We start from the raw sequence: 121059 nt of genomic DNA, 5'->3' as shown, positions 1-121059 counted from the left end.
AATTATAATCTAGATTGGAGAGAATCAATTTTAGTGCCTATCCAGCTAAACAATTACCATGAGATAAGTTACATGGAAATATCTTCCTCCTTTATTTATTTATCACACTTGGCACATGATGATTGGTTAGTGGGACCCACAGGTGATAACACGTGTCCTCCTCCTCTGTTATTATGATATCTCAATCCCCTTTTTTTTTTTCAAATACAGATGCGTAAATTCGTATTTTTTTATTTTAACTTTCTCCTATTTTAATATTTACGTTTTATATATTTTAAAAATAGTAAAAGCGTCTTTCCAAAAGCAATTTCAAATATCGAATATTTTTTGGATTTCCATAAAGATTTATGCAAATTTTTTTTTCTCTTTCCATGGCATGCAAATTTCATCATTTGGACGGACGAGATCCCACGGCCGGTGGAGGCTAACATGATCGCGAATAGCGATGGGGACTAGTCAACGATGGGGTCAACATTGATTTTGCACTGATTGGAAGGAACACGAACTGTTGCCATCACCGCCCGACACAAACGAAGATTGGTTATTTTCTTTAAATTTAGGGTTCATATCGAGGAAAACTCCAAACTGGTATGACAAATTTACTCCAAGCTATTTTTTTTATCACGAAAAATTCCAAACTGTACATTTATGATAAATTTACCTCAAACTATTTTTTCAACCAGCAAAAATCCTAAAATGATACTTTTGTGACAAATTTATCCTAAACTAATTTTTTTGATCAAGAAAAATCCTAAGCTAGTACACCTATAATAAATTTATCCTGAAAAATCCTAAATTAATAAGCCCATGACGAGCGAAGGGTAAAAATCCCAAACCGGTACACTCGTGAACATCCACTTAGTAAGTTGGTAATTAATCAACGAGTAATTCACTCCAACCAAGGTTCTAATTTCTAAAAAGAGTGGGAAAATATAGTCACACTTAATAAAAAAAAAAATTGACATGTCGATAAGTAACTCAAATAAGAGTTGGTAATCTAAAGTCAGTCGTTTGGTAAGAATTAATAAATTAATAACACGTTCCGTAAAAAGAGAAATAAAAAGTTGATAGATGATAACAAAACTTAACTTAATCCCAAAAAAAAAAAAAAAAAAATACAAGCTCAAAGTCGATAAGCCTGACGTTCTAATAGAATCGGTAATCTACCCGATCCATGCAAGACTTATTACTGACTGGTAAGGTAACAACGACATTAACACATAATTATAGAAGTTTACAGCGCAAGGAAACACGAAACAGCACCGCAGGAGAATAAAGGGAACCAAATAATCAAAAGTTCCAAATTAACCAACAAAAATTAAATCCGACACTACTACTAACCCTAACTTGTTCATTCCTGGGGTTTTATTCAATCTAGCATTCTATTACAACCAACCAAGGGAAAGAGAGGAACAAACAACTGAACCGAGCTACGGGCGAGACCCGACGGCCGAGGACATCGTGCTTTCGAGGCGTCGGCATAGGCATTGTGATCCCTAGATGTGGCCTCACGCGAGGGACAAGTTCAGGCTCATCGGATTTGGTTTTCGGCTCGGTGATGAGCTCGGTTTCGGTGATGGCTCCGCCCAACCTCGCCAAGTTGAAGCCGGTCCTATCCTCTTCTCCGATTCTCCGGTGTTGCTACCTAACCGTTGATTTGGCCCGATCTTCCGCGCCCTCACAGCTCGGGATCTCCAACGGTTGGCACAATGGCAATGTCGGTGTGTGGTTCATACTTCCCAATTACAGGAAGGCACGTGGGTCCCAACGTCGGAGGGATTTTACGATTTAAGTCCATATTTTTTCATTAGTAGTTTGGCTCATAAATAGCTACTGTTATATATACTCTTTTTCGATTTAAGCCCATATTTTTTTGTGTCTCGATTTCTTTTTTTATTTTTTGCTTCTACGCTCTAGTTCGTGTTATTGCGCACCAATCCTAACATGCAGTAGAGCGAGGGTCTCGAGGGTGAAGATGAGGGCGAACTTGGCGAGCGCCATGAGGACTGCGAGAGTTTGCGAGTTGCGAAGACAGTTATATTTTAAGTACGATCTGGAGAAGGAGAAGACTAGAAAGTTTTCATGATGAATGATTCGTATTTAAAGGCGAAGGCTTTGAAGGAGAGTCTGTTGGGATTTTTCCGAATGCAAAGTTTGAGAAGCGCATGAACTCTACTTTCAACGACCGACGAGGCTCTCGCCGGCCTTGCCATGCCGGGCAAGGCGAGGCCAAGCCTCACCTAGCAGCAGCGAGGCCGCAAGGCGAAGCTCGAGGGTCCTTGCTCGGCGAGTACGAGGTCGAGCCTCACCGTGGTTAGGTGAGGCTTAACTTTGTTGGGTCTAGGTTGGTGATTAGCCTCATCCGGTCATGGAGAGGCCGGGCGGGAGTCTCGCTGGTCATCCTTTGACCGGTCACCGAGGTTTGACAATTGGCCAGAGGTAGAAGGAAGGGGAAGAAAAAGTAAAATAAAAAATAACCAAATTCAAGAGAATTTTAAAATATTTTGGTCGCCGGCAGGTAAAAATTCGCTAGCTGGACTGAATTGACACGATTGCAAAAGGTTTAGGACTGAATTGACACAACCGCAATAGGATTATGACTTTTTTTTTTGGTAATTTTTCTCAAAAATAAATTTGGAATAAATGTGTCACTTGAATTCAAGTTTGGACAAATATGCTATGTCAATGTAACACACCGGACATAATTTTAAATTCCAATTAATTAAAAAAAATATTCGATGGCAATTAAAAATAGAATAGTAACATAAAGATGAATTCACTCAAAAAAAAAAAAAAATCATGTGCATCAGAATTTTGATTTGAGATTTGGCAATCAAAAAGCCTTCCATTCTTAGCATTATTCCAAGCATACAAGACAGTGGCCAAACAATGCTTGCCCTCTAGGGACAAATTAAACACGACATTAACGACGGATTTTGGAAAATTCAATATCGGAGAAATTGAACAATTTTCTGGTTTACCTCGGATATTATACATCATCGTGTTTTTCGGGAAGGTAAGAAGGTAATGAGCAGTATATTAGGAAGATGGTAGACGGAAAAAAAAAAAAAAAGAAGTCATAAATTTGTTGTACATATGTCAATTCAATTCTAAACTTTTTAATTTGACTAATGTAATCCTAAACTGTTTGGCTGTTCGATAATGTAGTGCTCTCAGGCCGGCATACTAATGTAACTATTTCGAAATATCGCAGTAACATAACACCAGAGCACGAAAAAAGTCGCCAAGAGAAGAACAAAAAGAACGGTGGGGGCGATCCACCAATAGGGATCTCTGGTGTCCGAGGAGCTTGAGGACCCATGTCCAGCTACCGGGTACACGCCACCGGTTCGAACTCCGCCACCCATGCCGCCACCGCCGCCGCCACCGCCACGGCCGCCGCCGCCTCCGCCGCCTCTCTTCACGTGGACGCGGATCTTTCTTGTGTCCGGGCTAACGGTCCTATCAGCGGGCACGGCGCTTCCGCCAGCGCTGGCCGAGCTCTCGGGACATCGAGAAAGCAGCAGCAGGAGGATGACAAAGGAAAGGGCGAGCGCAAACCTGATCAACGCCATCGACAGATCACAACGAGTCGCCTCAGCGGATAGGATTGTGCGGAAGGGCAGGTTCTTTACGCGAGGAAATGGTTTTGGAGATGGTCGTTCTTCGGTGATCACGTTGCCCCGTATATGAAGAAGAAGAAGTTCGGCGATTGTCCGAAACGACTGACTTCAGTTGAACCCCCCCTTCACTAATTTTGGACTCGACGAGAAACCTTTTTAAGTTACGATGAACAGAAAGTGCATCGAAAACAGACCTCTTAACAACTTTTTCTGGATGACATTTACGGTAGCATAGGACGTCGCTAACATTACATGCTAGCGATAAATACTAGATTAACATCGTACCAAATCAAAAAGAGGCGGAGCAAAAGTCTAAGAAGGAAAGCAAGGAGTTACAGTAAGATGGAGACGCCGAAGCCGAAGACTACCTAACTCGTCATTTTCGGGCTGCTACGTTCAAACTAGGGAAGCAAACAGAAGACCAAGGGGTAGGGTGCAAATGACTGCGGAGCCGAGCGTTTGCCGGCGAGACCTGATGGCTGAGGAACCATGAGTCCCGGTATCAGGCCTCGCGAAGCCCCCTGTCCCCGGGATTACACGATCACCGCCACCGCCACCTGAATGCCCACCCCAACCACCACGCCCACCTCCACTGCCACCCCCACCCAGCTTTTTTGCAAGGATGCTGATCTTTCTCGTTTCAGAAGGAGGAGGAGACGTTCATCGCTCGAAGGCTGCTGTTGCTGCTGCTGTTGGCCGAGTGTTTTATCCATGGACTTGGCAGTCTTGCGAGCCGAGCTCTCCGGAGATCAAGGCAGCAACGTGAGGACTGTGAGGGAAATGCAGAGCGCGAATTTGGTCGTGGCCATCGAAGTCGCCTGAGCTTTTGTGTTCGATCGGATCCTTGTGAAGTGTTGCTCGTAGTGAAAGGTTGTGTGGTTCTTTTATTTTTTTTTTCGGTCGTGTGTGAATGACACAGTACGTGCGAAGGCCAAGGGGTAATAACGAAGGAGGAAGAAGAGTGTTGGTGACACTCGGATACAATCAAATGCAGTTGGACTTTGGATGGGCGCCGGAGCGGGTCCCCGACCCGAAAGGCCCGATTTTTCAAGAAACGGTTGGCGGGGAAAATTGCTTATATGTTTAGTTTAATTACATCGACGGCACTTTGAAAGTAAATATATATTAAACATCACAACATCAAAACCATGCTTTCAAAATTACAAGTTCTTTATTTTCATAATTAAGCTATACGTAATTCAACTTCCCAAATAGGCTTTTATGGAATGGGATAATTTTTTATCCGGCGGTGGCGGATCGACTTCGCCCTCGCCGAGATGGGGTTTGGGATCCCTATCGAGCTCCAGCTCCTGTTCTCGCTCCATGCCCATCTCCGATTCGGAACGCGTGACACGACCAATCAATTAAGTTTTTCGATTATAGCAATTGTTTAACATGTATTCAAAATGGAGAAAAAAAATGTTTGGATGTGTAATACTATGCCCCCTATCACTCAAAGTCTTATATCCTATTGTTTTGATTCTCACTCACACTATTCGATATAACATGATAGAAGAAGATAGGGAAAATATCACCAAAAACACTAAACCGCCTACCGTGACACATTTACCTAGAACTTTTTTTTTCCTTTTTTGTGATGCTAAAAACTTCAAACTATGTCCATTATGACATATTTATCCTAAACTTTCTTTTGTGACACTAAAAACCCTAAATTTGTACCCTTACGATACATTTACCCTCCGTTAACGTTCGGTTAAAAATGGTAGTTCAAAATCTAACGTAAATCTAAGTTGGCAATGATACGGTGCTATGTAAGCGCCACATAAAAAAAACATTAAAAAGAAGGAAAAGATAAATCCAAAGTCACTATTCATCATCTTCAACCAACACTCATCCTGCAGCACTCATCCGTCACTACCCACTTCCATCCGGACCTCCGGGGCCATTCATCATCCCTTGCTTGACCACATCCGTGACGCCTTGGAATTTTGACGTTTATAAAAAAAATTATGAATTTCAATGTGGAAAATAAAATTTGGATTTTGAGGATTTAAGAGATAATGATTGGTTGTTCTAAGACGTCGATCGAAAAAAAAAAAAAGTTAAGTTTGAATAGTCAAATGTCGACTCATAATGTTGTGACCTTTCGCGCTTGAACCTAGCTCTGACGGAACCCTAGTTGCGAGATTTCTAAATTTGCAGTTCACCAAATAGTAGATAAGAAAAGATAAAATCTCAGAATTTCTTAACCTATTCTAGCCAATCATATCCTAACTAGAAATTCGGACGATCAAATGTAACATTAAAGATATAGAGTACATGAGTACTTTAAAATGTTCTCAAGGATATTATGGGTAATTCAGAAGTGGCTATTTTGTGGCGCTTGCAGATTTCAACTTTACACCCGTACTTTAGAGGATTGTTGTAATTAATAAGTGGGGTTGTGTTGTTGCTTTCATTCATTGAAAGAGTAAAGAAACCGATGGCGCGAATTATTATAATTTCCGGTCATTTTCCGGGTCGATTTGCCACATGAGTACGGACATTAAGTGACAAAATTGCCCCATAAGCACGACAGACCGACCGTGACTAATTCACTTGCCTTTCTACACATAATAAACTATGTTTTGCCCATGCTCGTGGATATTATTTACGGCATGACCATAAAAGACCAAGTTTCGGAAGTGAGGAAAGTCATCGTAACGTGCGCACGCCTGTCGGGTGACAACTCCCTCTTCTTATTTTAATCCGAGTTTATTAATTGTTATTATAACGTGTGCACGCCAATTTGTGACGTCGTTTTGTTTTGGACTGTTTTGTGAAGACAAATTTTAAACAATGTAATCCAATTAACCTACCCCGTAAGTTTGTTATTTACCCATGTACCCCTGCTATTGCCATTATTACACAAACGTTTCTTGAACAATTTGTTCCTTGAACTGCGGCTAACATGCGATGCCGTTTCTGAACGTTTGAATTTAATATGGTCCTCAGATTTTTTAGCTTAATGTGTAATGTTATCTTTGAATATTTAGTTCGTTCAATGTAATTTCTGATTTTTTTTGTAAATGTCACAATCTAGGCTCTATACTAAAATTAAAATATCTAATATTATTTTTTTCATTGATCGAAAATTTACGGATAATATTGAATATCTTCATACGATTCGGGGGTTGAATTGAACATGTTTCAAGAAATCAAATATCTCATTGAACAATAATTTGGGTTGTCTTCTCAAAAATTAGAATGAAAAGAAGCCGGATTCTCCGTCGTCCAAATATGATCCAAGTCTACGGGCACTTTGTCTTGGAGCTACTCTAGAAGCACCCGGCAAGTTGGTTTGGCTACAACGTTGTGCCGGTACGAGTCATCGGCAACAACCGGTCGCATGCCTCGGCACAAAATATAAAAGGCTCGCTCTTACGTCATTAGAAATATCACGAGTTGAGAGAGAGAGAGAGAGAGAGAGAGGTGAGCCATGCCATGATTCCACTCGCACTCATTCATGGAGGAATCCGCTGTCGCTAAGGCTCGGAGAGCCACCACCAACACCATAACCCCAAGAAATCCTAAAATATATTGTTTAGCGGTCGGTTTAATCATAGACTTTTAAATTTTACCAATTTAGTCCCAAATCTTTAGACGATTTGCCGGTATAATCCTTTTGGATGTAATAAATTAGATACAGCTGGTTCTGTTTATATTAGCGATATCGATTTATACTCCACCACAACGTGTCGAAAAAAATTATTTCATGTCGACGGTTACATTACGTGACAATCCAAGCAGGCGATTTCGAAATTTGGCCGTTGTTGCATAAAATGAAATGATAGCACGGGGGTATATGTGATTGATTGGGTTAGAAGCGTGAACACACAATCAAACGTCAAGAGTAGGGAGGAACCAAAGGATCAAGTACAAATGAAATCTGGAATGCCGTGGATTTTTTTTTTTTTTTTCTAGAGAAGGCTATGTTACGATCCCACCAATTTTGACGGTGGGACGGTCAAATTCACCATTTTGAATGCTCAATTTTTTTTTTTTAATTGTAAGCTAAAATTAGAAGATAGAATTATAAAAAGGCTCACACAATCAAAGACAAAAGTGACGGAATCACGCGCACCACATATCCGCATGATATGTTTGTCACCCAAAAGTCCATGTCTCATATGTATGCACCGCATATCTGCGTGATACGCTTGTCGCCCAAAAGTCCACGACCGACATGTACGCACCACTATATATCCTCATGATATATTTGTCGGGAAAAAATTCACGTTTAACATATACGTGTCATATGTTTGTCGTCTAAAAATTCACGTCTAATATGTATGTCCAGCATATTTACATGATATGCTTGTCAACAAAAAAATTCACGTTTTATAAATTTATTTTTTAATTTTAGCTTGCAATTAAAATAAAAAAATTTGAGCAATCAAAATGATGAATGATCTGATTTTTACCGAAATAAAATTATAATCTGACCGTCCCACCGTCAGGATTGGTGGGAGGGTCGGCATAGCCTACTCCTTGGTTTATCTAGACGTTGACATTTTGATAGGTACAGGTTCAGTCAAGCGGACTCGTTCAACCACAGGGACGGAGCCAAGACGCCGCCTGGTGACGATCCTACTCCACCATCTCCTCCTTCTCCTCCTCTCACTCTCCGGCGGTAGTTGGCAAACTTAACAGAAGTTATGCAACTCAAGGTCTTGAGATATCGACATAGCAGCGGCGGCGGCGGCGGCGGCTCTAGATCCTCTAAACCATCGATTACTCAGAAGCACGGCCACAATTAACGAGACATCTATTGATGAAAATTAGCACAGCGTCCCACCGCCGTGGTCTGTTCACTTAATATCTGCGTGATTCAAGTACAAGTGGCATCCGCAACCATCGATTTTTCCTATATAATATTGGACTAACATCATATGCGTACCGACAAATATTGGACTGACACCGTATCAAATCAAGGAGAGAGTAAGATGACAACACCAAAGCCAAAGACTGCCGAACTCACCATTTTCAGGCGGCTACGTTCAAGCTAGGGAAGCAAACAGAAGGCCGAGGGATAGAAAGCAACTGACTGAGGAGCCGAGTATCGACCGGCGAGACCTGACGGCTGAGGAACCACCCTGAGTCGGTGCCCCTGTTCCACCGCCATCGCCACCTGAACCTCTACCCCCACCACCACCGCCACCTGAACGGCCACCCCCCCCCCCACCCCCACCACCTTCACCTCCCCCACCACCTTCGCCACCCCCACCACCTTCACCTCCCCCAACCAGCTTTCTGACGAGGGTGCCCATCTTTCTCACGTCGTCGCGCGACGGCTGCTGCTGCTGCTGTTGAACCAGGGTTTTATCCATGGACTTGGCGCGAGCCGAGCTCTCAGGAGATCGAGACAGCAAAATGAGGATCGCAAAGGAAACGGCGAGAGCGAGCTTGATGGCAGCCATCAAAGTCGCCTGAGCTTTGTGTTTGATCGGATCGTTCTGAAAGTTTCGCCCAGGGAAAGGTTGTGCTTCTTTTTGCTTCTTTCTGTCGCGCAGGAACGGCACGCACATGTGAAGGCCAAGGGTAATAAATACTAACGGAGGAGGAAGAAGAGGTTGGTGATGTCATTGCAGTTGGACTTGGGTTGGGCCCTGGAACGGGTCCCCGACCCGGACGGGCCGAGGGTTTATCCATGGACCCGGCCCGGGCCGGGCTCTCGGGAGATCGAGACAGGAACATGAGGATTGCGAAGGAAAAGACGAGAGCGAGTTTGATCGCGGCCATCGAAGTCGCCGGAGCTTTGTGTCTGGTCGGATTGTTGTTGTGAAGTTTCGCGCAGGAAAAGGTGGTGCTGCTTCTTTCGGACCGGATTGATCTACATCACTTTTTTTAAAATTTTGAAATTTCCTACTAAAAAAATTCCCTTCATTTTAAAAAGTGATGTGGATGAATCTGGATCATCCATTTTGAAATGAACGGCCTGAATCTCCTAATGTCATCCCTACCTTTATGGTAGGGGATCCAGATCAGAGAGAGTTGGTGATATTCGGATACAATCATAATAAAATAATGCTTCAAATTCGATGATAAGTTTTTTTTTTCTTTTCCTTTTTTTACACGTAATGTATTGAATCTGGACCGTTGATAACAACATTTTCACATGGGGTTAGCTCGGGACCGCGAGCAGCGGTCCAAGTACAATTTATCAAATTATAGTAACTTGTGAAGAAGTGGTGAACGGTTCTTTCGTATTTACTAATAAGACTCTTTTAACAGGCAAGGTTAATCTATGAAGAATCAACCCAGGGTTAAAATTAAAAAGGAAAAACATAGTCTAATCATAGCACCACGGCCATTGAAACAGAAATTACAAGCAATTGTTACGTGGGCACGACAGGAAATATCGATACGGCAGTAACACCACCGACTCATCGAGTTTCCCGATTATTGCTATCGTTAAATTTAAAGTGTAAGATCATATTTTGTTGCGCTAAGGCTTTTGGATGCTGAAGATCTAACATCATGAAGTATCTCCCTAGACAAAAGAAACCACAAAAAGTCGTCTAACAACTGCCTAAATCCTAACAACTAGAGTTGAAGCAAACAGTAGAACGAGGACAAGAGAGGAACAACCAGCGGAGGCGAGCGACGGCGGGCGAGATCCGATGGCTGAGGACTTATGGGGTTTAGCTCCACCCCCTGGCAAGACATGACCACCATAGCCGCCGCCGCCGCTGCCTCCCACGCAACCTGCACCACCTGCTTGACCCCCACTGCCCGCTTGGCCTCCGCCACCTCCAAACTTCACATGGACGCCATTCTTTCTTGTTTGGAAGGCGGACGAGACATCCTCGCTCGACGGTTGCTGCGCTCGTGGGCCGATGGGCTCGGCACTTCGTTGAGCACTGGTTGAGCTCTCGGAAGATCGGGACAGCAACAGAAGGATCACCAAGTAAAGGGCGAGCACCGACTTGATCCCCGCCATAGAAACAGTGAAAGATGGCGACCGTCGGTCGGATCGGGCGAACGGTGATCGGGTACGAATGATGGTGATGTCGCGCATCTATATAAGCTGGACAGCGGGACTACTTTAAGTAACAAGAAGGAAATTATCTGTGTGATCTTTCATATTGATCTAATGAAAACGAAACATTCGATAATTGAGATTACATTATCTTCAATTGCTAAAGATTATACACAACATATTTTTATATTTATCTATCTTGAGGAATAAAATACAAAAGGATATTTATAAAAAAAGTTTATAAAATGCATTTAGTAAAGTCACATTCGAGTTTCCATATGAGTCAATCTCAAATTAGCCTTCTATATATATTGACGGATAAATAGATATGAGTCTATTCATTGAAATAATTGGTGAAGTTTTCATCCTCATTGGAAAGTAAATATTCTAGTTTCGTATCAACCCAAGTATAAATCTTCCCTTGTTCATAAAGATTTGTTACAGTGATTTCGATAATATATCAAGATCATGACTATCGGACAACATCCTCCGGCACATCGGGGTTGTACAGTGACCGCGGTAAAACGAGGTTTTCGTAAAGTTTTTACACGAACACAATACACATAATAAACTGAACTCGCATAGTCGAGTTTTTAATGGAGCCCAACCCCGTAAGACGAAAGCGAGACCTCTTATTCATAGGGGTCCGAATTCGATTTTCGCACGTTATAGAGAAACCTCCCGTCTCCACTAGACCCAAATGGAAGAAAGTAGACGAGCCCGGGAATGAGGACATCGCAAGTGTTATAACTTCTGTATATGTGACGCGTAAATAAAAATAGTTATTCCCTTCGAATAGTCAAATAAAAAAATAATTACGAGTGTTCAGTCTCCCAAAGAAAATTATTTGTAGGTTACCGCCGAGTGTTCGGCTTGAGGTTCGTGGCATTCCATGCGGTATATTAACGTAATATATATCTTATTGGTCGAATTTCTTGATTTCTTAACTATGCATACAAATGCAAAAAAAATAGTTTAGCAAAAGATGTTCTCATCAATTTGAAACCGGACAAATTGATGTAAACATGAGGATTGGGAGGGGAAGGGCGAGAGCCGATTTGGTCGTGGCCATCGGAGTCGCCCGTGTTAAAATATGTCTCGAATTTGAGTTCCGCAAACAAAGTTGGATATGAAATTATCTATTATTTGGCGACGTCAGGATATTTTCAAGTTGGAGAAAGTTATCTTGATTTGTTTTGACATCAAATCGGCCAAGGAAAGGTTAAGAAAAAAATAACAGAAAAGTCAAATAGGGAAGTCCAATCTTGGACTGGTTGACCGATTCTCTTCTCCACGTTGAAGCCTGCAACCTTATCTTTTCTTGACATGTATATATTTTATCGTGAGATAGCGTGGGTGAGTTTTTGGCAGAGTAATACTCAAGCCTTGAAGCGCCGGTTTTGCGCGAGTGCTTGTGCCCAGAATTGCAGAGGAGTTCTTTTCGCGAGATAATTGATTTCTTTGGAAGTTCCATTACGTTTGTGTTCTAGTCAATAAATGCTTATAGTAAGAATTTATGTTTAATTCCTTTGCGAGATTATTATGTTAGGGATTTGGGGTTAAATACCGTGTACGTTATTGGATGTAATTTGGGGTTTGGGAAATACTAAGAGTATTTGAGTGACTCGAGTATGGTCTGTGATCTCTGTGTATCGCTCGTTCTATAGTGGAATTCATTGTTACTCTTCCGTGGACGTAGGTCTCTACGACCGAATCATGTACGTCTGGTGTTCGATTTTTTTTTCTTGTTCTGTCTATTTATCGTTCGATCGCTTGGTTCCGCGCAATAGCCTGAGCTTTTTTTATTTTTATTTTTTGTTCTTGTTTCGGTAGTTTGTGAATGACACGTACATGTGAGAAGGCTGAGGGGTAATAAACAACGGAGGAGGAAGAAGAGGTTGGCGAGAGTCGAGAGTGAAGCGAAAGACTGAATTTCTATTTGCGTTATTAGTGGATTATCTAAGGAAATTAAATCAGATATATATAATTAAAACTACAATTTTTTTCATAATTAAGCTATACATAATTCAACTTCGTGAGTGAATTTTCATATAATGGGGTTGTTTTTCGCGTGAGGCGATGGATGTGGAATGGGATCCCCATCTCTCGCTCTGCGACCATCTCTAAGTTGGATCACTTGACTTGCTTTTGGAAATCCAAACCCCTTCTCCCTTTTTCCTCCTTAAATGAATATACTACGCGTACTGAATTGAATCTGAATCGTTGAAAGCGACAATTTCACATGGGGTTCGCTCGAGACCCCCGATGGCGGTCCAAATTCAATATGTCAATTCATAGTAGTTCGTGGAGAATTAAGTGAATGATGATCTTTGTGTTTATTGACAAGGCTCTTAAACGGGCAAGGTTAATCCGTGGAGAATCAACCTAGAGGTTAAATTTAAAAAGGAGAGAACATAGGCCCAGCATAGCACCACAGTCATAGAAACCAAAAAATACAACGGTTATAGCGGCACGACAGGATATATTGACATGACGGTGATGCCATCGATCAATTAAATTTTTTGATTATAGCAATTGTTTAACATGCATTCAAAATGACAAAAAAAAAATTGTTTAGTTGTGTAAAACTGTCTCAAGAGCGTTCCATATAACTTGACATAGGAACATATGATTAAAAAAAAAAATGGAAAGCATACCAAGTAATTGTAAACGAGCTTATTTGTTGGGTCATCCGTGCTGAAGATAAACTTCATGAAGTATCTCACTGGACAAAAGAAACCACCGGAAGAAATCTAACAAACGGCCTAAATCCTAATTTTTCCATGACATTCAAACAAGGGTTGAAGCAAGTAGAACGAGGAGAAGAGAGGAACAACGGCCGGAGGCGAGCGGGAGCGGGCGAGATCCGATGGCCGAGGACTTATGAGTCCCACTGTTGGGCTTAGCTCCACCCCCTGGCAAGACATGACCACCGTAGCTGCCGCCCACACGACCCCCGCCACTTGCGCGACCCCCGCCGCTCGTACGACCCCCGCCGACAGAGCGACCGCCGCCGACGCTCCTAAACTTCACGTGGACGCCAATCTTTCTGGTTTGGAAGGCAGACGAGACATCCTCGGTCGATGGTCGCTGTGTTCGTGGGCCGACGGGCTCGGCGCTCCCACGAGCGCTGGCCGAGCTCTCGGGAGATCGGGACAGCAGCAACAGAAGGATCACCAAGGAAAGGGCGAGCGCCGACTTGATCCCCGCCATGGAAATAGGAATGATGGGGATGTCGCACGCATCGAGTAAGGAGGAGGAGGAAAGTGGGGATGTATAAGCTGGACGGCGAGACTAATTTAGGAAACAAAAAGGAAATTTCTCTGTGATATTTCTTATTGATCTAACCAGAACGAATATGCCTACTATATATATCGACAGATAAATAGATACGAGTCTATGAATTGAAATAATTGGTGACTTTTCATCCTCATTGGGAAGTCTTCCTCGTGTGCTTGTTCACACCGATGAAACTTCAACATATATAAAAGGAAACAACGCAGGAATATCTGCTTCACTGTTTATATATACAGATACAGATATATTTACCACGATAAATGCGTTATATCAAGAACATATCTATCGGACAACATCCTCTTGCACATCGGCATTGTTGAATAACCACGGTAAAACGCGGTTTTCAACAATTTCGCGTGGCCTTACGGGGACGGACGAGATTAATTAGAGCTCGATACACACGTAAAAAAAAACACAGAAACGTACTCGCTCCCTCTCAAGAACGAACCTAATACACATACTAAACTGAACTCGGATAGTCAAGTTTAATGGAACCCATATAAGACAAAAGCGCGACCTCTCATTCATATTGGTCCGGATTCAATTTAACATGTTAAAGAAAAATCTCCCCTCTTCACTAGACCAAAATGGAAGAAAGTAGATAAGTTCGAGAGAGAAAAGGACATCACAAGTGTTATAACTTTCCTATTTCCTTTGACCAGTTAATTAACAAATTAATTAAGGGTGTTCAGTCCCTCCATAGAAAATTATTTGTAGGGTACAACCGAGTGTTCGGCTTGAGGTCTGTGGAATTCCATGTGATATATTGACATAATATATCTTATCGGTCGAATTTCTTGATTTTCTAAATTTGCATACAAGATGTTCTCATCAGTTGGAAACCGAACAACATTAAAGCATAGCATGCGTACTTATAATTGACGTGATTTCGAATAAAAATCTTCTACCTTCCACGTGTTTTTTGAACTTACTAGAAAGCGCTCGTTCAAAACGACCCATGCACATATAAAACACATGATCTTTTTCTACTTTGTACTTCGGTTCATGACTAATGTTTTTTTTTATAGTTATGTACATGCCTATGATCATTTACATACAATAAGTTAAATCGGGTTTAAACTCGCTTCAGATGTGTTTCTTTTTGCCACCATTTATTATCCTTCGGTTGGGGGATGGAAAATGCAAGCACAATTCTCACGATTTTAAATTTCCCCTCCTCTTTGCACTTACAGAAATTTCAGACATTTCAAAATCAAGTTATTTTTTTTTCATACCCATTAATATTCGATAGACTAATAACGCGATCACAAATCATGATTGGCTAAGTTGATGCATATGAACTGTGCTTGTTCACAATAGATGAGTGACTGACTGCTTGATGCTTACCCTGGTCGATGGAAGCGCCATAGAACAAAGTAGAGGTATCTGAGCAAAGCACACGCGTTGACAGTGACAACAGTATGATGCAAGATGCAGTCAGAGGAATAGATTGGTGAGAACATCTGGATTCAGCTTGTGGTCAGATGAAATCTGACCCAATTGTCTAGCCAATTCTCCGACCACCCGATCCATGTAGAGCATGTAGAGACCATTGCTGCTTTCCAAAACTCCCAGGGCTTTCCGGGCGTGGATAATTGAAGTCAACCACTCTTCAAACAACACTGCATGAAGAACGCTCAACGGTTACTATATCAAAGAGCTGGATATGCTTATAGTCTTGGAGCTGAACCTTGTTGTGCATAATCATCATAGATTGTGGCTCTAGTATCTCAGAGCTGAAGTGAAGTTAAAGAGCAGCATAAGATGCAAGCAACGCATAAAGCACACTCACACTGGTCAAAATTTTCATCCCTTGACCATGTTAGCAAGTAATCGGATACCAAGAATTCAAGAAGTTGAATTCTGCATGCACAAGAGTCAGAAATTGAATTACAAACATGCTGAACCAACAATATCTAAGACTCCTCAGTTCATACATTCTTTTAATGGGGCCACCGAAAAAAACATGCTCTTAGTTCTGGACAGCATCATGCCCTGAAGCGATTATTCGCTACATTATGCCAAGTAGGATGCAAGTAATAAATCCCATTTGACTGATCGTCCGATGTGAACTTGTGTTATGTAAGTCCGCATATTTAAAGGAAAAGATGTTCGGGAGTCTAGGTATCTGCTACAGGAGAAGCCATGGTTGATTTACTCACAAGATGAACATATACTGATGCAGGTCTGGAAATTTGTCATCAAAAGGATCTGAAAAGAGTACACTTTCTGCTATGACAGGAATCTTTTGAGAAACTGCAACTAGTGCTCTTTGTCCAAGGTAGACAGCCTTTCCTAGTTTCCTAATCAAATGCTGGACATAGAACTGCACATCATTGCCAATGTCATCCCGCCCTAAAACAAAATGATGCAGCAGATGAATAAATATTAGAGTCATCGACAACAAAATGGAAACCCCAATAACGGACTGTAACTGAGGAAAGCAAACATTTGCAGTATATATAACTGTGCACTCATCCATCCTAAAATAGTGTCAAACAGTTTAGGGTATCCTAAAATTAAATAAGAGATGGATTGGAATCAGAAAGACTCACCACCATCTCCTCCTGAAAGAGACGTCATTCTTCTAACCAAACGCAATATCAAACTGTTCACAACACCTTCGATGCTTTCCATGTTCTCTTTCACTGATAATAGATTCTTCAATGAAGCTTTAGGAGAGAAAATTGTTAGAAAATAAGCAAGAGGGCCAAAAAAGGCATCTGCCAGGAATGCCAAATTTCATGGTCAATCATCTTAAAAAATTTCCATCAGCAAGAAACCTGGACAAACTTACATCAATCAAATCATTGAATTTGACCTCAAACCTCCTGAAAGTACTTCCCACAATTTTAGGGCCAAATAGATAGAACCACACATATAACCACCTCGCATAGAACCATGATTAACTCCCGAACTTTTTATAGCACAAAATCCTTTACACCTTCAAATTCAGGCCGCTGGAAACTTACTTGCGCACATCTCTCAACTTGTAATAATGACACGGGCAGTAAATAACATTCACTATTGCAGCATGCAGCAGACTGCCAATTCATAGACCACCATGTGCAGACTCTAATAGATATACGTACAGGGAAGATAATAAATCTCTCTTTTACTTTTGATACATTATTTGACCTCACGACTCAGTGTTTACGTGTTCCTCTAGACTTCCTCAACTTACCAATGAACCAGCAACACAACTTAAGGGGAAAAGAGAAGGAAAGGTACAGTTACACATGCTATGAAAGGAGTAAGCAGAAGCATTGCTGATATAGAACGCGGAGAAAATCAGTTAATGGGGCCACAAGACCCAAAATTGAACGTGGCATTTTTGTATAATGTAATTGAGAAGCAAAGGTGAATGCAACTTAAAGAAAATTCAGGAATAATTTTGCAAGCGCTCAATACCTAGTATGAAGTCTACAGCTTGATGTGACCAGTTAGCAAAATTATCTTCCTCAACCTATAAGAAAATGAGTATGACACTATTCGTTTGAGATAATTAGTATAAAGTCACAGAGCAGAGAGAGAAATCTCACAGATGAAACAGCGTCACATAGCTCCACAAGAAAATCAGCAGCAGCACAAAGATGGTCCAGTTCATCTATGGTTGTCACATCTGAAATTGAAGTGTAAGAGGCTATATTCATAAAATAGCATATTCATACTGCTGAATTCGCAGGCTAATAAGAATTATATGTCTATAAAGGGAAAGGCCAACTACAGACGAATACTCAAAAGTCCTATGAGGGGAAGGAAGAGCAGAATATATTGAGCTTTTCAAAGTCAATCATTGCACCAGTCTCTCAAGTCCGAATCTAGTGGTTCTTCTCAATCATTAGGTTCCTTAATTAAGCAAGACTGAGACGTAGTCGATAAGTACATAAAAGCAACAAGTGCATAAAATCCTCCATCATTACTCTTGCCCATTCACTACCAGTACCAGAAACCATTAGTATATAAGTTACCATATAAGCTTTCGACCAAAAAAACAAAAGTTACCATATAAGCTGTATAGTGCAATCATTCGATCTTAGTTGAAACTGATTGCTGAGGATGTAATACCTCAGGAAGTCTACTTTGGTTATAAATGCTACAGAAACAATTGAGGCTGGCAACACCAGAAATTTGACGAGTATTACTACTGGGAAGGACATTATAGTCCAAATCACAGTACAATATGAACTGTCTGATTCGAAGTGCACTATTTCCTCCTTAACATTGACAAAATGGAGATATTCGTGAAAATGCACATGGATAGACATAGATAAAGGAAATGCGACACCAACAGACTAGACTAATTCAGTTCATTTCAACTCTGAGCATGCTGGAGTTATAATGATCAACCAAAAGAAGCACCTGATAGATGCCGGCGCTGATGCGAATCATCTCTTCTCCTCTTACTTTCCCGGTATCGCACTACAGAGTAAGTAAGAGAAGCAAAGAAGTCCTTACGTTCATCGAAACTCAAAGTGGAGCCACATCATGACGATTAGGATAGTAGTGAAGGCAAACCTTGCCTGAGAAATCTCCGGCGAAGGACATCAGTGAATCGATGATCGGAGCCGTCTCCAAGCCGGTCGGGGCTCAGCTTCCCCAAATCGTTGAAGAAATAGCACTTGCAGGAAGCGACTTGGGGAAATGCAGCGGAGTGCGATGCTTCTGGCGCGAAACAACCGATCAAACGGAGTTTCAGATCATGAAATTCAACCGATAAAAAAAGCAAAGACAAAATGGGGAGTGGAGACAGAGAGATTCGAAGGACACGAACCTTCTGCTTCCTTGAGATCTTCTCTAAGCCTCAGGAGCTCCTGCTTTCGCTCCTTAGCCTGAAAACGATAGGAAACAACAGCGACACCAGCAACATTACTTCCAATCAGAGAGGAAGATGCGACGAAGGCGATTTGAGCGAAGTAGGAGAGAGAGACCTTTCGCTTCCATCGCAGAATGTCGGATTCAGTAGGAGGAGGAGGAGGAGATATGCGGTCCTTCAGGAACTTGGAACGCAGAAGAGAAATAGCGACGGCGAGCTTCAGCCGGTCGTCGGAGTTCTGCATCGGCGGTGGCGATTGGTGTTGCCGTTCGCTCGAGCCAGACATATTCGCGCTCGTCGTCGTCGCTCGACGAATGGGACGCGAGAGCGGGAGACGATCTTGAGAACACCTTTCTACACCTTTTTTTAAAGCTTTTGGTCGTTTCTGGACCGGCCGGTTCCCCGTTCCCCGGTCCAACCGTCAGGCCTTTTCCGCCCTTATTTTAACTGGGCGGGCCTGTCCAAGCCCATAAAGAAACGGGTCGGACCTTTTCGGTCCAGTCGGGGCTCCGACTTTCAAAGCCTCACTCCCTCACCATCGATTGAGAGAAGAGTCGTTGTGGATAAGTAAGACGATGACTGCAACTGCGAGTGCGAACGCAATGAAGACGATCTGAACAAATAATTTTTGCTCGCAGTCGCATAGCTCTCTCGCGACGACGCCATGGCTGCTGTCACCGGCAGCTTCACCTTCAAACCCGTCCTGACGAACTCCAAGGCGACGACGACGTCTCCGCCTTTCTCCCTCTCCTCGCTCGAGTCGTCGAAGCTCTTCCGAGCCCGCCACTCCGAGGCAACGAGCCTCCCCAAGTGGTCTCTCGTCCTCGCCCCCCGTAGTCTCTCCGTCGCCTGCCGTTACGGCGGCGGCGGAGGCGGATCGCGCTACTCGGGTTCGGGAGATTGGAGGCGGTCCCGGCAGAGCGATTCCGATGACGATCAAGCGCTTGATATATCCACTATCAGGTGAAGTGCTCCGAGTTTCTTCTCTTTGGATGATTTGTTTCAGCATGTCGCGAAATTTGAAGTGAAATCGGATTGAAGTTCGAAATGATGGTGTTCAACGTACGTGTGGTGGATTGATGCAGGTCGGCTACTGTACGGTTGATTGACCAGCAGCAAAATATGGTGAGTTTCTTTCCTTCTTCCTGTTTTTCCCTTTGGGTCTGCATTTTGGATTGAGTTAGAGGTAAGAATCATTGTCTTCATCAGTGTCCTTCCTCCTTTTTCAGGACTGTTTTAGTTCCTATTGAATCCATGTTCTTGTTAAGGCTGTGGCTTATTGAGTTATATCTTGGTGTAGGTTGGGGTTGTGTCTAAAAGTGAGGCAATTCAGATGGCTGAGGATGCTGAGCTCGATCTGGTATGAATTGTAGTTGTCAAATTTTTCAACTTTTTCTTTTCTTAATCTGAAATCTGATGGGAAGAAATATGCTAGAAATTCGATACAAATGTAGCTCCTGCTTGTGGCTCTTCTCTATGTTATTGGGCTGATAGCATTTACCATGAAGTACTGTATTTTTTATTTATTCTTGCATCAGAATTGGTGGAGCACTCCAAATTTGAAATTTGTTCTTGGAGAGTAGTTGTCTGCTTGTACTGTTTTGAGTTGGGTTGGCCAAAGATGTAAAATTTTGGAATCACATATAAGAAATATGCCTAACTACAAGCAGTATGTTGTGTAATGCTCACGAGTTTGCGTGTTCAGTGTTTGGATATTAGCTTTCAAAGAATCCAACATTTTATTTTTAATGGTCGTGAATGATGCATGAGAAGTTTGTCAACTTTTAATGTGTATTCAACAGTAGTATTTGACACATGATGAAAGAAAATTTCACTAGGAAACTTGGAAGTTGTGAGTCCACACTCGGATTAGGTGGTCAGAATTTTTTCCGCTGATGAAACACTCATATCTTGGGGAATCTAGATACCAAAAGTACTAATTTGGTTTTGGTCAGCACCTGAGGTTTGGCACTGAGGATTGGACATAAGATCAACTTTTGTCTATCACAAGATGCATTAATCAGAATAGATGCGATTACCTTACTAATCCACTCTTTACCTTTGTAATATCATGGTTGTATGTCGTGACTAATTAATTGGGGATTGGAGTTTTGCAATTGCATGTATTGATGAGCAAATTGACGTGTTCTGCACAGATGCATTTAGGATATCATTGTTTTGACCTCCAAACTTTTTTCTCATGGAAAAGATTAGCAATTTATTTCTCTTGGCTGCTTAAATGCAGGTAATTTTGTCCCCTGATGCAGATCCCCCAGTGGTCAGAATCATGGATTACAAGTATAGACCTCAGATGTCCCTCTTCATATTCTTGAAATGCATTAGACATGGAATGTGAAATATAGTCAATACACTTGTTTATCGAAACAAAGTTGAAAGTCGATTTTACCACATTATATTTGATGTTTACATTTCCTCTTTTTGTTTTCTGAACTTCGGTTAATTTTTGCAGTTATCCCGATTCTGCTATGTGCTTATTCCAGATAAAAAGTTCTAGCCGTCATTTTTTTATCCCAGTAGTTGTAGGTTAAAATGCTAGCTGTTATATTCCCATAAAATGAAGATTGAGGACATTTGTTTGTGTTTTTCCCTTCATACTGTTGGTGTTGTTTGGTGTTCTGACTGAACTTCCTTTTTGTATTCACTCTTAGGTGATAATTGAGATTATGCAGATCTTTTTCTTACGGTTTGATCATCCTATTTAATCAACACTAATTTTCCTACTCCTCTTTCGTCCTTTTTGTCTTTATTTTTATTTGTTAGTGAGTTTGGAATACTTTCTCGTCTTGTCATGATAATGAAGTTTTCAGAACCTACTCTCGCTAAGTTTCTGGTTTAATTTAATGTTATAGTGATGTTTTTTAGCCAATTTAACATTATATGGGAAAATTGGTCATTTGAAGATTGATTTAAGCTGTCACATGTGGCAAATTATGTTATCAAAATTCCAGGAAAAGCCATGTTTTTATGAGTACTACTGTGAATAATTGTACTGACCTTACCACTGCGAATAATTGTAGTGACGTTATTTGTCTTCTTGGGAAATCTAAGGCTACTTTTTTTTCTTGTTGGCTTTGTTTTTATTCTCCCCAGGAAATTCAAGTACGAACAACAAAAGAAGAAACGGGAGCAGCAGAAGAAAAGTGCTGGTGAATGTCCTCTCTGCCTAACTTTTGGAGTTCTATAGTGATCCATGTGCAGATTCTCATGATTGATAATGCATACTGATCAAATTACCCTTGCGTTTTTAGCTAGTCGTATGGATCTGAAGGAGCTGAAAATGGGGTAGGCATTTACACTGACATTTTAAGATATTTAACCCAACTGTATTCTCTTTTCCTGTTCTGCATCATCTCTGCCTTTGATCTCCAGTTATTATCAGTCGCCAGACTTGCTCTTCCTGTATTCGTTACAGGTTATTTGGTACAGTTTAAAACGGTCGTTAAGAGGAAGTCTACTCATGATTTTAAATGTTACTTTCGAGTGTCCAGTCTATGCAAATCAAATGAGGTATTAACTGATTTGGTTAATCCTCTCCACATAGATAAGGATTTTGTTTTACTCTTTTCGGCTGAATTTTTTTTTGGAGAATTATAAACAGAGTGCAGGTGGTAGCAACACTTACATATACTGAGTCAGTTTGTGTTTTTTGAGATTCTGCCCGTGTCTGTCTCCCCAATGTACTGGTCTGTCATCTAATTGTGTGGCAATTTCGTGGACAGTTACAACATTGATCAACATGATTATTCTGTTCGTTTAAAAGCAGCACGGAAGTTTCTGAAAGATGGTGATAAGGTTGGTTGGATCATTCTTTATGATGTTGGCACATGTTGCTTATACATATAATAATATAATGGGACCTTTATGTGTGACACTTTTTATAATTTTTGCAGGTTAAAGTTATAGTGAACTTAAAAGGTCGTGAAAATGACTTCAGAAATATTGCCATTGAGCTAATCAGACGTTTCCAAAATGACGTTGGAGAGGTATTCCTATTTCATGCACTTCATGGGATTATGTTCAATAATTTTGGCTGTCAACAAAAAAACTCGTTACGCTTTCCCGTGAAGAAAAGTTCCTGCCTGATGCCCCGAAACCTGGGGCAAAGCCATGTGCGAATCATAAAGGGGCAATAATGTGGAAATGAAAACGTATGCACATAAAATTTTATTGGTGTTATTATTGTTTTTGGGACAGAGTATGCCCTTATATTTTGTCAATATATCAATTAACTTATAATATCAGCAATGTCGAACTAGAGCAAACTCGAGTTTAACTTGGTATTCAAAACACTTGTCATGACGATGTCATTTTCCAGAAGGTAATTATAGGCTGATCATTTTACCATGTGCAATTTTTTACTATTTACACAACTAGGTACATTGACATGAATCTGGGTGTTTTGGTGGGTCCAAATAGTTCTAATTTGATGTTGACTATACCACACTTAATCTCCGGTTGCAATTTCGTCGGTTTGCAAAAAAGCTGGAGTGCAGCTTTTGTGGACAGTTTATATCTGGCAAAAGGGTTTGAATATCATGTTTCAACGTTTCGGCATGTGTCCTCTGAAAACCTTGAGGCTTTTGAGTGGTGATAATATATGCAAGAAACCTCTGAAGAAGTGATTTGTCCGTTTCTACAGATTAGTACTTATCTTGGTCACAAGCTTAACAATTATTCTGCATATTCTACCTTCCTATGAGTTTCCACTTTGGCTAATCATGGACATGAACCTACAGCTTGCAACCGAGGAGAGCAAGAACTTTAGGGAGAGGAACATATCCATTGTTTTGGTCCCAAATAAAGCTCTTCTGCAGAAAGGTCAAGACCCACCAAAGAAACAAGAAAAATCATCCGCCAATGAAGTCTCAGCCAGCATATGAGAGCCAAGCGCCGAGGTAGAAGACTCGCAAGCCATTTTTGTCTGTCTTAATGTATCCATCTTTCTCTAGATTGGGAAATTTTTGTAACTTGTGTACAGTAGCGAGTACAACGGCCTATTTGGAGAACGGGCTAACTAGGTTTGAAACAAGTTAGCAGAATAGCAGCACTTGGCCTGCCGGACTAGTGCTAAGTTCAAATACTAAATGTACTTTCAAGAAAAATTTGTCAATGAAGTGTAGTACCTTAAAAGCACAGTTATGAAGTAATCTCTTGCCAATGGAGAGAATATAGTCCATACACTTTGATTTATTTCTCTTCCCCAGGAAGTTCTACTTCGTATATATCGTATTCCCATTGTAGTATTCCTATATACCAAACAAACGGGGCCTAGAAGAAGGTTGGACCAGCAGATTTACGTGCTGGTCCTGAAATTAATCGTTCATGTCGCTTATGAAAATGAAGGATGTTTACAAAAATACTTCGATTGTGTTGTTGTCGATCATTTTCATCGTTCTCTGTGAAACAAATGAAACTTAAACCTCAACTTATAAGTTGGAGGGTAATTCCCAAGCATAAAAGTCAAATACTGATGTGTGCAAGGGTTTGCAAAGAAAATCCATAACCGATTAATCAAAATGAACCAAACAGGCATGTTCCACGAGGGGATAAGTAGATCCTTCCCGTTTAGGAATTTTGTATACCGTAGGATTTATATTTCTCGTCACGTTGGCGATCTCTACTCCTCAGGTTGGCTACTTCCCATAATCGAGCCGGCTATTGCTGATGGACTTCCATATGTGGAAAAAAATAAATAAATAAACTGTCATATTGTAATGTGTTTCTACGTCTAATCAAACTGCGATTGTTTCCTCTTTCTTGAATCCTTATTACAAATATTGTTCCCTCTTTTATCCATTGTGCATCCGCTTGATGTTGAAGGGTTAAATTCAACCGAACTAATGACAAACTAGAAGTAAGGCTACGTTTAGTCATGAGGATATAAGTCAAGATAGGATATATTTTAGCATATCCTGTGTTTGACAGCTGTTCATGATAGAATAAGGAGGGGATATAAGGGATATAGCCAAGAGAAAATAATTATAGGGAAGGAGTGGGATAGATCAGAGTAGGATTTTTCAAAAGAGCAGACATGAGGAGAGTGTAATTTTTCCCACAACCGCCGCCTCTCCTTTAGGTCGAGTCACTTCTTCGCCGCGTTGGGTCGCCTCTTTGGCGGTAGTGACCGTCAAGTGGGCCGCCGATTCGACAAGGCTAGGCTCGAGTCTCTAGCCTCAAAACTGGGTATCTCTACGACCTTGTTCTTTAATCGATTGTTAGGCGTTATATGAGATCACGTTCCTCATTTTTTAATTGCTTGAACATTTCCAATATTCGAAGGGGTTTTGACATGTTATGAAAAACTCGAGATTGATAATCAACTTTCAAAAGGGATCTCGACATTCAAAAGGGCTCTCTTTGATGACTCGCATAAGTGCCTCTTCAACTTGCAAAAAGAGGCCGAATAATTAGATTATTTAGCATTTGTTTACTCACTCGATAAAACAACGAGCAAGGTCAACGGGTCCTTATCAAAGAATTCGACTCCAAATTAAGATCCCCGATTCTACGGGGTCCGCTCCGTCGATGTTGTGCTTGAATTCAAATAGCATAAACCTCTACTCAAGAGTAACTCACTCAGTAGAACTCATTATTGAATAATTTCTAAAGCATCTTGATATTTCAACAAAATATAGTCGATCTCAGCCATACCTTACCTCTGCTTATCCGACTTTAAATCAGTAGTTCACCAAACAATAGATATGATATGATATAATTATTGGATTTCTTATCCGGTCCTATCCTGGCCAGAAATTCGGACGACCAAATGCAGCCTAACTGATTTGGCTTGGATTGTAAAACTCCTTTAGTGGTCTGATTTGGTTGCGGACTGAGATTTTCCCAAATCCACTAGGTTCAACTTGGTCCAACATACCTCTAAATCAAGGTAAATCGAACCCTGAATCAACCCATAGGGCACGGTCACTTACTGGAGGAAACTCCCTAAATGGCTACTCTTTCATGTCATGACTTCGCACCATCCATCCGCTCGTGGAGATCTAAAGCCATTGTATTCGGCCCGGGACATAGCTTTTGCTAGAGCTCTTGCAATTTGGGACTTGCGATTACAATCGGGCGTCTAGCGACTAAAGAAAAACATCATAAATTCTGATGGTCATCGAATCGCTGACTTTTCAGTGCCTTGTCGAACCACGAGCAAGAGAAATCTACACAAAATCATCGCTTTCTCATTACTAAATTTTTTGCTTTGAGCACCATCAATTTCCAATCCCTTTGCTCTCTCTGCATTGCTTTTCCTAATTATGCTCAAATCGTTTGGACCAAAATTACATTGTGAAGGTGGGGCCTGGTGCCGCCACCGCAGAAGATGAAAGCCTAAAAAACTAATGAAGCCGGAAAAAAAAAGAAGAAGATCGAACTAAAGGAAGAAAGAGAAAAAGGTGGGATATGAATATACAAGCATAGACTCACAGAACGGACCTCAGTCGATCTGAGGAACGTGTTATGTTAAGGACAGTGAAGAGGGCAGTCTCAACGGCCGGAATTGGGTGATCCTTTCCTCCAGCGTCTGCTTCAATTGCAAGAGATGTGTCCTGATGCTGCATTCCTCTACCTTTGTGAATTGACAAAAGATAAAAACCAAACATCTGAATAAGAGAGCTCACACTATGAATCGATGTTACAAAGGCGATACAAGCTCTTTTAAAGCTAGCTAGCTAGCTAGCTATCTGCTACACAGAGATCTTTCACAAACCAAATGGGTTGCATCTTATATTGAGCTAAGACTTGCCCAAGGCAGAGATATGGGGTAAACTTCATTAACTTCACTGAACTTTAGTATATTTTGGATCAACTCAGTATACTATGATTTCAAAAAACCCAAGGTGCCAAATTTTCAAATTTCTCTTTTTTTCCAATTGATGCACTTTGGCCAAAATCTAGTCGGCTTTCCAACAAATCAGCAAGGTGGCAACCTCATGGCAATGACGTGGCACATTCCACAAAAATAAGTCGTGTATCTGCCATGTCAGTATCTCACTAGAAAATTGACCAGCCGAAGAAATTAAAGTTGAGCGGCTGGAGTAATTGATACTAAAGTTGGTGAATTGACTGCAGAGACGTCCATACAATGCCTACACCAAAATATAATCGTCCTATCGTAGCTATGAAATGAGGCTGCATAAAAGATGGTATGCTAGTCCTCAACCTGACAATGACACATTAAAAACAGTAAAATATGTATGAGATTATACTTTCAGTGTAAAAGCAATAAGCAGCAGACTGTATCCGACTTGATGCAAACATAGAGGTAGATTCAGCATAATATTTATGTCCCGCACCTGCATAGCAGCAGTTGAAGCCAATAAATTTTCGCATTGGTCAAGCATTGCCCTTTCACGTGCTGCTGCAACAGCTAGTTCAGATACCAATTCATTCATTTCTTCAACCTGTAAATTCAGGGACAAGAAGAGGGAAATGATGTTAGGCCTTGCAGAACTATTTAATCCTGTTTGCAAGTACTTAAGAAGAAGCTAAGAGCCTCAGACAACAATCTGAGTAACAATTATGTTAAGAAGTGGTTATGATGACCATAAACATCATATAAATTCCGTAAATCCAAAGGTATATGGTTATGGAAGACAGGACAACGGGCAAGCATCCACAAAATGCAATTTCCTTCCCTAGAGATATGGTTGTTCTACAGAACATGAACTACTAAACTTTGCATAATGACCAGTGGTTTGCGATGAACTAATAGCCATTTCCCTCCCTGAGGACATGGTTCCTCTGTTGTACAATCAGATTGTGCTATAAGGTAAACCAATTACATTGAAGCAAGCACGTAAAAACCTTCTTTGCTTCCTTTCAACTATCACAGAATGGGATTTGTTGGAAAGGTCTCTTTCCTCAAGGCCCTGGGACTCTACAAATGAGAAAAGAAAATAATAATAATTAATAACAAGGTCTTACTTTTGAGAGAAGAGGATACATAGAGGATCCTGTAGCGTGCATCACATCAACAGCAGAGCAAAGAGCACCTTTCAAGGATTCCATATCTACCTGAGAATATAAATTTTCCATGATCAGATATTGTAGAGATCAGTAATTATTCTTTCGAACCAACAAAATAATCTTCTGCAAATTAACATACTCTTGCTCCTCCAGTAACAGGAAGACGAAGAGTGCTAGCCTCCAAATCTTCTACAGCTCCAGCTAATGAGCTAATGTGATCTTCCTCAAGCAAAGCCCATTCATCGAGGAAGGTCATCTGAATTGGTCATTAAGGATATAGGAGAGCCATTAAAAGCAAAAATTTAAGAGTATCATCCTGGACATTGATCTATTGGAGTTCGTTATAAGAATTTCCTCTATAAGTGCAGAAGTTTACAAGCTAGAACCAATATATGTCTGAAGAGGGGTGCAAATAGAGCCATATTTACCCTTCTTTTGCCAAGCAGCAAATTTAAAGTAAAAGTTTGTCAGACAAAAAGTACAGCAAGATTTATCAGAAAAACAAAAGTATATGCATCAGAAGTCGTCCTTACAATTTGATGCTAGGTATCTAAAATCAAACAGAATTTTGTCAGTCGATCAAGTAGCATGGCCTTTAGTCAGTGTTTCCATATTTCTCAATATAGTGAAGAAATCGGACATAAACATCGTCAAAATCAAGATACAATCAAACCATGTACTTCTTTTGTGGTATCCTTTTTAAAATAATTAAGTCTGAACTACTTTTAGTATAAACTTAAAGGTAAAAAAAATTCCCTAGCAGCTTCTCTTTAAAAAGGTCCACGCGCATCTTTTCGCGAAAACATCAGAAGTGCTCTTACCATATTTCAGCCATAAACAAGTAAAAATATAGAAGCGAGAAGTAGATGAGGAAATGAAATCTAAAAACTAGTTATGGGTGAAGCAACGGACTCAGTCAATGATGTCCATAGCATGAAAGCTTCTTTAACAGAAGGTTCTTACTTGATTATTCAGAATAGAGTTCAGCTTGAGCTCTATTTGCATCTGCTGAAGAATAGTAGTCTTCATGATAACCGAATCCCAAAGCTCAATCATGGCGACCCAAACGTTGAATAAAGTCTTCTGCAGAATTGAGTCAGGTTTTATGAAATCAGATAAAGTAATCCAGAGACAGTACGGAGTAAGCACTTATGTGACCATAAAGTATACCACTCACAGATGTTATAGTACAGGTACAAGTCGCCACTTAACACACATGCACGCAAGCATGCGCACGCAAATTACATATGCATATCCGATTCAAATGTTTCCATGTTTATCTGATTTTAACACTCGGTTCCATGCATCTCAGAACAGAAAGCTTGCATAGATTTCTTTTCTAATCTCATGAATAAATCTTCAGTAAATATAGAAAAGGATGTACGCTAGATAGCTATATGAAAAGAAACAGAGTTGCTTTAAAGTTGCAAAGGAAAATCGGGCAGAAAAATAATCATCTAACCCTCTTCCTCTAAAAGCCAACTCTGGAATTCAGCATTGGCAGTTTAGTCTACCCTGTCACATCACTGTCAGGTTTTCTTATGATAAAAATAAATACTAGCTTTCTATGGAAAGAGAAGTTCCCCCAAAATCTCACTTCCATTGCTTGCATGAGCCAAAAATCACAAACATGAACACAAACTAATGCTCAGAAGCGTCTTCAATGCAATAGCAGATCCTACTAATACAGATATCTTGTTGAATAAAAGTAATTTTTCATTCCCTGAAAGCATCATCACTGCTGATACAAACGCTGCTTTAGTTTCCAGAGTCAATTCTAGGCAGTTCACAGAATGGTGGAACTTTGAGCTTTCAGAGTGAATAAACACTCATAAAGCTTTTTTATTAATATTTTTTCATACTCTTTGAATCAATAGACATTGAGACAGTATGAATCCAGTAAGGAACATATGTATCAAAGTTCAATCCCAGCCAATCATTAATTAAAAAAAACTATGTGACCATCTCACTTGGGCTGTCATAACGACTATTGGAGAGTAAACAGATCTAAGCTGTCTTGAGTAATAACTCTGCACGGCAGTAATTTCTACAGCAAATGCTCTCTTGCCAGGGATGAAAGCTAATGCATGCTTGACAGGGATATAAACAGGCTTCCACTTAACATGAAGCCAAAAATACGTATAGAGCTGATAAAGAGGCTAAATTCTTTGAAGGTAGCTATTTGAAAAAATAAGTGTTCTACCTCTGCTAATGCTTTCTGATCATGAAGTACTGCCTCTGCCCGCGCATTAGCAAATCGCCACTGCAGATATCTATTATGCATCAGCCTGAGATGATGAGCATCTTCTATAAAACCAGCACTCTTCTTCCCTTTACGAAAATCGACGATAAAACTAAGAACAGATGTTGAGCTGCTGGGTTGAGTACAAACATTCGATGGTCTTATCCGAGAGGGACTTATCCCTCTAGAAGGGGGCGTTGACGGCCTTGTCTTTGATGGACTGGCACCTCTAGAAACAGAGGACGATGTGATAGATGTCCTACTCGGTGATGGTTGACGAGATACAGGAATAGGCAAAGAGTGAGATTTAACTGCAGGAGTTGATGAAGTCACTCTGTCAGCTAAACTTGTTAAAAGAAGCCTCTTCGGGCCAACGAGTAAATCATCCTCAAATGAATTTCCATCAGCCTCTCCTCTATCAGATTCATCAGTTGACAGTCGCCTTTCAGCATCACTGGTAGATCTTTGCAGAGGTTTCATCGACCCATCAGAAGAAGGCATCCTCCTAATTGTTGATAACCCATTTCCTGATATTGATGCAGAACCTCTAGTAACCTTGACAGGAAGATCAGAGCTACTATTTAAGGCATTCAAAGACACTTTCCCACCTGTTCTACTCGGCCATCTATGTTGATCAATCAGACGAGCATTTGTACCATCAATTGGCTTAGAATTCTCGGACTGATTGGATAAATTTTTCCCTTTGAGCGGGCTTCTTTTTCTCTCTGGCATAGGCTTTCGGACCATAGTTGGCATTTCAGATTGCTTGTGTACTCCATTTGAAGTGGGTCTCAAGGTGCGGTCCGACGGCGTGCTACTTACAGATTTCTCCTTCTTGGCAACAGGAATGGAAATAGAATCAGACTGGAATGAAACACTCAAACTTCGCATTGTGGAAGGCCACAGACTCTCTCCTAATCTACCAGTGCTAACTTTTCTAGGTGCCAATTGCATATCTACAGATAAATCATGTACAGGTGTGGACGGACGTGAAGGAGTGGATGGACGCGAGGGCGTGGATGGACGTGAGCGTGAGGCTGGTGTTGATGGGCGGTTCCTCTCTGCTGACTGGGCTCTCTTCGGCACCAATTGAGACGGCGTACTTGCTGCCCTCGTGAGGTTTGGAGATGGGCAACGCCTAACCGAAGGGGTCGACAGAGTGGGTGACTTGAACCTTGAGCTAACTTCCCTTGTTCGAGGGCGGCGGGCGGTGGCGGCAGCGGCAGCTGCATTGTTCCTTTCTGCAGGAACCAGGGGTGGTCTTGGGGTCTCCACGGTTGCGTGCTTCTGTATTGATGGAGGGGATTCACATAGATCCATTCGCTCTGTCTAAACAAACCCACATTGATGAATTCACCCATAAACTAATCCATATTTGACAGACCAAGCAGCCTTGCATCCCACATGCAACAGAATCATATCACCAATCGCTCAAAAAAGAAGATCCTTTCCTCTGCAACCAGTCTGGCAGAAAAGCACAAGGGAAAAAGTAAGATACCCACAGGGGGGAAATGGCTAAGAAAAGAATAAAACCAGGAACAAAATCTGAAAACACAGAGACCCTGTTCTGATTCACTATCAATTGGGTGAGATTAGCGGAATTGGATAGTGGATCCTTTATCACCAGTACCCCCCAAATTAAGCAGATCACGCATGGGAAGAGACCTCAGCAAATGGCGAAAAAGTCATCAAATTCGCAATTGCGGAGGGCAATTCTTGAAAGCGCATCAACAACCTGCGGGCGAGAGCAATTCCCAAGATGCTGAGGCGGGGAAGAGAGGAAGCAGAAAATGCGGGATGAGGTGGGTCCGTAGGATAACAAAACGGGGGGGTTGCGCAGGCTGAGGGGATGCCATATTACAAAAGCCTGGCTTCTTCTCATCTCCTTTCTCTTAAAGCTCGCTTTCAATTGAACAACTGAGTGATTTCAGCCATGTCTCCAACCCACGCCCACCGTCTTTGGAAAAAAAAAAAGGAAAGGAGAGAGATTAGAAGTCTTTTAGTAAATTCTTCTCCTCCTTAACTACGATTTTTTTTTTTTTTTTTGAAAGGGTTGAGCAAATTAAACTATTTCTAAATGATGAGTTGAGTTTTGTCCGCATCCGCGAATTACACTAATCCTTCATTAAATGGAGATTGAAGTTGCAGGTGCTACTGTTCTCGGGGGTTATCGGAAGAGACATGGCCGCCCACGTGCGAGAGAGATCATTGTCCATCCCCATGAAATTCAGAGTCTATATCATGCAAGAAAAGAGAGAAAAAAAAAATCAAACCTTTAAGTTAAAACAACTAATTTGAAAAATACCAAGGGAGCAACGCAATGTGCAGAGTCTAATATAGAAACGGTTTCTGCTTTAACACCATTAAAATGGGGAGAAATTCCAAAATTAAGGAACGGGAACCGACGAACCTGCGCGGAGATTATGGTTGTCGGTTAGAAAGACCAAACTGACCGAGAGTTATTTTAGCCAATTAATTGGCACGGTGAAGAATCCAAAGGGAAAGACAAAATCTTCCGCGTTCGACAGATTCCTGCTTCCGACGTCCAGGACATATCAAACTGGGATCAAACAGTTCGATCGCCTCCGCACGTCTCAACGGGAAACTCTCAGGCACCGCGGAGGGAGAGAGATCATCGGAAGTCCGAGTTCCTAAAATAGGAACAGAGTGAATCCGATATATTCCTATATCGATAACATCAATCGGTTAATCTACGTCGAATCCCTAGATGGTTATTATCGGAAACAAATCCGAAAGCTAACCTCGAAGATTAATTTAAGAAATCGTAATCAGACAAGCACCACGAGACCTTCAAAACGATCGAACAAATCAACCGACAACACTCGAGAGCGAGTGCCGATCGATTTGCCGTTCCCAAAAAGAGCGGCCGTACAGAGAAACCGAAATCCACGCGGAAACACTGACCTCGATCGACCAAGGCACGGAATCCGATCTCCGATGCGATTTCTGGAAACGAGAAAAGCCTCGGAACTCCAGGGAATCCCACGGAACAGTCGGCGGAATGGGCGTGAACTCTCGGCGACGACCGGTGGCTCCAGGTTGCGACAGATCCGATCGCTCCAACCCGTCAGCAAGGACGAAACCGAAAGCTTCGAGCGGGAGAAGAGAAGGGCGCCGGCGGACGACCGGACGGCGAGAACCCGGCGAAAGAGCAGGACCCGTTCTTCTTCGCGGGGAGAAAGACGGAGGGAGACGGAGAGGGTAGAGAGAGGACGGTTCCAACTGAGAAGACGAGGAGGGCGTTGTTTTCGCGCCACTTAACTTTAATATTGACGTGGCTTTATTTACTTAATATAATATAAATTCTTTTTTGTCGAAATATAATATTAATTTTTTTTTGGTCGAAGAAATATAATATTAATTCGTTTGTTGGTTTTTTTAGCCACTTACTTTAATATAGACGTGTCATAAAATATTTATTTATTTTTATTTTATTTTTTTTACGGAAGGGCGAATGATGAATATTCTCCCCCCACCGAAAAAGAAAAAGGAGAAATAATTAAAAACGGTGATTTATTTTTTTTCTGGTTAGCGTTTCTATTTGGATGTCATTGATATAGACTGGGCCCCACAAAGGGGGAAAAGAACTTCTGGGTCCCACTTTTTTAGAAGTGCCAACTAGATAAGGACCTCACACTTTCTTACAACCATGAAAAGTTAAAAGCTTAAGGCGGCTAAGGACCGGCGACAATTCTGATTCCGATTTTGTTTTTCGGAACGAAAAAGGATGAGAGACTCATTTAGTAACATAAATTATGTTGATTCTAAAATTTTCTGATTTTGCTCCCGAAAATAGATTTGGAGTAGAAATAAAAATAAAAAATAAAGTATATTCTTCGTTTCAGAATCATTTTTAAGAATCGCCAATAAAAAAATGAGATGGAAGCCTCGGTTCTATCACTCCACCTGCGTCGGCTCTTGTTCCCTCTACCTAGAAAAGACGAAAGTCTCAATTCTATCGCTCAGCCAAGTAATTCGTTCGCTCGTCCGCCGCTCTCATCGCTCGATCACTGCAGCCTGCCGCCCTCATCGCCCGACTCCTGTGCTTTTGATTGTGATTCTAATCCAAAAATTCAATTCTGTTTAGAATTGATTTTTTCCGATTCCGATCCATTGACGAGTTTTAGAGAATCAGAATGGGTTTGGTATTATACAAAATTTCTATTCTCAGAATAGAAATGCATTTGGTAACTGAATAAATTTTTTGTTCCGAAGAATAATTTCTCTTTCCATTTTTTTTTTCATTTAAGTCAAATAATTACGTCTTGTCACTATAAAGTCAACCTATATAGCACCACTAATAAAATGAATACATGACACGCATAATCCACAATCATTCTATTTATTTCGTTTTGCTGTAATCGTCTATCTATTTCATGGAATATTTATTTCTTATAATTTTTCTAAGAAAAATGATATTGCTAAAAACACTTTAATGCAATACAAATCTAGTGAAATTTTTTAAAATTTTATAATTTTTTTTATTTTGTAAAAATTAATTTTTTTTATTTTTTTAAAGATATATTTTATTTTTAAAAAAAGCATTTTTTATTTTAACTTTTTATATTTTCTCATGCGGCTGGAGATGGCGACCAACGGCGGATGGTGACATGCGGCGATAGTGGAGCTAGTTGGTCGAGCGACGAGAGCGACGGACAAGCAAGGGGAACTGGTTGGTCAAGATTCGGGTAAGGGTAAAGTTTGTAGCTAAAACTGTCTTGACTCCGGCATTGTTCCCTAAGGCTTCGTTCTTTTTTTTTGGGTCAACAGAACAAAGTGAGAGCCTTCCCTGAGTATTTGTACTTTATTGGTCTTGTTTCTCAAAAGTGATTCCGGAACAATAAATCAACTTTGTTTTTATTCTTGTTTCTATTTCAAATCCATTCATGGTGACAATATCAAAGAATTTGAGAATCAAATTATTTATGTTTCCAAATAGGTTTTTCATCTTTTTCTGTTTTGGAGAAAGTAACTGGTTATGAGCTTGACTCATATATTTTTTTTTTTTGGGGTTTCCTCTTCTTTCATGTTTTTTTTGTTATGTAACCTCCTCTTTAGACTTTATAGTCACAAGTATATTTTATAACAGGAAAAATTGTCAAAAAAGTTCTAAACCTTTTACATTTTTGTTAATTCAGTCCTAAATCTTTTAAGTTTGATGATTTAATCCTAAACCTTTTTACTTTGTCTTGATTCAGTCCTATTTACAGGACACCGATGATAATTCTAATAATTTTAAAAAAAATTTATTTAAAAATCTTGATTTTTTTTTGTTTTGTTTTTGGGTTTGCTGACTTTAAGGTAGGTGACCCCAGCCGGATTAGGGCCAGCAAGGGTTGCCGGCCCCTAGACAAGGACTAGCGGGCGTCGTCGGCACCCGGGTGAGAGCCGATGAGGGTCATCAACCCCCGCGGGTCTCTAAGCGAGGGCCGCAAACCCCTTGCGGCCGAAGGCAAGGGGTTGCGATCCTCGCCGTCGCAAGCCATGGCGAGGGCTTCGCGGCCCTTGCCTCGCCCACGTCGTGGCCGATCCGGGCTAGCAAGGGTCACCATGGCTAGATCCGGCCACGGCAAGGTGGCCAAGGGCCGCGATGCCCTCGCGACCCGGGGTCGCGACCCCTCACCTTCGGCCGTGAGGGGTTCGCAGCCCTCATCTAGGGAGTCGCGAGAGTCGCCAGCCCTAGCCAACTCTCGCCCATGGGTTGGTGGCCTTGAAGCCAGCAAGGTAAAAATAGAAAAAAAAAAGCAAAAAAAAAAAAGATTTTTTCAAATAAAAATTATTAAATATTATCCACGTCGGCCACGGCGGTGTTACGTAGGACGGTTGGCATCCACGTCGGCCATTTCCAGCGAATAGAACTAAATCGGCACAAAGTGAAAAAGTTTAGGACTGAATCAGCAAGCTTAAAAGGTTTTGGACCGAATTGAAAAAAGTATGAAAGATTTATGACTTTTTTGACAATTTTTCCTTTTATAACAACAAACACTAAACATATTTTGACCAAGAAAATCACTAATATTTTCTCACAAGTAATTATGCACGTGCATGAAAATTAGTGTTACTTAATAGAAGTCCGAGGAAATGTCAAAAGTATGACTCAACCTTCACCCGACACCTGATGATCACTTACATACTCCTATTTTACATCAAATCACACCTCATTGCAAGCTCGTTTTTAGCATCTTACTTACCGTTTGGTTCGTTTGGTTTTTCAATTTTTTGTTAGTGCTTAAGGTGAGTGCGATGAAATTAGGATCTGGGGATGAACATTTTTTTAAAAGAAAATAACATTTTTGCAAATAGGGATATGGGGATAATTAATGAGGAGGTACAAAGCCGTCTCCAAAAAGTAAAGGTATGTAAGTGGTCATTGGGTAAAATGTGAGGTATGTTTTCTATGTTTTCCGAGAACATTCTGCATGAATATGTGTCTCATTTCATATTCTACGTAATTAACTTTTCAAAATAAGTTGTATAGGTATCGAATTTCTTTAAGAGAAATTTGGTGGGTCGACTTCTTTCCGAGAAAAGTCATCTTATTCCACGCGCTCAAGCGCGATTACTTTTGATGTTTCTAATTTGCATTCGTTGTAAGTTTGGTCTTGACAAAATGGGTTGTCCTCGAATTCCTATTGGCGGTCATCTTTCAAAAGTGAAAGATTGAGTTGCTTTAATAAAGTATTTCTTATAATTAGACCCTTACTTTTTGACTTCCTATTATTTTAGCGTCAGCCGTACAATGCAGGACCGCCAACATCCAAGTCAGCGATTTTCTGCTTAAATCGGCCGGATGGACTCATTTGGCACAATTAGAAAAATTTTAGGACTAAATTCGCATAATTTAAAGGTTTAGGACTAAAATGACACAAATGTGATAGGTTTATGACTTTTTTTTTTACTTTTCCCCGTGCTATTGCTATTGAGGTTTTTTCACAAAGTGTTATTTTTTAGAATGATAATTAGTATTCTAAACCAAACAATAATTGTGCATATAGATATATGAATAATTTTTTATTATATAGAAGAATAAATATCCCAATACTGTGGGAATCACTATCTTTTTATATGATAATTGACAAATAGGTAGATATACATAGGTAATTTAAAAAATCAGGAGCTAGTTTTCTTTTTTCTAAATTCGGCCATGAAATTATTTTCATATGCCATTATTTACCTAAATATCCCATAATAGATTCAAAAAGCACTCTAATTAAATGCTATTATGATTGTTAAATATCAATAATTATCCCAATTATTCTCATTTACTCACCCCTAAAAATCTCACTACTTTTGCGATCCCTTCTCTCTCCCCTTCACCTCAATCCAAAATCATTTTCTTCGGATTTCGCTTGCGTACGCGTATGGCTTTAGTCCTCATTTACATCTATCTATCTATCTAACTTTAGAAATTCTAGTGCAAAAAACAATTATTCTCCACATATTGTGGCCGCAATTTCGTCCACGTGATACTTTAGGTATTAGTTGCATGAACAAATTAATATGAATTATATGATCGCGCCGGACTCGAAAAATATTGTAGTCAACCCAATGTCTAATTGAGAACTCCAAGCTCAGAGGGTCCGATTAAACCTCGTTACCTCGACTCAATTTTTCCTAGTTGATAAGAACGATTAAAGTTTGGAAAATATTTTTCGAATCGCCGATTAATTTTCACGGGACAAACGGGACCTTGATAGCGTCGTCACATCGCGTTAAACCGGCAGGAAAAGCAAGGAGATATTATTGGAAGTGCAGCATTAAATTTCACCACATGCAGCATTCAAAACAGCATAGAAGAAACCCCTCCCATTTGATCTGATCTCCGTCTCGTCTCCTCGCCGGTGGTCCAGTACAACGGGGGCACGAATTGAAGAAACCTCGAGCAGTTTCGTGTGATGAAACTGAGCATGGCCATGCATGCATTTGCATGCTTTCTTAAACTCCGAGCGATACTTCTCCGGTAGGTGTCGGACCTCACGGTTCTTTACACGCGCTGGCCGGCCGAATAAATGCAGACAAAAAGCTCACAGTTTTTACCGCAGATGCGTGAGTTTTATCGCTTTCTTCTGGTTTTTCATCGATGTGAATGATGGATATTCCCGTTGGCTCAAGATGCTGACTGTGACGGGGAACGCGATTGCGAGACGCGGTAGTAAAACAAGGAGACAAAGCAACGAACATCTGGGCAATCTATCTCTCTGGAAAGGACAAGATTCGGGTGCTGTCGGAGCAGCAGCATTAACGTTGTGGTCGAGCTCGTACCGGCGGGTCACGTAACAGCACGTAGTAGTCATCATATTCAAGAATACCCACCATGGCAAACCCTAACCTAACCCTAGCTTGGATCTCTCCCCCCCTCAGCCTCCCAAAGTTAATTTGCTGCCCACCCCCCACAGAGTCGGAGTCGTCGTCGTTGTCGTGGATTCTGCCGCCTCCGGTGCCATCGGCCGGTGTTGAGCCTCCAAATGACATCTTTGCTAAAGAATCGTATTTATGTGGATGTTATTTTCCCCTGATAAGAAGAGAATCGAACAGACATATTCAAGAGAGGCCGAGTCTTTCTCGACTTTAACTCCTTTTAAATCCGAAACTTTCATAACACTCCGAATGTCGACATGTAGTTCAACATCTAGCGCTTTTCATAATTTTTTAAAATTCAGATGACGGTTTAAATTTCAATGGAAAAATGAAAAATCAGCTTTTAATTTTATTTGCTAATTTCTGGTTTTTTTTTTTCATCTATTGTTTCGCTCCAATCTTTTATGATTTTTCAATTTAGACCAGTGACGTCGACTAATGATATTCTTCGCCTAGGAGAACGCAACTGTCTTCACGGGGATAAGCACTTCGAACAGAGTGACCACTTGATCACGTGAGCGTCACGTGCCATTTATTGATGCATCTCACTCGTGAAATCGACGTATCCGCAAGCTGGTGAGGGCTAGACAAAAGAAAGAAACCAACATGTTGCCGGGAGCTGTTGCGAAGCGTATTGAATATAAAGGGAGTGAATTATCATCGTTGGTCCAAAATTACGAATTGTTGCCTTGTTGGGTATCGGGGCTTGGGAATTTAAACGAGTTCCGATACCATGAAAAATTTTATGGGATCGGTATTAACCGTTTTAAAAGCTTAAAACGCTAGATGTTTGAACTCATGATCATGCTTCTGAAGGCGCTCAGATTAATCCGAATTTGATTGCAATTTCATCGCATCACTTGCACAGTGATATGCTTCTCGGCCAATTTGAGGACTCTACCAATCAACATTTAAAGATGAGAAGATAAAACGTTTGGAATTCACTATAATACCATGCCATTCATTTCGAAAAAAATAGAATCTTATTAGTCATAATTGGAAGATGTATCATTTGGAATTTGCATTAGGGTTTTAAAAAAAGTTATAGAACCCTAATGCCTAATTTTTTTTTTAAACTTAAATACGGCAACAATTAAGCTCCGCTTATTTCACCAAAATTGAATGATTTAAAAGATATTTTTTTATAAATGACCGACCGTATCACTTATAAAAGTAAATGATCGAAATAGATGGAAATATTTGAATATAAATTGATGTCGACAATGAAATTAATTATAACAATATGAGTAATCATTTTTAGAGAAATACTTTACAAATTATTTATTATACGGAAAAATATAGACATCTTTAAGTAAGGGACACGTGTTGGCAAACAAAGAGTTGGTTTCGGTGTGACTTTGAAAATTCAATCCTTTCCTCTTCTTCTTCTCCGCACGCAATCTTTTTGGGTCACCGAAATGTTGACTCGGCCGCCCCGGATTGGCCCACGTTTCCTCGGAATCGTAGGATTCCCACCAGTCTCCGTCAAACTTCCACGATCGCCCGAAAAAAAAAAAAAAAATTGGTAAAATTTTAAGGTTGTCGCTGGAGATCCGAGGCTACGTGAAATCACGTGTAAAGGAGACCAAAACGATGGGTGACAGTTACGCAGTTTTCCAGACGACTCGGTTTTTGTGGGTCAGAAAGACGCCTCGGTTCACGGCCTGTTTTGTGGGAGCATTTGAAGATCTAATAATAATAATAATAATTCGAGAGTTACATCTTTCAAATTTAACAAATTTCAATCTACTACCAAAGCAAAAAAATTAGAAGGTGTTGCGCGTTGAAATCCTTCGACAGTGCTTTGTTGGTTATGGGTTCTAGGCCCAAATTGACTATGGCCCAAAGAGGGTTACTTACGCGGGAATCTTTTATCGAACTTAATCCGTTCGTTTTTCGAAAAGGAGTTCCGGGTTAGTTTTTGGGCAGAGAGTGTCAAATGCAGTAGATTTACACAAAAGGGCGCGTTACAAACAGGCTTTCGACAACTTCGACGGCCCAATATGTAATAGTAACAGTATGTGACAAATTTCGACGCAACCCTGGAATTGAATCGACAGGATCGGGAGATGATATAGGACACAATGTTGGAATTTAATCAACAAGACCTGGACGGGGATTGTAGGACACAATACCGGAATTGAATCGACGGCACTGGACAAGATGGGTGAAGGGTGCAACACCGGAATTTAATCAACGGCACCGAACCTAATGAGTAGACGCCGGAATCTAATCGACGACACCTAACTCTGGATATGATACTCGCCGGAATTGAATCGACGACGGGGATCTAAAACTATAGCTAGGCTAGGCTAAAGGCTAAAGACTAAGAGTTAGTTTGAAAATGCAAGTGTTTTGGATTTGTTGTGTGTGTGTATCTTGCTATTGCGAGGTATTTATAGGCAAGCTCTTTAATAACCGCCGAGCGGTTTCTTCCTTTGGCCCCACGCTTTGCTCTTTTCCATAAGCCACGTGGATGACGGTTTCCCGGTCTTCGCGCCTTTTCTTTTTACCTCGTGGGGATTACCGCCAACCGCTTCGATCGTGACCTCCTTCCGCGCGCTTTTCTTGCTCTAGAAGGAAGTGGCGCCGATTTTTACCCCGACACGTGGCACCTTATTGATACGTTCCTTGCTTCAGTGTCCCTTCCCGTAGCTAATTATCGCTTCCTCACGTGCTCGTCACGAGTCCTTCTTGGATTATGTTGAGTGTCAACAGAAGGCAAATAGCAATAATGAGTATACGCCGAGATCTCTCACTCCATTTGTAACGGTTTGCGATGATCGTCCAAATTCAATATTTTTATCACCATTGCTGTGCATAGACACCAGTATTAATATGTTCACGCATCTAATACCTATAGGGAACTCCTAGATCTATATTTAGATCCGGCTTGAGAGAGTAACATCTCCAAAACTTGACCTAAATCTAAATCGAAAGAGAAGAGCGGCCTAATCTCAAAGAGATTTTGGAGCCACGCTACGAACATCCTTCTCGGTGATTGTCGACCGGACGGATGACCGAACTAATCCCCACGTTCAACCAAGAAGAATTGCAGAGATTTATTCACGCACGTGAAATAAAAACTTCAAAAAGGGAAGATGAACACAAGAAAGGAAAAGGTTTCCAAGGGAAGGGGAAGGGGGGGAGGAAACCCCATAAATTTATAAATAAATAAACCTAGAAATTGAAAGTTCAAATTGACTGCATTCGAATCTATGAGGTAACTTCAATTCGATATGTTCCATCTGAATGGATCGGCTTGAATTGAAACACGACGACACAAGTGCGCGTGTCAACTAATCGATTCTTTGTTGCTTGAAGGATTGCTCTTGAGGGAGGTGTATGATGTTTTTAGCGAGTCTTTCATTTCTGTTTTTTTTTTTCTCTTTTGTTTAGACACTCATCTCTGCCTATCTTACGTGACTTCTACTTTTGATTTTTGGGGTTTTGTGGGATAAATTGTATTCGATATCGACATGTGGAACAATAGTTACGTAATAATAGAACCTAACTTTCTTCATTTTTTTTTTCGTCGAAGCTTAATGAAGAATTTTATTTCGTCGACATTAAAAAGAAAGTCGAGGGTAACAAATAAGTGCGAGCAAATAGGCCCGACATTTAATTATACGTAGGCTTATTGTTAATGGAATACACAATACACACAAACTAATCTCGAGTTGTGATGTTGGTTGATATCCATGGGAAGGAATTCAGTTCTTACGAGTTAATGTGCCCTAGAAAAGGTCCCCTTTTTCTCATGTGATGACACATCGAAGTATGAAACTTTTCGCATTGCACATTGGACCCGAGGGCAAACAACAAATGTCCTTCGAAAAGCACCACCGAAGATACTTTCCACAAAGCATGAAGGGTCCACGAAAACCAGACCAACAAAAGCGGTGCCAGCTTAGAAAGCTCCGCGAAGAAATCTTAATAGTGTGCCCAGACCTAAATTATGTTCTAAGTTTGTTTGCAAAACAATTAGGAAGTTGCAATTTTTTCCTTACCCCACATAGAAAATGTGGGAAAATGCGGAATACTTTATCAGTCAGAGACTATCGTAGTCTTTCAAATGAAGAAATAGGCAAGTGAGCTACGCCCCACTATACCTACTTACGGTTGCGCGATTACCAGCTGCACTTGGCACGCTTGTGCGGTCGTGGGTAAGAATCGGCATAAATCAATAATTATTTCTTTTTATCAATGTTGATTTCGAAGTTTATGTTAGTTTCTTCCGACCTTCAAAAGGTTGCGATTTTTCAGACATAACAGTTCTTGAACACCGAATAGTAGTGCCCGAATAAACTGTTTTTCAAAACAATGAAAAGTAGTGTCCGAATAAATTATTTTCGAACACGAAGAGTTGTATGAGAATTAACTGCACAGCCTATGTTTCTAATTGTTTTCCTAAAGAGATCCTGAAAAATTATCAGATTTTTTATCCGATGTTCTCATCGAGACTTTGCTGTATCCTGGGAGGATATTTGTCGAAACCATTAGCAATATTGTGGTGCAAATAAGTTTTTAAATAGAGTGTTATCACGCTTCAAAATTTGATTCCATTTCATCCCATCCCGACCAAATTTTCCAACAAATTCACCCTCCGTTAAAGTACACACATGTCAACGTACATGGATTTCTACACGTCAGATCTGTCATTCTTCATCTGCAATGTGTGTCTACATGTACACATCTTAACAGAACGACAAAAAGCTAAACATAAGTACATTGAGATCAGGGATAACCAGTTTGAGTTTTGTTGTAAAGCAGAATTTAGTTTGAGGTACCATTTCAAAATTTTTTGCGAGACGAAAATCGTTTTGAGGTAAATATGTTATGAGGTTCTGATACGAGGCTTTTACCGGGCTTAATCTCTAATTTGACCTCACTTTTCACCGAGTTCTTCATAGAAACTTCTAGAGCAAAGCGTGGTTAATAATATTATCATAATATGGTGTTCTATAGTATAATGGATATCTATGGCATTAACCAGCCACAAAGCAAGTTAAAACGCGACGTTTTCCATCGATGTGCATGGTGTCCCTTTCCTTTCATGCTGGCTTTCGCACGCATCCGATCCACTTCGCCCTTTCCAGCACCAGCGATTTGGTCGCTGCTTTTGAGCTCAAGAAAGCGGATGCTTAGTAAGGCAGCTAATTTCAATGTGACATTCTTTCTTTTTATGGTGAATTCGTACTAGAATTAGGTCGTTGCCGAATCGTCGATGATGGAAATCGTCTTCATTTGGACGAATTCGAAGAGATGGGCTGTCCTTAATTTATAATTTATTGGAAGCTCAGCAACAAGTAGATTATATGTCTATGAAAATTGAGCTTCTCGAATCTTACTTTTCCAACATAACATGCGTATTGACATGATGCAAATTTCAATCTAACAATTTTCGAATCGTGGGTTCGCTTGAAACTATTACTAGGCTACTAGAATTGGAGACAGAAAAATAATTTTTTGTCTCTCCCAATTAATTTACTTTTTAACTTTCCATGTGAATTTCTTATTTTACTAATGGATAAAAAAAAATGTCAAATGGTAGAAGTTTACACTGGTTGCCTTTATATTTAATCATCCACCATCAACTAAACTCAAGTGTGGAATGCCATGAGCACGTGCCTAGCAGAACGCTATCGTGTTTTTGCTTTCAACATGCTATGACTGGCATGTAAAAATGTGTGGAATATTGATACTCGTTCTTCTTATTACTTTTCTTTTTTTTTTTTTTTGAAGATTTTCTAATTTATCAAATAATTATTTTTTCAAGGTTCGAGATTATTACAGATTAATAATTTGTCCACTCTTCAAAATATAGTTTCATCGATAGGAGTATTCGCTTTATACTTGCTATTAAATACTTTCGAAAGTAAACCAATTAGTCCTAAACCTATTATATGAATGCTAATTCTTCAGTCCTGAATTTTTCGATTTTTGCCAATTTAATCTTAGACTTTTGCACGAAATTTCAATGTTGCTATTCTGGCCAATTCTCGCCAGCTGTCCTAAATGACACACGCCACGTCGGCGATTTCTGGCGAAAAATTGATCGAAATGACAGTATTGGAATCCCGCACCAAGGTTTAGGACTAGATAGGCAAAAAATGAAAAGTTTGTGACTTGATTGTCGTCCGTACAATAAATTTAAGTCTGATTAGACGCTTTTTTCGGAAAAGTTTCTTTTCTGGATTCAATTTGAAGCGCTTTTGCTAAAACAAATTAGTAGCCCATAATTATCATTCTAATTAAGGTCCAACACAAGTGCAAAGAGAATGTCAATTATTCTTGTGGGAACATGTCGCCACGTGATGGATTTGGACAGCTGCATGATACGTGACTCTCTCGCTAGGGGGACAACATTAGCTTTTTTGTCTCATCGTTACTTTGGTCCCCGCCACAACACTTGCTTTCCTTATTTATTCATTCATTTATTTGTTTTTTCGTTGCAAATGCAAAATGCCCAATAAAATCAAAATTCCCATTTTCACGACAAAAGACATGAAAATCGAAATTTTCTTTATCTAGCTTTATTTTGCGGAGCTTTCTTTCAATCGTCGCAATGTAGCTATCGTGCCAGGAGAAGTAACATGACGGAGAATAGAATACCAAAGAGAAAAATTCGAATCGTCATTTTCACATTTAATCGAGATATAAACAAATTTTGTGATTTGTTGTCTCAGGAGGCGATGAGTTTGAATTGAAGTTTAAGCTGATTCCGGCAAAGGGAGATGGCCCCTCCCACCTCTCGGTAGCTCGATTGAAAATGACAATTGTTTGCAAATTCAGGTCCTTGTCGCAATTGTCATTTATCAGCCACTTTTGTGTAAGAGATAATTATGAAGAGATCCTTTGCAATTCTCTCGTGAGAAAAAAAGAAAAGAAAAGAAATCTCAAATAAGACTTGTAAACTTTAATTTTGAGGGTTAATATCGCCAAAAATTCTAAATTTGTATAGTTGTGACAAATTTACCCCAAATTATTTTTTTACCACAAAAAAATTCAAACCGGTATACTTGTGACAAATTTACCTTAAACTATTTTTTTTTTACCATAATAAATTTCAAACTGGTTTAAACGTGACAAATTTACCTCAAACTATTTTTTTGATCAGCAAAAATCCTAAACCGATATACTGATGACAAATTTACCCCAAGCCAGTACACATATGACAAGTTTATCTTTCGTTAGTTTTTGCTAAATCGAGTTAATATCACGAAAAATCCCAAACCGATACATATATGACAAAGAGAAGGTAAAAATCCTTAATTGGTATACCCGTCAATTGCAACTTGTCATCCAACTCAACAATTTAATGGTAAAATATAATGAAAAACTCACGAATGCTAAATTTATTACAGATGTACCAGTTTAGGATAAATATATCACAGATATACCAGTTTAGAATTTTTGATAATCACAAAAATAGTTTGGGATAAATTTATCATAGATGTACCAGTTTTGGATCTTTCGTGATATTAACTCTATTTTTGTGTGTTTTCTAAGTTTATTTAAATAGAAAATTTGTTCGTTCACATGTGATGAGGTGACCAATAGCCATTGGCTTGTTGTACTTTGGAATATTAACCACTAGAAACATGAACCCCTCAATTTATTATTTTCCAGTATAAAGATATTGCCATGCGTGCGTTTGGAAATGCTTTATGAAGGGGAAATCATTGAAAAATTCCTAAGCCTATCGCATTTGTACCAATTCAATCATAAATATTTTAATTTAGCCAATTGAGTCTTAAACTTTTTGACGATTTGACAATTGAGTCCTTTTGATCAATTTTGGTCAAAAATCGATGACGTGGATACAAGTCATTCTAAGTGGCACGGCAGGCATTGACATGGACGGTTTCTAAAAATTTTTTAAACAAAGTTTTATTTTTTTATATTTCTTTGTATAAATTTTTACTATTTTTTTTCCCTTTCATTTTCCTCTTTGCTTTTCTTTTCCATTGGACCACCAAGGGTCGGATCTGCAAGGGTCGCCGCCGCCGGCAAGGATCATAGGAGACCCTTGTCGGCCACCGAAAAAGGAAAGAAAAGAAAATCAAAAACTAAAATAACAAATAATAATTCAAAAAATATTAAAATACAAATAACGATATCCACGTCAGCGCAGCCCGTTCTACATAGGACGATAGGCATCCACGTCATCAATTCCGGCCAATAAGACTCAATTGGCAAATAGTCAGAAGATTGAGGACTAAATCGATTAAATTAAAAGGTTTATGACTGAATTTGTATAAGTACAATATATTTAGGATTTCTTTGATAATTTTTCTCCATTCAAAGCAGCTCTAAGTACCTAAGGTTTTTCCCGGTAAGCAACTTTACTCTTTAACGAGCATTTTCATTTTCCAATTTTTTCCCTATCAACTAAACAGGTTTCCTCTTCTGCCCTTGTATATAAGTTTGGAAGAGAATCAAACAAATTCAAAACATTTCTTAAGAATTATTAGCCAAAAGATTGGAAACCCCCTCTCTTTCCTACCATAATATGTTTGAAAATATATAGGAACATGTCTATATCCACCTTTCTTCAAAATAAAGAATACAATCTTCAAGTTTGAATGGTCATACTCAATGAAAGGTGTTCAAAGAGCATTGAATCTGCAGAACTCCACCCATGATATAATCAAGATCAACCAAACACTTCATTAATTCCTGGTTCTTGTGGGCCCATTTACATGCAAATCCTATGATTAAAGCAAAGCAATCATTTTGTCATATTGTCTGGCCAGTTTGGCTCCTATGGAATAGCATGAGCAGTGACTTCGGATAATATGCCCCAATATTCAAATGGAGGTTTCTCACAACCATCCTTTTGTTTTCCTTTTTTTTTCCTCAATTTTTTTTTAATTTTTTTCTCCTTTTTTTTAGCAATAAAAAATGGAACCAAGGATGGGCAATCATGTGCAAGAAAATGCAACTCCAATCATGGTGAATCAAAGGCATTGCATCTGCCTGTGCTCTTCATCCCCCAAACAATCCAATTTTTCACCTATTGCTATTGTTAGTACTCAAGTCTCTGTCTGGGTGTGGGTTTTCTACAAAGGCATTGATTGTAGGGGGACAAGGAACTTGGAACAGACAAGGTTTTGTTCTGCACTGTTCCCTCCCGCCGATTCATGTTTTTGTTCGGGTACTGAGGTCTGGACATACATTGGATACCTTCAAATAAGTGGTACATAGAGAAAGACCAAAAGGAGACAGGGAGGAGATCTGCAAGAACTGAGAATTTCTGAGTGGTTTTTGTCTCCTCTCTCTCTCTCAGCAGATACGTTTGATCTTTGGCTGGCATGGCATGGTCTGTTCTGTGTCGTGAGCTCATTCACCAAATGTCCACAAGCGTTCCCTTTTTTCAAGAAATCCTTTGCTTGAGCCGAGGTCCGGATGGATCGGATTACTTACCGTCATTTTCACGGGCAATGTCGCACTAGTGACAAGCATTTGTTTACGGATTTTAGGATGGTTTGTCGGCATGCACGTTATCGATCTAACGTCATCGCCTGTTGGCAGTGTTCCTTTCACCCCGATATGCATAATCCCTGGCTCAACTAGGACTTTCCTAGAAACGAGTAGGATGACTAGGGTAAGCAAAAATATGCCGGACCTCAGCCCCGGCACGGCCCACCCGTTAGGCTCAGGGTCAAGCCTAAATTAACTTTAGTATATGGTGAGTGCTTATATTTTTCAGTCTTCTTTCTGGTAACCCATGGAGTTCCGGCATGCAGTTGCACATGAGTTGAGCTGTGCTCTTGGGTTTGAATTGAAAGGCCCCCCAGTCAAAGAGCTTATACAGACCAAATTGGAGGGTTAAAGAAAAGGCACCTAAGAACATCCAATCTAAATTTTCAGTAGGTCACGGTTTATATGGATTTTGAACTTTAAGTTGGCTCAATTACCCTCAAACTTTTTACGTTATTCTCGTCCTTTTTTTTCTTCCTCTCAAAAATTTCAATCGATAAATTTTAATTCACCAAATTGGATTGGCACAGGATGAGCAGAAGATGCGTTCGAACATTGTAAAATAGTTGGAAGAAGTAATTCAACTGACTGGAAGTTCAAACTTCAAAGACGACATTACACTTTGCAAAAAAAAAACTCGAGAACTGATAGTATCATTATTCCATCGTCAAGCCAGACATTCAACGACACAATGACTTCAAATTACTGAACTAAGGTGATCAAGGACATTGGTTGATCACAGCGAGCTTCGAATTGGATATGAGAGTCGAGTAACATCGAACTTCATATTCTAATGGCTGTCACCAAGAACTTGAATTTGTATGTGACAAATAGTCTCACGAACAAAACCAATTTCGAAACTTTGTAAGAATAGGGCTTAACTATATCTGCTGAAGCTGCCACCGTGATTACCACTCTAAGCATCCTTCATCACGATCAGAAGAAGAGTTCGACACGATACAGGCCAATTACAGAATTATTATCTGGTCGACATAGACATTTCCATAGGCAAGACTCAAATCAGTGTACAGGGCATTTCTAGTTGAGAAGGATCTATACAACCACCAAATAAAAATGGGTAAAGTTCGGTCCAATCATTGTGAAAAGCCAATTAATCCTAATACGGAGATGCTAACTACTGTCAGCGATGGGACGGATACGAGGCATGACAAATTGAATCCAACCTCAGCACCATGTATGAGTTTTTATGTCAAGATTCACATCCACTGTAGACAAATAACGATCTTCCCCGCAGATACTTAAATGAACTACTAATGTTTATGCTCTGACATAATCAGATTGACATTATTCATCACGCTGTATAAATAAACTGACTACAAAGCAAGAGAGCTAAGATGATTCTTATCCTCATAAACTTAAAAAAGTTTTGCAGAATACCTTGAAAGAACAGAAAGCAGGACCTCAGTCGATCTTGGTTGTACTTTAGCTTCCACCAGTCAATCTGTACTGTAAAAGATCACCAGTACCGGCCGTGTCCTTGGCTCTCACTAGATAGTGCCATACATCCCAACACAGCTGTCCAATCCTCTGATGGAGAAGACGGCCTTCTCTCAAGGTGAATATAAACTTGCAAACTTTTCTGGCATCTGATTCTTCAAGTTTTCTGGCATCTGATTCTTGCATCCTGTGCTCCAAAGACCACCACGTACTAATGATGCTTGGTCTAAATTAAGCAAGTTAGATCCAACTGTCACAAAATATCGACAGCCCAAAACGTCTCATGGACTTCTCTTGCAATTGCATTCTCTGAATCTTGTCAACAACCCACGACCAAGTAAATTGCGTTGAGAAGTTCCATAAATCTGCAGTAAGTGCATCATACAGATTATAAGGACGTAAAGCACATGAAACAATTGATCATTAGCTGTGGCTTTAAGCAAGAAAATTACAAAGCAAATGGTTGGAGAAAGGCGGAGAAAAGCGCTGAAGCCAAATACCAACTCATACCTTCCTCGGCTATGATGAGCAAGAAGATTGGCCAAAGTATATTACATCCTGCACTTTCTAGTTCATACACCAAAAGGGATCTTAGTAATTAACAAATCCAGTGCCATAAGCCCTGCCCAGAATTGCTTCTATGCCGTCGGGGAGTAAATCAAAATTTTTAGCGACAGCTAAACCAGCATACATGCCATCAACTGCAGCACTAACAATTCCACCAGCATAACCTGCTCCTTCACCTATTGGATAAAGTCCTCTGAGCGACACACTCTCGTAAGTATCAGAGCTACGCGGAATCTGAACAGGAGAGCTTGTTCTAGTCTGGAAAAGTTATAGAAAAAGAAAACTATTTACAAGAAGTTCAGAATAGACATTGCTAGCACAAAAACATGCCCCGCAAGAATAAATTTTGTGAGGTGATGACAAAAGAGATGAGAGTGAAACTTGAATACTATTAAGCTGGAACTTGAAAAGGTCAACAGAGTAGTAGAGATGTGAATTACCTCTACCCCGTGAAGTAGTGCATCCTTGGAGATGAAGCCTGGTAACTGGAAATGAAGAATTTGGCCAAAAATGTTACTTTGTGACACCACATTTATTTATCTTAGTGTACAAGGAAAACTGTTAACAGATGACTAGGAAAGTACTCGACCTCCTGATCAAATGCAGCAATTGAACGCTTCAAAGCCTCTGTTATATGAATGGGGAAGAGATTGTGAAGATTTGCTGCTTTTACTCCTAAACGATAGCTCGAGGGTGGCACAGATGTTCCTAAAGAAATTAAATATTCCCAAGTTACATGAGAAATTGACTGTTTTCTTTCCGTAATTTAGCTTAAATGTAATTTAGAAAGTGGGATAGTGATATGAGAAATACTACCTGATAACTTATTTTCAAGAAAATCTGTCACTGTTTGCACAGGAACAACAAAATTTCCACCTCCCATGATAGCTGCTTTCTTCTCAAGATCCCTCTGAAAATTAAGATATTAGAATCAGAATGTAGCAACATTTCCTAATGACTGATAGGGATTAGAAATTAAGAACTCTCAATTGAGGTTTAATTTTTGAACTAAACAACTCCTCTTGACCTATTTCATTCATCTATGAACATAAGGTTGAAAGACCAGAAAGCGGAGAGTATAAACACCTGGAATGGACTTGGACTCAAATGAGCACAGAAAGGTAAATAACATAACAATGGAAGGAGAAAATAATGCAAAAACACCTGAAAATAGACCCCTGCCATGGGTCCAGAGCAATTCAATGAATTAAACTCTGATCCAGATACAGTGACAACTAAAGCAGCATTTGCCCATTTGGATGAACGCCGAGAGAAAGACATTCCATTGATACAAAGTTCTGATGGATCAGTACTTGTGAGAACCACCTGAAAGTGTACTTCAGTTACACCAACACATAAAACCAACAAACTTTGTTCTATGCTTTCAATATGCTCTTCTGCACATAGATTGTTCTAAAAATCCAGTCTATTCATCAAAATTCATAATCAGTCCAAAATTTTTTGCATTCATTCATGGATATACCACACTATCTAGCTAGTAAGTACTCTTCAATTCGTGTTGCAAATCCGTTGGAAAGATTTATTGACCTGTCTGGATAACTCCTCACTAAGTTAGCCATACGATCACATTGAATAATCTTACAAAAGAACCTGCTGTGTACTGTACTATGATAAAGAAACAGGAAGAAAGTCCAATAGACCACCATAAAGCATTGCAAACCATCCTTTCAACAAAATAAGATGTCTATCAGGCATACCTGTCCACCAGGACACATGCAGAACGAGTAGCAAGCACGGTTTGTCCCTAAACTTGGGGAAGAATCGATATCCTCACCCCTGACATGCTTGGCAACCTTGTAATCTGCCACTGGAACTTTTCCACGTCCACCACGGACACCCGATGCAAGCTTTGAGTACTGTAAAATACAGAATCAACTCCATAAGAACGTTGTCTAGAAAAAGAATTATTTCACTAGACATTCTAAATTGCAAGGAATGCAATTGAACCCTTAATTTTTTCCATTGCTCTGTTCAGTACTACAACTATTGTGAAAAACAGAAATGAAATCTGCTGCCCCCAGCATTAGGTTATATGTGATGGAAAAATCATACATAGATTGTTGGGTGCGACAAAAGTACCAACGTGGGACATTAATAACTCAACGCGGTTAACCACACCAAATAATGATGCCTTCTTCATTTTTTTAACTTGTTGCACCACATATAAATCTCATTGACAGCACCATCCTCCCCGATTCGTTCCACTCATCCCACATCTGAGCTACTTTAGAGAACCCAGATCAACAAGAAGTATCTTCAAGAAGCACACACCATCACCCTCATTTCTTCTCTCTTTGCATTATTTTCCTCTCGTTGGTTTCCTCATCTGAGTAATCTCTGAGACTTGAATACAAAGATGAAACGATTCTTGAACATATATCTACTCTCCCATCTCTCCACTGTCACTTTCTGTAGACCCGTCTATATGTGGTATGATCATCTTGCTTCATCTCTCTATCACTCACTACTGTCGAAATCTCCTTCCACAAACAACTCTTCCTTAAAGTAGAAAAAACCTCCAATCTCACGATCTTCTAATGATTCAAACACATTCCTCATTCTTACCAATAACTCCAGCCCCAAGCCTAATCAGCACCGGCCAAAGTCAAAGGTTTTTTAACCCATATCCTGCTTAGCGTGTCAAGTAGATGAAGCAGCACCGCAGTATGGGCTGGGGAAAGACAGTGCCAAATGGACCAATTTCAGGAAAGCAGGTTTGGGAAGTGGAGAGATGGCTGGGCCAAATTCTGAGGGGTGAATGATTCCACAACAGTGCCTAACAAATTCTGAGAGGTGAATGATTCCACAACAGGGCTTGAAGAACAAAGAAAGGAAAGAAAGAATGAGAGAAGAGGTTTTATGGGTACCATTCTGTTCTAGGCATGGCAGCAAATTTCTTCCTTGGTCAAAAAAACTCATAACAATTTTGTAAGGTCTCTCACAGATTTACCTATAGAACATCAATTGGAAACTTTTAACTTCGTTGAGAACCTATTTCACTATCAAAACTAGAGAGCTGACTCAATACTGTAGAAAAAAGATCGTGTTTCTGATGCAGTTCTAACAAATACAGAGGGATACGGGAGATTTTAGGGATATCGTAGCCTGGGAAAACCAAGAGAGCTTCCATAAATTTAGAGGAAAAAAGAAAGAAAATTAATAGACATCAACAGCCATGGGTGGTTATTCATTTATCTGACTAATCAATTGATACACTAGCAAAGGGTAAACGAAGTGCATCACCAACCTGTATGCTGTTTATTAGTTCTTGAGGATGTTCAACCCTCAAACCAACCTGCGAAACACAATAGAAGGAAAAATGGCACTTAGTAGTTTCATTTATGTTGCCAGTGACCACATATTCATCTTAGTAACCAGACTATTTACTTGAGAGGACTAAGGGTTGCAAATTTAAAACAAGGTTGAAGTAGAGATCAAGATCGTAATGCAACATCATAAGTTCATAACATTCCATAACTATGACCATAAAGAAAATGAGAGGATACTATTAGCATAACAGCAGAGAAATTCATTACAAATTGCTTCTTCTTGCACTTTGACACAATCAATCCATGTGAATATAAAAAATAACGATGTTGGAGGACCAGTTTAACACAATTAATTGAATTCTCCAACCTTTTACATTCCAGCGTATAGCATTTGCATATTGAAAATCTCAATTTTGAAGGATCAGATTGAAAATTTTTATTTGATCTAGCGTTAGTTCTGATCATTGGAATTGCAGATGCTATCGTTTCAGTAAGTGTTTGCTTGCTTCTTAAGGTACATAACTGGACGTCAGCCATCTCCTGGTTTATTCAACTTAAGTGCCAACATGGTACAGTACAGCTTTAATTCAGACTGACACAGTTTCAACTCAGTATCATAAAAAGGATACGAACAGACCTCCTTTCTGCGCACGTGCCAGAGAGAGAGAGAGAGACTTCTCAACTTAAATAGAGGCTACATGTTTATTAAACAAAATCTCTAATGGTCTTATGTCTTATCAGGGATGAATTCATGCACAATATTCACCTAGAAGGTGATCCCTCAAACACCCCCCCACAAAACCCATCCCCCACAATAGCAAATTGAAAAGGTCATCCATCTCATCAGTACATCAAAGGCAGAAAATATCCAAATAAGCAATCTAAAAAGACATGATACTACATTCAGGAAAGAAAGCAATTCAAAAGTGATGTATTTGCTCAGGTTAATTTACTCACAGCAATATCTTTAGGAACCAACTCCACATTATGAGAAAGAAGCATCTGGTAGACATCTCGAGCAGAATGGCCGACAGCAAGGATAACTGCATCACTTGTAAGCTTTTCACTGTCAAATAATGATTTGTCACTTGACTGAGAGACTTTGACCCCCACAACCTGCCCATTCTCTACTAGCAAATCATCCATTCTCGACCCAAACATGATGTTAACCTGCACAAATCATGTTAAAAAATCAACACCGACGAAACCAGTGATGAGCTAATAAGCAATGACCTAGTGCAACTGACTCCATTAATGCATGCGCAAAGGATAGCAACAAAAAAAAAAAAAAAAAAATTTGACTCACGCCTAGCTGCTGGAGATGCCGGCGAAAGTTCCGAAGCAAAGGAACCAACCTATCAGTTCCCAAATGAGGCTTTCCATTCACCAAAATGCTTTTGGGAGCTCCAAAATGCACCAATGTTTTCATAACCTGAGATGAAACAGTTAACAAAGTGCCGTAAAGCAAGTGAAGTATCATACAACAGGATGGCCAAATAGATGTTGAGGGAGGCGAAAAATAATTGAAAAATACTAGCCAAAGTTGACATCTCTAAACCTTTTTCTCCCCACTTCCCACATTAATGATGCAATACTCAGCATAATGGAGTACATTAGAGCAATTAGCTCCTAAGAATTGATATGAAAATTGAAGCTTTAAGTCCCACCCAAGTAAAGTTAGCAAATAAAAAGAAAGAAACCCAAGTGTGGTGATATAAACACATCTTACTCTAATTTTGAGACAAAATAGATTTTAATGTTTTATCATGCATTTTTATAAGTAGAACACGTAGTAAACTCTGCATATGGATAAACAAATATCCTTTAACTGGCAACAAGTTGAATAAAGAAAGAAAGATTTAAATTTTCACCGCCTACCAATAAACTATTATACAGTGAACAAATTTTCATATAGACCAATATTTCTCCCACGGGCTAACAACAAAATGCGAGAGACGCATATTTAACTTTAGACAAACAGAGAAAATTCCACCATTAAAGAAGAATGAAATTATTTGTGCCAAGGATCTTCCTCCCTCTCAGAGTTTACCTCGCTATACCCTTGCAATTAAAACAGTCACACCAACTCTAGCACTTGATTTGGTTTTGTTTTTAGGCTGCAACAGCACCATAGTGTCCAATCAAGAAGCCCTCACGTTTCCCTAAGTGAAGGAGCAGCTTTCATCAAAATACATTAGTTCAGTTCAGTGACACAGGGAGACCTAACCGAAAGATAAAGGCTAAAAAATATTGCACTAGGAAGTGACTATGCATCTGTTGCCTAAACTCACATCTGGAAAAGGTAACTTTTAAATGTTATGAGAGCCTGAAATTGTGCTTCCAGAAAAGTACTACGATCCGGATAAGCAGATACTACATGCCATTCATTGCGGCCGTCCTATTCCCCTTGTGATAAGGTAATTAGAAGGGAAAGGTTAAAGAGTCAATAAGAGGGTGATGCACCGTTTAACATCCAAATTAGGGGTTTTCTGACAAAAGAGCGCCACTGATGAATTACAAGTAAGGGGGGATGAGCTATCACAATGACCTATGAAAATGTAAATGAATGCACATGTTTCACAGAGGAAAAAAGGTCATGGATCATTACCGCCAATACACACTCACTGTTCCTTCCAATTCTAGTTACCAATTTTCCATCACTCCAGGTACCTGCACCACCCTGCCATGCATAAGTCCTCGCATAAATGACTCTAACAGCAGACATGGACTATAAGGACTAATACAAGAAACTCAGCAGCCAAAAACAATTTAAAAATGGCAGATAGGACAAAAAGGTCGTGTTCTCTGCAAAACTACACCCCGCTTAGGCTGTACATATTAATAATTGTTAAAAACATGAGCATGCCATCAAGACAAACAAATAAAAAAGAGCCCTTGAAAAAATGTAATTAAAACATAAAATTACAATGCTTAAGCTAATTTTACTTCTTTTTACGATGTTTAGATCTAGTAAATTAGGCAAACTGCCAAAACGAAGAAAAAAATAATAATGAACTTCTAGACAAGAAATAGCAAGTCCGAAACAAATAACAGCCTTGCTCATGAAAATATAGCCTCGTAAATTATATCATCGGTTCCACTAAATATGTCTCCTCCTAACAGAAAAAGTAAGGTTCATAAATAGTTGATTTATGAAATAAGATGGCCAAGGAGGACTTATAGAACAATGAGATGGACAAAAGTTTAACCTCTCCAAAGCAAAAGTTGCTATCTAGCTGTAAAATCCGACGCACCACAAGAGCACCAATATCACGCCCCCTTTGCTCAACAGGCTGCCCTCTTTCGATTAAAGTAACATCTGCACCAAGTTCAGCAAGCACTAGAGAAGCAAAGAGACCAGATGGCCCACTACCCACCACAGCTATTTTAGGTACTCTTATAGAATTGGATGTCCATTGTCTCCCAGATCCAGCTTTAAGGTCATTATCGCTCTCTCTTGACAATGTAGCTTCATGGCTCTTCTTACAATCATTTATCATGCTGATCAAATCACCTGAACCCTTTTTATTTAGCATACGTTCTACTATGCCAACTTTGGGCTCCAACCGAGAAATAAAGTCCCATGTACGAGGCTCTAGGTGCAGAAGCTTATTTGCATCCATATCCACTGTATATACAAATTTGGGCCCCTTTAGCATCTGAGACCAAAAAAAGGAGAAGAGGTCAAATAATTATTAGCAATCATAAAGTTCCGCTTTACACCATTGATAGTGTACGGCTCATTGCAGTCATTAATTGGTGACTCTTACTCTAAACGGAAAACAATGCAATTTGAAAAGGTTATTCTTCACTTCAGTAGTCCCAGGCTACGATCATCAAACCATACCTAAAGTTTGAGCAACAGAACAGGAAGGACCACAAGTCTCACAAATACTGCTGGAGATAGCATTTTCAATCTGATTCACCATAATTTTATCGTTTTCCTTTATAAGTTGGCATCTTCTGATTCTGCAGAATGATTAAACAGCTGACTCATCCATCTTTAAGGACCATTTCCTGGTCTGTTGGTGCACTCTCTTGGTATCTTACCATAATGGTATATTCATCAGCATTCTACAACTTTAATGTCTTTTCCCATAAGCAAACAATCTTCTTGTGATCCTTAAAAGAACGCCTCTTTCCAGACAGCAACTTATGAAAAGCGCAAAATGATCTCAAATGAGGAGAGGGGCAGGGAGATCCCAACACAAACTAGATGCCACGCATACACGTACATATATGTTACAAAAGACTCTCGAATGATATACTATCATATTGTATTTGACACGTGTTATGGAACAAAGACCAACAACCTCACTTTCACAGACGCACCTTTCTCGCATCAAATGATTTCCTCACCACGCAAAACGCTTCTGCAGGCAACATTGAAGCGACCTTACAACATAAGAAAAAGTCTCTGTCATTGAAGTAAAATGGCTTCCCAACCAGCACAAATTCGACTCTTACAAAGCATTTTCAAAATTTCGAACTTTTGGATGAACACCGATCCTAAAATCGGCCCATCAACTCGCGCAACAAGCAACCGGAACCGGACTAAAAACCCCAGAAAATTCCTGCGAGCAAGAAGAGAAATGATCATAAGTTCACCGGAAACTCGAGGACTCTGGCGATTTCTTGGAGCAACCCATCGGAGACGCCGAGGAAATCCTTGCCGGGGTCGTCGTGGACCGGGACGGCGAGCTTCGAGAGCCTCCAAGTGCCTTCGAACTTGTTCTTGACATCGCCGAGGGCTTGTTTCTGCTTGAGCTTGAGCTTGAGCTTCTTCTTCTCGGAAGGGTACCTCTGCTTGCCGGTCCTCTTGGCGCAGAGGATTCGGAGCGTTTGGCGAGAGGGACAGGAGGGTCGGGGACGGGGATAAGGGAAGCTTGGGGAGAGTGAGTGGTGGGTGAGGGTGAACGGAAGGACCTTGGAGGGAGCAAGCGACATGGTCATAGAGAGAGAGAGAGAGAGAGAGAGAGAGAGAGGAGATTGTGTCTACAGTTGCAGAGTTGAGGGATAAGGGAGGTTTTGCCCCCATGAATTACATATATATTTTTAATGGAAAAGAAAAAGAAATCCATAAGTTCTTATTTCTCTTGATTTTTTTTTTTTCAGGTTGGATTATTTTATACAACAAAATTATTTTTCAAAGAATGACCGTTTATATCGCTTAAAATAATTAATCAATGAAAATTGTTTTCGTTATTGACAATAATTTATATATTTCGGGTGAGATGAAAATTTTTGATTTTTCGTAAAACAAACGAAATCCGAAAGATATAATATTATCCATCTTATAGCCATAAGAAACAAAGTATTGCTAAGTTTTGAAATCACAAAATTGATTTTCTTCTTTTGATCATTTGCTTAATGTCTTGCTATTCATGGGAACGTACTTATTATATAGAGTTTTGACTATATAAACGCGGTCGCATATTCATCAAGAGCACATCTAATTATTTTGCTTTTATTATCGTATGTAGATGGGGTGACAAGCATACTCCGAAAACTTTCCTAAGTACAAAGACCAATCGGCACAGTAGTACCTCGTTTAGTTAATTTAAATTTTTCGACTAAAAAAAAGGTTAAATTAAATTTCTTTTTTTTTATATTACACGAAATGCCAAGTTTTGTCCTGAACAAAATCACTTGAAAATCAAATAGTTAAAAGTTGTAAAAGTGATTGAAAAAATCCAAAAGATTCCTATAGGCTGTAACCACCACATTATTGAAAACCCTATTCATTTGCTTTTGAAGTCATTAGGAAAAAGAAATATCTCCACAAAAAGAAGAGGTGAAAAACCAAAAAAGAATTTTCTTACCTATTCGCTAGACTTGGGAAACCATACAAAAAATCCCCAAAAAAGAAAATTCTTAGGGAGGCTCATCGCCTCTTGTCTATTCACCAAGTAATCATCTTAATATAAATAGAACTAGCAAAAGCCCGATCAATGTTGTGCAACAGAATTAACTTATTTAATTAACACAATGTCTCAATCGAAACAAAATGTTATATCTTTATTTTCTAGGAAAAATAGAAAAAAAAAATGAAAGAATACCTAATAAGTAAGATTAGCATCTCTTAAAAATGTTCTTCGCTCGTCTTATTTTAAGATCATAAAACAAATGACATTGTTTTGATTTGGTTTTCTCTTTGTACATCATCTCACTGATGTAGAGACCGGTTAAGCGCAAGTAATACCGATACCATATCATTTGACCGTAACACCAAACACATCCATTATATCCTATTTTTTTTCACTTCAATAAGTAGATTTAAGGAATGATTTACTTGCATTTGGTTCTAATTACAAACAAAAAGGCTACGAAAAAGTCATCAAAAAAAATGTAGAATCATGAAACACACATGGATAAATAAATATTGAAATTTGAAACAGAAAAGTACAATAATAATACCACATAAGCAAAAAACTTATATTGAATCGAAAGAAAAAGAGAAAAAGGAGGAGGGAAAAAAGCAAAAGCATGATGAAAAATGGGCCTTATCCTTACTTAGAGCAGTATAAAACAAAATAAACATGAAAAGAAAAATAAATTCAAAACGATTTTGAGTACAAAAAAAAAAAAAACGGACGGTATATTTATAAGTAAAATAAGTAGTTATGGCTCAAATTAAATATTTCATAACGTGCGTGGGACCCCTACGGTAAGTCTCGGAAGAAAAGCTCGTCTCTTCCCAACCTTTTACTTATAGAAAAGGTAAGTCCTAAAATTTGTCAAATTTTGTGCACTTTAAAAACTGAAATTTTCATTCCGTATATCAAATCCTAGACGTGAACGTCGCTGCACTTTGAGTCCTTCCTTCTGTCATCAAACTCAATTGGATGAACAAACACAGGTTTTAGGATTTCAACGTAACAAACGAAAGTTCAAAAAAAAACTTAAGTCCACGAAATTGACGAGGAACTGGCCCCATTGATAAATGTTCTCGCAAAATTGGTTTCTATGGAAGCAGCCTTCTGCATCGTCTTCGGTTGATGTGTACCATGTACAGTGTACACATTGCGCATCATCTTTTTCGAAGAGGACAGCCATATACAACTCTTCATATCCGATCAGGAACTCAGAATTGTCAACTACGTCGAGGCAGATTGTCCTTCATATTCCTCCAATCTCTACCGAAAAAGCGAACTGAAAGAGGGAATATTTGGTAATAGCGTGGTTCTCATGAACTAAGAGTGCAGAACTACCGTTAACTCACTAGGATGTCCGAAAGGGCGCTCCGCCCGAACATCCAAGAGCACACCGGTATTTAGTAGACACCGGATTTTCGAGATGTTCGAGCCAAACAATCGTACATGTCAAAAGTCTAGTCTAGCTCAATCGATAATATATCGGCACAATGCATTTGAAAAGTTATCTGCCTTGGAGATTGTGTTCCCAAAACAGAAATGCTTTCAATTAGTATACTTTGAGCCAAAACCCCTTCTTCAAATGACTAAAGAATTCTCAGACTCCTTTAGTGCAGGCATTCCTCCAAGTCCTCCATCATATCCATGAGCCCTATAACACAGTCACTTCAAGATTGACTGAGCTGATTTCATTTTCTAACCAAGTCATTAGTTTCTTTTCCTGGTATATAGTGAGAAAGAGCAGGTTGACGTGAAATGATATTAATGGTGCATGCATTCTCCAAACAGAACTCGTGCAACCCTCAACAGAGAGCGTAGTGATAAAAAAATCGAATGAACTCAAGATTATCTGACATGCCGACGAGCAAATAAATGTCGTACTTTCGAACAATTCTTCACCGTCTTATGATCGCTGGGTCTCTCAAGCGCATGATCTTCTTTAAGTTCTCACAATTCCTCATATGAGTGAGGAAACTTTGATACAGTGCTTAGATAAGAGTGTCCACTGAATTCACCATTTGCTTCCATCTCCATCGAGAGATTGGTAAAAATCGGTCGGCCGAACAATGTTCACTTCCTCGAACTCATTGTCATCTGCCCATGAAATATTGAGTCAACAAATTGATGACGTAAGAAATCATTGTTCAAAATGCATCCACGGTTAAGAAGGGAGCAAAACTCCACTGAAGCAGCCAATAATTACAGAATAACAAAGTAATTCTGGTGATTAAACAAATAAAAGCCAGGCTTCCAGTGATAACCAATTATACTTGCACAACTACCAAGTCATGCTATGCTCCATAAAACCCGCATTCTTACATAGTAGTACCCATGACTAGCTAATCATTAAGAAGCCTCTGGAAGTCCATTGATTATTATTCATTGTACAACAAGATGTCACAAGTTTTCAATTGGGCTCCAGAAGAACTTTATCACACAAGCACTCAAATGAAACAACAGCTAATGAAGACAAATTACTAACCCAATGACATCATGAAATCAACTTAAAGGAAGGAATGTAACAAACGTGGCAGGTAAATAGTTGTAAACTAGATAGAGCTGAATAGTCTGAAGACGATGACAAACCAGTATAAGCAGCATAGCCCATGCTAAACAGAGAGATAAATTAAAACAAGAAACATAAGAGGAATACAAAAGATAAGCCTTAATCATGTTGTTTTTTTCCAGATAATCCAAAAGAACAAGCCCAGCAATGACCAGATCTTGGAAGTCGTGCAGTACAAAAGTACACTGAGAGACTCCTTTAAGCATGTAAAGTTTTTGAATTCTATGCAGAGGGGATAAAAAAATTCAAGAAGGGTCAATGACATTAACTTATCCTGTTATACATTAAGCAAATTAGGACAAAGATTAAACTACATAGACTCAAATGCAGGTTTAAGCAAACTGAGACTTAACATTCAGCATTAATGACATGTCATTTCCTGTGAAACAGAGAGATTGACTCCAGTTTAACTGCTTCGAAAGCCTTAAATATTCAGCTCATTGCATTTTTCCATGCTTTGCATTTGTGTCCTTTTGTTAGAAACATGTTGCATAAATTCACAAACAAGATTGCAGATCAAAATGATATCGGTGCAACACCTACCATCAGAAAGGAAAACATCAACCAGTGCGATTACTTGTTTCCCTTCTTTATTTACTGTACAGCACCCTCCTCAATAAATGCTGATCTAAGAGGAGCTAAAAGAAAATACAGACTAGGATATCGCACGAGTAAAACTTAGGGTTGACTTCGCCTCATCTCCAAAAGCTTTGGGTATGTCTCACAGTACTTCCATGCTGTTTTAATTTTTGCAGTTTAGCTTTGCCATCTATATTTCATAGAATGGTTCAATAAACACCATAGTATCAGCATGGACTGCAAATTAGCTAGATTTTTTACCATCTAAAGCATAATAGACAAATGTTATATGCTCAATTGACTCAAATAAGCATGCAATCAAAAGTTAACTATAGGTTAACTCTGATGATGATCTAGTTTCATGTGGGAACAGGTGAACAAAATAAGGCTTAAGGACAAGTTATGGCTATTCTCTTATGGGCAGTAAGAAGAGTAAATTGGAACAATATCGTGAAGTCAAAGAGGTGAACTAAGAAGAAGAAAAAAGAGCAAGGGTCATAGTGAGATAAACTCGAACTTCAGGGAGAAAGTGTAGTCAACCATTTAATTTTGGAAGCGTTGCTATCTTGAATGAACTAATGTGACACCCACTGAGTTCTGATTAGCGACACCCCTAGAATTTCTAAAATTTACACTAACAGCCCTTGGAACTTTACATTGATGCCTCTGGGTCAGACCTAACATATTAAAAGATCAACTGTATTTACTTGACAAATTGTGTCCCTATCTAATTGACCTAAACTGAAAATGCTGACGCTAGTGTAAATCAACCACACATACAAACCATAATTAATGCTCATCCAAAATGAAACAGATTCAATTTGATCTGATTCCTGACTAGACCAAACACCCCACTATGATTTCTACTCTGCCGGATGATAGTCTATTTCATTTTGGTCCCATTCCATAAGGTGGGGCTATGGTTTCTTATGGACTTTTATGAGCACTGATTACTTCACATCCACATTTTTGGTCCACTTGGATTAAGAAAAAGGCACAAAATGCGAAGTCAGAAAGCTCTCATAACTTTTGGGTCCAATGAGACCATCGGTGTATTAGACAAAACTCAAAGCATGAAACTTGGGCTATTGTTTTCATTACCATTTTTTGGCGATATGGGATTTTATGCAAAAGGCAAACTTTGAATCCTTAAACTTTTAGACGGTTGAAAAAATTGTAAAAGTTCGGTGTATTTGGGAATCTAAAAAGAAGTTATAAAAGGCTAGATAGAAATGTGGAGAAAACTAAATGGGCAAAATCTATTTTGCCCAATGATATTAATGTCTGGTGAGACTATACTTGTTTAACACTCACTGACAAAAAGAATGAACTTGGATGCAAAAACTTGACTAATTCTCCAAGCCAAAAATAAAAAGGAGCTGCTGCGCTACAAAAATCATAAGCCTGGAAAATAGCAGGGGCTGAGAACATACAAGTTGATAGAGTAAGAGGAAATCAAGAACAAGAAACAACCTTTCCTCAAGGTCAGTGCAACCACGGCATCGTTTTCAACCTGAATAGACATCATTGGATAAGTGAGATGCGTGAGAAAGAAACATTTCACCAGTACTACTATCTATGAAAAACTTGGGACTATCTATGCATAAAAGTAAACTCATATGATGCAATGAAGAGCCAAACAACTGACGCAAAGAATTAGTACCTTTTGATCTGCTAGTGATTTTGAATCCTCCAGCACCTCCCCAGTCCCTACCAAGATCAAACGTTGATCATTAGCAGGTTGGTCTATGAGGTTTTGCAGTTTCTCCTTGACATTAAGAATTGTCTCAGTCGGTTCACACTGGATAAAGTAAGTCGTCTTACTCCGCTTAACACGAATGTACATACTCTGCATGATGGACTACAGCGTAAGCAGAGCAGTACCAAAATAAAGGGCAGTTAAGGTATCAAAAGTTGCAATCTAAACAGCAAATTATGTGGCAGTGGAATAGAAGTATAGAGTAAACACAATTTACTATGATTTTCGGTGAAAAAAAGTCTCCACATGCCTTCCATGTTGACAGTACTCTGCGTATGTTAACCTTTATGCATACAATGATCTAAAACCATTAACAAATTTTACTTCCAAAAGCAGTTGGACTGATCTCATGTGTGTAACCCTCTCTTCTGATCAAAATGGTGAAAAGCAGGAAAGGCTAATATTCTTACTCCATTGTACAAGATCCAATAATTTAAGACTTTGCTTCACAGTTTCCTTTCACAACTTTTTAGGTCCTCCTTTGGTAACCAGGATTCTCATCACAGAACACACTTCTCCCCTAGTGTATCAAAAGGCTACCATTGGATGTGTTTATACCACCTCATATGTGAGCTACTTTCATTTTCATTTCAGTCACACTCACATAAAGTTGCCCTCGAATATGCTATTTTCTGATCGCTGTCTTTTTTACAGTGCCCAAACATCAAGCAGACATTCTCATTTTCGGGAAAACCCATTGTGTGTGTATATTGTTGCTCACCCAGAGGCATTACATTTACATGCCATTAAGCTTCGTTGCCAGTAGAGTTCCTACACTTTTCTCCTTAAATTTAAATTCTATTCCACAGTAAAATGTAATATGCTTTTCCACTTCATTCGTATTGCTTGTATTGCATGGAAAACGAATATCAGTTTGTCCATTATTGCTCACTTCTTCATACTTCCAATAATAATATGGTTTTCCACTTTATCCATATTGCTTGCATCGTATGGAAAGCCGATATCAGTTTCTCCAATTATTACTCACTTTTTCAAACTTCCCGATCTCCATACTTATCACTGCATCACGGAACTTTTCTGCTGAACTTACAATTCACATACTCTGTCTTTTGAGCAACTTAAACAAAAACCCTTAACATTGGATGAATTCAATGCTAGACGCTTGTTGGCATTCCAGCCTTCCTTTTTCCCCAGCTCAACCTTTATGAGTTTCTCTCTAATTCCCTTAAGACATCAACACTCCAGCAATTGTTCTTTCACAATAACAGTTTCCTATGTTTTGGAAGAACAAAGTTCTGTAAAACTCAACAAATAATCCTATATTCGACTGAAAAAAAAAAAATATCCTGACACTAATCTGACAGATAACTACCAAATTCCAGCCTTTTTGCATTGACTCTATTCTTTCCAGGAATGCTCTTTACGTCCCTCAAGAGACTATAGAAGATAATTTGACAGACAACTGCCAAAGCCCAGCCGTTTTGCATTGACTCTGTTTTCCTATGCATAATAGGCTGTATTTTTTCCTTCTATGAACCTAATTTGACACGATATGCTCTTGACATAATGAAATAACAAACTTCATTTGTCCAAAAAACTCCAGCACAAGAACATGAACCAATTCGCTTGGGCATGCCCATCAGGCCCAAACAGTGTTATGGACTGAATTCTGCAATTTCAACTAAGTTCAGATTCATCCACAAATGCAATTCACAGAGAAGTCCATGTTCTCAGATTTTGAGCGCCAAACTCTGTCGTAACACAAAAAACAGCAGATCCAACGAACAGAAAGAGTGAGAGATGAAATACACAAATCTTAAACCCAGAAGAACTAACAATGGCTCCCAAGGGTTTTTAAGCTATTAAGGTAACCGAGGAGGTGGAGGACACGTTCAACTATTAAGGAACCAAGCACAATATCATAGGAACTCACAATATTCTAAAAAATGCCAAGTTAAAGCAATGCTGCTGAACTTCAATTTTTGTTATACCCATTAAAAAAAGAACTGAAATTGTAGGATCCAAGTAACATGCCACAAGACACCACATTGGGCGCGCACGAACAAGCACCAGAAAAACTCAAACATCACGGGCACAAAACCAGAAACTCTGTAACCAAACAATTCACACGAATCATCGACTAGGACACATCAGAACTGGAGCTGTACCATTTTCAACTGCCCCCACAAGAACAATCCGGCGATCAATTCCGCTGTTCCGGTCTCTGAACTCCTGCAACGATTACGCAAGAACCTAGATGCCCAAAGAGAACATCCTACGTCAACTAATGCACGTATCGACTTCCATCGGTTTTTCTCTTCCTGGTGAAAGAAACTAAGAACCGCAAAAGATCCCGAAGAACGAAAGAAAAAGAAGAAGCAAACTTTGAATCCTTCGAAGAGGATCTACCAACTGGGTACAAAACGCGCGCATTACCTAGAAGGACTTCATATCGTGTCGCTTCAAGTGCTTCGTACGAGACGCTGGACGCTCACTGAGCGAGGAATCAGGAGCAGACCAGTCGGTCGTCGGCGATTGTATATATATGGACCCGCCATTGCTGGGGCAGCTTGAAGATTTTTGGGACTTCCCGATGTTGCAGAGGAGAAACCAGCGGATGGGCTATAGATTAGAGAGACAGGCCCAATCGGTGGGTGGATTTAGCCCAAATTGTAAGCCCAAAATCCAGGGCCCACCGTGGCACAAGCTGTACGTGGTGGTCAAACGTCCAAAACGATGTTATCGGGTCAACCCGATTTATTCCGGTCCAAGCGGTTCTTTCCACGTCACAGGCGATCATGGAGTTTCGATTTCGAAGCACGGAGAGATCTTTAGACTGGAACATGGTTCTCAAGAGGGATATGTCACATAACTCAAATTAGAAACATTTTTTCTCTGATTTCGAAAACACCGAAAAATCTGCACGAACTATTACTGAAATTGCACCAAACATCAAGCGACCGCAGCGTGCCATTTTTTGCAAAGTTTCGGGTTTGTTGTTACCTCGGCAAAAAATAGAAAAAAAAAAGAGAAAAAAAAATTTGTAGACGACTTCTTTAAGCCATGAAATTTATATCGCGACTCACGAAATTTGGAGGCTCTGTCTTTGTTAAGCGACCTATAATTTCTATGTTCATGCTGTTCACTAAGTTAATGTTAACCTTCCCATTGCAAAGTTTCGGGTTCATTGTTACCTCGGCCAATTTTTTTTTTTTTTAAAAGGGAGAAGAAAATCTGTGGAGGACTTCTTTAAGTGATGGAATTTGTATCGACTCAATTAAATTTGGAAGCCCCGTCTTCGTTAAGCGACTCATAATTTCGGTGTTCGCGCCCATCACCAAGATAATGTTACTTTTCCCATTGTTTGCTTGGGCTAGAATTTTTTTTTTTTTTTTTCATTTCTTACCAGGTCTGACTATTTTATTTTATTTTTTCATTCCCTATATAAAAAAGATGCATTTATTGTTATCACCATTATTTTAATTTATCGAGATAGCGTAGTTGACTGGCCTTTTTATTAAAGTCAACATCCAGCTTAGTCAAGTAGTCACGTTCTCTGCACCGACTTCTGGTTCCACCCCAACCAACCCCGGGTCGGTGAACGGGTGGGGCCCCCACCCTGCACACGGTGGACCTCATTAGTAGCCGTTGGAAGCGCAATAATAACTGCTTTTTAAAGTGGGGGAAAAAAATCCGACCAAAAACAAAAAAAAAAAAAAAAAGGCGGGGCAGAAAAGAGATGGGAGAGGGAATCAAAATGATGCACGTACTTGATAATGTTCTCGAACGGTCCTCGCGGGGCCAAGGGACGGCACGTGCGGGGGCCACACGTGCGCCCCACACGTGCCGCCATCTCTGCTTGTTTTAATCAACGGGATTAACTTAAACTCGGGGGGCCCATCCGAAAAGACGGAAAGAGCAACGGCGGGTGGGGCCAACTGTGATTATCGGTAATCATGGTATTCGGCAACTCTAATTACGACACAGGACAGCACAGACATAAAAGTCAGTTGAGGATAAATGTTCCAAGATTAGACCAAGAAAGGGTTTATTCCTTTTGGATTTTATCGCCAATTCGGAACCCGAAAATTGCTCTAATTCAAGCCAAGTTTTATCACCCTGGAAAAATTAATTAGTCTTTTTTTTTCTTCATAAACCACAAAATCCCTAACACCTTTATTTTCCACATAATAAATACTACTGAAAATGAAATCTATGATTCTCGAAAAATCCAATCTAAAGCGAACGTTATTCCTCGATGTTGTCTCTTCATGATGCGAGCAGTAATTATCGAAATCGGATTGCGAACCGATGATAATAAGAATAAAATCTCGACGGTTCTTTTTAAGTGAGCGATTGAATATCCGAATCGGATTGCAAGCTAATAATAAAAATGAAATTCTCGAGTCTCAATGGTAATCGGATGGTAATTTGAGCCAAGTGTTAATTAATGGTAGTAAATCTGATTAGTATCCAGATACGATAGCAAGTTAATAAATTTTCTTGTCTGTTTCCTAAATATCATTCCCCATCCATTCAGCGCCAATACCGTTTCTTGAAAAGGAAATGTGAGTTGGTTCCTGAGCAGTGCCAGAGTCGTGAGAGCTCTGATCTGATCTGCGTTTGTTGCCAGACTTCCCCTCCATTGACGAGACCTGCTTTGCAATAAAAGCAAAGGCCCGACCTTTTTCTCCTCGTCGTCCTCCTTTCGTCTACTTCTTCTTCGCGAAAAGCAACCGCTTGGCCTTTGCTTTAACGCCCGCAAAGACTGAATCTTCCAACTGCCGAATCGATCGCTTTTCGCAGTCCCTTCTGGTCGTCGACCCTCCTGCAAGCTCTGTCCTTTCTTTCTGGGTCATCTCCCTCTGTGTTCCTCTGCGAAAGGGGAGCTTGACGGGCGGCTCTTGCCCCGCGTTTCTTGGATTTCTCGGATTCTCAGAGTAGATTGGCGTCGTCGGCGTTGTGTTTTCGTCTTCATTCCTTTGAAAGGAGGCGGAAGTTCGCGCGGACATCGGTGCTGGGAGGAGGGAGTTTCTCTGTTCGACGACGGCCAGCTGTTTTTCGTCTGCGAGAAGGAGACGGTATGAGTTGTGGTCCACCCTCATCGTTACATTTTTCTTCATTTTGGAACTTTCTTGCGATTGGTCGTCCTGTTGTTCGCATGATTTGGCTGAAAATAGGTCTGAACATTTCGGGTTCCGTTCGTCTGTAGCTCTGCATGGAGAGACGTAGATAAAATCTTTTCGCAGGCTCAGGATTGGTCACTGAGCTCGTGACGCTGGGTTCTTGTTGATTCGAGGAAGAAAATCTCGTCTTTTTTGTCCAATTCAGAGGCGGATTGGCTCGATTCCAGGCTGAATCGCATTGAACATGGCTGAGATTGGCGTTTGTTTGGGGATGCCCGAAATGGATGGTTCTGCTCTCAAAGAAGCACTCTTTTCTCAGCAGCAACTCCTGCAGAAACTCTACAATGAATTGGACGAAGAGAGGGAAGCGTCCGCTACTGCGGCTAGTGAAGCCTTGTCGATGATACTGCGCTTGCAGGGCGAAAAGGCGGCCGTCAAGATGGAGGCCGATCAGTTCAAGAGAATGGCTGAGGAGAAGATGTGTCATGCGGACCTCTCCCTGGAAGTGTTTGAGGATGTTATTTACCAGAAAGAGATGGAGATCGCGTCGCTCGAGTTCCAAGTCCAAGCTTATCGGTATAAGCTTTTGAGCATGGGTTACGCTGATTTCGGACCCAGTGAAAGTAGACTTCTGGATAATCTGTTTTTGCAAAGAGGAGATGTCTCCAATGGTGGGAAGGGGTCGAATGGCGGTGTGAGGAGACTGAACTCTGTGCCTCCAATTTGCTTGAAGGATCATACTCCAAAGAAAGGCGTCATCAAAAGACAAAAATCTGTTTTCCCTAATCCAGATGTGGATTCGAGAATAGTTGAAGATAACCCAGATCTTGAAGGTGCGGGCGAGAGCTTGAATTTCGAGAAAACGTCGGAGAATTCGTTGAATGAGGATTTCAGTCCAGTTTGGGAGCAGATCAGAAGATTAGGGGATCATGTGAATGACATATCGGAATGTAAGGACACTAGTCAAGCTAATAATGACTACTCTATCGGCGTGTCTAGGTCCTGTGCTATTGCTTCTTCTGTGAGTGCACCGCCTTGTTATACTACAAGTGAATGTGTCGATGAAAAGTCTGTTCAGATGAACTATCGTGAAAATCTCTACACCGCAGAAGCAGTTGAGAACTCAGCTTGTTCAACAAGTATTCAAGATATTTTTGAAGTACCACAGAGTGATGAGAGCTGTAAAAACCTTGAAGTTCAGGTAAAAGAATGGCGTAAGCAGGAACCTGAAGGTGAAAATAGGCTCGGGAAGCCAGATTTGGTCACTGACCAAACTGACTGGATAAAGAAAATGCTGCTTTCGTTGAACCATGACAAGATGCCGTCTAGTCCTAGACTGAGAGGGAAGATGAGTGCTGACTGTGATGGGTTTCCAGGAGCCAACAAACCCAGGGTACTAATACATCGGTCTGAGTTTCAACAGCTGAGTGAAAGAATCGAACGGCTTGAGACAGAGGGGAATGCTAGAAGCCGAGAAATCGTCCATGAAAATGAAGAGGAAATGAACTTACTGAAGGAGATACAAGAGCAACTGAATTCAATACAGCGTGAGATGAGGCGCGAGAACAAAAGGAAAGATGCTCAACTTTACGACTTGCCCCTGCTCACCCTAACCGAAGTACGCGCCTCTCTTACTTTTCTTTATCTCGGCATGTTTCCATTCGTAAACCTGCATCCAAATTTAGTTTTAGCCTGCTTTAGCTTTTATGTTGTAGTGGCTTTCAGGCAGATCTTCTGCTTATGATAAATCAGAATCCCAAACTATACATTTCTTTCGGCAGGCTATGTTGCACTTCTGGCTCTGATCAAGCAAGAAACTATGGCAATTGCTCCTCAAATTATCTCAATATGTTCCCTGCATGATCTTGGCTTTGGAATGCGCTTTTGACAGACTTTGCACAAAATCGTCGTGCCTCTTCTTGTGTCGGTATGAGTGAAAAGATTGGTCTCTTTGATTTTTCATCCTGGTTGATTATGTACAGAACCGAGATTTTCAGTTTGAAATCTGTAAATTGATACATGTGAGACAGGTGATTTACTTTTGGGGGGGATGATACTTTTCATGCTCCTGTTTTGTACATTTTGAATGACAGAAAATGCTGTGTCTTCATAATCGAGATGAGACTGTATATTGGTTTTCATGGTTGAGCTCGAAATCATTGTTGATGAGACTGTATTCATTCCGCTCTTCTCTTTATTTTGTTCGCCTGCAAGGTAAATGGTCATGCGGGATATTGTTAGGAGTAGGATTAGGATATGAGGCTACAGATCATACAAATGACATCGAAGACATGTCTCTGTCCGATTCAATTGAGAGTTATGCAGACGAGAGGATTGGAATCATTGAACTTCCCAAGCAAGTGTAGCATGAAAATGCATATCCATCTGGTATAAGTAGTTCACAGTTTATCAACTCGGAGTTGTTGTTGCGACACTCTTAAAATAGCATGTTGCAGGATGATGATTCACGTCGAGGGGTTCATAGACCGATCAACATTGCATAACTAAGTTCGGCTTTGGCCAGAAAGTAGACAGATTATTATCGGGTGCATGATGTAATACACTTACCTGTACGTGCATCCGTCAGTGTTCACACGATACAGGAAACTCCGAGGACAGCATTGGTGAGCTAGGATTCTTGATTGGGTCTTATTCAGCTTGAAAGAATATGTTAGTCACCGTAGAACGGTTAAATATTTGCACGCCGGAACGGCGCTCAACTGGGCTTGCTCGGGTCCGGTGAGTCCTGAGCTTTGTGTTTCACTGTCGAAAACTTGAATAACACCACTGAATGAAAACGACAGTGGGCGTCAAAAATCAAGATAAATGCAGATAACAGTATCTGCTTAAAAAAAAACTTCAGAAGAAGGTACCGGACAGCATGTGGACTTTTGGGCAGCTCCCTCGGTGATCTTTCCAACATTCGGTGGGTGATGTTTTATTAGGTAAATTAATTCCCCAAACAGCGAAAGAATCGTCGTATGCCCCAGAAGATAGATTATTTACGGGCTATACATGGCATTCAGGAATCTTTTTCAAAGGAAACTTGTCTAAAACTAACTTTAGGCGGTAGGGGTAGAGTTATTCATGTGTGACGTATCCATAGAGAAGGGATTCAAATTATAATCTAGAAGTTATGTGTGTGTATATTTTACAGAAACATGAAATCACAGTGGACGATAATGTAGCTGGAAGGCACGGAAATAAAGGTGTCATTTCCGAAATCTTACCTAGACAAGATATACCTTATTTGCAAGATGGAAGACCTATTGACATGGTCTTCAATCTATTAGGAGTACCCTCACGAATGAATGTAGGACAGATATTTGAACGCTCACTTGGATTAGCGGGGGGGATCCGCTAGATATACATTATCGAATGGCACCCTTTGATGAGCCTGCATGTCAAGGTAGTCTTGCCATTTTATTCATCTCACCTATGGCCACCTTCGGCAACGACAACTGGCTGAAGCAGCCAGCGCTGCAACCCCAACAATCACCTCGTACGCCGTCCAGTATGTCGGATGCCGGTAGCCACAACCCCAACGGCCACCTCATACGCCGGTTCCGTGAAAACCCACGGACTCGATCCAGTTCAGGCGCCACCAGACTAGTTTCGATCCGTGCCCTTTCTGTGCCAAGTGTCAATCTCTCATTGATCCTCGGAAAAGGAATGACCACCTGTGTTCCATGACTAGTCATCATCATCATCATCTAGATAATTTGTATGGTCTCAAGAAAGTATCGTATGTGGTCTTCCACAAGCGCCCCGTGCATGGTCGGATCGAACTTATATTAATGATGGAAAATTTACCAACCATTATGAATCATCAGTTAGGACTATTCGAGAAAAAATATGATTATATTAGACAATTACTAGTGACAACATGCTCGGAATTAAGAGGTTCCAATTGATAAATGTTGCTACCAATAAGTAATCACCCCATGGGAGGCACTAAATTACTTCTATCCTGTATAAAAGTCGAGCAAGAGTAAATTACACACTGTAAGGAGTAATTCCCCTTGAAAATGGTAATTTCGATTTTTTTTAAAAATGAATTGTTTTTTTTTTATGCTAGGTAATTATAGTCCGGTTTCGCTGATTTTGTTTTCACGATGGTTGTAAATTACTTCTCACAATTAGCAAATTCCCCTGATAGTAAATTAAGTACATATTTTCTGCAGCAAATGTTATTTTGCAATCATTTCCTTTCAGTGGTAGTGATATTTCCATTTGAGGAAGTAAATTACTTCTCCCACTTGGTAAAATTTTTTTAGGTAGTACAATAATTATGGGTATGATCTTGAAAATGGTTAATTTACCTTTGTGATTGATTGAGATTCCAAAGAGTAAAATTTATATTTTGATCGATATACTCATTGTGAGTTGATTCTCGACACGACGATTATATTTGTATTTACTAAATTGCTAACAAATCGTAATCGTCATAGCATATCTTACTTCACCTCCGTGAGTTAAACTTTTGTATTTGCAAAATGAATTCTAGTAGTATGAATAATTTTATATTCATAAACAGTGCAAATATGAAAATTATTTGGCAGGTCATAAATTACCTTCCGAATTCAGCATAAATAATGAGGAAAATTTCAAAAAAGGACTAGAAGTGCTTTCATTTTCTCTAATAAAGGCATGAAATTGGCATTATTTTAAAGAATGGCTCGAAGTGCCCTCATTGTTTCGAATAAGGGGTTAAAGTGGATATTATTTCAAATAAAGGTGCGAAATGGCCATATAGTTTCAAAAAAGGACTTGAACTCTCCCGTTAGTAGGGGCATTTCCGCAATTTAATTTTTTTTATTTTAAAAAAAGAGAGATAGAAAACTAGGCAAGAGGGCCCTCTCGCTTGAATACTTTTTTTTTACTTTGAGTTTTTTGAATTTTGAATTTAATTTAATTAAAAATTATGTTAAAATTGCAAATTGACAAAAAAGCCCTTGATCACCCGAAGTATTTGGGTAGCCGACCAAATGGGTTAGGCCCTTATCTCAAATGCTTATAACTACTTCGGGTTCTTATTTAGATAATGATGGCATTTCGAGCTTTTCTTTAAAATAATATCAATTTCATACTATTATTTGAGAAATTACAAGTACTTGGAGCTAGAGGTGGCTGGTTCGGTGGAATCGCCGGTTCCGATTCCGGGCCGGTTCCGGTTCCCGTTCGGACATCGCGGTTCTTAGGCCCAATGGCACTTTTCCCCCAAGCCTCCTCCTTTTCTTTTTTTTTTTTATTAAAACGGGTTGGAATCGGCGGTTCCGAGCCGATTCCAAAAATTTAGAAACCGGAAGGGCCGGTTCCGGTTCCGAGTTGGAACCGTGGGTCCGGTCAATGGGCCGGTTTCGGGCCGATCAACAGGCTGGTTCCGGGCTCACGGTTTCAAGTGGCCATGTCTACTTGGAGCCCTTACGTGGAATTTTCGCTAAATTATGTGTGGGTCCCGTATTTTTCATACGGGGCAACAGGAAGAAGCCCCCATGATTTTTTTCGAAAATATCTCATATTTGTCGGATTTTTGTTTTTGGTTTTTTGCACACTTCATTTTCTGAAGGTTTAAGGGAGGTTTGCTCCTCCTCCTCCTTCTGCTGCTTGCTCTGCGCGCGGCGCTTTCATCCAAAAGCCTCGCAGGCTTATCTCCACCGACGACAATGGCTTCCACCTCCGCTCCTTCCTCCTTCTCTCCGACCTCTGCAACTCAGCTCCACAGCTCGAGACCCAGGAACCCATCTCGCAAGAACCTCCTTTACCTCTCCAACCGGCCCTCCATTCCTCTCTTCAAGCTCTCTCGCTCTTTCCCTTTCCCTTTCCCTTTCCCATCTTCGCTCAATCTCAAGCCCCCTCCGTCTCCGACCCACCTCCATCCACTGAGAGACACCGTGCACGACAATTACCTCGAAATCCTTCACAAGCCCGCCGACTTCCCGAGCCCAATCGAGCAGATTGCCGACCCGGAATCGCGCCCGAGGATATTCATCCAGGACCCGCCTTGGATATACCCGATATTCTTCAAGAACGTGTACCGGAAGGCGAGGCGGGAGGCGGAGCTGGAGCTGAAGGAGATGGCGAGGCGGAAGTATAATCTGTTGAGGCGGCGGCAGATTAGGGCGGAGACGGAGGCGTGGGAGAAGATGGTGGAGGAGTACAGGGAGCTGGAGAGGGAGATGAGAGACCGGAAGCTGGCGCCGAACCTGCCGCGCGTGAAGGCGCTGTTCTTGGGTTGGTTTGACCCGCTGAAGGAGGCGATAGAGAAGGAGCAGAGGATGCAGCGGACGAAGAAGAACAAGGCGGCGTACGCCCCGCACATTGACTTGTTATCGCCCGAGAAGATGGCGGTGATTGTTATGCACAAGATGATGGCGTTGGTGATGGTGGGGCACATGGATAGATGCGTCGAGCTCGTGCAGGCCGCGGTCCATGTCGGGATGGCGGTCGAGCAGGAGGTGAGTTTTGGTTTTTGATGCATTTTCTCAGTATACGTGTTGGACTATGCAGGTGGAATGGCTACACGTATGGTCAACCAACGTCGAAAAGCAATGAATCTTCTTTAATTTTGTTAGCCTAACGTTCGTATTCAAACACTAACCCGGCCTTTTCATTTCAAGGACTTGGTTTAGTTCAAGTGCTGGAGGTTTCTCACTTCGTCCTTTTGATATAGGTGTTTGTTCTAGCAGCTGCAAAATGTGTAGGAGGGCAATAATTTCGTTGAAATATTGAAGATCCATAAAAAAAAAAGTAAACAAAATCGATGCATTAGCCATTCCTAGATTGTCTGTTTCGTGAAACAACAGGTGTCATTATTGTATTTGCTTCTTTAGATTGACTGCAAGTGAGGCCTCTTGTAACTGAAGACTCTCATGAAACTGGGATGGCATTTCATGCAGAAAAGTTTGTCGCGGCGATATAAGTTTCAAACCTGCATCTTACTGTCCGCAATCTTATGACTTCTGTTCATGTATGAAGCAAAGAAGTTATTCCTTTTCATTTTCATATTACCAATATTTTTCCAAAACAGGTGTTTGACTCATCTTCTTCTATTCATTCCTTATTTAGGTAATGGTTCAAAGTCTACTGGAGAAAGCTAAGAGCAATCGAAAGAAAATGAATTTGGTTGAACCTGAAGCGGATCTGGACAAAGATAAAGTGATGCGCCAGAGACGTGTTAATGGCTTGATCAAGAGAAAAAGATTTAACGAAGTAAAAAAGCTAGTGAAGGAAGAGGAATTCAAACCTTGGGGTCGAGATACCCAGGCTAAGGTTTGTGAGGATTGGGTTTTTTTTTTCCTTCCCCCCTTTGAAATGGCTGGATCGTCTCTGTTATTGAGATAGCCAAGTTATTGACCTTTTGAATTTATATATGTGCAGCTGGGAACTCGTTTGATAGAATTATTAACTGAAACAGCTTTTGTCCAACCTCCAGTTAAGCAATTAGTGGAAGGTCCACCTGATGTTCGACCAGCATTTAGGCACAAACTAAAAATGGTTAAGAAGGATCCTGGGTAATACTCTTTCTTTTTTCTGTGGCTTTCACCTAAAATGATCTCATGTTATGAATTGATGCTCCATTTATAAGTAGAAAGAGAGGAATTGTGTCTTTTGCAGGTTTCAAAAATCCATTTCATTAGTTGAAAGCTATCAAATTCTGTTCTAGCATCTTGTCTTTATTTGACTTCCTAGACTATAAAGTGGATAGCTATACCAAAAAAGAAAGAATAAAAGGTTGGTCATAGCGTAGCTTGTTTCGACAAATCCTCTCTTTTTGCTTTTTTCTTTCTGTTGAGGTACTTTGTTTTCACCATGACCTACGGATGTAAAATGTTCCAGTAGATTCATAAGTCATAACCTGACTCCTTTGGCTGCTCCATTTAATCCTTGCTTCTCAGAATCACACAGATTTGATTTGTTTATGCACTACTCAAGGCTATGTAGATGTTTAGTCCTGATGACCATAGACTTTGAGAAGCCTTTATGATGCGGTTTCACTTGTATAATACTGAGTCTATTGTGTTCTTTGTATTTGCTCCGTGATCTTTTACAGCTCCTGTTATTCGATGATAATGTAACTTGCTTATTCTTATAAGCAAATTTTGCTTAACCTATTAAAACTTTCTTTCTTGCAGGCAGAAGATTTTGAAGAGATACGGTGTTATAGAATGTGATCCCTTAATTCTTGAAAAGCTGGACGTTAATGTAAGCTGAAAATCCTCTTTGAGCATGAACTATGCGATGCACTACTGGATACTGCAAAGGGATAATTGGTGCTATGATCTAATGTCCTTTGGCCTATTTATTTCCTGATTGGTTCAGTTCATGGGAATGTACCAAATACATATGTTAGTTTTCGTGAAGATGAAATGATATCAGCCATAAAAGAAATTTTATACAGAGAAAAGCATCTCGACCTCTTCTCTACATTCCGCCAGAAAATGTAATTGAGTTGAACAATTGGGATGATGGGCCACTTTAGAAAATTATTCTGAACATTGATATTTCAGAATATGTGCAGCTAAACTTTGCCTGAGACTTGCATGTTGAAATTGTTAAATTTCTAGAGTACGTGGTGCTCCTTTAGGAACCAATCTTGCGAACAAAATAACGTGGGAGCTAATATATGAGAAAACTGAGACGAGACTTGCAGGGTTGAAGAATATATGCCTGGTGTTTGGAGGCTATTAATACGCACTTTATGTAATATGCAGTTGTATGTCATTGCAATTATTTTTATATAGAAGTTTTGTGGAATGATAAATTTGGGGAAAAGGCCATAATTCTTTTAGAGAACACAGGTGGGGAGTACCATTTTCATAATTGGAGGAACAGAATTATACTATCAGGAAACAATGGAATGGCAACTGATGCAAAGGAAAGTAATTAGGAGACAAGTATTAGGTGATATCTGTGGCAGCTTCCACATTTTACATGTAGCCCCCCTTTATCAACAGTTAGGGGCCTGCCTGGCGTAATAACATGCTTTCCTTCAAATGCTAAGCTACCGTGTTTTCTGTTAAAATGATTTAAGTAATAATTTTCCTTGGCGGAAGCTTTAAGTTTACAGTCTTTACTATGAAGCGACTCCCCCAAATCATAACTCTTTATCTTTTCTCCCTTCCTGCAGGCAAAGCATATGTTGGCTCCTTATATGCCTATGCTGGTTCCTCCAAGAAAATGGAAAGGGTATAAACTATATGGAAACTAGCAAGTGCTGTTTGGTGTTTTCATCGGTAAAGGGTGTGGCTTCCGTATGGTGGAGAAATAAAATGTCGGCTTTCCATGTGTGCACGTGCATGTGTGAGGGAGGGAGGGAGGGAGGTTACCTTTTTAAATGGGAATGTTTAAGGATGACCAGATGTCATCTGGTCGCCTTATAAAAAAGGATATCTAGATGGGAAAAAATTGGTCTTTGATAGTGGGATTGTTTGAAGTACTCTTCCGTCTGAAATTGCCAATCCTAATAGTTCTCTTCATTCTTTATAGGTATGACAAGGGTGCGTACTTCTTCCTCCCTTCTTATGCTATGCGTACTCATGGATCAAGAAAGCAGCAGGATGCTCTAAAGAATGTGTCCGAGGAACAGATGCATAATGTATTTAAGGTAGTGATGTCGATAAATGTGGCGTCTCTTTTGTTTTTTTTTTTGGCTTGTATTAGCTGTATTTTCCATGGATTAACCCAGTTGAGAGCCTTTAAATAGGCGAGTTTTATCTGATATGCTTAACATGGTATTAGAGTTGGGGCATTGTATTCAACATCATTAAGTTGGTTGCATTTGGCTAGTGCCAATCTAATTCAAAAAAATGTCAGACTCAATTTATCTGATTAAACGCAATAACAGGAATAGCACATAGAGGATATACTCTCTACATATTTAATCACATTATTTCTGTGAGACTGTCTGCTAATCAGGCTAACACCTTGCCCCTTAAGTTTTTGTGGTAAACGTTAATTTCATTGTGGGAAGAATCACAAAGTTCTTTAACCAAACTATGAGCAAATAACTGTTTGGTAAGGTATGTGGCAGTATCTAGTGGTGTATTTGTTTCACAATATGGTAGCTGGTGATCAATTTGTTTCTCCTGTTTGTGGTGGAATGGACTAGGTATCATTGTGTAGACATATCATGCAATTCCTCTTTATGCGTTAATCTTTATACTCGTATGTTTCCCAATTCTGTTAGTGAAGTGCTGTAGTAGTGCCGAAGCTCAATGTGCTATAATGCTGAGCCAAGGACGCTCCGCCTTATCTATAGAAGCAGTCAACTGAGTTCTGGATGAATTAGCTCCTTGGTAATGGCTAAATCTATAGATAGAAAGCCCTATGATGGGAAACTACCACATTAGGTCTGGAGAGAGATGGGACTGGATGAGATACAAGCTTTTTCTTAAGGTCATCTGTTTCACTCTAACGCCTTGTTTACTTCCTTTTATTTTATTTGACCTTTTTACTTATCTGTAAGCAGGCCCTGGACACACTTGGAAGTACCAAATGGAGGGTTAATCGAAGAGTACTTGCTGTTGTGGAGAACCTCTGGGCTCAAGGTGGAAGTGTTGGAGGTTTAATTGAGAGACTTGATGTGAGCACATAGATTCATGCTCATGACACACTGCAGTTCTTGTTTGCAAATTGTGTTTATCCAACTTGATTGCTGAAGATTCTGATCTGCCATGGCATTCTTATAGTTGCATACGACCACTATATTGTTGATGTTCTGTATCTAGGTTCTTCTATTCAGGAAAATGTTGACTTGGCTTGATGATATCCTACCACAATGACTTCTAAGTTAACATGATTTGACTGGAGTTCTCAATCATTTTCTTTAATTGATCTGATACTATGTAGTGACTTATCTGAAACAGGAAACGAGAAAGAATTATGTCCAACTAGTGCTGTAAGAATAGGTTTTGCCTGTCACTGTTCATTTGTTTTAATAACAGTTGCCATGTGGAAGCTTGCTGGTTTTGGTTTGATGTGGTCACTCTGTTGTTCTGGTCATTACTTCCATTTTACATTTTGCCGAACTTATTCCATTCTCTCTTTTGTTGCAGCTTCCTTTGCCAGATAAGGATGTTTCCGAGGATGGTGACGAGCTTGAATTGTGGAAGTGGAATGTACGGAAAGCAAAGAAGGTTAACAGAGAGAGGCATGCTCAGCGATGCGACATTGAGCTTAAACTCTCTGTAAGCTCTCTCTCTCTCTCTCTCTCTCTCTCTCTCTCAGACTCAGAGGATAGTAGTTTCCTTGGACTGTTAGATACTTCTCCCTGTTTTCCTGTTGCAATATTTTCCTTGTAAACGAACAGCGATCCCTTTGTCGTTTTCTTTCATTATCCCAGTTTCAGTTACTTTTATTACTATGCAAATTAGTGCCAACATTTTCGCTTCCATAGAAGTCCGTATCCTTGCATAAAGTTTTGTCTCCATGTATTTGCTGAGAGTATTACTGATCCACTCTCTTGCAAATTCTTCATGAAACAGGTGGCCCGAAAGATGAAGGAAGAGGAAGGTTTTTATTATCCTCACAATCTGGATTTCCGTGGCCGAGCATATCCAATGCATTCACATCTGAATCATTTAAGCTCTGATCTCTGTCGAGGAGTTCTTGAGTTTGCTGAAGGACGGCCGCTAGGGAAGTCTGGGTTACATTGGCTGAAGATACGTTTGGCAAACCTCTATTCTGGTGGTGTGGAAAAGCTTTCACATGATGGACGCCTGGCATTTGTAGAAAACCATCTGGACGATATATTTGACTCGGCAGAGAAGCCTCTTGATGGGAATAGGTGGTGGTTGACAGCTGAAGACCCTTTTCAGTGCTTAGCTACTTGTATTAATTTGTCGGAAGCGTTGAAGAGCTCATCACCATATACTGCCATCTCCCATCTTCCAATTCATCAGGTAAATATGTCAGCTAGTCTCAAGGGTGCAAATTATTGCTGTTTACTGACTTTAATAGGTAATATGTTACCACTTACCTTGTTTGATAGATCAATTCAAGGTAGTTTAGATGTACTGTGCATTTCCAAGATTTGGTAATAGAACTTCAAATGTAGTTTTTATTTTGCTTTATTGCTTCTTGGTTGTTGGGACTGAGGGTGACTCCAAAGTCTACTTCATTCGGCCTTACCTTGCTGAGCCAGATGATTTCAAGAAAGTTAAATCTATGGTCTTGTTATGCTGTTTTGAAGGAGCTGGAGAACCCACTGGATATAAGATATGGATAATGATTCAGGCGATTTTGTGTTCTCAGATCAATCTATTATACTCCCATCTAATTTGGGTAGATCTATCTAGTGGGGATTACTAGAACCAATGGTTCAAATATCTTGCATCTAGCAGTAAGTGTCGGATTGTCCAAAAAAACAACTGGCCAGCAAAAAATATGTGGGGCTTGAGTGGGGCTTGTGTGGATAGTGTAAATGGAATGAAATCTTGCTCCTAGTCCTGGACAATTTGCATATTCTGTACACACGCGGACATTTGCAACACACATGAAAAAAGGTAGGTTTAGTTACTTTGCTTGTCTATAATTGGTTGTTCTAATATGGGCATCACATATGGTATAATTTGCTTGAGGCTTGTTGTTTTAAGTGATTACTCTAAAAGCAAGGAGGATCTAAGAAATTCCTTCGTAAGCTATAGAGATGTTGACTAGGGCGTTTTCATAAGTTGCGAGACCAGCAGAGAAAAAGTATTCTGTCATGAGCTCTTTTCCTCTTCCATTTACAGTGGAAGTTATGTGAATAGTCTTTTTTGCTTAGCGTTGACATGGAAAATTTAGATCATTATGCAACATATATGAATTAGGATAATTGAGAACCTTTACGAGTTGCCTTTTAGCAAACTTGAATTACACGTAGTCATATGCTACGAAGGTCATTATTCAACTGTGTAAGGTGGTATTCACTGCTATGGCCTTGTTGATCATAAGTGAACTTTCGTCTTACTCTTATTTTTATTTCCTGGGATGGTGGATTACTCTGCCGAGATGATTATATACTCTGTCTCTCTGTCTCTGTCTCTGTCTCTGTGACACACACACACACCCTCCTACTCACCTGAGGTTCTACCATTTGAATTGTGACTATGCATTATTTTCAGGATGGTTCCTGCAATGGCCTTCAGCACTATGCTGCCTTGGGAAGAGACAGTGTGGGTACTTTCTCCTTGCAACGTTTAGCGGACTGTTTCTTCAGACTTTTAGAAACTGTGACACCCGAAGCATATGGAATCTTACTCACCCAGTTAGTTATAATAGTAGACAAATATGTTGGCATTTGTAAATTCAAGTTTCTTTGCCAGACCAATTAAAGGCCTCTTATCATTTGGAAAGATTGCAGCTATCTTTCATTTACATGTCGGAGTCACCCCAAAAGCTGTTGATTGGCAGAATAATACATGAAACTTGGCAACTAAATCTTTTCAGTCAAGAAATACATTTGCTGTTCACGCTATCTGAGTGTTTTTTTCTCCTTTCAATTAATGTGTGCCTGTGCTCGTTTAGAAAGTTTACATTTCTGATAAGTTGCATTCAATGAAAGAATGACCCAGAAGCTGTTGTTATGCAGAACAATGATTTAGGTACTTAGCTGATAATAGGTGGTTAATAATCAGGAGTACCTTCACCATTTGCTCAAATTTGCTTCGTCTTTCCCTATTTGTTTTGTCCAACATTGAAGGGTATATGCTACAACAATTGGGTTTTTAGAAGTAAAATGTCTATGAGGACCCTTTCCAGTTGTAGTTCTTGAGAGTTATCTGAATTGTACAGCCTATCTGAAATGGTATTTTCTCCATATTGGTCAAATCTCCTTCAAATCTGTTGTGGAAATGCAGTTCTAGGCTCTAGTTGGTCTTTGTTTCTATTCTGACAATGTCTAGATGATGAATTGGTTATATCAACTGTTGATATGATAATATTGATGTTAAGCAGAGTCTTGCATGTCGTCCAAAGTAATTCTATTAAACCATCCCTTGAAACTTTGTGTAGCTTAATATTTTAATTTCTCATGGTCGTCCATTTTATTATCAACGCCATGCTCTTTTTCCAGATGGAAGCTGCTGCAGTAAATCTAGTTGCGGCAGAGAAACCTGCTGATGTTTATTCAGAAATTGCTGCAAGGTATGGTACATGGCCATGGTGAAACATTTTTGTTGTTAGACTTGCAAAATACCATCACATTGCTTTTCTCAGTGCGAACGTTAAGAATTGTACTATTGCCTGGACAGTTACCAAGGCAGTTATATTTGCTGAATATTTGAGTACTCCACACTTCCCAACAGCATCTTTTTTTTTCTTCCTTTCTTTCCAGTCTCTCTCTCCAAAATCTGAAAGGAAGAAAAGCATGATATCTGATCACTCCAGTCATACACGTAGGTTAGAAAGAAAGAAGTTGTCTGTCTCCTAATATTCTCTTCTGTCCTCATACAATTCTTCCTTTCCCTATATCTCCTAGAGCAAGAGAGCAGTTCTCTTAGCACCACTGGGGATCCGACTTCACAGAATAGTGGATTAGGTAATGGTAGAATGACTATTTCAATTATGCCTAGTGAAATACTACTCTTTAGCAGATTTCGTTGTTGCTGGGCAGACCCTCTCTCCACTTTGTGCATGCTCTAGGTTAACTCGTACTCTTAAGTTATGCGATATGAAAAATCTTGATTACCTTCTCTTTTTGGGGTTTAGGGTACATGACATAATGAAAAGGGACAGCAACAGGGACCCTGCTACTTATCCAAATGCTGCGTTGGCGAAGGTCTTACTGGGCCAGGTGCATTTCCTGTGGGTCTTACAAAGTTTTTTCTTAATTTTTCCTTCTTGGAAAGAACTTTTCATTTATCCCATAGCTTTTGTGCGGTTGTCTTTTACTGTTTAGTTACAGCTCTATCTCCTGAAAACCTTCAGGTGGATAGGAAACTAGTGAAACAGACAGTGATGACCTCAGTATATGGAGTGACTTTTGTTGGGGCACGTGAGCAGATAAAAAGAAGACTAGAGGAGAAGGGTGTACTTGGTGATGAAAGACTGCTCTTTACTGCTGCATGCTATGCTGCTAAAGTAAGCCTTTCTCCATGTCTATTTTCAAGAAGTAGGGTGTCTGGATGGGGTCATATGGTCACTTTTAGTGAAGTGCTACAAAGCCTGTACCGTCAGGTTCCACTAGCTCAGCCACCTGCTGAGACACCTCATGAAACTCAGTCTTGAGTTTGCACACCTTCCAGATAGAAATATTGTTCTCTTACAACGCTTGTTCAGTTGACTGCATCTTTTTGCATTTCGTTTGCCTAAGATTAGTATTGTCTATATGATGAAAAAAACTAGAAAGGAAAAATTCAATTGACTTCGTACTCCTGTTCTTAATCGTTTGCAAGTCCTTTTGTTGGGTAGAATTGAACTTTGTGTGTAGTGGTAAGATCTAGGTGTAAGAAAATTATGTACAAGTGGATGGCTGATACCAGTCATGGTCATGCTTGTGATTGAGTCTGCTTTAGTTGTACATGGAAGATGTTTATCTGCATTTGTTTCTTGAGTTTTTGTATCTGAGTATATTGTTGAGTTCGTGTTTGAGTTGTTGGTTGTGGCATTGTGGGTGATCTTGTGATATTTCTGCGAAGAAGTTGAATCAAAGCCAGAAGCACAGTTCATTTTAATTGAGGAGAATGCAAGAGCTTAGGATGAATTCGTTTGAAAATCTTTGATTGACTTACCTGTTCACCAGTATCTTTGGTTGTATGACACTGCTGTATGGTAATGTGGCTTGAGCTGGGCTTCACACTCAGTTTCTCTGATAAGATATCCTTTTTCGCTATTTAACTTGATTGGAAATGCTGAATCAAGCGGTGTCCTCCTCCTCCTCCTACTAGGACAGTTATTGTATGAGGTCTACCCAATGCTTTGGAGGTTTTTCGAGAATTTGAAAGCGAAAACCCCTTTTTTATGTGGTGTAACTACTTGAGCCGGATGAAAGTAAACTTTCACGTCCTTTCCTTCTTCTCCTCCTCCTCCTCCTCCTCCTTCTTCTTCTCCTTCTCCTCCTCCTCCTGTTCCTCCTTCTCCTCCTCCTCCTGCTCCTTCTCCTCCTGCTTCTTCTGCTTCTTCTTCCCTCCTCCTCCTCCTCCTCCTCCTGCTCCCCCTCCTTCTCCTTCTCCTCCTCCTTCTCCTCCTCCTCCTCCTTCTCCTCCTTCTCCTTCTTCTAATTTTTTTTTCCAAGTGGACTCGTAGATTTTATTTTCTGATGTAGAATCGTTCTCAGCTGTGCAATCCAAAATGCACTGAAAACAGCTTATGCACTCTGCTTCAGTTTGAGAAATTTTAAAGTTTTCATGTTACAGTAAGCACTGAAGTTAGGTAACTCTCTGCAGGTAACACTGACTGCCCTTGAAGAGATATTTGAAGCTGCACGTAGAATAATGGGTTGGCTTGGTGACTGTGCAAAAGTACAATTTTTGTAATGCATTGAAATTTTTTATCCTCAATCGTGATGGATTTAAGCAATATGTTTGTAATTCTGTCTTTTCAGATTATTGCTGCAGAAAATCAACCAGTGCGGTGGACTACTCCCCTTGGTCTTCCTGTTGTACAACCGTACTATAAAAATAAACGCCATCTTGTGAGTGTTTCAATTGTGCTTACTGGGTTTAGACATGTCACAGCCTGAGCTTTATATACTCTACTGCCTAAAATGTGTTGTGTGGGCCCTAGGGCACTGCTGCTTTTTTGTTCTTTTATTTTTTGTTGTACAATTGGGTAACAAACCAATGATTGCATGCCTTCTGGTGCCAACAAGTTCTACTATTATAGGATGAGGCTGATCTGAACATACAGTAAGATTTTTGTATCTGATAATAAACAACTCTATAAATGGTGCGGAAAGAACTTGCAATTAGTCTTGTATAAACACGTAAACAAAAAGAGCTTTTTAGCTCCTTCCATGTGATCGTCACATATTCAATTGTGTCTTTCTCTTGGTTGTTACATCTAATGTGGAGTCATTCAAGTTTAATAAATATACCGAGTCTTCTTGAGTTTCTTTTACTTGAAGGGTAACGCATGCTAATTTTGCAAGTGGTAATGCGCTCAAGTTGGTTGTGTCATGTGATGCAACTGGAGGAGTGCATACTCATTTACTAATCACCATTGATTATGTCTTTACCGATTCTACTTAGTTGTTTACTTTAATGCTATGCATTGTTTCCTCAATTACACAGTACTGCCTTTCGCGAGACTATCATTTGTAAACAACTGTCTTATTGCATTGTCTTATTTCATTGAATGCTACTTATATGTTCTAGAGAAGGATGGTCAAGACACAAGAATGACGGGGTGGGGATTGCAGGAAGGATGTTTGAATTTGTGTTGTGCTACTGTATTTGAAAATCCTAAATAAGTTTTTTAATGCAGACAGGAACAACCCTTCAGATTATCTGTGTTGCTTGATTTTCTATTTCAAAATCCTCAATGAGTTTTGTAATGCAGATAAGAACAACCCTTCAGATTTTGGCCTTGCAGCGGGAGGGTGACTTGGTAGGTTATGTTTGGAAAAACTCAGTAGGTTATATCCTGCGACACTGAATATACTGACATGAAAACTCAAATGTTGTATGAACTTCAGGTTGATGTTAGAAGACAGAGAACAGCATTTCCTCCAAACTTTGTTCACTCACTTGATGGTTCACACATGATGATGACTGCCGTTGCCTGCAGGGAGGCTGGTCTACATTTTGCAGGTTTATCTCGAGCCACTTTATTTGCAACAACTCAATTGGATCTTGAGCCTGATACTGGCAAATGCCAGATACACATTAACCTAACACCATAATAGGTTCGGTTAGGTTTGCATGCAGTGCTATTGGTTCAGGTTTTTGTACATTTCCATGTTTGCCAAAATCTACTAGTCTCCCAAGGACAATCCTGCTCCTATGGATCTTCCACAGATCCTGGCTAAGGAGATCTGACAAACTGGTCCCAACCTTGGTCGGGCTTGGTCTTTCCCTGATACGTCTACACAAATATCATTCCTTCAGACTCTGGGAAATTCTGAGCTAAATTTCCGAAGCGTATTTATGGTTGGACATAGGAAACTAGGCCTTGAAGTATGCTCAGAGGCAACTTGCTCCTGTTTAGTGCGAAACTGACATGCATCCTCATAATAAACTGCAGGTGTGCATGATTCATTCTGGACGCATGCTTGTGATGTGGACCAGATGAACTGGATTCTACGTGAAAAATTTGTGGAACTATATAACATGCCTATCCTTGAAAATGTAAGTACCTTGATTCTTATAAACAACTGCTAAGCCTTAATTCAAACCTTTTGTATGTGTCTCAGATCAACTATTAAGAAAAGGTTGATGAGGCAATGACTATGGTTTTGTATGGTTCAGTGTGGTCCCAGTGACTATGTTAAATTTGCTAGGCTTATAGATAATTTAGAGATCTCACGGTTTTTAAACTAATCTTCTATTCAACTGTCAATTGAAATGTGAATCAAAAGCTAATTTTTGGTGTTAAGACTTTATATATACACTATGTTCTCTAATATCTCTAGTCTTTTTAAGAGCAGGGTTTCAATCGGGCTTAATTCGTCTTGTGTTTATGCAGTTGCTTGAAAGTTTCCAGACATCATATCCAGCACTGACGTTTCCTTCCCTACCTGATAGAGGCAACTTTGACTTACGGGAGGTCCTCAAGTCTCCTTACTTCTTCAACTGATCTAACATATGGCTAGAGTAGCAACTTCTTCCAATTCGTCAAAAGCATAACATTTGTCGGAGTAAGAATCTTGTTTACTACCAGCTGAATGCTGGAGCCTGAATTGAACCCCCGAGTTGCACGCATTCAGGTTGCAAATGACAGAACAAAATTTACCTGTGTTGCAACGAAGTGGCAATTCCTCAGAAAGTTTATGCTTTTTGAATATACTCAACAAACGGAGCAGCTCGTAAGTTGTACTGGATGGCCGTGCAACCATCTTTTACCAGTACAGAGAAGTTAGGGATCTCCTCTACCATGACTGTCAAAACTCCCCCAAGTTCTTTCATGGAGGCAGGGGATTCTTGTGGAAGCTAGAACTCTTGTAGCAACACCCATCTTCATGCTGGAGTTGAGTGGAGCTCATGCTTGTCCTGTTGTTTGATTCCTTTGAGAACTGCAAGGGGCTGATCTTATTTATATATAAGTTTCACATAGAAGGCGGCAACATAAAAGGAGGTTGACCACTGGCAGATTTGGTGGATAAGATGAATGGATAATACTTGCACATAGTGACCCAGACAGAATTGCTGCAAAATAGTGTATATAACTGACATAGGACAAGAAGTAACAATGGTCGCAACATGCTGGCAGTTGTATGTAATTTTTTGGCTGCACACAACTGTTTACAAATCCTTGTACTATTGTAATTTGTGGTTTAAGTGCTATTATGAAGCTGCATTGGCCTCATTTATATTTGCCTTGTCAAAATTCTTTATCTTGGTGAAGAATCCTACTGGCTGAGCTCAATTCCCCTTTTGTTATGACCTCTCAAAAAAGACGATCACGGGCAAGTCCGGACGAAGTTCTGGGGTGGGACGAGTCTAAGTTAAACGAATAGTACATGAAGAGCGATCGTTCATCATCATCCTTGGTATGTGAGTTTTCCTGCTGAGAGCTTCTGGTATTCCGTAAGTCCATTATCTCAAGACGCTTAAGAGTTCATATATATTCAATGCCAAGAATTTTTATTGGAAAGTGGTTTTTATGTGTTTAAGCTCGAGAGAAGATGTTTTTCTTAGATCACCAGGTGTCTCTTGTCATGTTAGTTATCAAATAGTGAGGGGAACGGATATATAGACGTCTTGATCATTGTGGTTCCTCATTTGTTCTGACAGATGGGTGCATCCAAAAGTAAAAAAAGTTCACTAGTTGGACAGCATCAGGCATTTAGTTAGGGATAAGCTGCGCTAGCGCTTCTGCAAACGACGACGTAACATGACAGAATCACGAGGGAAATTATTCAGGAAAATCAACTCTTGCCCAACTTTGCAATCAACCATACCGACATGCTCAGATTCCTTCTTAAAACGATCAATGTTCTTATCACATTCCTTCTTAAAACAACCATACTTCAATGGTCGCATTTTTTTTTTTTTTTTGCGACGTTTATTTTTTACGTTGATACAAGGTAAGACAAACTACTTACAACAAACATGATGGCATGCAATGAGCCGCCGAGATATAGAATCACCTTAAAGTTTACCCGTAAAACCCTAGAATTGCCTTCCCGTGCAAGGAAAGCGCTTGTAAGTCTTCGACTACATCAACAATTTCACACACATAACCCTAGGGCAAGCTGAAGCCTTCAACTATTGATTAATTTAGAGACCTAGTACAACATTTTAACGGGATCACACTCATTCTTTCTAAAGATCAGCTAAAGAGACTTTAGCTGCAATAGAGCGTGTTCGGCCAGATACATTTGAGAGAGAGAGAGAGAGAGAGAGAGAGAGAGAGAGGGAGATTCAGTTCCTGTTACTATTCCAAGTATGATTGTATAAGAGGAGGTAACAATTTTACACCTTCAATGTCGCATTAAGAGAGCCAGCAGAAAGGCTGCTGCTGCTCGGAATGCTCTCCATGCAAGAATAAAAAAGACATGATCTTCATGCAGATAATTGCAAACACTTATTAGCCAGATCAATCATAATAATTGCAATTCTGGCTTCCTCTCTTAAGAACCATCTTAGAATGCTCCCGAACACAAACAAGAACAGTGCCAGAACTGACTGAATCATATCCAAATGCTTCCAAATGCTTCTTCAATAGCCCTTTTCTTGCTTAGCTCTATGCTCCACCCTCCCGCTCTTCCTCCTCTTTCGGCTCGGAGCTTCATCATTTCTTCATCATCGTATCCATGGATGTCAAGGCCAGTCCCAAGTGGCACTGGCTGTGGGGCCATGCCAGTTGGCCGTGGCTGTCCTCCAGCAATTGCAGGAGCATATTGTCCCTGTGTCCCAACACTCAATCCTGCTTGAGAGTTAAGAGCCTGAATGGAGGCTAAAGACATGAGAAAGCAAACAATACGATCTGCAACTAATATTTCACGGAAAAACAAACATCCAAAATCAAAAGTAAACCAAAATACAGACAGAAGGTAATCTAGGTTTATCCAATCAATGGTGTCTGCCATAGTTTCCTGACAAAGGAGTTCTAAGAGAATACGCCAGTGATTTTAAGAACTTCTCTAGGGACCACATCAAGTGCTTTCTTAAGATGTATGGATACCATGTGTACGCCATTTTTGCATCCTCCCTCTAAATGCCTCAATCAACCACTTAGATAGAGATGGATTATCGTTCTTCTTTTGGAAGTGTAGCATTCATAGCCTTAACCTGCTCCCTATCATTCCTTTAGATCATTTCAGTCTCTGATTTGGCTTAATGCATGTGTAGTTGGTGACATTCTCGATCCCATGATTACAATATCTATCCATGTACACATGCATAGATGTGCGTACAATGAATCTCATCCTATAGAACTTCTCTTGAAAAATGGAACTGGGGGTGGAGGAATAAAATATCCAAATTATGCACTGGCTATCGAGATCAATAAGAACAAGAACTACAACCGCAAGGCATTCCCAGTACAATTCATGCTAACTTTAATGGTTCCAACATCCAACTAAATGGAAACCTAATAGTGGTATTACTTCCTCACGTGAATTTGCTACACCATCATTAAGAACATAAAAAAAAAAAAAAAAAGGACAAAAAACAAAGAAGGTTGAGAATAGTGAAGGGCATGATCATATAATGCAAAAGTAAGATCCATATTCTTGGGCTGTACTAAAAGCAAACACACTAGAGATAAGGCTTCTCCAACGTTGTAGCTTTTCTACGCCTCTAACTCGTGAGGTTGCAGATTATCATCCCAGGATCACACAACATGCTTTATTTTATGACAATACTTAGAAATGAATTTAGAAAACTCCTGATTCATGATAGTCACAAAGCACCACATCATGTTTCCCTTTAATGACTAAGGAATTATTGACTCATCTGATCATCCTTGACAACTTGTGCATTGTCATTTCCTAAACCATGGCCTCAAGGACACTATGACAAACAAAAGATGTCATCAAGGGAGACCTCCTTCGAAGCACCCAGGTCACTTTTCCTTATAGAAAGTGTACATGTAAGTTTTTACACGCCACAGCAAGCAATAGAACTATGAATTGATAGGTGACTCCAGATAACCATTCACAAAACTTAAAAATAAAGACAAAAGTTTTCTGATATAGTAAATGTAAAGATACAGGATATACATGGAGCAAATAAATGATGGAATTGATCAACTTGGAAAGACTTGGCAATAATAGTAGAATCCAACAATAATAAAGTGATCAATAGGTTTTCATTTTTCTTACCCCGTCTGGATCACCTTGGGGAGGCAGCCCCTTGCTTGCAGCCAACGCTGCAGCAAACTCTTCAGCCTGTTAAGCAATAGCAACAGTGAATACCAAATGCAAAGTCATGACACTTCGACTATTGAGACTTAAAAGCATAAACTCAAAGAAAGTGTTGAAACAGCTGAATTACTATTGAACTAACATGGCCAAAACAATATATCAGATAAAGCAGAGACAGCCACCTTCTTCGCGCGATTAATCATAATCTGCTCAGCATTTTCTTCCTGGTACTTTGCAATCTTTGCTTCAATAGTCGGCACATCCATTCCTTCAATCAGATTGAATGCTGCAAAGTATCATAGTCAGACTCAGCAATGAAACAAGATGAGGAAATCCAATTAAAAACATTCACAAGCTCACTCATTTCCTCCACTTCTTCCAAGTAGTCATTGTACTCTTTCACGGATGGAAAATCGTCTTCTCTTTTATTGAATCTGTAAGTGAAAGCAAATGAGACAAAGTAAATTCGTTTGGCCCTATGTTTAAGTTGCCCAGTTGTGCAGTTTTTTCTTTGGCTATTTTCCTTCCTACATGGATATTTGTTCATTTTTCTCTTCCATGTCAGGTCAGGAAACTTCTGGAAAAAAAAAAAAAAAAGCAATCAAAGTGTAAGACACAAATAGCACAGGGGTATCTTAAAAACCTTGCCTAAGATCAAGAAATTGCCAAGGTAGTAGAAAGAAAAACAGTTAGAATTAGACTTAGAGCATAAAAACACCAAAACTAGAAAAAAGAACGCCTTTGTGTAAGTGATGTCTGAATACTTTAATTTGTGCCATGAGCAACAACTACGAGTAAGTAGTAATACACTTTGCCTGCATTTTAGCAGTAAAATCTATAAACTAGTGCGTGCAGCCCAGATCTCGTGGCGGAATGGATGTTAGGGAGGTGGCGACAGAGAGTGAGAGACTTACATGCTGGCCATCCTCCTCCTAATGGCCATTTCCCTGTTGTGGGGATTAGTGCCAGAAACTACCATTGGTTTGTGTCCTCTCAACCGTCCTCAACCTGGTTCCTATCTAATGATTCACAAGACAAAATGAGTCAACTACGTAAAAAGATGCATACACAAATACAAGTGCTCGATTATCTGCTCATACCAATATATCATGACCTCAAGGAGCAGCTGTAGATTTTGTCCACGGAATCGAGAGAAACTCTTTGGAGGTACCTGCACAAATGACACATAATATTAGTCAGACAGAGTGCTAGACATAAGAATAAGATGCAGGAGACACGGATGGAAAAATGAATCTTTTGCAGCAGCCACAACACATTCTTCAAAGTTTCCCATTCAAACCATTGCACGGAATACCGAAAATGTGAATCCTGAAATTGAACTCCCGCCAAATTGACTGGATCAATATCCCATCTTTATCCTATGTAAAAGGGCCAAAAAAGGACTAGAAGAGAAACTCAAATGAATTCTCTTCTTCTTACCCACGTATGGGCATATAAGTCAAGTCTGGGATTGCTCTTCTCCTTCATAAATAAGAGCCTCTGCCAAAGTGGTAACGCAAGATGCACCCGTGACTAAAGTATAGACCTCTGAGACATATTATCAAACACGAAGAGGGCACACTCAATGTGGCTAGACGCCCAAATCTCTAGAACCCACGAAGGAACACACAGTTCATTACGGTCACACTTGTACCCCCATTCGATCAAAATCAAGAACTCACCCTCGTCTCGACATCGCCCAAAATTTGAAAAATAAAGAAATTGAACAGGACAACAAAAAAAAGTTGCACATTCATGATCGCGTCCGAAGAGCATAGCCTCAGAAAAAAGGTAAAGAAGAAAATGAACAAACGAAGCGCAGAAGTATGTGCTGATTACAGAGTGAAGAACAAAAGCGAGTGGTGATTACAGGAAGAAACAGTGTCTCACCGGAGCTGAAGTCCGAGGTGGGTGTTCCTGTTCCACAGGCGCCAATTGAGAAATCAGCGGTTTTTCCTGCACAACGATCACGTTTACGGGCTATAAGAAGTTAAAAAAAAAATTCTTTTTACTTTTTTTTTTTTGTGGTTTGTCATATCATTACGAATTTTGGGCGGTATGTTGTTTAAAAAATGCTAGAGAATAATGTTTTGGTGAATTATCCTATGGTCAATTAAAGCTGTAGCCGTGGAATTTAAGCTTTGAATAAAAACAAGTTCATGAAAATTATAAACAAAAATTTGTTTTTAATCTCCACGCTATTCCATTACATCAATATAAAAAAAATTATATAATTCAACCAAACAATCGCCAACCCTTTTACAATTTTGTAGTTTACCGGATAAATAAATCAAACGCTCGAATGTCACACTCCATTTCATATCCAACGCACCACCCGACCTAAGTAGTATCGACATCGACACGCGACACGATACGTTGACACGTCATTTATAAAAAAATAGAGAATTCCGACATATTTGAACACAACTTGGCGCATTCCCTTTGGCTCTTCAAGCACTCTACTAAGCATTTTTAGCCTGGAATCTCCTATCGATCTTAAACATTTTCATATCTTCGTTATCCCAGTAGTCAATCTTCTTACTTCGAGGCTTGATGGCTGAAGGCGAGGAGCTTGCGATGACTTACTACATAAGGTATTGAACCAAAGGCAAAGAAGGACTATTTAACTTTTAAGTATTAATTGTAATTGTGTCGGCATATGATCAGATAATTTCTAGCCTTTGGATTGAATCGATAGTTCCACCCATCGAAAGAAAAAACGATCTACCTACTAGCTAACCTTGCCAATGCTGCTAATTAGATCTTGACTTGGTTCCGATTTCTCCTACAAGACACAACAACACCTATGATGCAAGGAGTAATCGACATACATCATGATATCTTTTTCTTACTCATTATGATTTTGGTTTTCGTATCACGGATCTTGGCTCGGGCTTTATGGCATTTCCACTTTAAAAAAAAATCCCGCAAAGCATTGTTCATGGAACTACTATATACACACACATAGCGGTGAGTTTCTTCTTTTTCTTCTGTTGGGGATTCATGATTAATTTTTTTTTTACTGGATAGGTATATTAATTTTTGGGTGTTTGGATATATGACTTAAGTATATACATTTTCGATAAATTTACATTTTGATTCCAGATTTATTGAGAATGCTTAAAATTGACCCCCGTGCGTGTCGAAATAGCGTGTCAGGTTACTAGACTCGCTTATCTCTGTCGTGTGTGGAGCGCCGACCATGTGTTGATCGCATGTTGAAAAGTGTCGGACAGGACACGGAGACTCCCCGAAGAGTGTCGATGCTTCTAGCACCTGACATAAACTTGAACTCCTCTAAAATTTTCACAAGAATCCAAATGTTGTGTATGTGTCATTGTCCCAATAGACCCTTAAAATGTTTTATACTTATTTGTGGAGATCCGAAAAACATTAATTGGAATTACTTGCAAATGTTTCATTACCACTAATTTAGCCTTTAGGACTGCAAGTTATATTTTACTGAGAAAATAAGGTGCAGCAATAACCTGGGCCTAATTAATAAATATACAATTGTTAGGGAGACATAGTACTTCTTGCCACTACAATTTAAGATCACTTGCAATTTGGGTGACTATGCTTCGACTGCCATCATCAATTTTATGTAATAAACCTCAGATTGCATCAATTTGGTGCATTTTTTTCAAATTTTCAGTAACCTTCTCCGCCAATCACAAGGGTGCAGAAATTCGAATTTCAACACAACAATTGCATGAGGCCCCAGTAATCGGTCTCTGGTCATTCTTGAGATGTGCTAAGGTGCTAAAGCAAATTCGATTTCAGAGGTATAGAGGACGATCGAGATTGCCTCACGGTTCCATGCTCGATCGCAAAGTGCGTGAGCGTGGACTATAGTTTCACTTTAAATCTCCCCGCGGTTGAAAGATGTCTTTCAAACTTTAAATGATGGCAATTAGCAAGTCAACATTACAAACACAACATCAAAAAGTTAATTAGATGCTCAAATTCACACTAGAAAGGGAATTTTTTTTTTTTTGAGATAACTAACCCTATGTAATGGAACATTCTTGTAAATAACCTTATACGTGTATTAATTGGCGAATTACATTTGTTTGTACGCTATGGTAATGCTAGATAATCATGTCAACGTTTAATCTACGCTATCTATCACCATTCTTAAAGGGGGGCTCGTCCACTTTGTACATCAGAACCATGTGGAGTACCCTTGCAGTTGAGGAAAGTTGTCCATGAAAACCCTTTGAAAATAGTAATGTAGAAATGATGTATTGACATGTTTCTAACAATTAGAGGGAAATTGTCCATAATGTTCTAAACCTATTACACTATTGCCAATTCAGTCATAAACCTTTTAATTTTACCAGTTGAGTAATAGACCTTTCGACGTTTTGCCAATTGAGTCCATCCGGCCGATTTTGACAGAAAATCGCCGACATGGATCTCGGCCATCCCATGTGGCACGGTCGCCGTAGATATAGACAATTTTAATTAATATTTTAACTTTTATTCTTTTTTCCCTCGAAGTGGCTGGCAAGCCGGGCCTCCACCTAGCCGACCGTGCCACATAAGACGGCCGGGGTCCACGTCGGCGATTTTCGTCAAAATTGGCCGGATGGACTCAATTGATAAAACGTTAAAGTACTTATGACTCAATTGATAAAATTAAAAGGCTTCGAATTGAATTAACAAAAGTGCAATAGGTTTAAGATTTTTTGGACAATTTCCCCCTAACGGTTGACCGAGTTGAGAGATAAGTATAAACAATCCATTTAAGTTGTGTCGATTAATCATGTAGTTCATGAGCAATTTTAGTGACTGTATGATCTTAATTATCGCGATATAATTAGGAAGAAGCTTTCAAGAAGATATTAAGTGGAATAGCCATGTTCATTGTAATTAGTGTGTGCTAAGTTTGATTACTCGATGGAGTAGCCCATGGCAAACAGCCATTCTGAAAGACTTTGAAGGATGGTCTCTCCCTTTCCATAGTGACTGAACAAGTAGTATAGTTGTGAAATCCAAAAGAACTCCAGAAGCCTGCACACAGACGTGTGAAAACCTAGTGATTCTTTTCAGTAAGAACTTCATAGGGAAATTGTCTAGAGGTAGGAGCCGCCGAAACTCGAATTCGAGGAGAAATTATCTTTCTAAATCAGTGAATAGCTTTGTAAAAATCAGCACGAGCTCCGATTCGTCGTACAGAACAGTGTCATTCTGAACAATCGGAGATGGTGACCATGACGAGTCGATCTATACCAAGGACAATTTCTTATGATGGCAAAGCATAGCAAAGCCTTTCCCCTGGACTAGATGGTAACAAAAGATCGATCCTCGATGCTGCGAAAAGCCATCGCATGCCATGTCAAAATGAAGGCGATAACATTCTACGTACCCCTCAACAACCTGAATGTTCTTAAACCATTAAAGAGGGAAAGAAACAGGGCAACCTGAAATTCTTGTCATCTACAGTTCAAGGTCTTGTTTCAAGTCCCACATGAATGCTTTTCTCCATCATGAATACGTGCGCAGAGATCGAATGACTTGCAACCCCATAGAGAACTTCGCTGTGGAAGAGTGCAATTGCGAGTAACAATAAGAACTTTCAAGAATCGCTAACTAGTTCGAGTGACGGCATCGAGGTTCCTGCTAAGAAGGCTTTGATGAGTGCAAGGGCTAGCTTCGGTTTATGAAGAGGGACTTCGTGACCCGCTCCTCTGACAGATACAAACGTGAGTCCCTCATACTCCTGAGTCCATCCACCCACCTGCAAGAACAAATCATGTTTTTACCCAAGATTACAGCTTTGCCATTGATTACACAAATGCTAAATGGCTCCGACATCTTTCACGAAAATTATGTTAAGTAGGCATTGCCCCAGTTTGAAAGAACCTAATGTTGCTGACAAGAAAAATGCCTTAGCGGTTCGCCTTGGAATGAATAATAAGCAATTTTGAGAGGGGCAAATTATGTACTTCATAATAAACAGGTATCTGCAATTTACAAAGTGCAACAATGCGAAACGGGGGGTGGGGGGGCGAGGAATTTTGGACGAGAATTTTTAAAAATTTTGAAGAGGTGACATGGATCAAATCAGGCCGTCCATTTTGATTTGGACGGCCCGATTTGATCAATGTCACCCTTAACATTGCCGGATCCCAAGAGGCTCTCTAATTTTTCCTTTCTATAAATGGAAAGCGTGCTTCCTGATTTAGCAAGACATAATGGAGAGAGGGAGAGAGAGAGAGAGAGAGGGAACCATAGAAATTTACCTTTCCATCATCATACCAAGCGCGAAAAGGCTTCACAGTTGGAAGCTTTAAAGAATCTATCGTGTACCGGGTGGATGTGACGGGGATGATAGCATCCGTATCACCACTGTCATAGGAAAAGAGATGGATGAAGTAAGAAAACAACATTGTCGCTAACTTTGTGTATTGTGCAATATGAGAAAATCTGGTATCATCTGGATGTGACCACAATGATAGACCAGGGTATCAAAATGTAAACACAGGATGAACATGACACCTATTAACACTAACATTAAAGCCTTTGTCTAAACATCCTTGTACCAACAGCTCCAAGGATCCAAATTAATATTATGAATGGCCCAACCCTAAATAAGGGAAGCTAGATTTTCCCTTCCATATGGTTGTATCGTAAGGTACATAATTGGTAAATCATCCTGTACGTTTGCCTCATAAGTGATCCTACACCCACATATATCTGGGAAGAGTGTTCAAATGGACAGCCTCTCTTGCAATAGCCCAAAAAGGAAGAAGACTGCCGCTGTTTTAAGTAATATACAACTCCTAGAAAACTTGAAATTTAACACTTCGTCAATTTGGAAGAAGAATAACATTTATTCATTCTCTGCGGGATACCTGAACATCCAGATGCGAAGTCCTTTGTGCATAAGCTCACGGTAGATGTCCAGCACTGTACGAGGAGAATCCTTCCAATTCTCATTTATTAAATCACTGCAGATTACAAAGTTGCAGTGAAAGATTGCAATACCTCATAACCTCCAAGCAAAACAAAGCAAAACAGAGAGAGGAAGGATGACTCGATTATTAGTGGTGCGTGTCACATGTACAAACCAAAGTAAAGAATTGACTCGTGAAACACCCAACTCTTTACTTTTCATCAGACTAGGCTGTTACAGGAGGACAATGTGTGGAAAAGACCAAGACTTCTTTGATCTCGCTCAGGATGGACATTTATTCCCATGTGAACCTACTTTAAAAGATAGCTCTGCTAGGACCCCAATCGGTACCGTGATTTCTTGTTTTGAATGACAGAAGATAAGAATTGCTGCTAATTATGCATCACCCTTTTGTAGAGGTAAGCAAAGCAAAACTTCGCAACACTGATGCTTGCATTCAGTTATGTAATGGACATCATGTACAGCCGAAGATGCATCGAAATGACACGTACATTTCTCAATGCATTGAAGATCTTGAACTAGTACTCTCAGTAAACATTTCATAGAATTATGCACCTGAAGGATAGAACAACCACAAAATCCCATACTCCTAGCTCATTGTTCTACCTTCTTTTGTTCCTTATGTATTCTTGATCATTACAAAGGGTAATGACTAATGGCAATAGATACTATTCTGTACCATTGGTGGCTAAAATTTTGGCCAGTCCTTTAAGGGAAAGTAGGTTGATTTCTTTCCATTGATTTGTCAACCAGAAGCTATGTGGCTAATAATTCAATGGGACTTATCGCTTGTATGCATTAATGAAGATTCAATACAGGTGATCAAGCCCGAGTATTTACGAGTTACACTGAATGATCTATACCTGCAAGTGTCCCATTTAGGTGGCGCAAATTCCTTGTTAACATGAAGCGCCTTCTGAACCTCAGCATGGTTGAAGTATGCAACCGAGTGCTTCTCCGTGCAAGGATCGTATTGCTCGTTGACACGACCAATCACCTTAGACATTATTTTTCAAGGTCACCCAGAAAGCATATAGAAAAACATAATTCTATTTTAGAGCAAAGTACTATCATTCTGTTCAACTTACGCTATTAAGAACCAGTTCAGCTCTACAAGTAGATGGCAGTGAAGTTATCGTGCAAAGCATATACCAGTGTACGCTATGCAAACTGGTCATACAGTGCATTTCAAGACCACCACACAAAATGGGGTAGAGACATCTTGACAAAAGCTTGGATAATTGTATATCACAAGGTTAACATGTGATAAAGGAATAGATTACTGGAAGCATCATCAGACAAAAGCAAAAGATTGGAATCCCTGTGAAAATGCTATCTAACTTTTGCTGTCACCGTACCCCGAATTCTTCCGTTCAAATCAGGGGAAGAAAGTGTGAACAGCTGACATTACTAAGTAAACGACCATATTTTCAAATGAAAACTAATCAAAAGGAGACAATTCGATGTTACATTAGCTTTGCATGATTGTTGTATCTACCTAGTCAGCGTATAACAGGAGACTTGCTGATATCAATCAAACCCGTGACACTTGATCACCTGTTGAATAGAACAGCTCTGGAGAATCTCAGATAGCTCTTCCCCACTTGCATAGACAGGTGAAAATTATGCAAAGGGAAATTTAGTATTTATTTATTGCAAGTGCTAGTCCAGATGATCTTTATAACAGGAGTTTTGGAAATCTTCCCCTGGAAAGGAATTGTGTAGACAATCACCTGCTATAATATGTCTATTGGAAGCACCCTACTACTCATATCCATCTATCATCAAGTAGTGTTTACTTAAGGTAATATAGAGAAGCAGTAGAAGGGAGAGCTCATGCAACTATTTTAGTTCCAGTTCCTACTAGCAAGACTGTCCAATACTATGCAGTAAAATCCCTCCATTGCCAGTAACTATGTTAATCCACCCAACCACTACGGAAGAACCGATGTTTTAAAAACCAGCCAGGTGACAGAACCAGTCAACCAACCAGTTCAAATTATTACTATGAATACTAAAATTGTTACCTTAATAGCCATGGAGAAGGTCTGGTGTAGAACTTGGATTTACAGACATATCATGAACATTGAGAAAAGAGGTAAAGTTTGCTGTTGTTGAAAGAATATGAACTCACTTTCATTCTTTTGCGAAGGCGGTTTGACTGGCTTCCATTAACAGGGCAAAGGGGCGTGTATATGCTGTATGGATCGATATCTCCGAGTTCGTCACTAGCTATGTCTAGAACTTTGTCACAAGCACTTGAGGTGTGTATAAAAGACTGAAAATCACAGAGAACATTCAGCAGCTTGAATGTCTGATCAGAAATCAAACCAGTTGACCACATAAATTGGAAGACCCCAAGATGATCGTGGAAGTCATCAGTTAGAGCATTTCCCACCTGCATTAGGGACATATTCTCAGTTAATGAACATCAAACATGCAGTAATGTTTTCCTCCTAAAAGACAGGCACATACCATATAGCCTTTCAGATTGATAACATTTTCACCAGATGCTTTGTTGTACTTCACAATGGCTTTACTCAATTGAGGAACATAGTGACCTGCAATCCTAGCCAGTCAGTATTTGTGCATCTTTATGACATATCAAAGTGCAATAGTAAAGGAAAACCTCCACTTTAACCATAAGGTGTACATATGACTGGCACTATGCCTATGAATGCAGAAACTACACATTCAAATAATAATTGTAGGACATTTCATCTTTCTATATGAGTAGCGGAACGTGATAAAAACCCACATGCTAGTTTTTCTACTCGATAGAAGCCAGAAGAAAGAACATTGAAAGAGCCTGGATAAAATTAGCAAGCATGGCCGAGCCCTCATGTGGACATACATATATTAAAAGGTCAAATAGGACTTTTCGAGACATGGTATACTAGGTTCAACCAGAAAATCAGACAATCAGATTTGATTCATTTAATACAACAAAGGGCACAGCAGAAATTCGCTACCATAGAAAATAGTGATGCAGTAAATCAGGATGAAAGCCCAAGTTCATCTCATCCAGATAGAACATGCTCCATACAAAGAAGAAAAGCTAAGCAAAAAGCCGGGTTTTTATCCAAATCATCTAAAGAAGATGTTTTTGGCTAATCTGCATTGAACTGATACAGCAATAAGCACAATTCGTACCTCCATAGCTCTCTCCTGTAATATAAAATTCCCTCCCTTTAAACTGCGGAAAGCGCTCAAACCACTTGAGTAGAAACGCTAGTGAATCCTCAGCTGAAAACAATGTGATGTCAACAAATTGAAATGTGAGGAAGTCATGGGTAAGAACAAGAAGGTTGGAAAACAATTACTGGAAAAGAACTATTATAGTACCAGTCCTTTTGTCTCCATTGTTCAGCAAATCAGAGGACGTATTGGAGTAGGAAAAACCAACACCAACGGGTGAATCAAGAAACAACAAGTTGGCAACTGCAGGTATGGTAATGCAGTCAGATGAGGTTGTAAACTAAGATGAATTTAGAGTTCCACCACATCAATATATACACTGGACATACAATGACCAGTTGGCCTTTTCTACTTTTCTACCAGACTTTTATTTAGACAGTTTATCCATGTGATCTTTCACCCACAAAATTCTCCGAGAAGAAAGGAGACTGAAGACGTTAAATGGGAGATAGAAGCAGAAAACTGAGTTCATTAAATAAGCAGCCTCTTACAGCAGGAGATAATTGATTTCTGAAATACATAGAGCACTCAGAAGTTTGTGAATCCAATGTGGACACAATTAGCCAATTGAATTTCGAACACCATAACAATCAAATAATGAGACAACGGAACACCGTAACAATCACAACAGAACGCCGGAACAATCAAATAATAAGACAACGAAACAAAAAAAACAGAACTTGAGGTAGCATAGTGGGAATTCCGAACCATGTTCATAATGGGTAAAAGGGAACAACAAAGCAACAGTTAAAAATGAACTCATAAGTCATAACCGAACAATTTAGCATAATGACGAGGTATTAGCTACCTTGATTCCAAGAGTAAGGATTGAGATAGAGGCTCAAATCCGGCTTGATATGGAAAGGGCCTATTTCCTCTGCCTCCCCATAAGCGATTGACGAGCACCCAGGCCCTGCAATAACCCATCTGGAGCTTAGAAGAGAAAGCCTCTTTGGAAAAGCCAGCTTTATGAAGCCAAAAATAACAAAAGATTCGGACAGTACAACAAAAAACAACACAACATGTGAAAAAGAAGCTCGTTAGATCACTGGTAAGATGCTCAAACTGTAGCCGAAAGAACAAAAGCATCAAAAAGCAAGCGGAATTAACTCATATCGACAACTAAAGCTAACATCCACGGAAAAGAGTAAGGTCCAAAACCGCAAAAGAAAAACAGGACAGCCTCAATCAGAAACAAAAAGGGAATTAGTGAAAAGAAAGGAAAGCAAACAATCATTTCATATACCGTTATAAAACACAACCGAAACAGCAAAACCGGCGTAATTAGTAAAGTCCAAAGGATTCGATAACCGACTCGTTAAAAAGCGGCAAAAAGCCAAAAGATTCGATACTCGAAAGTCAGAATAGATGCAAAAAGCTGTGAAAATGATTTTTCACCTCCATTGAGCCAAAGCACAAGGGGCTTAGAATCAGGGTCCTCGACGGCCTCAGTGAACCAATAGAACAAGGCCCTCCCAGATTCTTGATTGACCGTGACGTATCCCGAATAGTGGGCGAAGCTGATGTTGAAGCTCTGACCCGGAAGCTCGAGAACCCTGTCCAACTGCTGCTGCACAAGCGGGTCTTCCTCGGAGAGACCCAGCTGGAGATTGATGAGAAAGACGAAGACATGAAGGAGAAGAAGGAAACCCCATTTGGGATTGGCCATCTTTTCGCTCGAAAGTACGTTGAATATGTCGAAGAATGGGAAGAAAAGGAACGATATTTAAGGAGAAACCGGCGGTGTGATTGGGTGGTTGCTTCGCTAATAGATGGACGGAAGTGGCAGTAATAATGTCTGCAACGCCATGTCTCTGGCCTAGGAATCAGACAAAGAGGATGACCCCTCGATTCGCGGGATGTTTGTTCATAGGAGTCCCCGAGGTATGGGAAGGTGATACTTTCTTGCAGTTTCGTGAACACCTGTAATTCGAGGGAACTGTCATTCCCTTTTCCCGTCACTTGTAACGGAGATAACCTTGCCAACAAAAAAATAAACCCCATAAATGGAAAACTCAAAGGAAAAAGCTCTCGTGAAGTTGACTGCGCTCCTGAACTTCGGAACGTTAGTTGGATTGGAGATAAGTTGGGGAAGTGACGACCACGTTGCTTGGAGACGACAAGTATGATTCCTCCGTTACGGTGCCGAGTTTCGGTCCATAGGTTGCTTTCTAATCAAACTTAGGAGCACTTTGACCAAAAAACAAAAAAAAAAAAAAATCAAACTTAGGAGCACTGCTAGCTGCATTGGACCACGTGATTTGAGGTGAAAATAAGCAACTCGCTTGCTTTATGCCCTTCTTTGGTTTTTTCTTTAGACTAAAGTCTCTCTCTCTCTCTCTCTGTGTTCTACACAGCCAGTCGATGGCAAACCAAAGTCTTGAAGATGACTCAGCATCAACAATTGAATGGCAGGGACAACAGGAGCCGTGTGTCGACGGGAGGTTCTTCGGGTTCTAGAGTGTCAATGCACGCTTCTGGTGCACAAATTTGTGAAAGAAGCAAGCAAATCCAACTCAACTGGCAAGATTCAGAATCTGTACTCATTTACACAAGCTGCCATCTATGGAATTCTTGTTCATAGATGCATAACATGTTAACTCGGAAAAGCTAAAACTTCATTAGACTTGATCTGAAATGGAACAATTCAGAAAGCAGTTGTGTTTCGCACGAATGAAGCAATTACAGGAAACAAACCAAAAGCGCCTTCATCCAGAGAAAATTAATCTACTTTGCCAGTCTATTGACTTTCAGATACGGTAAGGCACCGATGACATTGTCATAGTCACTCCGGCTGACAGGATGCTGCATTGACAACAATGAACTCTTGTAAGAGCGAATCTCAAATTATGACAACATCAAAGTAGCTCATGTCAACATGATAGCATTCACGAAGTTGCATGGCAATCTCAATGAAGTTCTCCCATTGATATCACCTACCACAAAAAAATATCACGGAAAATTGAGAAGCTATTGCCTACATGAAAGGTAGACCACAGGGAGGAAAAAAGTTATCTTGTCAAAGGACCTAGCTCAAGATGAAGGTAGGAGCTGTAGAAAGATTATCATTTAAATAGACATTGCCATGTCTGCATCAAAACAGTCAAATTACGGAGCATCTGTTTCTGTCATTGATTTTGTATACAAAAGGAACAATCCACACTCTCATAGATGACTATAAACTTCACAATGACAATGCAACAAAGAAAGGTGCAAGAGCATAATGACATACTTGCATGTCAACATTTGATTAAATTGCTGCACTTCAACTTAGAAACCACTTGGGATGTCATGGACACAACTTACGACAGTTCTTTCAAGCTCATTTTTCTACTAAGCTTAGTCAAAGGAGAAAGAGGTGCATCTGGTAGTGTAGAACCGGTGCTTTTAATTGATTGAATCTCTATGGCATCAATAACAACCATTTGATAGCATTACTTACTCTACAAAGGTTTCATCTCTCCACATGCAACCAACTTACTCTTTTTACCAGGAAATCACCACCTATGTTCCAACTGATCTAAAATTACTAACATGAGATGTACACCAACAGCAAACCACTAAAATTACGAACTGCAACCCACTACACTTTATGCCACATGCACTGCCAAGAGTTCCTTTTGCATACATAGCAGCGTGTAGTTGATTTGAGATCCCCTAAGCATTAATCCAGGCTACCTTAGCAACCAATGATGCAAAGCAAGATATAGAACAAGTATAAACCTAGTCCAATTACTGCTGATGCAAATTTGCAAAGTGCGTAAGAACTGTACTAGATATGACTCACATTTCGCAGGTAACTGAACTTAGTAAAAGAAAGAAAGACCCGGTTGTAGAAGTTAACCATAGTCCAAACAGTCCATCTTCTTCAAAATAGCATGAGGCAGGACATAAGCATCTCAACAATTCAGGCAAACAGTCCAGCAAAGGAAAAAGGATCACTCTGCATATATGAGTGCTAAAGAAGCAAGCCCATGACTGAATCATTGAGATTGCGGAGGATGAGAAAGAAATTAGTGCAACAGCTTGTCTATAAGTTTACAGATGATTCGACGATTGGTAATTGGTATTCAAAACTTGGTTTCAGCAGAATTCAGTAATTGTTTAATGCAACTTGTCCCTATCCGATGGTATAAAAGCAAATTATAAGAAAATGATCATCCAGACAAATGCTCTAGCTCCAGTCAGTTCTGCAACAAACATGCATTTTGGAAGAACGTAGCTGCAAGTTAACAAATTTAAAGCAGCAGCAACAAAATCAACAGTAACAACAACGACAGCAACAAATGCCGGGGCAACGACAGTCAATTCCACAAAAAGAAAAAGAACCCACCATCTTTGACAATCGCCATTTCCTTTTGGTGTTCTTCTTCGCGAGCAGATGCTGCTTTCCAGCCCTCCTCCGCACAATCTTCCCTCTACCCGTCACTCTGAATCGCTTCGCCGAAGCCTATCCACAAAATTCACCATTCACACGAAGCGCCAAAAGAACTTTTTTGACAAACCAATCCTTTTAACAAGATAAACTCGAAGAAGAAAGACCCATCAAGAGAGAGAGAGAGAGAGAGAGAGAACGAAAAGAACCTAGAAAATCATAAGCACCTTGTGGGTCTTCATCTTGTAGCCTTTCGCGGAGACGACGGTCAGAGGCCTCGGGCTCCGAGAGAGGGGAGAGACTGCGGACACTTTGCGGGACTGGAGCGAGGGAAACCCGGAGATGCAACGGACGGAGCTGAGCTTCAGAGAGTTGGTCGCCGCATTGAGCGGCGCGAGACGGACCGACCCTGGAGAAGCTCGAGAGGACGAAGGGGGCAGTCTCAGAGCGAAGGAAGCCATGGTCAAGGAAGCCATTGCTTTCTTGTTCCGCGCCTGTATTCCGCGATATGCGGTTTTTAGAGGACGATGGAGTGGCGGTGGCCGATGAACATGTGGATAACACTCATAACAGAGTTAAAATATTTTGACTTTATTTTTATTTCTCAAGTATACAGATTTAATATTTTTAACTTGAAAAATTAGGGTTAAAATACATCGGGAGTACCATAACTTATATATGACGTTCTCTTGAATATCACAACTTTTTTTTTCTCACTTGAGTGTCACAAATTTGAAAAAATGACCATTTAAATGCCATTGCCGATTTGCTCCGCCGGAAAATATGACGTGACAACACCGAAGCAATTTCTTTTAAACTTTTTAATACACTTGTGGATTTTTATTTTATGTTTTTTAGTTATTTTGAAAATTTTCTTTTTATTTTGTCTTTTTATTTTTTTTCGTTTTCTCCCTCTTGGTCGCCGAGGGTCATTGTGAGGACCCCGCCGGCCACGGCCGATTAACCCAGGGGCGAGGGCCGTCATTCCCTCGGTCGTGGCCTCCCCGGCCGAGGGCAAGGCGGTCCTCACCCCCGACCTAGCAGGCGTGGACGGCGAGGGCCCTCACGATGATCCTCGCCGGCTATGGGGAAATTCAAGCGGATTTTTCTTTTTTCCGGAAAATATTGAATAATTAAAATAGAAATAGAAATAAAAATATCAATATAAATAAAAAGTAAAAAAATTCATAAAATATTAAAAAATATAAAAATCCACATGTCACCGAAAAATAAATAAATAATAATAAAAAGTCCACTTAAGATGATTTGCCGTAAATGAAATTCAAGTGAACGATTTTGCTTTGATGTGGCACTCAAGTGAGCAAAAAAATTATGACACTTAAGTGAACGCCGTACAAAAGTTATAGCACTCTCGGTATACTTATCCCAAAAAATCGAGTTAGGTTAATTTTTTTTTCGCAAATAATTGAGATTCGCTTATAGTGGTTCAATAACATCATGACCAAATTAGAGGTGACAAAATAGATTTAGATCCTATGTTTAATGGTGCATATCATAATTGAAATGCCTTAAGTCCTAAAAATAGGATTGACTGGGTCATAAATGAGTTGCCTAACAACTTAATGAGTCTTAAATGGATTGAGAACTAACCTATTTCGCATCCATATGAAAAAATAATAAACTTTTTCATCGGTCTTCTAGTAGTAAACAAAGCACCAAATCTGTCAAGTGGAGGAGAAGATGTTAGAAATTTTTTTCGTAATTTTCTAAAATTGTTTGAATTTTCTGAAATTTAATCTTATTTTATTTTATTTTTCAGTTTTCTTTCTTTCTTTTCTTTTTTTTTTTCCCTATGAAGTCCGGTTGACCTTACCGGTCATAGAGGAGGGCCAATCGACCCTTACGGACACCAAGCGAGGCCGACGAATGGGCAAAGGTATTGCAACCCTCACCTAGACCAAGGCGACAGCCCGACCCCCGCTAGTCACAACAACTCGATCCTCGCTCGTGGCTAGCAAGGGTCCGCTTCGCCGACCCATAGGCAAGGGTGTCGTGACCTTGGCCGGACCTAGGCAACGGCTTGACCCCGGTCGCAATGGCTTGATCCTTGCCTATGGCTAGTGAGGGTCCACCTCAACCCTAGTAAGAATTAGAAGAAAAAACGGAAAGAAAGAACGAAAGAGAGAAGAAAAATAAAATCAAAATCAACTTTTTAAAGAAAAATTAGAATATTTTGTTCACTTCGGCATCGACCATACCATTGGTGTTAACTCCACAATTTCACGTAAAAATTTATTAAAATGATTAAATTGACAAATCATAAAAAGATTTTAGAGTAAATTAATGAATTTGATGCTTATGACTGAATTGGCACAAATTAGAGATGGCCACGGGCCGGTTTGGGCCATAAAACCGGCCCAGAATCGGCCCGTGGAAGAACCGGAACCAGCCCATTGACGGGGACAAGCGGTTCCTTATTGGAAACGGCCCGGCCCCTCACGGCCGGTTCCAATTTTAAAAAATTAGGAACCGGCCCACAAAAAAAAAAAATTAGGGAAAGAGCCGTGGCTCTTTCCCTCCCCCTTGAAACCGGGCCTTGAACCCGCCCGAAACCGGCTATTCCGAACCGAAACCGCCGGTTCATGAACAGAAATCGGCGGTTCACGGCCTGTGGCCATGCCTAGCACAAATACAATAGGTTTAGGATGTTTTTGGTGATTTTCCCGTGTGTTTCGTCATAACACGTGCATACTTTTCTAGTCCTTTTTGTGCATTTCAGTCTTTAGGTTTTTCTTTTATTTTCTTTTTAATTACTAAAAAATTTAATTTAGGTTGTTTTTTTTTATTTTGATAAAAAAATCTTCTCTTAGTAATATATTTATATGAAGATCTTAATGTAGGTTAAATATTTTGGTATGGATATGATGTGTATTTTTTAATATGGGTTGGGTCACAACAACTGTATTACCTAAAAAAAAGGGACCAATACGGGTTAATTGAACTAGACCATTTTCAACCGGACCCCATCCATCAATTTCACGAGCTTAAAAGAAACTTAGAGACCTCTCTCCCCGTGCCATGGCCATGGCGGCCTCATGAGACGATCAGCATTAAATCTTGTCCGACAGTCGAAATCCAGTCGCATCGATCCAACGGTGAAGATTTTTCTGTCTTTCATGACTTCTTGTACCTTCTGGCTTTGTGGTATAAAGGGCTTCTTGGGGGGGGAAGTTCAATTAAGGGTCCAAGTATAACCGTATCAGACGCGAATGGCGATCACACAAACGAGCTCTATCTTTACCAAAGTCGCTGCTCATCCACTCCCGGGCATAAATGGCAGAAAGCTTGGTGCCGTATCGGCCAAGAAGGGAGATCTTACTGACCCTAGCTCGAAAACCCGGCAACAGCCGGGTTTCGCACTGAGAGTTTCGAACCCAATCCTTGCGCGAGCTGCCATTGCAGTGTTTGGACTGGGCTTCATCGACGCCGGGTAAAAAGCTCTTTCTTTCTTCAAATTGTGCTATTGTTCCTTTGAAGCCATGTTCATGGGGGTGTCTGAGGCAGCAGTTGTGTGTATCAGATACAGTGGGGACTGGTCGAGGATCGGCGCGATCTCGAAGGAGGGCGAGGACTTGCTCAGGATCGCCGCTTTTCTTGTTGTGCCTCTGTGCATCTTTGCCATTTTTTCCACCTCCAAGGATTCGGAATCTTGAGGGAATGTTTGATTTGAGTTACCCAATAATTATGTGTCTTTAGCTTCTTCTCTGGCTTCAAGAAGACTATACCAGTGATAGAATCGTGAGGTTGATGTGCTTTACTTTGTTACCGCTCGTGAATGTGACGGAAGAATTAGAGTATGCACTCTGTTTTGCAAGTGAAAGACGCCGAATCAATTTCGTCTTACGCTGGACAAAATCGCTCTCGACTTGCAGCGGCAATGGCGTGCCGGTTTGTCGCATAAACTCTGGTACTGTGATTCACGTACCAATTTAAGAACAGTTTAGGTAATCTCGGTCATGGAGCACACGAGGTAGACTCATCTCCACAAGTCCAGTGGATCTTCCAAGTTCTGGTGGTGCGTCTGCTTTTTTGGAGCGGCTGAGGAAAACAAGGAAACAAGCCTTTGTAGCGTTAATTTCAGACACTAAGGAAGACTTGGGCAAACCGTGAGCAACAATCGTTCTGCTGAAATGGGAATTTTCTTAATTCAACAGGATGCAAAATCGTGTAAATGATCGCATACAACAACACTAGTGCACACCATTTTGAGCTGCTCTCCCTCCCATTTTCACTCTACACAATTCCTTGCTATGTTACCAGAGAAGCAGCATCATTTTCTATTTGCTGCTGGGTAACGATAGGCTGCATTGCATAAGAATGGCTAATTGCACCGTTGGTAATTTGTAAGACAATCTCACAAATCTGAGTGTTGTGTAGCTAAGCCCTACATCGCACAACTCGGTGTTCTTTGACGGAAATCCATGACCACCAACGTTGCAGCGCAGTGAGCCAATGCAGCCGCGACCACAAGCACGTGGAAGATTTGGTGGCTATGCCCGGCGATGTCAAACGCTCCGGGTTTCCACTTCTCGGGTATCCTGGCAACATAAAACCATGCTCCAGAGGCGTACAAAATACCCATCAGGAGCTCGTACCCAAGAGCGACGAAAATGGGGGGGTGTCCCCAATAAATAACGAAAGCATGAGCCGCGGGAATCAGTCCGGAGAAGCCCATGGCAAGAAAGAGCGAGGTCCTGAAGAGACGGAATTTTGAAGAAGCAAGGCTGGGCGAGAGAAGAGTGATTATGACGAGCGTGCCAAGGACGCTTATGGTGCCGAGGTAGAAGAAGCAAGAATAGGGGTGGCAATAGAAGGCGTAGTAGATCGGGGCGAAGAAGGAGCACACGATCATGACGGAGATCCCAGCGTAATCGAGCCGCCAGAAGAAGAAGTAGAACTTCCTGGAATGGGAGGCGAGGAGGTGGGAGAGGGAGCTGCAGATTAAGCAGCACATGGCCCCGGCTAGGAAGACGAACCAAGGCCATCCGGCGATGCTCTCGTGGTTGGGTTCGAGGGCATCGAGGAGCGGCGGATGTTGTATCTGTCCTAAATGCGAATCCTGCAGACAGAACAAGAGTGTCCGTTCAGTCAATCCACTCTCTGAATGATATCATAATTAAAAGAAATTATTTCTTCTATAAGTCCAGAGATTTCACTTGAGCTCACGTTCATACAGATCGAATGCTTTATGGGAGTACAGAACAATACTTGTGTAAGCCATAATTACATGATACATAATTCTAATTCATAATCAGCATATTTGTTGATGTGCAATGACAGAAACAAAGCACAGCAAAGCCCCTGGGTTCATGAAAGTCCCCCAGGGCCGAAACTAGATTGCAAAGGCCCACCGGAAAGCAACTCTTCCCCTTAACCCCTTTGGGATCTGTTATATTTTGAATCATGTTGCCTTTCGGAACTTTAGTGAATGAATGAATAAACTCGTTTACGACCAATTCCATAACTGTCGAGACCAAATCTACATTCACCATCAACGAAAACTGACCTATTCAGATGGTAGTCCTTGACAAGTAACATATGTACAGAAGAAATCCTAGAAAATGACTGATGTATTGCTTGGCCGGTTTATGTTTTTTCATTGTTAGTAGCTAGTGACGTAATTTACTTGTGAATTCTAACTTTACTATGGAAATGATAATGATGAACTAAAGATCGTTTGATTTAATTATTTCATTTCCTTAAGTTGGCAGTTCTGTTTTGTTGGCGAACGACCAAGAAAATGGGAAGTTGACCAGAAGTTTATCGCTGGTTAGGCCACCGAATAGTTCAGACTGTTCATCTATGAATAGGGAAGCACATGGTATCGAAAGAAAGTCGTAATCTGACACCCAATCCCAGTTTCTTGACGAAACGTGCAAAAATTGATTAAAATTTTTATAGATTGAGTAGGGCTCTGCTAGTTTCGCTTTTACACGAAAACCACACTACAGATTCTGAGACTAAAAATTGCTGGACGTAATGAAGCGGGGGACTAATGGAAGAAGGTAGAGGAAAAACAAAAGGTAACAGGCTGTGAAGGCTTTGTGATATGAATTAGCTCCTCCTAATTTTCTTCATATGGAAATGAAAAGGAAAATTTTTCCTTTCCAGGAAAATGAAAAAAGAGGGCTAAGAGTGACGGATCTGTTGACTAGGGGATATAAAATTCCGGAAAATAGAAAGAAACTAGAGCTTGACAAACGCGGAATATTACGACGGACACAATTATACCGATTCGAGTCATTTTTTCCTGACAAAGGTCGTAACACGACCACACTGTGTGAACCTTCTAGATATGAAGCCACAAAAACTGGATTTCTTCGACAACTTGTTTCCTTATTTTTGCTAAGCAAGGGAAAGAATACGCTTCTAACATGTGATTTTGCCGGGCTACCATTGTCATGCACATGGAACGGAACCGCTAGTTCTAGGTTGGTGAATATGCAAAAGAAAACCTACGACCCGTGTGTCGAAGCTCTCTTGCCAGCATGAAAATCCTGATGTAAAGTCAAAATGGTTTAAGACTATACCCCCATACCGACTTGATTGTATTGAGAAATTTGATGCAAAATAAACTTGCAAGACAGAAGGAGACTTTAGAAGAGAGAGAAAAGGAAGGGCGATTGATTCCCGGTCCGATTCCACCCAAGAACCGAAAACCGGATTAGAAGGGACCAGTTCCCCGTTTCTGACTTTAGGAATCGAACCAAAGGTGATCCAAGGAAACCAATGGAATATCATCATCACCCCGAGGGGCATCACATGGACAGTGAGGATATAAAGCTGGTTTCTTCTTATTCCCACTTTTTCCATGGACAAAGACGGCCAAGTTTCCAAACGTAAAGAAGAGATGGCATCCTCAGAAACTATCACGCGTCACGCGATTCGGACTCCAACCACGTCTTCCCCCGCATCTAATTTGAAGAATTTTCCTCTGTCCATACTTATGAACACAACCCCAAGTTATAATCTCAGTTAAACTTTGCGCACGGACACGGTTCATTTCGTACAACTCACCAATCAAAGATATGATCGGAGAAAAATTCTTTCAATCAGAGACGAACAAAAACATAACCAATTAATATTAGAGGAATTTGATGGAAACCATTGTGTCCAACTAAGAAAGAAAAGAAAAAAAGAGTTGCTCACAAGCGGATTTTCTTACATTAATGACAACTTTTTATCGGAGAAGGTTACCGAATATTTTTCTGCTCAGAAATGGATTAAACTTACCATCAATCTGATTCGATCTAATCATAAATTGAAGTGCTTATAGTTGAAATAACCAAATGTTAAAATTGTCATTTCATATATCACCGTGTTTACAAAAAAATCTATAATTAAACTCTTATACACGTCAGCTCTACCAACTTTCGGTGTAAATTATTTTAGTTTTTTTCTCGATTAACATTCATATTTTTGGTTTGAACTTTTTTAACTCTTTTGAAAGGACGTGGAGGATGACTAGTGCTAGTGGGACATCTAAAATATAAGAACCGCAGCAATGTAAGATTGACTACTGCAGGCGCCAGATGAGGACCCGCCAGACCAGCCCGCCACTTTCGGTGTCCGCTTATACAAAAGACGCGGGTCCAACACCGATTAAACCCATTCCATTTCTCACGTGTCTCTGTTTTTTATCTCTGCTTTAATAGTTTCTGCTTTTGTTCTTTTTTTTAACCTTCCTTCACTTTCAACGTTCAAAACTCGACCTCGATGTTCAAAACTTTAGAACGCATGAAATGGAATTTAAAGGGGAAAAAAAGGAGTTTACCCGTAGAAAACGGAGTATTCTATTTTCGAGAAAAGAAACAGAAGAAGGGAAACTTAATTCGACACGAAAACAATGGCGATCATCCGAATTAAAATAAGAAAAAAGGGGCCAAGAGGAGAGGAACATACATTGACCGCACTGCCCGAGAGGCTGGCGTTCTTGATCACGACGGTCGCGAAATGCGCTGGGACGGCGGCCCTGCACCCACACCAGAGAACAATAGATTTAATGAATAAACAAGCGTATCCCCAGCTCAATCGGAACGACAACTGCACATGCGTCCATGAACATTTGCTCAAAACCTCCTTTTCTTTCTTCCTTCCTCTTTTTCTTTATGTTCATTTTCTTTGCTGGGAGCACATTCAGATAACTTTTCAACTCTATATCATCTTGATGACTGACTAAGGTGAAGGGTGAGTCCAAGATAGTAATACCACTGAAATAGTAACACCTCCAGCAAGTTCTAGCAAGTGAGCTATAACAATTTACCTAAATAAGCAATCTTATTTTAATTCCCAAGCGTAGCAAGAACAGGAAGCGAGCCGACCGCTGCATTCGTGCCCCCAGATTACCAAAAATCACGAAGAAAAACAAGAGGGTCATTCGAATTTGGGTTTACTAATGTTGGAAGGCTCGGTGTGGAGTCGCTAATGTCGTGAGCTAATTGTGAATTGGAATCTTATTAACTAACGCAGTACCTAAGTTTATTGATAGTTTTAGGCCGTGGCACAAATTGTAAATAGTTAAATCTTCGACAAACCGAATCTCCTGCCAGAAGCGTCGCTGAGCGTGCATGGAGAAAACTAAAAATGAAGAGAGCACGCGAACCAAGAGAAGAAACGACAAAAAGGTGAAAACCAGAGAACAAAATCCATCGCCAAACAATCGATCAATCAACGGCGCACCTGGAGAAATCACCGAGCAAGCCGCGCGTCCCCGTCTTCTCCATCAAGCTCATCACCGTCAGCGTCACGAAGATGACGAATCCCCCCAAATGCCTGTTGCCACGCAAAACCACACGCGAAATCACGAAAAAGCGATCCGATCAATCGATCAATCAAAGCATCATCGAAAAATTTAAAAGAATCAATCCATGGAATCGGAAGGCTAGCCGAGTCTCTCACGCACGTCCACACGTTGAGCGTCTCGTTGTGCCAAGCGAAGACGCTGAGGATCGCGTCCTTCAACGGCCACTCGCACCGGTAATGGTCCAGTATGTACTCGTTGTCCTTCATGTACTCCGGCAATTCATCGAACTTCACAAGCCTCTTTTCGAACCTTCCCTCTCGCTTCGCCGCCGCCGCGCCCTCCTTCTCCCCCGCCTTGAGCCTATCGGTTTCCATCTCGCCTCCGCTCCGGCGACGGCGATTCGGCTGCTGCTGGTGATGCCGACAGTCACTTCCGCTCATTTGCCTCCCGGTTCGAGCTCGACGCCTTCCGCCGGAGATCGGAGCAGGTGATTTCCCGGCGAGTGCTCCGGCGGATGTTTCCTAGTCTTCTTCCTCACCTCGCGGCTCTTGCTGATCTCTCTTTCATTTGGGCTCCGATTCGAATGCATATATAGGCTCAGGCCAGTGGGAGAGATGGAAAGTAGTTTGGACGGTGAGATTCGTGACACGTGTCTTTCGTTTTGACTTTGTTAACTTGCCCGCTTTCTATTGGATAGTGTCTTTTCAAAACTTTGGCGGATGAAACACGCCTTTTTTTTTTTTTAACCGAGGCTTCAGATATTTATTTATTTTTAAATCTTTCAGGTCTGGCGAGAATTCAAAATTGGCGGAAGGACTGACATGTAATTTCACACCCATACAAGTGTAGAGCGAATGCCTAAAAGAAAATTTTTAATTAATTACTAGATAATAGTCAATATTCTTTTGTGACAAAAAATCGATATTGTTTATTTATTCAATTGCTCAACTTTTTTTAATCTGACCAAAAAAAACTTTTTGTTTAAGAAAATGGATATTCAATTTTAAAATTTCAATTAACCTCCTAAAGTGAGCGCATTTTCGCTAAATACCCTTGTACTTGAATTTCTTAAAAGATCATTTATACTTGATAAATGAGTTTCATTCAGCCCGAAAGCTAAATGACGTTGGAAAAATCCAGCATGGTCACAGTGCGCGCATGTCATGTTTGCATTTCTTGATTAAAAGGGGCAAAATACATCCAAAGGTAAAAGGAAGTGAGAAAAGAATTTGAAATTTAAAGTGAACCCGGCCCTATAGAGATAATTAAGGGTGACCAACTCGGATCAACGAAATGAGGAACCGCCCGGACCGGTTGTCCGATTCCCGATTCCAAAGGGCGGGATCCGGTTCCCCATCCTTAAAATTGGAATTGCTAGCTAAGCGGTCCGATTCCCAATTCCAAGGGTATAGGACAGAATCGAATTGGTCAATTTTTTTTTATTTTTTAATTTCTCGAGTAACCCTAATGTTTCCCATCTTTCTTTCCTTCTCTCACGTCTCAGTTTCCCTTCATGACAATTCTTTATCGCATGCAAAACTACGTTGGGGTAACTAGGCGTGAGTACCAATTGTTTTTTGTTTTTGTTTTAAGGAAACAGTGCTTATACGTGCCTTGTTGGAGGTACCAGAATGCATTTTTCCACCACTCCAAATGAAATGTCCTCTATCACTTCCAATTTTAAGCTGGATTGCCTGGTAACTTCTTTGTTACTTGAATACGGAAGGCACCGTTATGGTATCACAAAGGTTGTCCAAGACAAGGCCCAGAGCACAATCCGTCGCAATGGTCTGCGTATTTTTCCTCGAATGATATTGGACAGTTTACTCATTATATTGGACCGTTTGGAAATCGGACCGGACCGTCGATCCGATCCCTTATTTTGGAAATTGCTCACCCCTACAGACAATTGAAGGGAGAGCAAAATAGATGGCGGAGTCTGAAATTGGTGAGCAACCGGCAAGAATCTCATTATTTTTGTGTCGTTTAAAATTAGCATCTCTAACAAAAATATTTAACTCCCCTATTTTCACATCTTTAATTCGGGATTTAATTTTAGGTGTCGAAAGCTTTTGGAGCACTATTACGTTATGTATTGAATATCGCTACACTCATTTTGAATTTCTAAGCGATTCCGATTTAATCAGTTCATGAAATTAATAAATTATTTAATGAATTTTTCAGATTATTTGGTCTATTTATTTGTTCATGCGAAAGAGGGCCCCACAATTTCTCGTTTGTCGGCTTCTAGAAAATATCCTCCAAGCCAGCCATACGTGGGGCCCTCTTTCATGTGCTCGTGATCGTGGGGGTGGACTTTTCATTCTTTGGTAAGACCAAATGTTCATTCAACTTGTCCAAAAAAGTTCATTCCCGAATTTCTGCAAGTTGTTCATCAACTGGTTCGATCTCAAGGTTCTTTTTCTTTTTCTTTTTCGGTCGAGACCAAATGTTCTTCATTTTCCAAGGTTTGGATCCGAGCCGCACCCGAAAATTTCCAAGGCTTGGTGTAAATTTCGTGTTTTTGTAACTAAATGTGCATGTTTTGGTTACAACTTGTCACCCAAAAAAGGTCAAGTCGATGTTGCAAATTACAATGCCAAAAGAGCCTCGGGGGCTTAAATGAACAGTTTTGGTCGGAGGATTGGCAGTAAGAAATAGCGAAGAGAAAAGACTAGTTCAAAATATAGGTTGAGAGAGAGAGAGAGAGAGAGAGAGAGAGAGAGAGAGAGAGAGAGGGGGGGGCATTCCGAGTGGCGCATGGCCAGGGCGGGGCAACAATGGTCCGAATTTTGCCATGTATAAGACTTGAATTGTTTTGGATTCTATCTTCTCGGGTCTTGAGCCGGTTCGATTTAGATGATTCGAGTCCGACGTTATTTTCAATGTCGCTCCTTTTAAATATGGACTAGGCTCGATTTTGCCATTGCTTGATTATTGGCCTACTCGAGTTTCGGATAAGTTGAGTTTAGATTCAGGTGATTAATTTTGCAATGGAGGTTGTTCGAGATGGTTTGACACTTACGCAAGTTACAATGACGATTTCTCGAACGGTCCACGAACGAGATACGCTTCAAGGAAGGGTTGAGACACACGTTAAAGAGAATTCTAAAGAAACATCGAAGGAGATGAGATTGGGAGTTAAGGAAATGGTTGAGTATTTGCTGATGGTAGATTTGACGCTAAGCAAATCGTGGCGTGGTTGGACGACCGCCTTTAATGGAGTGACACTATAACCAATATTTTTGTGGTTCTTAATTTTTCTTTTCTTTTCCAGATTACAAGATAGGTTTAAAACCAAAAGCAATATAAATAGTTAAGGGAGGGATCATCGAAGCCAAGAACTAATAAGAGTAGCGTAGATGCATAAATTTGTACTGTTCATGTTGATGAAAATAATTATATGATTCCTTAATCAATTTCGTGGATTTATTAGCAAATATTATTGCCGGGGACTTGTTGTCGGGTGTGAGCGGTTCTAGATGGGTAAGTTCTAGGGCTAAAACATGGAATTTATCATGTTGGGAATGATTTTCAATTTTTGGAACCTAGAACCTACTCAGTAGACATTGAAATCAACTTTGTCAATCCCATCCAGTTCTAGGGTCTACCAAGGGACCGACCAAATCTTTTTTTTAGGCTTCAATTTTTTTTTATTCATTGAAAGGACAAATTACAACCAAGACAAATAGCAGTCACAAAAAAAAAAAAATAGTAGAGCAACAAAAAGGCTAGAAGTACCATATAAAACAAACATATATAGAAAAAAAACTGGAAAGTTTCCATCCTATCCCTCAGCCAAGCAAAACTAAAGTTAAAGCGACAACAAAAATCTCATCCTCCAAGGGCAACAATCCCTGAAAGATTAAAAAAAAAAAAAAGGCTGCAACATCTTCAGCATGTTATTCTGGGGTGTTGAGATCCATGGACGGCTAGAAATAATTGAATTCTTTTAAACGAGGTGGAGATAAAAAAAATGCATGCTCCCGAAAAGTTTGATTGATTTGCCAACATCTATCAAGTTGGAGATAGATTGGACGTCGCCAGAAGCCGGAACCTACCCAGTTGGGACTAACATTCGTCAAGTAGGGATGAGTGGTTTCGGAATGGGTAAGTTCTAAACTTGGAACATGTTACCTGTACTTTCGAGATTGGTTTTTAATTTTTAAAACCTAAAACCTACCATGTGGAACCTGAAATTAAGTTGAAACCGGTTGGCTAGGGTCAATCCAATCCGGTTTCAAGGTCCATCGTGGACCGATGCTCACCCCTTCTTGTTTCAAGTTTATTTCATGTGAGTATTGCTCTATTCAGGTCTAACTCGAAATAGGTTGCGCCGTTGAGGGCTCTTAAGTTATTCTTGTCTATTTGGGACGTATAGAGGCTTTGACTTGATAGGCTCGGAGCGGAGCTCGTTAGGGATGGTCGGTCCGGCTTACTCATAATGGGCCTGGTGTCTCGACACGTGTCCTCCTAACACGCGACAGCCCCTGATTGACCCTTGCCCCCTTAAAACCATGACAGGTTATGCATCGTCGACTTCTTATGCCAATATTGCTGAAGCCTGCAGGGTACGATTTTGCAAGAGAATCTGTTTGATCTTCTCACTATGAGTACCTCTTCACTCCCATTCCTGAAGCTGGAGGGGACTTCTTCGGGACTTCAACACTCCACCGACCTCAACAGTGAACCACCGAGAAATTCCCCACAAGTGACTCGTCCGTCATTCATCGCCGGCCATATGGTATTCGGTTCTATTAAGATTGTTCGCTCCTCCTCTCATGTCTTTTCTATTTCATCTTTTGCGGAAAGTAGAAGGATTGGTTGAATCTCCCGTTATGCACGCAAGTAGACGTGGCCGATTCCGGTTCAGGGTTTGGAACCACCGATTCCAGGCCCGTTCCGGTTCGGAACCGCCGGTTCCTAGACTCAACGGCTCTTTTCCCCCAGGTCTCTTCCTTTTTTTTTTAAAAAAAAAAAACGGGCTAGAACCGTGGGCCCGGTCAACGGGCCGGTTCCGAGCCCACGGTTTTATTTGGCCATGTCTACATGCAAGGGAGGAGCCGTATGAGATGAAAATCTCAGGTGCGGTTCCCACCTATGATGTTATTTTCTACTTGCTGCAAACCCTTCTGCAAGGTTACGGGACCTCATTATCAAATCTCCTCAAAATACTAGCTATCAGTGTGTCCCACACCATTTTGATGACCTTTATAAACCTTTGATGCTCAATCTGTTGCCGGACAGCCTATGTTGCACCGACACGATACGGGACACAAGACACGACACGGCACGACACGCCGACACGTGATTTCTAAAAAAATAGAGAATTTCGATACGTTGGAACACGTTATATATTAAATATATATTTTTACATGTATATATAAAAATATCAGCGGTTAGTTTCTTGTTCTTCTTTTATTAGGAATTTACGATTAGGTTTTTGTTTTTTACTGGTTGGGTATATTAATTTTGAGGTTGTTGAATATATACTTAATTTTTGTGTGTGTATGTGTATTCTTTTATAGATTTACATTTTGAGTTTTAATTTATTGAGAATGCTAAAAAATGATCCCATGCTTGTCGAAATAACGTGTCGGGATGTTGTATTAGCATGTAACCGGTGTGTCTAGAGTGCCGACCACGTATTAGTCACATGTCGGAGAGCGTTAAAGTATCGGAGAATATCCGACACGATACGGAGGACTCCAGAGAGTGTCCGTGTAACATAGCGGACATCACATATTCAAACCCAAAGACGACTCAAGTTCACGTGATATCACCTTGTAAACCCAAAAAAAGTGAGTGATGTTCCTCTCACGTAGGACCCAATAAGCATGGAGACACTAGTCATTTGATTAAAAACCCATGTTAGAGGAAAACTCATATTAGTCTGTCGAGGGTGTTTTTAGGGTTTCTTCGAGAGTTTTGAAAGAAAACATTGATCTACCGCTCTTCCCGTAGATGCGGATCTCAAATTTGGATCGAATCCCATAAACCGCTCTGTGTTTGTTTTCTCCATTCTTATTTTTCTATTTATGTCACAACTATGACGGACAACGCTATTATGTTGTGTAGGAGTTAGATCAGAGCAGATGCTAAGGTTTCTCATCATTTCGGGTTTTTTTTTTTTTGGTTTGGGTATCCAATCCGACAAGAACTACTCAAATCCACATGGGGATGAATTGAGTTAATTTGATTTCACCCTACACCATAAAGTACACGATAACATAAAGAACGTACGAAAATTATTAAAATCTAACAAAGGGATTGACAATCCAATCACGTGGGACCCGGAGGGGCATGGAAAGACTTGATGTGGGGAAAGGGTGTTCAAATTGGGTGAGCGGGG

The 121059-nt window shown here is 40.2% G+C and overlaps 12 protein-coding genes and 1 long non-coding RNA gene across 36 annotated transcripts; 4 read left to right on the top strand and 9 right to left on the bottom strand.

Moving 5' to 3' along the window:
* Positions 1-15198: 15198 nt before the first annotated feature.
* Positions 15199-18324, bottom strand: LOC115736207 (protein MULTIPOLAR SPINDLE 1). 4 transcript variants are annotated; one of them, XM_048277770.1, is made up of 6 exons: positions 18265-18324; positions 17445-17524; positions 16458-16574; positions 16065-16257; positions 15695-15765; positions 15200-15524 (listed from the first exon to the last, which is right to left on the bottom strand). In XM_048277770.1, the coding sequence occupies exons 3-6, from the start codon at positions 16537-16539 to the stop codon at positions 15340-15342; spliced, it is 531 nt and encodes a 176-aa protein (XP_048133727.1). In that variant the 5' UTR covers positions 16540-16574; positions 17445-17524; positions 18265-18324; the 3' UTR covers positions 15200-15339. The 4 variants fall into 4 exon arrangements, with proteins under 4 accessions (XP_048133723.1, XP_048133727.1, XP_048133724.1 ...); XM_048277767.1 differs by lacking the exons at positions 17445-17524; positions 18265-18324 and adding an exon at positions 17314-17412 and having other exon boundaries at positions 15201-15524; XM_048277768.1 differs by lacking the exons at positions 17445-17524; positions 18265-18324 and having other exon boundaries at positions 15201-15524; positions 16458-17378.
* Positions 18325-19285: 961 nt separating this feature from the next.
* LOC115736209 (translation initiation factor IF3-4, chloroplastic-like) lies at positions 19286-23874 on the top strand. Its single transcript, XM_030667782.2, has 9 exons — positions 19286-19681; positions 19804-19843; positions 20019-20078; positions 20964-21016; positions 21830-21885; positions 21988-22021; positions 22459-22531; positions 22630-22722; positions 23476-23874. Exons 1-9 carry the CDS (start codon positions 19383-19385, stop codon positions 23617-23619), a joined length of 852 nt encoding a protein of 283 aa, XP_030523642.2. The 5' UTR covers positions 19286-19382; the 3' UTR covers positions 23620-23874.
* A 2032-nt stretch (positions 23875-25906) lies between these two features.
* On the bottom strand, positions 25907-33217 carry LOC115736200 (AUGMIN subunit 8-like). Of its 10 annotated transcripts, none has more exons than XM_048277677.1 (9): positions 32880-33217; positions 32228-32605; positions 30356-31418; positions 29916-30265; positions 28676-28795; positions 27852-27968; positions 27671-27760; positions 27040-27147; positions 25907-26312 (listed from the first exon to the last, which is right to left on the bottom strand). In XM_048277677.1, the coding sequence occupies exons 3-9, from the start codon at positions 31272-31274 to the stop codon at positions 26202-26204; spliced, it is 1815 nt and encodes a 604-aa protein (XP_048133634.1). In that variant the 5' UTR covers positions 31275-31418; positions 32228-32605; positions 32880-33217; the 3' UTR covers positions 25907-26201. The 10 variants fall into 10 exon arrangements, with proteins under 10 accessions (XP_048133634.1, XP_048133633.1, XP_048133626.1 ...); XM_048277676.1 differs by having other exon boundaries at positions 29916-30481; positions 30563-31418; XM_048277669.1 differs by having other exon boundaries at positions 29916-31418.
* Positions 33218-48992: 15775 nt separating this feature from the next.
* On the bottom strand, positions 48993-49294 carry LOC125314607. Its single transcript, XR_007198087.1, has 2 exons — positions 49218-49294; positions 48993-49136 (listed from the first exon to the last, which is right to left on the bottom strand). It is a non-coding gene; the product is annotated as an uncharacterized LOC125314607 (long non-coding RNA).
* A 13-nt stretch (positions 49295-49307) lies between these two features.
* On the bottom strand, positions 49308-58137 carry LOC115736182 (uncharacterized protein Cbei_0202). 3 transcript variants are annotated; one of them, XM_030667732.2, is made up of 14 exons: positions 57743-58137; positions 57467-57529; positions 56344-56793; positions 55743-55814; positions 54441-54566; positions 54092-54304; positions 53113-53160; positions 51563-51721; positions 51009-51170; positions 50661-50754; positions 50434-50552; positions 50285-50329; positions 49788-50102; positions 49308-49642 (listed from the first exon to the last, which is right to left on the bottom strand). In XM_030667732.2, exons 1-13 carry the CDS (start codon positions 58085-58087, stop codon positions 49869-49871), a joined length of 2130 nt encoding a protein of 709 aa, XP_030523592.1. In that variant the 5' UTR covers positions 58088-58137; the 3' UTR covers positions 49308-49642; positions 49788-49868. The 3 variants fall into 3 exon arrangements, with proteins under 3 accessions (XP_030523592.1, XP_030523596.1, XP_030523597.1); XM_030667736.2 differs by lacking the exon at positions 53113-53160; XM_030667737.2 differs by lacking the exon at positions 57467-57529.
* Positions 58138-60752: 2615 nt separating this feature from the next.
* On the bottom strand, positions 60753-66443 carry LOC115736183 (polyubiquitin). 4 transcript variants are annotated; one of them, XM_030667738.2, is made up of 5 exons: positions 66309-66443; positions 66041-66125; positions 63816-64001; positions 63626-63665; positions 60753-61101 (listed from the first exon to the last, which is right to left on the bottom strand). In XM_030667738.2, the coding sequence occupies exons 2-5, from the start codon at positions 66041-66043 to the stop codon at positions 61019-61021; spliced, it is 312 nt and encodes a 103-aa protein (XP_030523598.1). In that variant the 5' UTR covers positions 66044-66125; positions 66309-66443; the 3' UTR covers positions 60753-61018. The 4 variants fall into 4 exon arrangements, with proteins under 4 accessions (XP_030523598.1, XP_030523599.1, XP_048133312.1 ...); XM_030667739.2 differs by having other exon boundaries at positions 66041-66147; positions 66309-66427; XM_048277355.1 differs by lacking the exon at positions 66309-66443 and having other exon boundaries at positions 63544-63665; positions 66041-66294.
* Positions 66444-68435: 1992 nt separating this feature from the next.
* Positions 68436-71154, top strand: LOC115736180. 2 transcript variants are annotated; one of them, XM_048277956.1, is made up of 3 exons: positions 68436-68953; positions 69053-70616; positions 70780-71154. In XM_048277956.1, exons 2-3 carry the CDS (start codon positions 69243-69245, stop codon positions 70801-70803), a joined length of 1398 nt encoding a protein of 465 aa, XP_048133913.1. In that variant the 5' UTR covers positions 68436-68953; positions 69053-69242; the 3' UTR covers positions 70804-71154. The 2 variants fall into 2 exon arrangements, with proteins under 2 accessions (XP_048133913.1, XP_048133912.1); XM_048277955.1 differs by having other exon boundaries at positions 68437-68953; positions 69204-70616.
* Positions 71155-74589: 3435 nt separating this feature from the next.
* On the top strand, positions 74590-88457 carry LOC115736179 (DNA-directed RNA polymerase 3, chloroplastic). 2 transcript variants are annotated; one of them, XM_030667725.2, is made up of 19 exons: positions 74591-75456; positions 76067-76270; positions 76379-76512; positions 77134-77203; positions 78129-78187; positions 78488-78605; positions 79470-79583; positions 80056-80187; positions 80485-80901; positions 82105-82155; positions 83055-83125; positions 83690-83774; positions 83909-84061; positions 85366-85440; positions 85524-85613; positions 86480-86527; positions 86616-86730; positions 87164-87267; positions 87605-88457. In XM_030667725.2, the coding sequence occupies exons 1-19, from the start codon at positions 74665-74667 to the stop codon at positions 87713-87715; spliced, it is 2943 nt and encodes a 980-aa protein (XP_030523585.1). In that variant the 5' UTR covers positions 74591-74664; the 3' UTR covers positions 87716-88457. The 2 variants fall into 2 exon arrangements, with proteins under 2 accessions (XP_030523586.1, XP_030523585.1); XM_030667726.2 differs by lacking the exon at positions 85366-85440 and having other exon boundaries at positions 74590-75456.
* Positions 88458-89481: 1024 nt separating this feature from the next.
* LOC115736216 lies at positions 89482-93419 on the bottom strand. 4 transcript variants are annotated; one of them, XM_030667788.2, is made up of 7 exons: positions 93339-93419; positions 92549-92619; positions 92363-92467; positions 91809-91882; positions 91631-91734; positions 91407-91472; positions 89482-90026 (listed from the first exon to the last, which is right to left on the bottom strand). In XM_030667788.2, exons 3-7 carry the CDS (start codon positions 92425-92427, stop codon positions 89772-89774), a joined length of 564 nt encoding a protein of 187 aa, XP_030523648.1. In that variant the 5' UTR covers positions 92428-92467; positions 92549-92619; positions 93339-93419; the 3' UTR covers positions 89482-89771. The 4 variants fall into 4 exon arrangements, with proteins under 4 accessions (XP_030523648.1, XP_030523649.1, XP_048133916.1 ...); XM_030667789.2 differs by having other exon boundaries at positions 92363-92463; positions 93339-93409; XM_048277959.1 differs by lacking the exon at positions 93339-93419 and having other exon boundaries at positions 92363-92462; positions 92549-93107.
* A 3439-nt stretch (positions 93420-96858) lies between these two features.
* On the bottom strand, positions 96859-103543 carry LOC115736195 (serine carboxypeptidase II-2). Its single transcript, XM_030667757.2, has 10 exons — positions 102967-103543; positions 102377-102481; positions 101716-101811; positions 101524-101616; positions 100846-100931; positions 100505-100768; positions 99234-99367; positions 98309-98404; positions 97697-97802; positions 96859-97191 (listed from the first exon to the last, which is right to left on the bottom strand). Exons 1-10 carry the CDS (start codon positions 103235-103237, stop codon positions 97030-97032), a joined length of 1413 nt encoding a protein of 470 aa, XP_030523617.1. The 5' UTR covers positions 103238-103543; the 3' UTR covers positions 96859-97029.
* Positions 103544-104132: 589 nt separating this feature from the next.
* Positions 104133-106504, bottom strand: LOC115736039 (50S ribosomal protein L35, chloroplastic). The gene is made up of 3 exons (XM_030667538.2): positions 106171-106504; positions 105902-106018; positions 104133-104373 (listed from the first exon to the last, which is right to left on the bottom strand). The coding sequence occupies exons 1-3, from the start codon at positions 106417-106419 to the stop codon at positions 104296-104298; spliced, it is 444 nt and encodes a 147-aa protein (XP_030523398.1). The 5' UTR covers positions 106420-106504; the 3' UTR covers positions 104133-104295.
* A 2605-nt stretch (positions 106505-109109) lies between these two features.
* LOC115736040 lies at positions 109110-109638 on the top strand. Of its 2 annotated transcripts, none has more exons than XM_048277960.1 (2): positions 109110-109394; positions 109491-109638. In XM_048277960.1, exons 1-2 carry the CDS (start codon positions 109174-109176, stop codon positions 109615-109617), a joined length of 348 nt encoding a protein of 115 aa, XP_048133917.1. In that variant the 5' UTR covers positions 109110-109173; the 3' UTR covers positions 109618-109638. The 2 variants fall into 2 exon arrangements, with proteins under 2 accessions (XP_048133917.1, XP_030523399.1); XM_030667539.2 differs by having other exon boundaries at positions 109127-109394; positions 109485-109638.
* A 610-nt stretch (positions 109639-110248) lies between these two features.
* On the bottom strand, positions 110249-115270 carry LOC115736038 (heptahelical transmembrane protein 2). Its single transcript, XM_030667536.2, has 4 exons — positions 114867-115270; positions 114644-114736; positions 113867-113936; positions 110249-111023 (listed from the first exon to the last, which is right to left on the bottom strand). The coding sequence occupies exons 1-4, from the start codon at positions 115145-115147 to the stop codon at positions 110349-110351; spliced, it is 1119 nt and encodes a 372-aa protein (XP_030523396.1). The 5' UTR covers positions 115148-115270; the 3' UTR covers positions 110249-110348.
* Between the last annotated feature and the right edge of the window lie 5789 nt (positions 115271-121059).

The sequence above is a fragment of the Rhodamnia argentea genome, chromosome 4 (genome assembly GCF_020921035.1).
Source record: "Rhodamnia argentea isolate NSW1041297 chromosome 4, ASM2092103v1, whole genome shotgun sequence".
Lineage (NCBI taxonomy): Eukaryota > Viridiplantae > Streptophyta > Magnoliopsida > Myrtales > Myrtaceae > Rhodamnia > Rhodamnia argentea.
Note: the sequence above shows the minus strand (reverse complement) of the source record. Positions and strands in the feature narration are given on the sequence as shown.

Coding starts and splice junctions, on each gene's coding strand:
- LOC115736038 (XM_030667536.2), bottom strand. CDS start 115,147: ATGAGCGGAAGTGACTGTCGGCATCACCAGCAGCAGCCGAATCGCCGT. Junction 114,737..114,866: donor GAGACGCTCAACGTGTGGAC/GTGCGTGAGAGA, acceptor GCGTGGCAACAG/GCATTTGGGGGGATTCGTCA. Junction 111,024..113,866: donor TCTCGGGCAGTGCGGTCAAT/GTATGTTCCTCT, acceptor TTCTGTCTGCAG/GATTCGCATTTAGGACAGAT.
- LOC115736183 (XM_030667738.2), bottom strand. Junction 63,666..63,815: donor AATCACTAGCAGATCAAAAG/GTACTAATTCTT, acceptor ATGTCTATTCAG/GTTGAAAACGATGCCGTGGT. Junction 61,102..63,625: donor TGCACTGACCTTGAGGAAAG/GTTGTTTCTTGT, acceptor TTTCATGGGCAG/ATGACAATGAGTTCGAGGAA.
- LOC115736200 (XM_048277669.1), bottom strand. CDS start 31,274: ATGGATCTATGTGAATCCCCTCCATCAATACAGAAGCACGCAACCGTG. Junction 28,796..29,915: donor ATCAGAAAGCATTAGCAGAG/GTAGAACACTTA, acceptor TCAATTCTGCAG/AAGACTTTATTCAACGTTTG. Junction 27,969..28,675: donor ACTCTATTCTGAATAATCAA/GTAAGAACCTTC, acceptor TGACCAATTCAG/ATGACCTTCCTCGATGAATG.
- LOC115736195 (XM_030667757.2), bottom strand. CDS start 103,237: ATGGCCAATCCCAAATGGGGTTTCCTTCTTCTCCTTCATGTCTTCGTC. Junction 100,932..101,523: donor TACAGGAGAGAGCTATGGAG/GTACGAATTGTG, acceptor CTAGGATTGCAG/GTCACTATGTTCCTCAATTG. Junction 97,192..97,696: donor CTTGGTATGATGATGGAAAG/GTAAATTTCTAT, acceptor TTGTTCTTGCAG/GTGGGTGGATGGACTCAGGA.
- LOC115736039 (XM_030667538.2), bottom strand. CDS start 106,419: ATGGCTTCCTTGACCATGGCTTCCTTCGCTCTGAGACTGCCCCCTTCG. Junction 106,019..106,170: donor ACAAGATGAAGACCCACAAG/GTGCTTATGATT, acceptor TTTTGTGGATAG/GCTTCGGCGAAGCGATTCAG. Junction 104,374..105,901: donor AATGGCGATTGTCAAAGATG/GTGGGTTCTTTT, acceptor TTGTCAATGCAG/CATCCTGTCAGCCGGAGTGA.
- LOC115736179 (XM_030667725.2), top strand. CDS start 74,665: ATGGCTTCCACCTCCGCTCCTTCCTCCTTCTCTCCGACCTCTGCAACT. Junction 83,126..83,689: donor TATTCAGAAATTGCTGCAAG/GTATGGTACATG, acceptor TTTGGGGTTTAG/GGTACATGACATAATGAAAA. Junction 86,528..86,615: donor TGCAGCGGGAGGGTGACTTG/GTAGGTTATGTT, acceptor TATGAACTTCAG/GTTGATGTTAGAAGACAGAG.
- LOC115736040 (XM_030667539.2), top strand. CDS start 109,174: ATGGCGATCACACAAACGAGCTCTATCTTTACCAAAGTCGCTGCTCAT. Junction 109,395..109,484: donor CTGGGCTTCATCGACGCCGG/GTAAAAAGCTCT, acceptor TGTGTGTATCAG/ATACAGTGGGGACTGGTCGA.
- LOC115736216 (XM_030667788.2), bottom strand. CDS start 92,427: ATGGTAGTTTCTGGCACTAATCCCCACAACAGGGAAATGGCCATTAGG. Junction 91,735..91,808: donor GGAAGAAGTGGAGGAAATGA/GTGAGCTTGTGA, acceptor GATACTTTGCAG/CATTCAATCTGATTGAAGGA. Junction 90,027..91,406: donor CCCAAGGTGATCCAGACGGG/GTAAGAAAAATG, acceptor GCCTCCATTCAG/GCTCTTAACTCTCAAGCAGG.
- LOC115736209 (XM_030667782.2), top strand. CDS start 19,383: ATGGCTGCTGTCACCGGCAGCTTCACCTTCAAACCCGTCCTGACGAAC. Junction 19,844..20,018: donor TTGACCAGCAGCAAAATATG/GTGAGTTTCTTT, acceptor ATCTTGGTGTAG/GTTGGGGTTGTGTCTAAAAG. Junction 22,532..22,629: donor TTCTGAAAGATGGTGATAAG/GTTGGTTGGATC, acceptor TAATTTTTGCAG/GTTAAAGTTATAGTGAACTT.
- LOC115736182 (XM_030667732.2), bottom strand. CDS start 58,087: ATGACCATGTCGCTTGCTCCCTCCAAGGTCCTTCCGTTCACCCTCACC. Junction 57,530..57,742: donor CCAGAGTCCTCGAGTTTCCG/GTGAACTTATGA, acceptor TTATGTTGTAAG/GTCGCTTCAATGTTGCCTGC. Junction 53,161..54,091: donor TGGTTCCTAAAGATATTGCT/GTGAGTAAATTA, acceptor TGTGTTTCGCAG/GTTGGTTTGAGGGTTGAACA.
- LOC115736207 (XM_048277766.1), bottom strand. CDS start 16,384: ATGGATGAGTGCACAGTTATATATACTGCAAATGTTTGCTTTCCTCAG. Junction 15,766..16,064: donor CATCAGTATATGTTCATCTT/GTGAGTAAATCA, acceptor TTGTGCATGCAG/AATTCAACTTCTTGAATTCT. Junction 15,525..15,694: donor GGATGAAAATTTTGACCAGT/GTGAGTGTGCTT, acceptor TTCTTCATGCAG/TGTTGTTTGAAGAGTGGTTG.
- LOC115736180 (XM_048277956.1), top strand. CDS start 69,243: ATGGCTGAGATTGGCGTTTGTTTGGGGATGCCCGAAATGGATGGTTCT. Junction 70,617..70,779: donor CCCTGCTCACCCTAACCGAA/GTACGCGCCTCT, acceptor TTCTTTCGGCAG/GCTATGTTGCACTTCTGGCT.